At 48.9% G+C, this 142,078-nt stretch overlaps 2 protein-coding genes across 3 annotated transcripts; one reads left to right on the top strand and one right to left on the bottom strand.

Annotated features, from left to right (window-relative positions):
- The first annotated feature begins 79,570 nt into the window (after positions 1–79,570).
- AHCY (adenosylhomocysteinase) lies at positions 79,571–103,309 on the top strand. The gene is made up of 10 exons (XM_059480871.1): positions 79,571–79,721; positions 81,351–81,541; positions 84,252–84,327; positions 86,090–86,242; positions 89,472–89,584; positions 92,239–92,446; positions 93,864–93,951; positions 94,823–94,940; positions 99,200–99,394; positions 102,332–103,309. The coding sequence occupies exons 1-10, from the start codon at positions 79,694–79,696 to the stop codon at positions 102,461–102,463; spliced, it is 1,302 nt and encodes a 433-aa protein (XP_059336854.1). The 5' UTR covers positions 79,571–79,693; the 3' UTR covers positions 102,464–103,309.
- Positions 103,310–115,018: 11,709 nt separating this feature from the next.
- Positions 115,019–138,721, bottom strand: ASIP (agouti signaling protein). Of its 2 annotated transcripts, none has more exons than XM_059481134.1 (4): positions 138,504–138,721; positions 120,841–121,043; positions 118,624–118,685; positions 115,019–117,664 (listed from the first exon to the last, which is right to left on the bottom strand). In XM_059481134.1, the coding sequence occupies exons 2-4, from the start codon at positions 121,019–121,021 to the stop codon at positions 117,488–117,490; spliced, it is 420 nt and encodes a 139-aa protein (XP_059337117.1). In that variant the 5' UTR covers positions 121,022–121,043; positions 138,504–138,721; the 3' UTR covers positions 115,019–117,487. The 2 variants fall into 2 exon arrangements, with proteins under 2 accessions (XP_059337117.1, XP_059337118.1); XM_059481135.1 differs by lacking the exon at positions 138,504–138,721 and adding an exon at positions 138,202–138,323.
- Positions 138,722–142,078: the final 3,357 nt, after the last annotated feature.

Raw genomic sequence — 142,078 nt, 5'->3', positions numbered from 1 at the left:
GGTCTCTTCCTCCCGAATCCTCTTGATGAATTTCCCAACCATCTGTAGCAGAAGGGCAAGAAGCCAGGGATGTTGCATGGAGTGCTGCGAGCTGAGCAGTGACAACAGGCCCAGCCCGGCCGGGGATGGCCGCAGGTACCTGTGCTGTCCTGCGGAAGAGGCCACGGGCGCGTTGCTGCTCTTGTGTGCGCTGCACGGCTGCACCTGGCAAAGGGCGAGCGCAGCCCGAGCTGAGGGGCTGCGGGAGAGGCCGGAGAACACAAGGCCAGCCCTGCGCTGCCCAGGCAGGGACAGCCCTGCCACGGCTCAGGGCATGGAGCATGGCTGTGGGGTGTCTGCCCCGGCCCCTGCTCTGTCCTTTCCATGGGAATGACCCCAGGGCATGGGATGGGATGGGATGGGATGGGATGGGATGGGATGGGATGGGATGGGGGCCATATTGGCTGCCGGCACCAGGTCTGCAGCTCAGCTCTGCTACTCACCCTTCTGCAGTAGCTGGAATTGCTTCACCTCTTCAGGCTGCTGTGCTGGAGCAGTTCCAGGGCCTTCTTGCTCCTCCTTCACCCAGGCCAGCTTGGGCACGTTCAGAGGTCTCTGCTGTTTGTCACTGCCTGAATTCATGGCTACTTGCAGGGAAGATGGCTGGGAAAAGTTCGGAGTCAGCAAGTGCTGGAGCCGTGCCTTGAAGGCACCTGCAAGAGTGGAGTCTTGGCAAGGCTACAGGAGAGCAAGTCCTGCACTCTGGTCTCGGGGGCTCCGGCCACAAGGACAGGAGACTCCTCGTCAAGGACTGTGCTCAGCGAATGCCACAGTCTGCTTTCAAGGGCACCTGCAGAAGAGAAGCCTCGGCAAGGCCAGAGGTCACCAAGTGCTGTGGGCTGGCCACGAGGTCACCTGCAGGAGTAACGCCTCGGGAAAGCTCCGGGTCGGCAAGGAACGAGGGCACTGAGCTCTGTCCCGTCCTCTCCCGTTGCGTGCACCGAGCACTGTGGGGTGGCCACCTCGCTGCCAACACCTAGGTCACTGCATGTCACAAAGGTCCCGTTCCATGGCACGGTGACCATGCGCCACCGTGTCACAAAGGGCCCTTGCACACCCTGCCACCTGCCCTGGGGCTGCCCCCTGCCCCCACAAAGGGGCCCAGGTTGGAAGGAATGCCTTGCCCCAAGTGTCTCAGACAGCCCGACAGGATCTTTAGGAATGGCTCAAACCATAAGCAAAGGCTGTCCCGCTCGGCAGGCTCAGGGCAGCAGGAGTCCCCGTGGCTGCTGACCCAGCCGTGGCGGGAAGGGCACGGGGCCTTCCACAGAAACTGGCACGGCCTCCTCAGGACACGTCCCGCATGGTGGCCACGCTAAGCGCGGCCGTGTGACAGAAACAAGGAACGTGTGAGCCAGGGCACAAATGCTGCTCTGAGCCCTGGGGCCCTGGGAGCACTGACATCAGCAGGTGTGGCAGAGTCCCCGCCAAAGCAGAGTCCCCCCGAGCCCTGGCAGCGCTGGTGCCCATCTCCTGCCCCAGAGACCTGTGCCTCGAGAGGGATTCTCTGCCAGAGGGCAGCCAAAGCCGACGTGCACTGGGGGCTGTGCTCCATCCTACAGGGGCTCGTGGGAGGAGCACCTGGAGCAACTGGTGGCAACACTTGGTACATGTCAGCTGATGTTGCTTCTTCCTGGAATGATGTTTTCAAGGAAAGGATTAGCGGTAGCACAGAAAGACCAGCAGCTAGAGAATTTCACAGGACAAAGAGACTCCACCAAAACACTGTCATGTATCCTTGTGCTTTTCTGTCTCTCTTGCACTCTGAAAGAAAATGAATTGGCCCAGCCTCTGCTTTTCAACTGTCCACGTACTGTGTGTCTTCCTGTGGCAGCTCCCGTGCAAACACAACTGGCTGCCTGCTGAGCACGGCAATGGACGGCCACAAACAGGGAGGTCCCCGGAGAACATCAAGGCAGACACCCGGGGAAGTGCAGAGGATAGGGATACCTCTGGGAGGAGAAGCCGTTCTGTGTCTCTGATGATGGTGCCAGGCCCCTGAAGGAGCAGCCAAGACAAGTGCTGGAAGCAGCCATGTCCTGCTCTTTTCTGCTGTCAGATGCACATGGGACAGATGTGTTGGCCACAGGTCCACCAGACTTGATCCAGGAACCATGGAAGCCCATGCATTGGTGGTAGGGAATGGGCTCCAGCAAGAGCAAAGCAGGATCTTCCAGCAGCAAAGCCTGAGCTTGTGAAGCGAGCCATGTCCTCAGCAGACACCAAAGTGCTTCCTTCCAGCCCTGAATGGTGGCCACAAGTGCCTGCCTTTCTTCAGCACCTCCTGCTGCTTCCTTTGTTCCAAGCCAGTCCAGGAATTAGGTTGGAAGCTCATGCATGTGTTTTTAAGGCACCTGCACGGAGGAGAAGGACGGCAGCTGCAGCGCAGGGCTCGTGCTGCCTCTCACGATGGCATCAAGGCCGCTGCCTTGGGACACCTGCCAGTGGAAGGCGAGTCTGCCCTCAAGCACAGCCATTGTAGTCGGTCAGGGGCACAGGCTGCAGCAGCAGCTGCCAAGCATTGCTGTGAGGCTGGCAAGCCAAGAGAAAGCCATTGTGGCCGAGCGTGCTGAAGCCTTTTGCTAAACCACGTGCAATAGTGCCCACAGTATGGCCCCTTTGGAATGGCAGCTGGTGCAGACGCCTCCTGGAGCAGGTGCCTGCGTTCGGGGTGCTGCTGTTCCTGTGCACCCTCTGGTGCTGTTTCTGTGGCATCCAGAGCCGCTTTGGCAGCAGCGACTCAGCAGCCCTGCTCGAGGAGACGTGGCTGCCCTGGCCATGGAGGCAGAAGCTCTTTGTGTCCAGAGCTCTGTGTCAGAAGGGCCTCATCCTCAGCACCATGGCCTGGGCAGCCGCGGGGGCCCGGGCTGGCCGCCAGCCCTGCTCTGCCCTCTGCCCTGGCAGCACCGAGTGACCGTGCCCCGGCAGGGCCCCCTTGCCCTCCGTGTCCCCAGCCAGCCCAGTCTGGGCACCTCGGGGTGTCGCCATCCTCCTGCTGAGGCCCAGCCTCCAGGGCTTCTGCCCCAGGCGTGGGAGCCTCCCTGGGGAAGCGCCAGAGCAGCCGGCTGTCAGGAACAAGGCTGACACCCAATTCCTCAGGGCTTCCCAACAGCGCGGCCCCTCAGGGGCCTTCTGTCCCCTTGGAGCCTCCTGCCACCCACTCCCTCTCACAGGGCCCTCGTGCCTTCCCAGCGCCTTGTCCCGTCAGGGCCTCTGCAGCAACTCATGCCTTCACGGCCTCCCCCAGCCCGGCCAAGCTGCCCAGCAGCGGCGCAGCCCCGAGGGAGCTCCAGAGGAGCCGCATCGAGAGGCACCTCAGAGGCCTCAGCAATGCAGCCAGCAACACACGGGCAGCAGGACACAGATGGCCCTTCCTGGCTGGGCAGGAGGGCTTGTGGCCATCTCCAGGCACCAGGCCGGCAGCGATCCCTGCAGCTCCGGCCCCTGCCCAGCAGCTCTGTGGCCAGCACAAAGGCTTCAGCAGAAGCACCAAAGGCCAAGGGCCTTCTGGGCATTTTCCCTTCCCCACTGTACACCTGGGCTGCTCGCTTGGCACAAGGACCTGTTTTCCCCTCTTCCCCCGTGCCCTGCAGACACTGGACACCAAAGAGAGCTCCTGGGAGTCTGGGTATTAAAACACATTCTATATTTATATCCTAAAGAACAACTAAATAGAAGGGATGAAACAATCTTAAAGAAAAGAAAAATCCCCCCCCCCCCCCCCCGGCTCAGGTGGCCCCAGCAGACAGAGAGCCTTTCAAATCAGCTCTCCTCAGAGCGCCAGCAGCACAGCCAGCTGTGGCCCCAGAGACAAGTCCGTTTCTTGCGGGCCCTGCGAAACTGATCTTGCAGCTTCTGCAAGATGGAGCCCGGAGCTCTCTCCACAGCCCGGAGGACAAAGGCTGTTTCGAGAGCCAGGCTGCTGGTGGCAGGGCTGATGTCCTCTGCCTTGTCTTCAAGGGCTGCAAGAGAGAGGAACAGAGGCATGGTCAGATCTCGGATCTCTGGGGAGCTGAGGAGACGCCGGAGGCAGGGCCCTGCCAGCCGGCTCTGGCCATGGCCAGGAGGGAGCCAGGAGCAAGGGGATCAGCCCGAAGCTGCCGGACACTGTTGCCCCACGTGGGCCTGAAATGGGAGTGTGTGTTCTGGCCAAGGCAGCCCTGCTGCGCACAGGGAGCAGAGCCCTGGGCAGCGGGGCAGGGATTGCAGCTGCCCCCAGCAGCCGGGGCTGGCAGCCCTCTGGCCTCACTCACCCTGACAGATGTGGCGGAGCTCTCCCTTGTGGCCCCCGAGGTGCTGCCCGGCCATCCCTGAGAAGACAGAGCCTGTCAGGGCTCCAGCGGCACAACTCCCTGCCAGCCCAGCGGCGCTGCCAGCCCTGTGGCCACACGGGCTCCTGGCCCCGGCAGGGCTCGGGCCGGGCCCTTGCCGCTCGCTGCCGCCCAAGGGCACGGCTGCGAGAGGGCGGCAGCAGCGCCGAGGGCAGGCGGGGCTCCACGGCGCCGGGCACGGATGGCGCTGCCGGGGCAGCAGCCGGGCCCGGGGCTGAGCTGTGGCGGGGCGGGGAGGGGAAGCGCAGCCCAGGCTGGTGGCTCACCGATGAACCTGATGGCTGCCTGTCTCAGGGACTCCTGTGGGCTCTCCAGGTACTGCAAGGCGTGGCGCACGTGCTCGGCCGCTCGGCTCCTGTCCCCTGCCAGCTGGAGAGAGAGCAGTTGGTGCAGGCTCAGTTCCTGGTCTGGGCGCTCCGTGCGGCCAGCACTGGCCTCCCCTGCCCGCAGAGCCCTGCCAGGCGGGCAGCAGCCACCGGCGCCGGGCTCTGATGGGGGCAGCGGGGCGGCTGCTGCCCGGGGAGCCGTGGTGCCGCCCGCAGCCCAGCCGGTTCGGGGCCACAGGAGCCTGGAGCAGAGCCCGCGCGGCCCGGGGAAGGCAGTGGCGTGTGGGGCTCAGGCTGGCGGCCCTGGCTGCAGCGCTGGGCAGGGGCGCAGCTGCCAGCTGCACCCACTGAGCAGCACTGCCAGGGGGCTTCTCCAGCCGGAGGCTGGGGCTTGCCGGCCGTCCTTACCAGGGCCTCGCCGAACCTCCAGGTCTGATCCAGCCGCAGCATGTGTTGGAGATCCTTCCTGTGCAGGAATGTGGCTGAACAATGCAGCGTTTCCCGGGAGGCCTGGAGTGCAGCAGGGAGACCGAGATGGCATCACAGCCCAGGGCACAGGACCCGCACAGGTCCCTGTACCAAGGCCAGGAGGAGGCTGCAGCCCACGAGGCGCCAGAGCAGGAGGCAGCCGAGCCCCCTGCCAGGGGTCCAGCAGCAGCTGCTGAGTCCTCACCTCTGCCACGCGCTGGTTCTCGTCATGGCAGTGGAAGGAGAGTGGGAGCAGGCTCTGGCGCACGTGTGCCTTCAGGGCCTTTTTGTCCCCTTCCGGTAAAAAATACAGCATCTCTCGGAAGATGAACATGGAGCACAACTGCACCTGGCTGTCATCCTGTATGAAAGGAAGGGAGACCTCGGCATCGGCTGCTTCACGACCCCTGGGCACAGGCCTGAAAATGCACAGGGCACAAAGTTTGCGGGCAGCAGCCGGTGGCCGTGGTTGGAGGCACAGAGCCTTACTTTGTCAAAGAGCGGCAGGAGCGACCCAGCCAGCTGCAGGGCAAGGGGGCTGGCTATGGGAGCGCCATTGCACAGGAACAAACCGCTGAGGAGAACCATGGTCATGCTAAGCATCTCACTGTCATTTTCCTGCAGGAGCTCCACCAGCCTTTCATGCAGGCTCCACATCCTTACGGCCTGCGTGGAACACAAGTGTGTGAAACGCCGTCCTGCTGCCACAGGGCACAAAGGCCAAAGTGCTGTGCCAAAGCACTCGGGCAGCTGGAGCGGGAGGCAGGAGAGCTGGGAGCAGCTGCCTCAGCGCCCAAAGGCCAGCCAAGGCCAAGCGACTGCCTTGCCCAGCCCCATGCTGGCAGCATGGCTTCGGCCGCTGCCCTCTTCTCACCGAGACACTGGTGCCGAGCACCAGGAGGCCTCTGAGGGCCAAGCGAAGCATCTCCCTGCATTCGCTCTGCAGGTTCTTGGACATGACCTCCAGGACGCTGTCACGGCATTCACTCCAGTCCAGGCAGTCCAGGATCTGAAAGGCACGAGGCCGGTGACGAGGGAGCCGCACAGGGCCAGGCCCAGGCAGCAGCACGGGCCGCGGGCAGCGTCCCGGGCAGCTGCGGCCACGAGAGGGCAGAGAGGCGGGAGGCAGCTCAGCCAGGCAGCGCTGGCCTTCAGGCTCACCTCCACAAGGAACGCCATGGCGGCCAAATCCCGGGATGGCATGTCTTTGCTGAGCAGCCCGAGCAGGTGGAATGCAATCGCCGAACACAGGCCTTGGGATGCGTGGTGCATTTCTCTGAGAGGAGGAAATAGGAAGCAAAACCCTGAGGCAGCAGGGGTAGACCTCTGCCAGGACTGACTGGCAGAGGTCTGGCCTTTCTCCAGCACTCTGCAAGGGGGAGCCGGGCCCTCTGGGAGGTGGCTCCTCTTGGGCACGCTCCTCTCCCAGGCTTTTGCAGTCTCCTTGGCCGTCCCTTGGTGACAAGGCCTTGTGGCCCACGACCACGGGGACTGTGTGGGGCACCCCAGGCACAGGGCACAAATGCCGGGGGCAGCTGGGGAGCAGGGAGCTCACCTGGCCAGCATGCCCACAGCACAGTGGTGGGTGTCAGCACAGAGCAGCGTGTCCCAGCCACGCTTGTCTTCCATTGCCACCACCACATCCTCATAGTGCAGTCGGCAGAGCAGGGCCTTCAGGGTCTGCTCTGCAAAGCTGTGTGCAGAGCAAAGCCCAGGTCACGCTGGGGGCACTGGCACCTGCCCTGGGCACGTGGCAGGGACAGGAGGACTTGCATGGAGCACCTGTTAGGGTCGGTGGCAAAGCCATGTAGCTGCTGGCATTCCTCCCAGAAGGTATCGGCCGCCTCGGGCATATCCGAGGTGCTGAAGAGCACTTGGAAGAGCAGGCACACAAAAAGGCTGGGGAAATTCACGGTCACCACGTGTGGGACACAGGGCATCTGGAGGATCTTCCACATCACCACAGTTGCCTGCAAAGGACAGAGCAGCCCGAGCTCAGTGCCGAGGTGTCAGTGTGGCTGAGCCCGGGCGTGGGAAGGAGAGGCCAGCGGAGACGCAGGGGGAGCACCGGGCCTGGTGCCTCTGAAGCTGCCCCTAGGCCGGGTTTCTGCCCAGTGCCTGAGGCAGGGAGACACTGCAGGGAGACACTGTGGGGGAGGGAGGATGGAGAGCTGATGGAGAGGTGAGCTTGGGGTGAGCAAAGGCCAGTTGCAGGAACTCACAGCCAGGGCAAGGACAGCCGTGTGGTCCCCATCGGAGGTGCACGTGCTGTGCTCTGGCCAGCTGGCCAATACGTCAAGGAGTATGAGCATGGCCGGCTCTGCAGCCCTGCACGAGCACATGATGGTCTTCCACATGGTGGTAGCAGCTCTGTGGGGTCAAAGCTCTGTCTCAGGGGGGTCTGGGACACAGCATTGTGGCCTGGGCCACAGCGGGGAGCTGAGCTGGCTGCCAGCCCTGCCTCTGCCCCCTGTCCCTCAGCACACAGGCAGCCCAGCCCTGTGGGGACTGGCCCCCGAGGAGCAGGGAGGGAGCATGGCAGCACGCTGGGGGCTGACATGCCAGGGTGGGCAAAGGGAGGAGCCAGAGGGCCCTGGAATTCTCTGTGTGTCAGACACCTGGGACAGGCTGTACAGGCTGATGGGCTGCTGAGGCCTGAGCCTTGTGGGCACGTGAGCCCCGTACCTGTCACATGATGGGGCCACACGCAGGAGAGCCATCACCACATCAGCGGGCTGTGCCTCTGTCAGATCCAGAAGGGGCCTGTACAGGTTGTACTCAGGAAACTCGTTGGCCGCGAGCCACTGGTGGATGTACCTGACCATGGCGGGCACCTGGAGAAGGCAGGGGAGACTTGGAAAGCTGCCAGAGGGAGTCATGTGCCCAGCTGCCCCAGAAAAGTGCTTCCCTTGCCACCACACTGCCATGGCCTCAAGGCTTCCAGTGAGCAGCAGGTGTGGCTTGGGAGGCCAAGCAATTGCTGGGAGGATGGAAGCCAGGCCACAGGCTGCTTACTTGCTTTGGAGTGGAAGGCCCCTCCTCCACAAGCATATCCAGCAGGGCAGCACTGGTCTTGGTTTTGAAGATGGGAGGGTACGCTCTGAGCATGCTGCCCATGCCGCTGGTCTCTTCCTCCCGAATCCTCTTGATGAATTTCCCAACCATCTGTAGCAGAAGGGCAAGAAGCCAGGGATGTTGCATGGAGTGCTGCGAGCTGAGCAGTGACAACAGGCCCAGCCCGGCCGGGGATGGCCGCAGGTACCTGCGCTGTCCTGCGGAAGAGGCCACGGGCGCGTTGCTGCTCTTGTGTGCGCTGCACGGCTGCACCTGGCAAAGGGCGAGCGCAGCCCGAGCTGAGGGGCTGCGGGAGAGGCCGGAGAACACAAGGCCAGCCCTGCGCTGCCCAGGCAGGGACAGCCCTGCCACGGCTCAGGGCAAGGAGCATGGCTGTGGGGTGTCTGCCCCGGCCCCTGCTCTGTCCTTTCCATGGGAATGACCCCAGGGCATGGGATGGGATGGGATGGGATGGGATGGGATGGGATGGGAAGGGATGGGATGGGGGCCATATTGGCTGCCGGCACCAGGTCTGCAGCCCAGCTCTGCTACTCACCCTTCTGCAGTAGCTGGAATTGCTTCACCTCTTCAGGCTGCTGTGCTGGAGCAGTTCCAGGGCCTTCTTGCTCCTCCTTCGCCCAGGCCAGCTTGGGCACGTTCAGAGGTCTCTGCTGTTTGTCACTGCCTGGATTCATGGCTACTTGCAGGGAAGATGGCTGGGAAAAGTTCGGAGTCAGCAAGTGCTGGAGCCGTGCCTTGAAGGCACCTGCAAGAGTGGAGTCTTGGCAAGGCTACAGGAGAGCAAGTCCTGCACTCTGGTCTCGGGGGCTCCGGCCACAAGGACAGGAGACTCCTCGTCAAGGACTGTGCTCAGCGAATGCCACAGTCTGCTTTCAAGGGCACCTGCAGAAGAGAAGCCTCGGCAAGGCCAGAGGTCACCAAGTGCTGTGGGCTGGCCACGAGGTCACCTGCAGGAGTAACGCCTCGGGAAAGCTCCGGGTCGGCAAGGAACGAGGGCACTGAGCTCTGTCCCGTCCTCTCCCGTTGCGTGCACCGAGCACTGTGGGGTGGCCACCTCGCTGCCAACACCTAGGTCACTGCATGTCACAAAGGTCCCGTTCCATGGCACGGTGACCATGCGCCACCGTGTCACAAAGGGCCCTTGCACACCCTGCCACCTGCCCTGGGGCTGCCCCCTGCCCCCACAAAGGGGCCCAGGTTGGAAGGAATGCCTTGCCCCAAGTGTCTCAGACAGCCCGACAGGATCTTTAGGAATGGCTCAAACCATAAGCAAAGGCTGTCCCGCTCGGCAGGCTCAGGGCAGCAGGAGTCCCCGTGGCTGCTGACCCAGCCGTGGCGGGAAGGGCACGGGGCCTTCCACAGAAACTGGCACGGCCTCCTCAGGACACGTCCCGCATGGTGGCCACGCTAAGCGCGGCCGTGTGACAGAAACAAGGAACGTGTGAGCCAGGGCACAAATGCTGCTCTGAGCCCTGGGGCCCTGGGGCCTACTCAACAGAAGGAATAAAATAATCTTACAGGAAAGAAAAATGCCCCCGGCTCAGAAGGCTCCAGCAGACAGAGTGCCTCTCAAATCAGCTCTCCTCAGAGCGCCAGCAGCACAGCCAGCTGTGGCCCCAGAGACAAGTCCGTTTCTTGCGGGCCCTGCGAAACTGATCTTGCAGCTTCTGCAAGATGGAGCCCGGAGCTCTCTCCACAGCCCGGAGGACAAAGGCTGTTTCGAGAGCCAGGCTGCTGGTGGCAGAGCTGATGTCCTCTGCCTTGTCTTCAAGGGCTGCAAGAGAGAGGAACAGAGGCACTGTCAAATCTCGGATCTCTGGGGTGCCGAGGAGACGCCGGAGGCAGGGCCCTGCCAGCCGGCTCTGGCAATGGCCAGGAGGGAGCAGGGAGCAAGGGGATCAGCCCGAAGCTGCCGGACACTGTTGCCCCACGTGGGCCTGAAATGGGAGTGTGTGTTCTGGCCAAGGCAGCCCTGCTGCGCACAGGGAGCAGAGCCCTGGGCAGCGGGGCAGGGATTGCAGCTGCCCCCAGCAGCCGGGGCTGGCAGCCCTCTGGCCTCACTCACCCTGACAGATGTGGCGGAGCTCTCCCTTGTGGCCCCCGAGGTGCTGCCCGGCCATCCCTGAGAAGACAGAGCCTGTCAGGGCTCCAGCGGCACAACTCCCTGCCAGCCCAGCGGCGCTGCCAGCCCTGTGGCCACACGGGCTCCTGGCCCCGGCAGGGCTCGGGCCGGGCCCTTGCCGCTCGCTGCCGCCCAAGGGCACGGCTGCGAGAGGGCGGCAGCAGCGCCGAGGGCAGGCGGGGCTCCACGGCGCCGGGCACGGATGGCGCTGCCGGGGCAGCAGCCGGGCCTGGGGCTGAGCTGTGGCGGGGCGGGGAGGGGAAGCGCAGCCCAGGCTGGTGGCTCACCGATGAACCTGATGGCCGCCTGTCGCAGGGACTCCTGTGGGTTCTCCAGGTACATCAAGGCGTGGCGCACGTGCTCGGCCGCTCGGCTCCTGTCCCCTGCCAGCTGACTGCATGAGCTTCACGTGGTAAAGTTCTAGGAGAGTTGATGTCACAGCTTCCTCTCAGTAAATTGAAAAGTGGACCTAATTAATTGTTGGTACTTCCCTAAACAGGTCTGATGGTACTGATTTCTCCTAGAAGCTTTTGTAAGTCTTGCAGATTCCTGACACTGGTCCAGAGCTGTATCTTCTGTGGTGTTATTGTTTTTTCAGTCATCTTCCATCCCAAATATTTCCAGGGTGGAACTTCTTGGATTTTTGTTGCAGAAATTTCACGTCCAGCATTTTGGATTTCAGTAACAGCACTAGCACGGGTTGTCTCCATCTCTGTCTGCGTTGGAGCTGCAATGAGCAAATCATCCATGTAGTGTAGAATCATGGATCTTGGATACTTCTGTTGAACTGGAGACAAAGCTTGTGCAACACGCCCTTTTGTCAGAGTCCAACTGTACAGTGCCAACAGATTTTCCCCAAATTTTTGCTTGTGTTTCTAGGAGCTTTTCAAATTTTTCCATTTGTTGTGTGAGATTATCTCTCAATGTTTTTCCTAATGCATTGACTTGCACGTTAGCAAGATGTTGTGGAGAAGTGAGCCTACTGCAAGCTGTTAGCATCTGTGTAACAGTTGGAGGCTAATCAGGTAAAGTTAAAATAATTTTTCTACATTCCTCATTAGCATTTACAAAAGCAAGGTTTTGAACAATATAAGAGCGAGCTTGTTCATCTGGACATTGTGTTTTGATTGCTTGAGTTAATCTGTCTAGAAAAGAACCATTGGATTCTGTTTCACCTTGTCTGATAGTAGTATAAGCATTTACATGTGTACCAGCTGGCTCAACTGAAAACAAAGCTTTTCCAGCAGCATCTTTAATATCTGTTAATACAGGCCGAGGCAATTCCACCACTTGATTTTCCAGTCTATGGAAAGGTGGATCACCTGCTAGTTGGGTAATATCTATATTATCCTAAGGGAGGGGTATTTTCATATCTTTCAACCAATTTATTAAGAAATTTTTTCCATTGTAATTCCCATAAAAATACTGCGAATTGGTTAAAATCAGGGAAGCCACATTTTGACAATCAGCAGGGACGAAGTCATAAGAATTAAATATACTTTTCAACATATTATTAAAATAAGGAGAAGAGAACCCGCTTTCTTTCAAAGCTTGATGGAGTTCTTTTATAACATGGTGAGAAAGACTTTTGAATCATGGATTTACATCATTATGACCATATCTTACAGATAATGCAAGGAGTTGTTTCTTTGAGTTCAAATCTTTTTGTAAATTTTGAGTCATATTGGACCAATTAGGTAATTGCAATGGAGGGTTCACCTCTGATTTAGATGGTGTTTTTTTTTTCCCTCTCACCACTCCTGTGTCTGATTCAGAAGAACAGGTAGTATTGTCACTGTCATCAGCTGTCCCAGGAACTCTGCCAACCTCCAAGTTCTTGGCAGAGGTGTTGCCGCAGCAACAAACTTTCCCGGGAGCCCTTCCAGGAAGGGCCGGGGAGGAGAGCTCTGAAATCTTGGCAGCAGTGCCACCTGAGCAACACGCCTCCCCGGGAGCCCTGCCAGGAAGGGAAGAGGAGGAGGAGAGCTCCACATTCCCAACAATCCCCTCCCACAATGGAGGTAGCGGACAAGGAATGTGTTGTATTGGTTCTAGGAAGAACGGTAGAACCTGATAAAACATGTCTCACTGAATTGGGTTCAGTGAATTGGGTTTTATTAGAATCATACAAATTGGGCTGCTCTCAAGCTTCAGATCCCGAATTTGTATTTGTGACACTTTCTAATGAACTGTTACAGGTTCTACACCGTATCCCCACCCGCAGGGACTCAGCTGGAAAACTCTCAAGCTCCAAGCTGCAATCTTGACGTACTGTTTTCCCCCTCAGCAGCGAGTGAGATGGGTTTCAAGGCCTCTAAATGATCTGTGTCTCCACAGAAACTTTTCTGAGCTCTCCTGCCTCCACTCCATGCATCTCTCTGGGCAGAGCCATCAAGGCCCTGCTTGGCCTCTGGCTGCCGCCCGCTGCCTCTGTCCTCCCCCCTGACCGCTCCTCTGCAGGCACAGCCAAATCCAAACCCCCCCCCATCTGTATCCGGAGGTTTGGGAACCAAAAACGGTGAAAACCCTGGGAGAGGCTTGGGGGAGGAATACGAAAAGAATTCTCAGAACTGCAAAGCAATCTGCCCGCCTGACCCCAATCCAAGGGTGTGTCTTCCCAGAGAAGGGGAAACAGTGGCAGGAATGACCCCCGCTGCCACTTGGCCAGGCAGAGCAGATCCAGAGCCCCCCTTGGCAGTCCCCGCCTGCACTACTTCAGTACAAGATCGGCCACAACTTGTTTGGAAGAGGAACAGAGCACAGAAACAGCAGCTCCTGATTTGCAAAGCCTCCCCAGACTCTCATGTGCAATTCCTATCCTCCCTAGAACACAACCCCTGGCCCCCCACATTCTTGGAATGCAACAAAAATCCCAAATGCTTTCCCGGGCATTGCGGGGTTGGAGGATTCTGTGGAGGAATGGGAGGACGGCCTGACACAGCATCAGTGATGCAGGGAATCCCAGAAGAAACAGAGGACAGAACTGACACTGGAAGCTGATCTGATTCCCCCTTCTTGGGAATCAGGATGCTGTCCACACTGCCTGGAGAAAACCCGGACGCACCAGAAGGGAAGGAAGCCCGAACAGAACCTGAGATCCCCCCAGAAGAGAACGACAGCCCAGCAACACTCGGAATTTAAGTCTTAGAACCAGGTGTTCTGTTTTGGTGTTCGAGAAAGTCTCTACTACAATAATTTTGTTTAAAGTTCTCCATTAAAACTCTGAAGAAAGGCATTAGTTTGCCCACAGTCTCTTCCTTTTTGAGAGAATAGATTATAAATTTTCCAGTTTATCTGCTCCCAAAAATCAAAGGTAAAAGCAAACTGCAAGTCTATATTGAATATTTTGAGTATTCGCTTTTACCCAGATTAATAAGTTTTTCAGTTCACATTTTGAGATGTCTGAGCGTCCTTTATCCTGTAAAATTTTCTCAAGCTGGTAAAAAACGTCCCATTCTGTTTCAGATTAGTGATTGCCCACCTCGTTGCCTAGGAGCCCCTAAGTCGCTACTTATTACTTACAAGGACATCAGGTGTAAACAAAGAAGGGGATGATCTATTCCTCCTTTTAATAGCCTGGGCCTCCAGCGACCAAACTGTCGATGATCTTTTTTAGTCCTCTAGTGTGACAGTGTTCACAGGGGTTTTCAGGTGAGGGAAGAGATGAAAATGTTGATTCCATGTTCTGAAGGCTTGATTTATTATTTTATGATATATATATATATTACATTAAAACTATACTAAAAAGAATAGAAGGAAAAGTTTGACCTCAGAAGGCTAGCTAAGCTAAGAAAATAATAGAAAAGAATGAAAACAAAGGCAGCTGCCTCAGACTCTCTGTCCAAGCCAGCTCCGCTGTGATTGGCCATTAATTACAAACAAGCAGACAAGACCAATCGCAGATCCACTGGTTACACTTCACAGCAGCAGATAACCATTGTTTACATTTTGTTTCTGAGGCCTCTTATCTTCTAAGAAGGGAAAATATCCTAAGAAAGGATTTTCAGAAAAAGATGTCTACGACACTCTAGTCTAACAAAGTCCCTCACAGATGAGCACCATTTATCGCTGGTGGGGGTATATGTACCAATCACAAATGGGAGGAGACTGCTGTGGGACGTGCCTTGAGCTGTTTTATTTTTCAGCATCAGTTTCATTACATGGTTATGACAATGGGAAGATGCCACCAGCTCACATCCCAGGCAGCAGACAAAGAACTTGATGTTATGACTTCCTTTGAAAATTTTGACCAATCACACAAAGCAAAAGCATATTGACAGTAGTTCTATCCAACCCCTATAAGCACAGGTACCTTTGGTTAAAACAATGCTTGATTCTTTCAAACACAATACCTACTTGGAAGCCTTAAAACACAATGCACAGAGCTCCATTATTAAGCTTCAAATTTCCTAATATCTTGCTAGATAAACTTTTCTGTAGCTTAGAGAGTTATTCTAGACAAGCGTTAATACACAGACCATTGTTCTATTTGTCCTTGCTTTTCTACTTTTTAAATAATTTTTCAGCTGACCTATCACATGGCTATTGCTTAGCTCTAATCACAGTTCTACTGTGTCTGAGGCCTGCCTTTTGCAGCTTTCCCAAAACCCTCTGATTTTGTGGATTCCCACAGCAAGATGCCCTATTGCCATTTTATGGTAAGAGAAACAGAATGCATCATGCCAAGATAAGAGGAACAGAATGCATTGAAAGCACTGAAGCACCCAACGAAGGAGTGCACATGCTTCAGAAAGAAAGGTGATAAGTGCAGACTGAATAAGACTGGGGCCTTCATTGGAATGACCCCAGCGTAAGACTCGGAGCCTTCCTCAGTAGCACCACCAGAGTACACTGAACTTACCGTCACATATGCTAATGATATTAATGACTTCTGAGAAGTAATTTGTATAACCACTCCTAACCAAGGAATGTAATGAATATGCTTGAAATGGAACCATATATTGTGCTGTGCAAAGTGCTGAGTGCGTCTGTTAGGAGGAGTGTTGGAAAATCCCAGCCTTGCAGAGACGGGGCCACTGAGAGGCATTTTAAAAGATTTTGTTCCATTTCCAGTCTCACAGAAGGGTGAGACATAAGAGATGGAAAACATAACACCATTCTATCAGAAGCCACCCTATTTCCTGGTTACAATACCTTATAAACATTTTTCAGCGACTGGCTTTTGCCACACAGTGCTGCTAATACTTCTAACACCAACCACCTATTATTTTACCCCACATGGTCTTGCTGCAATGCATCTTTCACAGTTCTAATTCTCCAAAATATCAGGTCTTTTTGTAAGGCCATCTTTTGAAACTTGTTTCTAGTTCAATCTCTCTCTCAACAGTACCATCTTTATTCCATGGCCTTCCTAAGTCATCACATCTTATCAAAGAGATTGCATAAAGATGTACAAGACACTGTGAGCTTTCAGTCAGGTTCTGAGAATCCTTTACAAATCCATTTCTCACAGAGGAGCAATCCCTACATAGGTAGTAACAAATAAAGCAAATTCCCACCTCACTGAGTCAGTCTCTGTGGTGGCTCTCGGCTCAGTGTTGGAGCCAATCAATTCTTTTCTCCAAATGTTAAAACCAAGTGGTATCTGTGAAGGAAAGCACAGCATCTGGTTCAGGCAAAACAAACACATTGCTTTTCCTTCCTTCAACCTTTGTATTTGTGGACAAATTTGTTTTCTTGATTGCTGGATTAGGTACCACACTCTTACATACACTGCAATGATGAAGACAAACCCAATCCCAGTTAGTGCAAGTGTCACAACTGCAGGATGTAGCTTAGGCTGGAAAAGCCTGTGGCAGCTGGGGACCATCCAAGCAAGTTTTCCCAGAAGGGACTCTCTCCATGCCTCTTGATTTCTTCTAAGACATGATGTGTCCTTTCTATATTGTGATGGATACTGATCAGTGACTTCTGACTTTTCTTCTTCTGCTGTTGTAGCAGTTTGTGCAGGCCAGGATGTTCCAACAGTTTTTTGACCATGGTCATGTTCATTTCAATTGGTGGTGGAGAAGAGTTGACGTGTATGCTCTGTAACACAGCTTCTGGTAGGTAATAGTTGAAATCACCTCCTGCTCTGTTAGTAAAGTTACAAATACCGACTTCTGAGTGCTTGGCAAGCTGGATGTTATCTACTGTTAAGTTGTCACAGGGGGTTATGAGACACAGACTTATCCATACCAGGATGGATTCAGGGTAATTGTTGGAGTAGATTTCCATGTGACAGACCCTTTGTTCTGGGCTTTCAGAGGGTAACTTTCACATAGTCTGGACATGTGGTTTGTGGTGAGGGGGAAATCTCATGGTCATTTGTGCCAGGAACTGTCCCTGTTTCCCGCCCTGGGTCTTCCACATCTTGGGGGACATCAGGACAGGTGCAAGTCCCAACCGAGGGTGGGGCAAGGGCTGCCTCTTCCTTTCCAGGGGGGATAATGGGAGGAGTGGCCGTGGGGGTGTTGGGGTGTTCATGTTTATCTAGCTGGGGGTATGGGTGTGTTTTAACTTGGCATTAGAATTGGATCTGCCTGCCTTCAACGTTTCTGCTGGGTGCCGGTGAGTGATCCTTAGATCCATTGCTCCTTGATCAGATCTGCTTGCCCTCTCTGTTTTCTGCCTGCTGCCACTGATGGTGCTGTGACTGCTTGCTGCCCATGAATTTACCAAAGGAGCAATTTCCGCTCTTCCCCCTCACCCGGGACTCCATCACACCTGGGAACGGTGCCGCGCTCCCGTTGGAGCGCCCCCTGCTGGCTGGGGGGAATCATCACACGTGCCCTGTCTCCCTGGGGTCCGCCGGGCCCTCTGCCGGCTGTGCTTGTAAGTACACCAAAGGGGAAAGTGGTGCTTGACGGGTAGAAAACTCCTGTTATTGTTTTCTTGTTGTTTGTTGTTCTTTCTGTTTTATATATAGCAGAGAACTGTTATTTCCTTTTCCTTTCTTTTTGCCTGGAAACCCTGTAATTTTGAAGTCGTAATAATGTGGCAGGAAGGGGTCACCTTTTCTAGTCCAGGAAGGTTCTCGCTTTATTTGGCAGACATCTGTCTTTTAACACCAACACAGTTATTGGTGCCCAGTGTACAACACAAAAGCATCGAAAGGAAAAAAAGAAATTACAATAAGAGCTCTTGGGTAACCCATTTGCATACAGAGTAACAAACCTCCTTAATTAGCATCATGTGGTCTGGCTTACCACCTTTGGTTGGCACATGTTTGTGGCTATATATTTCCTATTTGCAGCTCCTCATGGAAACAAGGGTCTTGTGGCTAGGAGCACTGTGGCTGGTTGTTGCGGTGCAGACTATGCCCCAGCCAGGTGACAACGACAACAGGGGCACGACAGATCCCCCTCACAAGCTCTGCAAATCCCAGCCACTAGCAGTGGTTTGGCACAGGAGCAAAAAGGCAGCAGCACGTGTTTTAGGGGTGAAAGAGAAGTGACTTTATTTCACGACCAGCTCCCAATAAAAACACTTGGGGCGAACAAGAGCCTTCATAACATCACTTGGGAGGAGGGGTTTAGGATAGCAAACCAATAGGGGTATGGTTGGGGAGGGTTTGAAGGTGGGACATTTTACACTTGAACCAATAAGGGAGCAACAGGGAGGGACATAACTTGGGTAAGCCAATAGGGTTCTAAAAGATACAGAACAGACAGGGAATTCTCCAGAAGAAAGGGCAGGTTAAGGGGAGGATTGACACTCAATGGGAGGGGAAAGCAAGGAGGGTTCTGGGGAAAAAGGGCAGGGATAGGAAGGATTGACAACTGGGAAGGTTGGGGATTAAAACTTGGTAGGGAGTGGCTAGGTGACAAAAAGATTGGCATCTAACTGAACTGAACAACAATGAGGGAGTATCTCTAATTTTAGAAACATAGCTTACAAAATGAGGAGCCTATGCCACTCTGAAGTCAGGGGGAGGACAATACAGGGGGATTACAAAAGCAGACATTAAGCAGAGAAGAAAACCACAAATTCAGCAGTGAACCTGCCAAAGAAAATGCACTACAACAGCTGTTATCCACTTTGTAGAACAGGTCAACAAGGTGAGAAATTCATGCTTGTGAACTTCTTCTGGAATGTGGGCACATGGCTGTATAACTATCACGAGCTAAATTCATGGATTTGGGGTTTCCTTACTAATGGTAGCTATTATGAAGCAACACAATGGGGAGTTTTCTCCTCTCCCTTCACTCACTTCTTTGGGCCTAACCGAACAGCTTTTGAAGAGTTTTAATTTCACCTAGAAGCTAAAGGGATCATCTACTTCTGTTTTTGCTGTGTTTATTCAGCAAGGTCCATTCACCATTCCGAAACAGGGTGTGGTTACCTTGGATAGCTACCCCAAAACCTGACACAGAGGTCAGGGACATGGTCAGCTGCAGTCTGAAGGAAAGGATGATGGTGCAGCAGTAGAACCCATGGATGTGACAACTGTCTGGGTTCCAGCTCAACCACCAGGCCAGCTACAGCCAGCAGCAGGCCCCCCTCTGCAGAGGAGGAAGTCTAAACCAAATCGATGTACCCTGTTATTGTGAATGGGGAACCAAGGCCCTCACAACCGCAGAGGAGCCAGAGGCCAAGATCATCACTGTGTCCCTGTTGTTTGACAGTCCCACAGTCTGTGGAAAGACATTGCACGACAGGGGTACGAGGCTTTTTCAACCTGGTTGATTCAAGTATGGGCCCCTATGGGTACAGGCTTGCAAGCTGAAGATACCAAAGTAAGGGTTCTGGGCTCCTTGGCCCAGGATGTGGGGATTGAGCAGGTGTTTGTGAGGGAGCCAGGGCCCCTTTCTCTCTGGGAGCAGCTTATAACAAATGAAAGAGAAAGGTTTGCTTACAGGGACAGCTGGCAGAACCACCATGATGGAAAGCCCTGGAATGTTGCTGTTGTGTTAGGGAAGGGTAAATGAAGTGAAATATAGACTCCAAGGTCTCCGAAGGCAAATGTGAAGTTTATTAGACACCAGACATTCTTTATAGACAGTTACGATAAAGCTGGCCCTGGCTGGTCCTTAACCAACACCCGTCACACCACTGGCTAATTAGGAACAGCACCATTCTTGTGAACATCTTCCAAGAAGCATCACATTCAAAGCACCAACTGCAAAGATTAATCGCTGCTTTAATTCTTTCTCTGAACTCTCCCAAAACTTCCCAGAGCAATGCCTGGGAAAGTTTATCTGACTTTCTCTCTCTGACCAGACTTTCAGTAAGCACACTGGAAGACCAAGAAGGAAGGGATCCAATGCCTGAGTGTCTCAGTTTGAAAGACAAGTGTCTGCCAAGGAAGGCAGGAAGCTCCCTTAGAATGGAAAATATGTCCCCCTTCCCTCCAAATTCTTCTAACTTCAAAATGATGGGGCTTTCAGGCAAAGACAGAAGAGGAATAGCAGTTCCTTACTAGTGTGTGTGTGTATAACGTGGCAAACCAACCCCAAGGCGGCAGCACCGACGAGCAGACGCAGAGCCCCAGGGCCGGCCTTGTCCCGGCTGCAGGCCCCTTCCCCTGCGGTGCAGTTCCGGGCACAGCCAGCAGGGGCGCTGGTGGCTCCCAGCCGGGCAGGGTGGGGCGATGATTCCCCCGGGGCTGCAGGGGGCGCTGTGGCGCGAGCTCGGCCGCCTCTGTGTGCACGGCAATGGCGGCCGGGCTGGCAGAAGGGATGCACAAGGGGCTGCCTTTGGAACCCTCAGGGACGGCCGGGCCCGCTGCACCTCTGGCTGGAGAAATGGACTGCAGCAGGAACCTTGGCAGCAGCGAGCCATGGTAGGAGAAGCAGGACAAAAGCTCTATCGTGGCAGAGAATCCTCCAGGCAGTGACCGCAGACCGGCTGTCCCTCCTCTTATGCCGAGAGAGTGAGAGGAGCAGAGCCTAGCCCCTCACCCCCTGGCCTAAATCTTGTGATATCCCTGGCCTTCCCAAGGGAAACCCCTACAGTAAGACAGGAGCTAGCTGTACCCTTCCACCGCCTCCTCCTCCTCCTCCCAGCCATATCTTTTGTTCTCTTAAGTATCAGTCTCTTAGCATCAAATGGGAGAAAATTCCGAAGAGAAATAAGAAAAAAAAAAAGAAATCCTGACCTCCAGCACTAAGACAAATGGCAGTAATGGAGAAACATTTTGCAAGGGATGGACAGCATAATGACCCTGATAAGGTCAGGTGCACAGTGCAAATGGGCTGGAGCCTTACACTGCATGGGCCATCGGAATACTCCAGCTTCATGGGAACAATGCATTTAGTGGACAACCAAGAGACAGTGAGTTCTGTAGCAAACAAGCTCAGGAATGATGAGATCTTCGTCCATGGCCTGATACACATTCATGTCTCTGCTGTGGTTGAGTTTCAAGGATGAACAAGAAAAATTCAGAGAGAAGATGAGAAAGGAGATAAGCAAGGATAGTTCCCAGGTGACATCGGTGCAAACCTCTGAGAAAAAACTGCTCTGTTTGAATATTTAAAAAAGGTTTATTAAACCTTGACACAAACACAATGAAAGGACTACATAATTTGCAGCGCTGGGGATTCCCCTTGTGCATACCACACGGCAGGTTCATGTTCAAGATGGATTCTCAGTCTTTTATACCCCTGGGGGTTGCATCAGCCAGCCCTGGCCCCTCCCAAGGTCTGTCAGTCAGCTCTTCTTTGCCATTTATCAGTGGAGATTGCTTTCTTGTAACTGGATTGGAGATCAGGTGTTGCCATGCCCCCTAAGCACCAAGCTTTTTCATTCCCAACTGCCCCATGCAAGGGGTACATGTGCAGCCTTCTTTGTACCTGTCCTAGACAACCCCGGCTGTCTGATGGTAACACTACAGGAGGGGGAAAAGGGAACTATGGGGAGAAGAGAGGACATCTAAACTACAGTAACATAACTATATATCATTAAAGCTTTTCTTAATATTTACGCAATAGTTATCCCTGAATTGCCTGAGCCAATTATCCATCTATAACAAAACCAGAGGCCTCAGTGTCAGTGCCCAACATCCCCAGCTAGGGAGAGGGAGTACACCTCATGAGTTGACCTGTGGCTCTTCCTGTATGGCCAGGTAGAGGCCAGGGAAAATTGGGTCTTTTGGGCCATGTGAGAGCCATAGAAATACGAGGCTTTTGTTGACATTTGTGCACAGTGTACTCCAGTCCCATTGGGACATGTGGGGGCAGAACCTGTTTCTGTTGCTGGGGTGATGGGGGACTGCAGTGAAGCGATACGCAGAATAAATAGATTCCCGACCCTGACGCAATTATGAAGTGGGTTTGTATTGTCAGTGTCTGGCACAAGCACAATAGCTCTTGTGAAAACTGGTGCCCTGAGCTCTGGTCTGAGCCAAATCTTTATTTACAAAGGTGTTCCATATCACAGAATCACAGAATCACAGAAATTCTAGGTTGGAAGAGACCTTTAAGGTCATCGAGTCCAACCCATGTTCTAACACCTCAACTAGATCATGGCACTAAGTGCTACATCCAGTCTTTTTTTAAACTCTTCGAGGGATGGTGGCTCTACCACCTCCCTTGATAGATGATTCAAGTATTTGACCACTTTTTCTGTAAAATACTTCCTCCTTAATTCTAGCCTGTATCTCCCTTGGCGCAGCTTGAGACTGTATCCTCTTGTTCTGTCTGTTGTTGCCCGGAGAAAGAGACCAAACCCCAACTCACCACAGCCACCCTTCAGGAAGTTGAAGAGAGTGATAAGGTCACCCCTGAGTCTCCTTTTCTCCAGGCTGAACAACCCCAGCTCCCTCAGTCGTTCTTCATATGGCTTGTGTTCCAAGCCCCTCACCAGCCTCGTTGCTCTCCTTTGGACACTCTCAAGCATCTCAACGTCCCTCCTAAAGTGAGGGGCCCAGAACTGGACGCAATACTCCAGGTGAGGCCTCACCAGTGCTGAGTACAGGGGAAGAATGACCTCCCTGCTCCTGCTGGCCACACCATTCCTGATACTGGCCAGGATGCCATTGGCCTTCTTGGCCACCTGGGCACACTGCTGGCTCATGTTCAGCCGACTGTCAACCAGCACCCCCAGGTCCCTTTCCTCCTGAGCACTGTCCAGCCACACCGTTCCTAGCTTCTATCGTTGCAGGGGGTTATTGTGGCCAAAGTGCAGGACTCGGCACTTGGACTTATTGAACTTCATCCCATTAGATTCTGCCCATCCATCCAACCGTTCCAAGTCCCTCTGCAAAGCCCTCTGTCCCTCTAACAGATCAACACACGTTCCCAGCTTAGTGTCATCTGCAAATTTGCTAATAAAGGACTCTAAACCCTCATCCATGTCATCAATAAAAATATTAAACAGAACTGGCCCCAGCACAGACCCCCGAGGGACACCACCGGTGACTGGTCGCCAGCTGGATGCAGCACCATTCACCACCACTCTCTGGGCCCGGCCATCCAGCCAGTTCTGAACCCAGCAAAGAGTGCTCCTGTCCAAGCCACGGCCTGCGAGTTTGTCTAGGAGTATGCTATGGGAGACAGTGTCAAAGGCCTTGCTGAAATCCAAGTAAACAACATCTACAGCCTTCCCTGCATCCACTAGGCGGGTTACCTGGTCATAAAAGGTGACCACGTTGGTCAAACATGACCTACCCCTCCTAAGTCTGTGCTGGCTGGGTCTGATACCCTGGCCATCTTGTAAATTTTGCGTGATGGCGCTTAATATAAACTGTTCCATTATTTTGCCAGGTACTGAGGTCAGGCTGACTGGTCTATAATTACCAGGATCTTCCTTTGCACCTTTTTTGTGAATGGGTATCACATTGGCCAGCTTCCAGTCATCCGGAACCTCACCAGTGAGCCATGACTGTCGGTAAATGATGGAGAGTGGCTTTGCAAGCTCGTTTGCCAGCTCTCTCATTACCCTGGGGTGGATCCCGTCTGGTCCCATAGATTTATGAATATCCAAGCATTTCAGTAGTTCTATGACTGCCTCCTCTTGGATAATGGGGGAACCATTCTGCTCCCTGCACCATCAACCAGTCCAGGCGGGCAGGTGTCTTGAGGTCGAGTCATCTTCCCACTAAAAATTGAGGCAAAATAGGCATTAAGCACTTCTGCCTTTTCCTCATCTTCAGATATTAAGTTCCCTCCTTTGTCCAATAAAGAACAAAGGCTGGTCTTACCTTTCCTTCTACCGTTAATGTATTTGTAAAAACATTTTTTATTATCCTTTACAGAAGTTGCCATTCTAAGTTCAAACTGAGCTTTGGCCTCCCTAATTTTTTTTCTGCATGCTCTAGCAGCCTTCTTGAATATTTTCTTAGAGACCTGACCCTTCTTCCAATGCTGATACATCTTCTTTTTATTCTTAAGTTCCTCCAAAATCTCCTTGCCCAGCCAGGCTGGACGTTTACCCTGTTGACTGATCTTTCGGCACACAGGGATGGTCTGTTCCTGTGCCCTCAAGATCTCTGTTTTGAGGTATGCCCACCCTTCCTGAACTCCTTTGTTTTTTAGGACTGCTTCCCAAGGGACGCTCTGAATAAGTCTCCTAAACAGGCCAAAGTCTGCCCTCCAGAAGTCCAATGCAAGAGTTTTACTGGTGCTCTTACTGACTTCACCAAATATTGAGAACTCCGTTATTTCGTGATCACTCTGCCCCAAGCGACCTCCAACCACCACATCTCCCACCAGCCCATCTCTGTTTGCAAACAGCAGATCTAACATAGTCCCTCCCCTGGTGGGTTCACCCACCAGCTGCAACAAAAAGTTATCCTCCATACATTCTAAGAATTTCCTGGACTGCCTCTTTATTGCTGTATTAAGTTCCCAGCAGATGTCTGGTAGGTTGAAGTCACCCACAAGAACAAGGGCTGATGATCTTGAAACATTACCTAGCTGCTTATAGAATAAGTGATCTACCTCTTCTTCCTGGTCAGGTGGACGATAACAGACTCCCAGTATGGTGTCAGCCTTGTTGGCCTTCCCCTTTATTCTTATCCATAGACATTCAACTCCATCTTCCTTAGTTTCAATTTTGATGGCATCAAAAGTTTGCTTAATATAAAGGGCCACCCTTCCACCTCTTCTTCATTTCCTGTCTCTCCTGAAGAGCTTGTATCCATCCAGTGCAGTACTCCAGTTATGTGAGTCGTCCCACCATGTTTCCGTGATGGCAACTACATCACAGCTCTACAGTTGCACCATGGCCTCCAGCTCTTCTTGTTGCCCAAGCTGCGTGCATTGGTATACATGCACCTCATCTGGGCTACTGACTTCACCCCTAACTCAGCCTTGCAATTCTTGGCTCAGCTGGTTCCCCTTCCCCCTTCAAACCTAGTTTAAAGCTCTCTCAATGAGGTCTGCCAGTTCATGAGCTAAAAACCTTTTGCCCTTAACAGAGAGGTGTGCCCCATCTGGTTCCAGCAGAGAAGATGCTGTAAAAGTTTCCCCATGATCAAAGAATCCAAAATTTTGCCGATGACACCAACCCTTAAGCCACTTGTTGATGATGCGGATTCTTCTGTTTCTTTCATCATTTTCCTCCCCCACCAAAGGGACTGAGCAGAACACTACCTGTGCTCCTGCCCTATCAACTACCTGACCCAGTACCCTGAAGTCCTTTCTAGTTGCCTTGGCACTCCTCTTCTCAATCTCATCACTGCCAGCCTGGAGTATCAGCAGTGGGTAATAATCAGAGGGCTGAATCAGCCCAGGAAGTCTCTCAGTGATATTTTGTACCCGGGCCCCAGGGAGGCAACAGACTTCCCTGTGGGATGGGTCTGGTCGACATATGGGGCCCTCAGTTCCCTTCAGGAGGTAATCACCTACTACGATTACCCTTCTTTTCTTCTTGATGCTAGAGATAGTGATCCGTCTTGCAGATGAATCATAATTGGGGGATTCACTGGGCAGGCAATTCTCTCCTAAATCATCTAGTTGGGTCTCTCTATCCAGGATCTCATACATATTCTGAAGTGGTACTTGACTGGATGATGGGGAGGGGGAGGACTTTTTGCTATTACCTCCCTGAATGGGGACCCGTTTCCACTCCTCTTCATCTACCAGGTGCCCTTCTGTTACCTGAGAGCGGGAGGCATATAAGTCCTCAGTCTCTTGGTCAGAAGCCTCCCTTAATGATGGTAGGGCTGAACTCCACCAGTCTATTTCCCTTTCACTTTCCCTGATACTCCTTAACCTTTCGACTTCCTCCCTAAGCTCAGCCACCAGTGAAAGGAGGTCATTCACTTGTTCACACCGCAGGCAGGTCTCCTTCACAACACTCCCTGAAGCTGATAAGCTCAAACACTCTGGACACGGATGGGTCTGTACAGACACATCCTTTTTGGAGGGCCCGACTTGGTCACTTATACCAGCCACACTTTTTGACTGTGTAGAAACCGTTACTGACAAACACCTCAAAAATAACCAGGCAGCAGAAAGACCTCAAACGACACAGAGCACTCCTTACTAGCAAGAAAGCTGGCAAACCTGCCTGCTTGACCTGCCTGCACGAACTGCCGCGCAAACTGCCTTGTATACTCCCCAGAGACTCACCACACCCCTGTTTGCCCACTCGGGGTCGCCACGCTCCCCGGACACATTACATTGCACAACCTTGCCATGCATATCCAACCCCTGGCCCTGCCTCTCCTTGCCTCACCTGGTAATCGATCCATGCTCTTCTGAGCATGGGTTGTTCATGGTGGTGGTTGCACGAGGGTCTTTTGGTGGTCTCTGAGGCTGAAGGCTGTGTCTTTTGCATGATTGAACTTTTCAACTTTTGTCCTTTGCACGTATGTTTTGGTCCCTTGGAGCTTGTCTGAGTATATCTGTTGATTTTGATCAGCTTGGAGACAGAGGAGCCACTTAATTTAGGTGTCTTGCATTACTCAGTCTTCTCCTGGTATTGTTCTTTATCGCAAGAAGCTTCAGGAATTTTCCTTTTCCTATGCCCTTTGTACCATGGCAGAGGTTTCTTAAGTAAAAGGTTAAAATTCAATGCACAAATCTGCAAGGTAAAACTTAAATGCTTAATTCATATTGCTAATTTAAGCAACCCCCAAAACCTCCATTTCAGCATCAGTTCACCCTGCTGGAATCTGAGGTGAGTTAGACTGGGAAAGAGTGGAAGAAACATCCTATGTGACTGACCCAGCGGCCCCGTCTATTCTGGGCAGAGATTTCCTCTGGAGTGGTTATTTCAAAGACACAAAAGGACTCAGGTGGGCTTCTGGAACAGTTGCTGTGGAGGCAGAGGATGTTAGGCAAATGAAAGTTCTTGCTTGGGATGTCTGAAAATCCTTCTGCTGTTGGACTCTTGAAAGCAGAAGAGTAACAAGGACCAATTGCCACCTCAGAGGTGCGTCACCCACAATATCAGACAAATTGAGATGCCATGATCCACATCCACAAAATGATCTGAGAGCTGGAGAGCCAGGGGGTGGTCAGCAAGGCCCACTCCCCCTTCAACAGCCCCACTTGGCCTGTGAATGAGTCTGATGGAGAATGGAGATTGACTGTGGACAATTGTGCCTTGAATGAAGTGACTCCACCGCTGAGCGCTGCTGGGCCGGACATGCTGGAGCCCCAGTGCGAGCTGGAGTCCAAGGCAGCAAAGTGGTGTGCCACTACTGACATTGCCAATGCATTTTTCTCCATTCCTCTGGCACCTGAATGCAGGCCTCAGTTTGCCTTCTCCTGGAGGGTTGTGCAGTACACCTGGAACCAACTGCCCCAAGGGTGGAAACACAGCCCCACCATCTGCCATGGACTGATCCAGGCTGCACTGGAAAAGGGTGAAGCTCCAGAAAATCTGCAGTGCATTGGTGACATCATTGTGTGGGGGTACTCAAAAATGGAAGTATTTGAGAAAGGAGAAAAAATCCTCCAGATTCTGCTGGAAGCCAGCTTCTCCATCAAAAAGAGCAAAGTCAAGAGACCTGTCCAAGAGGTCCAGGTCCTGGGAGTGAAGTGGCAGTACAGACAATGCCAGATACCCCTGAGGTAATCAACAAGATCACAGTAATGTCTCCACCGACCAACAAGAAGAAAACTCTGACTCATGGATGGTAGACATTGTTCTGTGGAGGCCTTTCCTGGCTGGAAATGTGGAAAAAGGCCAGTTGGCAGCACAGGGGAAAAGCAATCTGGGCTGCAGAAGAATGGCAAGACACTTCCACTTGGGTAGAGGGTAGAGAAACTACCTGTTATGTGGGTGCCCACATGCCCAAGAGCTTCCTTGGAAGACATCTGTCTTTTAAACCAGGACAATCTACTATCATTAATGGAGAAATTGACCTAGGAGGTAAAGGAACTCACAGATGTATGCAGCTTCAGCCCTTGCCTAGGAATTGTTCCTGATCTTCACAAAACTGGGTATGAAGAATAGTCTTTAAATGATCTCTACAGCTCAGCTTTTACCTTCCTCAGAGTGCTCCTTCCCACAGTATGTCACACCAGTCTGGCACAGTTCCTGTGCAGGTGACATCCACTGCCACCAACAATAGGACCACTTTATCCACTACCAGTGAGAGGGTGCATGGATCATTCAATTTTTCCCACATAAGCTATCGAGCAGAAGTCTCTGTTGTAAATCCTGCCAATTCTTTCTGAATTTATACATACAAGCAAAGATGCCTTGTACAGACTCTACCTTCATGGAACCCTCGTGCTGAGTGGCACAGAGACTAGCGGAGGATGCTGGAATGACAATGCTGAGCCCAGTCCTTCCTGACACCTTTGTTAGTGAACAGGGTGAGAAGCCAGGCTGTGCCCTCCCACACACCAGGAGCAGTGGCTGATCTGCCAGAGAGAAGTGCTGCCATGCAGAGGGACAGTTCAACAAGGGGGACAGTTCAATGACAAGTGCTGAGTCCTGTCCTTGGCAAGGAACAACCACAGGCAGCGGTGACTGCTGGGGGCCACCCAGTTGGAAACGTGAAGTTTGGCAGGGTTCTGCTGGACACCAGGATGCCCATGGGGCAGCAATGTGCTCCTGCAGCAATGCAGAACAGCGTCCTGGGCTGCACTGGGAGCTGTGTCACAGCTGGCAGAGGGAGGGGATCCTTTCCCTCTGCTCCACAGCAGTGAGGCAGCCCTGGAGTGCTGGGCCCAGAGCTGGGCTGCCCAGGACGGGACACAGGGACAGACTGGACAGAGTCCAGCACAGGGCCATGAAGCTGATGGAGGGACTGCAGCGTCTCTGCCATGAGGAGAGGCTGAGAGAGCTGGCACTGCCCAGCCTGGAGCAGAGCAGGCTCAGGGCATCTCATCCCTGGGCATGAAAAGCCAGGGGGAGGCTGCAGAGGGGACGGGGCCAGGGACAGCCCCGGGGGCCTCGGGCACAGAGTGACCCAAAGGAGGGGCCCTCCGAGCTCAGGAGATGCTGCTGCACTGGGAGGGTGGCCGAGCACTGACGCAGGTGCCCGGGGAGCTGGGGGAGTCTCCATCCCTGCAGAGACTCAAAAGCACCTGGACACATCCTGGGCAGCCGGCTCTGGCTGGCCCTGATGGAGCAGGGGCTGGGCAAGGTGACCTCCAGAGGTGCCTCCAGCCTCCCCCAGCCTGAGATTCTGTCACTCTGACAACAAACAGGCTGCAGCTTCCTAAAGACAAATGAAAAAGCTCCACACATGGCAGCTTTCTCCTGCCTTCACCAAAGTGCTTCATGGCACATGTCTCCCTTCTGCAGATTCCTCCCTGGAGTGAGGATGCTCCTCAAGGTCACGCCTTGAGGCTGAGAGGAATGTTTGCCCATGGTCATTGGTTTGGGTGAGTAGCAACAATCTTTAATTAAGACTTGGTTTTGCCGGTTTGACTGGAATTGCTTCAATGTTGCTTCAAATTATAATGCACTCTACTGGAAGTTAGAGGCCGCTGCATTGGGTAGTAAATAACCCTGATATAGATCTATTAGTTTATTGGTGATCAAAATAAACTCTTTATTTTTCTATAAATATATCCTTAATCCTATGGAACAGAGTTGTATAAAGGTTCAATTACACCTATAGTATCCTTTAAACATAAACTACTGACTAAGTCTTAAACTATATCCAGCTGCAGCCTGGCTCCTCTCTGAGACGTTCAGGAAGCAAGGAGATCCCTTCTGCACCTTGTGTCTCCTGCCTGCTCCCTGCACAGCTCTCCAGGTGGTGCTGTCGCTCTTGGGCCAGCTGTGACTGCAGCAGGGACACCTGAAAGAGGCACAAGGCCCCGCTCAGACAAGCCCACGCTGGCAGGAGCACCTGCAGCCCCACGGTACCGGCTCTCGGGGCACACAGAGCCTCCAACTCCAGCCCTCACCAACACTCTGCCCTTGGGCAAGGGGAAAGGAACAGGCTCCCACACACAACAGAGCTCAGAGCATCAACAAGTCCAGCTCAAGCCTGCCAAACCCTTGCCACGTACATCCCTCAGCCACCACAGGTCTATTACAGAGACTCCCAAAGGGACTTAGGAACCCAGCTCTGATTTCCAAAGCACACATTTGGGCCACTGACCCCTTTCTCCACAGGCTGTGCCTCAACACAGAGGCTGCTGCTCCTCTGAGCTACTAGAGGACTCTTCTATCTCAGACTCACGGACAGGTAAGGTAAAGTAGTCTGGAGGGAACACTCTCCTAAAAGTTCTGATTCTTCTCCTTTCAGGGTCCACCTGCACATTGGATGGGAGAGAGGGTCACAGAAAGCTGTCAGCAAACATGGAGCAAAAGCACCTCTGGACATCAAGGAAGGAGATCCCTGCTCTGAGACCCTGAACTGCACCAGACCACAGTGGGGGCAAAAAGCTCTTGCTGGAGGCTGTGCAAGAGAGGCCAGTGTGTGTGTGCAGGGACACGGGGCCAGGGAGGGAGGCAGCGCAGTGAAAGCCCTTGTGAAAGCCATGGGCTGCCACAAGAGAGAGGGCAAACAGAGGGCTGGGCCACAGCAGGGACAGGGAGAGGCAAGGGAACAAGCAGAGGTCTCTAAAGGACTGACTGGCCTAAGGTGCCAAGTTGCAGAGGAGCCTGAGGCTGTGCAGAGGCAGTCAAAGCCCAATTTACCTGCTCGCCACTTCTCCTGGGCACAGTGGATAATTCAGGCCTCTCTCTCTTCTCCTTCTCTGCTGATGCAAGTGGTTTCTTAGATTCGAGGCTGGTCCTTGAGCCAGGTAACAGCTGCTCCTCTTGTGCTGCAACAGCCTGCTGGGTGTTTAGAGAGGAGATTATTCCCATATTTCAAAAACCACAGAAGATGTCCCTCAGAAATCTCCATCTCAGGAAGCATCCTCAAAGCACCAGCAGTGCAGCTGCTGTTGAGCCCTCTTGGTACAATACTCAGCTGAGTTTATTTCATCACTCTGCTCACCTGCTCCATTCCTTCCCACACCAATTCCAAACCCCTACGTGTTGCTTCCCCTTTTGTGGGCACAGGAGAAGTAGCTCCCCATGCCCAACTTTGGCCTGGAGATGTTTGAACAGCAAGCTCCTGCACAGGCAGCCCAGGGTCAGGGAGAAAATTCTCCCTCTACCAAACATCAGAGCATTCCACATGGGATCAGATCACAATGTGGGCAACCAAGCCCAGGGGAAAAATGAGCCTTGAAGCAATGCTGAGGACTTGAAACTCCTCTAACTCTTCTTTCCTGACACCACAGGCTTCTGTTCCAGAGGAGCCTGAGGCTCTGCAGAGGCAGTCAAAGCCCAATTTACCTGCTCACCACTTCTCCTGTGCACAGTGGATAATTCAGGCCTCTCTCTCCTCTCCTTCTCTGCTGATGTAAGCGTTTTCTTAGATTCGAGGCTGGTCCTTGAGCCACCTAATAGCTGCTCCTCTTTTGCTCCAACAGCCTGCTGGGTGTTCAGAGAGGAGATGATTCCCATATTTCAAACACCACAGAAGATGTCCCTCAGAAATCTCCATCTCATGAAGCATCCTCGAAGCACCAGCAGTGCAGCTGCTGTTCAGCCCTCTTGGTACAATACTCAGCTGGGTTTATTTCATCACTCTGCTCACCTGCTCCATTCCTTCCCACACCAATTCCAAACCCCTACGTGTTGCTTCCCCTTTTGTGGGCACAGGAGAAGCAGCTCCCCATGCCCAGCTTTTGGCCTGGAGCTGGTTTGAACAGCAAGCTCCAGAGCTGGATCAGTCATTCTGGGTGTGCCAGGAAACAATCTGGCAGTCAGTGGCCTCTGGCTGGAGCCAGGCACACAGACAAGGCTGCCTGCTGCAGCCCAGGCTGCTTTACCCAAGCAGGCCTGCACTGACAGGGATAGAGACGCACCTCTTCTTGGGAAACATCACTGGAATAATTCAGGGGCACTGGAGTGGACTGAAGGTCAATGCCAGTGCCTGGCTGGATAGAAGACTTTCCCGTCAGGAAGGCCAAGCGTTTCTGCAGAGCCCCTTTGACAATTTTACACTTGTTCAGTGCAGCAGTCAGCGTGCTCCCTCTTCCTTCCTTGAAAGCAGCAGCCCCATGCTTCAACTCTTCCTGCATGGTTTCCTTTTCACTGTCCAATTGCTGCATTCTTTCCTGCTGACTTGGCATGTTGAGTGAATGCATTTCATTCTTCTTTTCCAGATCTCTCATCTGCTGCAATTCGCGTTCATGCTGCCAAAACAGGGAGAAAAAGGGTCACTCATTCCCTCTCTCCCTTTGCTTTTCATACCAGATCTGGACTCCTGCTGCAGGGGCAGGCACAGGCTGCCCCTCTCTCTCTGCCCCTCGGGATGCTGCAGAGCTTTGCTGGGACCCCTTGATGCTGCATCTTTCCCAGCTCACTCAGCCTGTCCCAGCTTCCCTTCTGCCCTTCCCTGACCTCCTGCAGCTCCACTCCAGTGCTCCTTTGGGCAGGAGCTGCCAGAACTGCAGCCAGGATTGCAAGTGCATGCTAAGCAGGATTCAGGCAGTGCCACGAGGATGTGCTCTCCATCAGGGACAAAGGGAAGAGCAAACAGCCCCAGCCTTTCATTCCCTGCCCTTGGGCTGACAGCAGTGGTTTTCCACCTCTCCTGTGTAGAGTTTCCATGGCTCCATCTCCCAGAGCCCCACTGCCCTCTCTGGCAGCAGCAATGGCCACATCAGTCTGTCATTCTCTGCTGCCACTCAGGACGAGTTCTCCTCTTGCAGGCACACATCCTGCTGGGGATCAGCACTTGCCTTTCCTCTCCCCTCTCCCCACTGGCTACTCTCCGATGGCCAAGGACAAACACTTTTCTCTTAACAGCAAAATTGGGTCTCTCCCCTGCATTCCAGATCCAGATATTTAGAAATCTGAACATGGGATTGGACACCAGGAATTCCCCAAACCATGCAATGTCAATAGAGACAATGTGGACACTGAGAACTAAAATGTTCTAGGGCACAGAAGCCCAGCAGGGAGGAAAATCAGCAGCCTCAGCAAGAACAGGCTTTGCCATGACTACAACATCTTCTCCTCCTCATTCAGAAAAATGCAATTGGAAAATTAAAATGGAAAAAGATGCTCCTTAGAACTTTGAACACAAGGTCCAAACATAGGTAGGAAATGGCACTTTGTGGCATCTGCCAATCTCACCACCACATCCTTCCTTTCCCTCTCCAGCTTTTCCAATTTCCTCTTCAGAGATGCCACCTCCTGACGGAGAGCCACAGCCTCTTCCAGCCTTTCAGTGGCCTCCTTCTCGAGAGCAGTTTCTCGAGAAATGTGCTTGGCTTCTTCCTTCCACCAATCTGGAACAGGAAAAGGGAAAGGAGGAGAAGGGGACAAACAAAAGAAAGGCAAACTGATGTGCATCCCGCAGAGACAACAGCACTGTCTTCTCTACCTTCCTGTGTTTGCCAGGCCCTAAGCCCACCAAGCCTCCAAAGATGACAGAAATGAAAGAAACTTCCAGGCAGAGAAAAAGGCAGGAATGAAAGGGGCAAAGTTCTGACGGATAGGAAAGTGTGTTTGCCCCTTGGCCTTGTGCAGAGTGAGCAAGTCAAGAGAGACAAAGGAGAGGGATGCCTGTGCAGCCCTGCTCCAGAGAGGCCAATCGCCTGGAGACTCTGGCAGGGCCTGGAGTTTGGAGGCAATGGATCCTCCAGCTACAGCTCCTCAGCTGATGAGACAGCATGGGGCAGTGAGTGGGAAAGGAGAAGCTGTACCTTGCTCATTTTCCTCCAACTCCTTCTGCAGCTCCAGGTTGCGGGCTCTGAGGTTGTCTCTCTGAGCTTTTGTCTTCCTCAGCTCCTGCTCCACAGCCTCACACTGTATGGCCAAGGCATGAGCTTTGTCATCAGAGCTCTGGAGCTTCACACGCAACTCAGACACCTCAGCCTCCAGCACGTGCACAGAGTCCCTCAAAGAGCGTTCTCCTGCCTGGGACTCCTCCAGCTCCTTCAGCAGCTGCTTCTGCCGAGTTGTCTGGGAAGCCTCCATCTGCAGCAATGCATCCTGCAGGGCCTGGATCTGAAAGATGGATGAACACAGCCTCAGGGACAGGGTTGCACCTGAGGCAGCAGAGTGCGCTGCAGGGAGAGCAACGATGGAGAAAAGATTTCTGGCAAAAAACATGCCAAAACCAGGAGGCAGAGAAGCAAGGATTGCAATGGAGACAAATGGAGAGGAAAACAGGGAACGGGAGGCAATGGGCATCCTTGGGCTGCAGCTCTGAACAGCAGCTGAAATGGCTGTGCTGGAAGTGCCCTGCCCAGCCTGCCACAGCCACCTCTGTGTCCCCACATTGCTCAGAGCCTGGCACAGGCACCAACTCTGTCTGGGACAACACAGCTAACAGAGGGACAGAGAAGCTCCAGACGAGTCTGCTGCTGCTTCTCCTCCCACATTTCCTGCTGGGACCCGGGAGAGGATGGGGGAAAACTTCTGCAGCTGACACCAGATCCAGCCTCAGGCTCAGGGTGCAGCAGCAGCCCCGGGCAGAACACGGCAGCTGTGGATGCTGCTGGCAGGGGAAAGAGGTTGGGGCCTCCAAGGCAAAGGTGCTGTTGTGTGTCCCTGGAGAAGAGGATGCCACTGCACAGCTTACCTGTGTGTTCAGCTCCCGCAGTTGTGCAGCGCGGTTTGAAGAGAGCCGTTCGGCATGCTGAAGAGCAGATTGACACCGAGACACCTGATTGTTCAGCACCGAGTTCTTTTCCTCCACTGTCTTGAGGCACACATTCTTTTCCTCCAGAGACAGAATCAGCCTGGAAGGCAAGCAAGCCACTCATTACTAAATGATATCACATTTTATCAACTCTTAGGACGTGCACCACCTCAGGGGGAAACTGCTCTGTCTGATGGGGTTTGTCTCAACAACTTGGCTGTTTGTTCCCCCTTAGGTCCCAGCCCAGAATGTGCCTGGCTCTGCTTTTGTCCCTTAAAGAACAGTGGGTTCCTGCCTCCATGCTCTACCTTCTTTTTGAGATGGGAATGTGAATACAAACCTAACAATGTCTTGTAATCAGGACATTAGGGGAGAGGAACAATTTCCTTCTGACTAAACAGGCTCCAAAGCAGGGAGGCTTGGTCAGCATGGAAGAGACATTTCCTCCCCCATATTACACATCCAAGTAACAGGAGCAGCACCCTAGAGCCAGGGCATCTCTGGCAAGTTCCCTAACATTTAACAGCACCCATCCTACTTTCAGTTGGAGAAACAAAGGCAAAAGTGGCAACCCAGGCTTGGAGCACAAACTGATGGAAGATGCAGAAGGCTCAAGCCAAGCAGGAGTGCCCTGCCTTTCCTTTGTCTTCTTCTTGGAAGAAGAATCCTGTGGCACTGAAGCCTGGCAGGACTTGATCAGCTGCAGGAGCCCCCCATACCTTGGTCCTGTTTCTTGCATTCTTTGCACAGTCAGAAATGCCTGTGACTGTGCAGGGTGGCAGGGACCCTGCTTGACCCCCTGCAGCCACCGGGGAACATTTGATGAGGAACGATGCAACAGAGACATTCTTCTTTCTGGGCTGCCTTCGAGGCCAATCTGGCCTAGAGCAGCAATCAGGGCCTTAAGATGGTTCTGCCCAGAAAAAGCATCAGATGCCAGGCTGATCCAGACCCCAAAACTTCAAGTTACAGGCCCCAAGGTGGAGCTGATGGATGGATCCAGCTCCTTACAGTGCAGCTGGGGCAGTGTCAACACACCCAACTAAAAACACAATATGCCCTAGAGGGAAAGGACTTTCCCAATAGACTTTGTCTACAGAAAAATTCAATCTGAAGGCTTAAAAGAAATGATAGTCAACATTCAGACAATTAGACGTGTCTGCAGGGGGAGTTCAGAATCTGCCACTTAGGGAATGCTGCCAGAGCTCCTGGCACGTGCAAAGATGGCAAGGAGGAATCCATTCACCAATATGCAGAGTCCCCCAGGCTTTCATTTACCTGGCCTTTTCCTTCTCCAGGGCATTCACTGAAGCCTGCAATTCTGAATTTTTCTGTGCCACTTCTTCCCATTGAATCCATTCCCTCTCCAAGTACTCCAGATGCACTTGCAGCTCTTCGTTCTGATGTTCTGCCTCCTCCAGTATCTTCTGGGTCTGCTCAGCCTCCAGCAGCTTCTTCCTGGACTCTTCCTGGGCCTCCCTCACATCTTGCTGGGCTCTCTGCACAGTCCTTTCCTGGCACTCTCGGGAGGCTGCCAGCTGAGATGTCAACTCTCCCACCTCCAATCAAACAGAACAAAGCAGTCAGAGGCTACAGCCACAGCTTCTCACACTAAGCCACAGCACAGGCTGTGAGCAAAGGTAAAGGACAACTTCCCACTCCTCCCTGTCCTGAGAGCACCAGATTCATAAAGGATATGGACAACTTGTTTCAGTCTCTAAGTGGCCCACCACCAAGGGCACCTGAAAAAGCACCTGCCAAAGCAAGGCTAGCAAGAATAGGCCAGCAGGAAACCATGCTGCTGCTTGCTGGCCAACAGCACAGAGGACCAGCCCAGCTGTCCAGAGCAGCAGCTGACATTCAGCAGATCACTGAGTGTCCTTCAGAGCAGCTGCCATGGAGCCCCCAGAGCACGAGACAGCCCCAAGGCTCAGCCCAGCAGCTGCTGCTCTGCCATGGAAAAGCAAGAAGGCCACAGACCCCTCCCAGCATGACTGCAGTGCCACTGCCCTTTCACTCACCTGCTTTTGTAGAGCCTCCCTCTGCTCAAGGAGGAGATTCATTTCCTCTTTGAGGCCGTGTAGCTCTTCCTCGTGCCTCCTCTGAGCTGCCTGGGCTTCACTGTGAGCTTCCTCCAGCTCAGCTTGCAGATTTGCCTTCATGGTCTGGCAACAAAATGCAGAGCCACTTCCTGGGACCTGCCTTCAGGCTCAGTTTTTTCCACTTGCTGCCTCAAAATCCCATTCCCTCAGCTGCTTCTTTTGGCTTCTGTACCCAGCTCTGCTTCCACTGCAAGCCTTCCTTCCTGGGGCTGAGCTCTGGAGCTTACCAGGCTCTGTGCTCCCAGGGCCTGAAGCAGCCCTTGCTTCCTCAGTCCCAGGAGCTGCCTTTTGTGCCCTTGTCACTGCCCTGCCCTCTGTTGCCTGCCTACTCACACTTACCTGCCCCTTCTCTTGCTGCTCTGTCACCTCCTGCCTGAGCTGCTGGACCTGCTGGCGGGCTCGGATGAGCTCTTCCTGAGTTTGGAGCAGTGCCTCTGATAAAGCACTCTTCTCCTTCTGCTCTTCCAGCAGGACCTGCACAGGAGGAAAGAGCAGAGGGCTTCACACTCCTCCTGCAACATCCCCGTGGCAAGGGGCAAAGACTGATGGGCTCCTGTGCTCTCAGAGCACTTGGCTGCTGCTGCCCTGGGCCACTGCCTGCCCTGGGGGAGACACAGCTTCCCAGGAAGTGACTTAAAACACAGCCCAGAAGACATCTCTGCATTCCTGTTCAGAAATACTTCAGGCAAGCCTTTAAAAAGATTTTTCTCTTGTCAGCATTCTTGCTGCACCCTCTGCATGCCCACAAAAGAAAAGTCCTACAAACTCACCTTGGCCATGAACATCTACCAGTACACACCAAAAGGGCAGCAGAAGGAGAACAGTGAAGATACCCTGAGGTACATCTTAGAACAACAGAGCACAAGAGCAGCACAAAGCTCTCAGCTGACAGCTGATGTTTCTGCCTGGCTTCCTATGAGAGGGCTCATTCCTGGTGCCAACGACAGCCCCGTTCAGCTTTCACCTCCCCTAATTCAGTGCAGAAGACACGGAGGGCATGCTCCACACAGCCCCATATCCTGCCATCTCCCACAGCTCCAGCCTTGCAAAAAATCACACCAGTGCTCCTCTCACAATCATTACCTCTTGCTTGGCCTTTTCAAATCTCCTTATTTGTTCTTGTTGAGCCAGCAGAGTGGCAACTTTCTGCCTCATCTCGGACAGCTCCTTCTTGTGCTCCTGCTCTCTCTCTGCCTTCTCTTTTTCCCATTGCTCCAGCATCTCTTGCATCTCTGTATGGTGCCTTTCACGCTCACTTGCCTGAGGACGGGAGGAAAAATTTGCAAGAGGAAGTCCCAGGCAAGCTTCTGCTGAAAGATGTGAAGCTCCATCCCTCCCACAACCCCCAACTGGAAAAGACAACAGCACTGTCTCTCTGAACACCAGAAACTGTGTCCTGTCAGGGAATTCAAAAGGAGGCTCAGCAGGTGCAGGATTCACAGACTTGTGGAATCTCTTCTGCTGGCAAGGACCTTCCCAAGCACCGAGTCCAAGCACTCAGAAGAGGAGGTGTCACCTTCCCCTCTCTGCTGCCCCAGTCACAAGGACTGAAGGACCAGGGACAAGGGGCCTGTTCCATTTGCTCCCAGCCCAAAGCTAATCCCTCTGTCCACCATGGAAGCACAGCAAGAAAAGAAACAAGTTCCCAAGCCTACAGCCACCAGCACTGTTGGCATCTGCTCCATGTTGGCATCTGCTCCACGTTGGCATCTGCTCTGTGGCAGGTGGGACTCGGGGATGATCCTGCCCTGGGCTGCCACGCTTTGGGTGGGCACTGCCCAACCTGCTCTGGAGCTCCTCTTACACCCTCCCTGAAGCCATGGCTGCATTTACTGTCCCAGCACCACCCTGGGGGCCTTCATGCTCCTCCAAGTCTCAGCTGCTGGCTCTGCTGCCCAGCCCAGCAGCAGGAGGCCTCTGGCAGAGAATTGCTGCCCTTTCACACCCTCAGCCTCTGCTTGTTCTACAGCAGCCCACAGGGCTGGCTTGGACAATTCAGAAGCATATTGTCCCTACCAGGTCTTGCAGGAGCTTCTTTATTTCCAGTTGCTGAGCAGTTCCCTGAAGCCTGAGGCTTTCCTGATGCTGCTGCTCTGCCTGCAGGAGCTGTTGAGCTGTGTCTTCCTGTTCCTGCCTCCTGAGAGCTCTCTCTGCTTCCAGCTCACATTGCAGGCCCTTCACTTCTCCTGCAAACATGGCCAAGAACAAGAGTCACGCTCTTTACTGACTTTACTGACCGCAGGCCCTTTCATGGCCTCCAGCCCTACCACTCCTCAGAAGCTCTGTGGACAGAGACAGCTTTCTCTAGGAAGGGGCAGCACCACAAACAAAGCACACGAGGTTCTCACCTTCTATCACCTCCTTGGCCTGTGTGACTGTGAGCACTTGAGCTTCCAGATTGTTCCTGGTGATCTCCAGCTGTGATATCTGCTGCTGGGCAGCAAACAGCCTGGATTGCAGGCTCTCCTTTGCTGACCTACAAGTTGCAAATATGGACAGACATGAGTTGCTTGCTCCAGACACCCACAGCCGCTTATTCCAGGACGACGTGGCTCAAGATCCCCAAGCCTGAGGATGGAAAATGGGTCACCTGGAAACTTGTCCAGAGAAGGCCCATCTGGGCCATTTCCAGAGAAGAGCAGGGCCTCTGAGGGACTGCCCAGGCCTTCCTTATGGCCTGCCATAGCACAGACTGCCCAGCCCAACTTGGCCACAACAGCCAAACCTTCACTTGCTGTTCCTGACCTATGACTCTGGTAGCTGTGCCCAAACAGGCGGGAGCAACAAGCAAAAGCCCAGCCCCTGCCCACAGCCCTTCTCTCATCAGCTCTTCCAAACTGCTTTGCAGGGGGACAGAACAGACTCTTGTCCTGGCTGACTCCTGACTATTTAATGCTTTTGATAATGGACATAAAAGTACATCATATTCCAGACACTCAGTATTTAACGAGGCTTCAGAACTACTTTGCAGATACAGTAAAATCTCATGGTCATGGCAGCACTTGTAAAAACTCGGAACACCCTTTTGTCTGAATACCAACTACCTGAATGCAGAGACGGCAGATTAAACCCCTGCAAGGTCAAGCAGTAGACTTGCTGCCTTTATTTGAGTGTTGCTGAACAAGCAGGCAGGAGCCCAAGGGACTTGTCCTTCCTTACACAGTGAGAGGGACCATGCAAAGGGACCTTGGCAGGTTTGGCAGCTGGGTGCCCATCAACAATCAGCAAGAATGCCCAGAGGCTGTTGAGAATTCCAAGGAGCTTTCCCTGCTGCTTTCTGACCAGCTCTAGGTCCTGTCCTTCACGTCTCAAGAGTGTGTTTGGAAGCAGAAATGCCTCAAGATTTTCAGCAGGAGCCTCTGGCTTTACCCTGGATGGCAGCGTGCTACTCCCAGCGTGCCAAGGTAAGAGCCTGGAATGCTGAAGATGAAGCTTCCTGGTCTGAAGATCAGGATCATGTCAAACTACTTGGAAAGGAATGAGAGATATTCAAAGCCCAGAATGAGGAACCAAACCCAAGAGAAACTTGAGGTTTCAGTCTGCATCTGCATGGTTTAACTAGTCCCCAGTTCAGGGCTGGCTGGATTGCTTTTGACATCCCACAGGATTGCGCTTGGCGGCACAAACAGGAGCGCAAGGCTCACAAGAACTTTGCTGGCTTTCAGTGCCAGAAAAATAACCTTCACATTGTGGCTTTTTTTTTTTTTCCTTGAGGCTTCCATAATCTGTATACGGAATGTAAAACCATCTGAAAAGGCTCAGCTCCCTGCCTTTACCTGGTCTCTGCCAGCTGCCTGGAAAGGTCTTCTCGGAGCCACTCGGTGGCTGCCAGTCGCCCCTCAAGGTCAGCCCTCTGGGCCAGCAGCTCCTCCTCTCGCCACACCTGGGCCACTTTGTGCCCATGGCCAGAGGATTCCTGGCTCATCATCTCCAGAGACCAGCTCGACGACTCTTCCTCCTGGGAAACCTGCAAGTGGGACAAGGTACAGCTGGAGCCCTTCCTGGGGAGCCCTGTGCAGAGCCAGCCAGTGCCACCTGACAGGCAGCCAGAGGACAAAGAGCACCTATGCTCTGGGCTCAAAGTTTCACAGCATCTGCCCCATGCAGCTCTGATAGCCTGGCCTGCCAGAAGCCTCTGGCACTGTTACCTTGGAAGTGCTGTGGCAGGCCCTGCCAGCTGGCCTTGCTCTAGACAGCTCCTTCCCAACACACATCTCTATTCCAAACTCTGTGTTTTCATCCAAAAATACTGCAACTTCCACAATTGCCTATACAATTTACTCTAAGCACCAGCTGAACAATTTCAGCCATTAATCCAAAACTCAGCTGGCTTTAGTCCATCACTCTGCTCACCTGCTCCATTCTTTTCCATACCCAATTCCAAACCCCCACATGTTGCCTCTCCTTGTTTGGGCAGAAAAGACGAAGCTCTCCATGCCCAGCTTTTGGCCTGGGGATGATTTGAACAGCAAGCTCCAGAGCTGGATCAGTCATTCTGGGTGTGCCAGGAAACAATCTGGCAGTCAGTGGTCTCTGGCTGGAGCCAGGCACACAGACAAGGCTCTTTACCCAAGCAGGCCTGCCCTGACAGGGATAGAGACCCACCTCTTTATGGGAAACATCAATGAAATATTTCAGGGTCACTGGAGTGGACTGAAGGACAATGCCAGTGTCTGCCTCGATCTTTCCCTGAAGGATGTCCAAGTGTTGCTTCAGAACCCCTTTGGCAAGTTCACTCTTGTTCAGTGCAGCACTCAGTACTTGATTGTTGTCCCTCAATTTCTTCAAAGCAGCACCCTCATACTCCAAATCTTCCTGCAAGTCTTCCCTCTCCACTTCCAATTCTTGATTAGTTCCCTTATGATTTCTCATCTCAGGAGCATGAATTTCATATTCCTTTTCCAGATCTCTCATCTGCTGCTGGTACAATTCCTGTTCATGCTGCCAAAACAGGGAGAAAAAGGGTCACTCATTCCCTCTCTCCCTTTGCTTTTCATACCAGATCTGGACTCCTGCTGCAGGGGCAGGCACAGGCTGCCCCTCTCTCTCTGCCCCTCGGGATGCTGCAGAGCTTTGCTGGGACCCCTTGATGCTGCATCTTTCCCAGCTCACTCAGCCTGTCCCAGCTTCCCTTCTGCCCTTCCCTGACCTCCTGCAGCTCCACTCCAGTGCTCCTTTGGGCAGGAGCTGCCAGAACTGCAGCCAGGATTGCAAGTGCATGCTAAGCAGGATTCAGGCAGTGCCACGAGGATGTGCTCTCCATCAGGGACAAAGGGAAGAGCAAACAGCCCCAGCCTTTCATTCCCTGCCCTTGGGCTGACAGCAGTGGTTTTCCACCTCTCCTGTGTAGAGTTTCCATGGCTCCATCCCCAGAGCCCCACTGCCCTCTCTGGCAGCAGCAATGGCCACATCAGTCTGTCATTCTCTGCTGCCACTCAGGACGAGTTCTCCCCTTGCAGACACACATCCTGCTGGGGATCAGCACTTGCCTTTCCTCTCCTCTCTCCCCACTGGCTGCTCTCCGATGGCCAAGGCCAAACACCTTTCTATTAACAGCAAAATTGGGTCTCTCCCCTGCATTCCAGATCCAGATATTTAGAAATCTGAACATGGGATTGGACACCAGGAATTCCCCAAACCATGCAATGTCAATAGAGACAATGTGGACACTGAGAACTAAAATGTTCTAGGGCACAGAAGCCCAGCAGGGAGGAAAATCAGCAGCCTCAGCAAGAACAGGCTTTGCCATGACTACAACATCTTCTCCTCCTCATTCAGAAAAATGCAATTGGAAAATTAAAATGGAAAAAGATGCTCCTTAGAACTTTGAACACAACATCCAAACATAGGTAGGAAATGGCACTTTGTGGCATCTGCCAATCTCACCAGCACATCTTTCCTTTCCTCCTGCAGGCTCAGCAATTTCTTCTGCAGAGAGTGACGAAGAATCACATCCTCTTCCTTCACAGCAATGGAATCTTTCTTCTGGGAACTTTCAAGAGAGATTTTCTGGTGTTCTGCCCTCAACATTGCTAGAGGATGGAAGAGGAAGGAGGAGGGGAAAAGTCAAGTTAAACTGATGTGCATCCTGCAGCAACAACAGCACTGTCTTCTCTACCTGCCTGTGTTTGCCAGGCCCTAAGACCACAAAGGCTCCAAAGCTGACAGAAATGAAGGAAAATTCCAGGCAGAGAAAAAGGCGGGAATCAAGGGGTCAAGGTTCAGAGGAACAGGAACCTGTGTTTGCTCTTGGCCTTGTGCAGAGTGAGCAAGCCAAGAGAGACAAAGGAGAGGGATGCCTGTGCAGCCCTGCTCCAGAGAGGCCAATCGCCTGGAGACTCTGGCAGGGCCTGGAGTTTGGGGCAATGGAGCTGAGGCATCCAGCTACAGCTCCTTAGCACAGACACAGCACCTGAGAGGCACCAGCGGTGCACGGGATCAGGCCTAGCACAGCCAGATGGCACTGCCAGCCACAGCATGTTTCTCAGGAGAAAGCTTTCACTGGCACTTGGATGGAGTAATCTCCTGCTGGCTGTTTTTCTCCTCGGCAATCTCTGGGCACTTTTCCTCTGCGAGGCATCAGTGAGACCCTCACGGGTGAGACAGCATGGGACAGTGGGTGGGAGACGAGAAGCTGTACCTTGCTCACTTTGCTCCAGCTGTTTCAGCAGCTCCTGATTGCAAGCCCTGAGATTGTCTCTCTGAGCCTGTGTCTTCCTCAGCTCCAGCTCCATGGCCTTGCATTGTGTGGCCATGGCCTCTGCTCTTTCCTCAGAGCTCTGGAGCCTCACATACACCTCAGATTCCTCAGTTTCCAGCTGCTTCTGTCGAGTTTCCAAGAAAGCTGCCTTCTCCTTCACTGCCTCCAGCAGAGCCCAGGCCTGGAAGATGGATGCACAGGGGCTCAGGGCCAGGGCTGCTCCTGAGGCCACAGAGTGGGCCGCAGGGAGAGCAACGGATGGGAAATGACTTCAAGCCAAACCCAGAAGGCACAGAAGCAAGGATTGCAATGGAGACAAATGGAGAGAAAACAGGGAAAGGGAGGCAATGGGCATCCTTGGGCTGCAGCTCTGAACAGCGGCTGAACTGGCTGTGCTGGAAGTGCCCTGCCCAGCCTGCCACAGCCACCTCTGTGTCCCCACATTGCCCAGTGCCTGGCACAGGCACCCACTCTGTCTGGGACAACATGGCTAACAGAGCGACAGAGAAGCTCCAGACGAGTCTGCTGCTGCTTCTCCTCCCACATTTCCTGCTGGGACCCGGGAGAGGATGGGGGAAAACTTCTGCAGCTGACACCAGATCCAGCCTCAGGCTCAGGGTGCAGCAGCAGCCCCGGGCAGAACACGGCAGCTGTGGATGCTGCTGGCAGGGGAAAGAGGTTGGGGCCTCCAAGGCAAAGGTGCTGTTGTGTGTCCCTGGAGAAGAGGATGCCACTGCACAGCTTACCTGTGTGTTGAGCCCCAGCAGTTCTCTTCTATGCTCAGAATAGAGCTTTTCTGTCTCCTGAAGGGCAGATTGACACTGAGACACCTGATTTTTCAGCACCAAGTTCTGTTCTTCCAGTGTCCTAAGGCACACATTCTTTTCCTCCAGAGACAGAATCAGCCTGGAAGGCAAGCAAGCCACTCATTACTAAATGATATCACATTTTATCAACTCTTAGGACATGCACCACCTCAGGGGGAAACTGCTCTGTCTGATGGGGTTTGTCTCAACAACTTGGCTGTTTGTTCCCCCTTCAGTCCCAGCCCAGAATGTGCCTGGCTCTGCTTTTGTCCCTTAAAGAACAGTGAGTTCCTGCCTCCATGCTCTACCTTCTTTTTGAGATGGGAATGTGAATACAAACCTAACAATGTCTTGTAATCAGGACATTAGGGGAGAGGAACAATTTCCTTCTGACTAAACAGGCTCCAAAGCAGGGAGGCTTGGTCAGCATGGAAGAGACATTTCCTCCCCCATATTACACATCCAAGTAACAGGAGCAGCACCCTAGAGCCAGAGCATCTCTGGCAAGTTCCCTAACATTTAACAGCACCTATCCTACTTTCAGTTGGAGAAACAAAGGCCAAGGTGGCAACTGAGGCTTGGAGCACAACCTCATGGAAGATGCAGACGGCTCAAGCCAAGCAGGAGTGCCCTGCCTTTCCTTTGTCTTCTTCTTGGAAGAAGAATCCTGTGGCACTGAAGCCTGGCAGGACTTGATCAGCAACAGGAGCCCCCCATACGTTGATCCTGTTTCTTGCATTCTTTGCACAGTCAGAAATGCCTGTGACTGTGCAGGGTGGCAGGGACCCTGCTTGACCCCCTGCAGCCACCGGGGGACATTTGATGAGGAACGATGCAACAGAGACATTCTTCTTTCTGGGCTGCCTTCGAGGCCAATCTGGCCTAGAGCAGCAATCAGGGCCTTAAGATGGTTCTGCCCAGAAAAAGCATCAGATGCCAAGCTGATCCAGACCCCAAAAGCTTCAAGTTACAGGCCCCAAGGTGGAGCTGATGGATGGATCCAGCTCCTTACAGTGCAGCTGGGGCAGTGTCAACACACCCAACTAAAAACACAATATGCCCTAGAGGGAAAGGACTACCCCCAAAGCCTTTGTTTTCAGAAAAATTCAATCTGAAGGCTTAAAAGAAAAGAAAGTCACCAATCAGATAACAAGATGTGTCTGCACAGAGAGTTCAGAATCTGCCACTTAGGGAATGCTGCCAGAGCTCCTGGCACGTGCAAAGATGGCAAGGAGGAATCCATTCACCAATATGCAGAGTCCCCCAGGCTTTCATTTACCTGGCCTTTTCCTTCTCCAGGGCATTCACTGAAGCCTGCAATTCTGAATTTTTCTGTGCCACTTCTTCCCATTGAATCCATTCCCTCTCCAAGTACTCCAGATGCACTTGCAGCTCTTCGTTCTGATGTTCTGCCTCCTCCAGTATCTTCTGGACATCTCCAACCTCCAAGAGCTTCTGCCTGGACACTTCCTGGGTCTCCCTCACATCTTGCTGGGCTCTCTGCACAGTCCTTTCCTGGCTCTCTCGGGAGGCTGCCAGCTGAGATGTCAGCTCTCCCACCTCCAATCAAACAGAACAAAGCAGTCAGAGGCTACAACCACAGCTACAGTCACTGTCAGCCACAGCACAGGCTGTGAGCAAAGGTAAAGGACAACTTTCCTCTCCTCCCTGTCCTGAGAGCACCAGATTCACAAAGGATATGGACAACTTGTTTCAGGCTCCAATTGGCCCACAACCAAGGGCACCTGAGAAAGCACCTGCCAAAGCAAGGCTAGCAAGAAGAGGCCAGCAGGAATCCATGTTGGCCAACAGCACAGAGGACTAGCCCAGCTGTCCAGTGCAGCAGCTGACATTCAGCAGATCACTGAGTGTCCTTCAGAGCAGCTGCCATGGAGCCCCCAGAGCACAAGAGAGTCCCAGGGCTCAGCCCAGCAGCTGCTGCTCTGCCATGGAAAAGCAAGAAGGCCACAGACCCCTCGCTGCATGACTGCAGTGCCACTGCCCTTTCACTCACCTGCTTTTGTAGAGCCTCCCTCTGCTCAAGGAGAAGATTCATTTCCTCTTTGAGGCCTTGTAGCTCTTCCTCGTGCCTCCTCTGAGCTGCCTGGACTTCTCTGTGAGCTGCCTGCAGCTCCCCTTTGAGCTCTGCCTCCACACACTTCCTGGTGATCTCCAGCTGTGATATCTGCTGCTGGGCAGCACACAGACTGGATTGCAGGCTCTCCTTTGCTGACCTACAAGTTGCAAATATGGACAGACATGAGTTGCTTGCTCCAGACACCCACAGCCACTTATTCCAGGACAACATGGCTCAAGATCCCCACACCTGAGGATGGAAAATGGGTCACCTGGAAACTTGTCCAGAGAAGGCCCATCTGGGCCATTTCCAGAGCAGAGCAGGGCCTCTGAGGGACTGCCCAGGCCTTCCTTATGGCCTGCCATAGCACAGACTGCCCAGCCCAACTTGGCCACAACAGCCAAACCTTCACTTGCTGTTCCTGACCTATGACTCTGGGTAGCTGTGCCCAAACAGGCGGGAGCAACAAGCAAAAGCCCAGCCGCTGCTCACAGCCCTTCTCTCATCAGCTCTTCCAAACTGCTTTGCAGGGGGACAGAACAGACTCTTGTCCTGGCTGACTCCTGACTTTTTAATGCTTTTGATAATGGACATAAAAGTACATCATATTCCAGACACTCAGTATTTAACGAGGCTTCAGAACTACTTTGCAGATACAGTAAAATCTCATGATCATGGTAGCACTTGTAAAAAATCGGAGCACCCTTTTGTCTGAATACCAACTACCTGAATGCAGAGACTGCAGTTTCAACCCTTGCAAGGTCAAGCAGTAGACTTGCTGTCTTTATTTGAGTGTTGCTGAACAAGCAGGCAGGAGCCCAAGGGACTTGTCCTTCCTTACACAGTGAGAGGGACCATGCAAAGGGACCTTGGCAGGTTTGGCAGCTGGGTGCCCATCAACAATCAGCAAGAATGCCCAGAGGCTGTTGAGAATTCCAAGGAGCTTTCCCTGCTGCTTTCTGACCAGCTCTAGGTCCTGTCCTTCACGTCTCAAGAGTGTGTTTGGAAGCAGAAATGCCTCAAGATTTTCAGCAGGAGCCTCTGGCTTTACCCTGAATGGCAGCGTGCTACTCCCAGCGTGCCAAGGTAAGAGCCTGGAATGCTGAAGATGAAGCTTCCTGGTCTGAAGATCAGGATCATGTCAAACTACTTGGAAAGGAATGAGAGATATTCAAAGCCCAGAATGAGGAACCAAACCCAAGAGAAACTTGAGGTTTCAGTCTGCATCTGCATGGTTTAACTAGTCCCCAGTTCAGGGCTGGCTGGATTGCTTTTGACATCCCACAGGAGTGTGCTTGGCGGCACAAACAGGAGCGCAAGGCTCACAAGAACTTTGCTGGCTTTCAGTGCCAGAAAAATAACCTTCACATTGTGGCTTTTTTTTTTTTTTTCCTTGAGGCTTCCATAATCTGTATACGGAATGTAAAACCATCTGAAAAGGCTCAGCTCCCTGCCTTTACCTGGTCTCTGCCAGCTGCCTGGAAAGGTCTTCTCGGAGCCACTCGGTGGCTGCCAGTCGCCCCTCAAGGTCAGCCCTCTGGGCCAGCAGCTCCTCCTCTCGCCACACCTGGACCACTTCATGCTCTTGGCCAGAGGATTCCTGGCTCAGCTCCTCCAGAGACCAGCTCGACGACTCTTCCTCCTGGGAAACCTGCAAGTGGGACAAGGTACAGCTGGAGCCCTTCCTGGGGAGCCCTGTGCAGAGCCAGCCAGAGCCACCTGACAGGCAGCCAGAGGACAAGGAGCAGCTGTGCTCTGGGCTCAAAGTTTCACAGCATCTGCCCCATGCAGCTCTGATAGCCTGGCCTGCCAGAAGCCTCTGGCACTGTTACCTTGGAAGTGCTGAGGCAGGCCCTGCTGCCTTACCTGGGACCAAACAGCTCCTTCCCTACAACATCCCTACTCCAAACTCTGTGTTTTCATCCAAAAACACTGAATCTTCCACAACTGCCACTTGGCTAAAGAAATGTCTCTTTGCATCTATTTCAGTGCTGGACATATTCAGGAAGGTTGGGGAATACAAATTTGCTTTCTCACTTAACGGAAAATATATATGATTTCCCACTTCTAGAACAAAACCCACATCAAAGTGTCACCTCCGCATATATTCCAAGGAACTCTCTGCAAGGAGAGGATGCTTGGCTGGGTAATGGGTCTTGTGCTGAGCAGACATTTAGGGACTGATGGATGTCTGTCTGATGTGGCCAAAGCAAAACCTCTTCTGTGCGTTTCCCAAATCTACCACATTCCCCAGAACTGAGACTGTCTGACAGAGACCATCTGAAACACAGCCTTATCTTGCAGCTATCCTGTAACACCCAATGCAAACCTCCCCTGCCACAGCTTGGGGCTGTTTCCTCTTCTCCAGTCCCTTGTTCCCTGGGAGCAGAGCCTGACCCTCACCTGGCTGCAATTTCCTGTCACAGGGAGTTGTAGAGAGCAAGAAGGTGCCCCCTGAGCCTCCTTTCCTCCAGGCTGAGCCCCCCAGCTCCCTCAGGTGCTCCTGGTCACACCTGTGCTCCTGAGACTTCCCCAGCTCCCTTCCCTCTTTTAGAGGCTCTGTGGCTGCCCAAAGCAACACATTTTGCAGAAGCATGCAACACTTTGCTGATGAACATGCATATCCCTGGTGAAGAAATGCATGTGCCATCTTGAGCCAGGTGTGCACAGCAGTGTGCCTGTCTTCTAGTGCCAGAAAGAGCATCTGGGCTGATCTGGCTGCCACAACTCCCACTCCCACAGGTGCTGCCTAGCAATAAGGTGTTCAGAGCCCTGCTAACATCATCCCTCTCTTGCTCCAGCACATTCCTCTGAAGCTGCAATTCCTCCAATGTCTGCCTCTTGACTTCCAGCTGCCTCTGTAAGGATGGCTCTTGTCCCTTGAGTGCAGCCAAGTCCTCCACTGTACAAGAAGCAGCAAGACAAGTTTTCAAGAGAAACCCAGTCTCATTTCCAAAACCAACCTCCATCCAGTCCTGCTGCTCTGCCTCTTCCGCCTGGGCTGATGCTTCCTCCCACTGCTTGGTGTTGTTCTGCTGCAGACAAAAGACTCCTGTCTCCGGGATTCCAGTGTATTGCAGCAGCATTTCCTTGGATTTCTCAAACTTTGCACAGTCACTGCAGAGACAAGGCTCAGTCAGAAGAAGCAAGAGGCCTGAAGAATCAGCAAGGCCATTTCCACCACTCCATGATGGAGTTGGGGGCAGTGGGCTAAGGAAGATCTTGCTCTTTTCCTCCCAAGGAAATCCTCCAGAGGCAAAGGGAAAGGAAGGCAGGATTTTGCCTTCCTTCAGCCAGAAGCAGTGGCTGGACAGGGACACACAAAGAACAGAATTCAGGGAAGCAGCACAGTGAGAAGAAGGAGTCTTCTATTCCAACATGGCTCTGCATCTCCCAGAAAGCCTTGGGAGTCTCAGTAGAGCATGAAAAACCCAGACAGGACAATGCTTGAGAGCCACACTGAGGCCTACAGATGGTGGGCAAGTGATTTCTTCACCCAGGACACCTCTGACCTCCCAGACCTGGAAGTTGATTGCCTCTGGAACACAGGAGGAGGAGGAGGAGGAAATGCTCACCTACTGATTTCTTCTAGCAGAGAGTCTATGATCTGGTATTGGCTTCTGATCCTCTGGGTTCTCTCCTCTACTTGATCAAACTGTTGCCACATGCGCTCACAATTCTCTGTAGCTTCCCGAGCCAATTCAAAGGGATGCTGATCTTCAGTGGATGTCAGAGTTGAGAGGAGGTTTCCAGGATTGTCGGTGCAGATGATGGAATTGGCCATGCTGTCACCGTCGTCTACCAGCACCTGAAAGCCCACATCCAGCTGTTAGTCAGGTATTGTGTTCCTGTTCCAAAGTAGCACTGAGATGCCTCTTCTGATCCCACAAGATCCAGTGTCCATTCATGGAGAACCAGTTTCAAAAGGTCAGTGTGCTCAGCACAGTTTACTCACCTCAGGGGCTCTGGAGGAACGTCCCTGGTGAGAAAGCCCTCGAGCTCCCTGCAAGTGCACGGGGAAGAGCACACTCAGACTGCATGGCTGCCCCTGAAGCAGTTGCCTCTAAGTGCTTCCCAGCCTGTCCCAGAGCACAGCACTTCCAGCTGAGCTCTTCCTCCCCTCCTTGGCAATATTTTCAGCCCAGGACTTTGACTGCAGCACAAACCAACAAGCTGCAAGGTGTCTCATCACTTCTAAGAACACCAGAAGGGGAGCTGCCCAGAGCCCAATCCAACCTGGCCATGAACACCCCCAGGGATCCAGGGGCAGCCACAGCTTCTCTGGGCAAGCTGTGCCAGGGCCTCAGCACCCTCAGAGAGCAGAATTCCCTCCCATCCATCCTTGCCATGTCTTGCTGAGAAGCCTTGTCCTGTCCCTGCAGGCCCCTGGCTTAAGTCCCTCTCCAGCTCTCTTGCAGCCCTTTCATGCATTGGAAGGGACTCTGAGGTCACCCTGGAACCTTCTCGAGCCTGGACAACCCCAACTCTTGCATTCTTTTCCCTTGGCACAGGTACTCCAGCCCTTGCAGCATATTCCTATCATCCTTGTGACTGCCTCAGGGCCACTGGGGATCATTTTGGAAATGTCCTGGAGAAACTCATTCTTGACTCTGGGAAGCACTGAGGCTGTGCTGTAATTTGGGTGAGGGGAAGGCAATGTAAAGCTGCTCCTTTGTTTGTGCCCATGGCCTCCAGTAGGAGAAGGACAGTGGAGGAGATGTGGCTGTGCTCTGGGATAGCCAGGAGTCCCCCATTCCCTGCCAGGCCTGTCCCCAGGGCAGCACCACAGCTGCTGCCAGCTCTGCAACAGCCAACTGGTAATCCCTTGCTAATCCCAAAGGGAACTGTTCCCCGAGGCACAGCCCAGGCCCTGCCAGGTCCCGGCTGGGCTTGGCACAAGGAGAGCAACGGCTTTGTCACTCACCCTCCGGGTCTCCATCCGCCCCTCGCACAAAGAGAGAGATAATATCAGTGACCAAAGGCCCTTGGTCTTTGCAGGGTCCAAACCCCAGTGACCAAAGGCCCTTGGCCTTTGCAGGGTCTAAACGCCAGTGCCCAAAGGCCCTTGGCCTTGGCAGGGTCTAAACCCTGATATCCAAAGGCCCTTGGCCTTTGTAGGGTCCAAATCCCAGCACCCAAAGGCCCTTGGCCTTTGTAGGGTCCAAACCCCAGTGCCCAAAGGCCCTTGGCTTTTGTAGGGTCTAAACCCCGAAAACCAAAGGCCCTTGGACTTTGCCAGGTGTAAACCCGAATTTCCAAAGGTTCTTGGCCTTTGCAGGGTCAATAGCACAAAGTGCCCTTGGCCTTTGCAAGGTCCAAGCCCCAAAGTTCACGAGCTGTTGACAGCTCCAGGGTACAAACCCCAATAGCCAGGAGCTGTTGATTGTTGCCAGGATCCAACCCCCAGCATTCCATGGCCTTTGTGACAGTTGCCAGGGTCATACCCCCAACATTCCATGGCCTTTGTGATGGCTGCCAGGGCCCAAAGCCCAGCATTCCAGGGGCTGTTGGAGAGGCCCTCCCTGGCTCTCCCCCCACCCCAGCTCCCTGCTGCTCCTGGCACTGGCCCTGCTTCCCTTGGGTCCCCAGAGCCCTCCTGGGCAGCTGGGCAGGGACCTGGCTCAGAAGTCAGTTTTAAGGCTCAGCATCCTCAAGACCTGCAGGCTCTTTAAGGATGCGCTTAATTCCTGAGTCACAGGAATACTTCTGTCTTTCCTGACAAGGGGTACATGAAAGAAAAAGCCTAAAAAGGTTCTTGGTGCCTACAAATATTCATGAGAAGTAAAGCTTTGCCTTTAGAACAGCCACATGAGGAGGAAGAATGGTGTTTCAGGGGCTTTTCAAATTTCTACAGAGAAATGCCAAGACCTGCAGTCTTTACGGCTCGTAAAATAGAGGAAGAACAATAAGACAACACAAGTGCATTTTTTTCTCTGCTCTCTGTTTGGCAATATATCACTAGGTCTTGTAGGCAGAAGAAAAGTCTTGCTGCTTCCATCAAAGATTTCTCACTAGAACAGACCTGCAAGAACCAAATGGGTCTGCTTGCAGAAGCTTTGGCAGGTATTTTTGCCCTCATCTTTGATTGCATTCATCTGTGTCCTAGGGAGGATTTTTGTGCCCCTGTTTACAGAAATTGGCTTCTGAGCAAGGCACAACTCCTGCATGGAATAGAAGAGCTGCACCTGCCTTCTGTAAGGCCTGTCTCTCCAGAGACACATGGCCTAAGGATGTCAGTGCCAAGTTAAGGTTCAGAGAGCGATGCAGCTTCAAGTCTCTGCTTCCACAAGAGTAGCTTTGGGCTCCTTGCACAGCTGCAAAGGAGCAGCACAGCTCCTGGTGAAGGTCTGACAGCTCCTGCCTGGTCCTTGCACAGCTCTCAGGGTAGTTCTGCCGCTGCTGTCGCTCTTGGGCCAGCTGTGACTGCAGCAGGGACACCTGAAAGAGGCACAAGGCCCCGCTCAGACAAGCCCACGCTGGCAGGAGCACCTGCAGCCCCACGGTACCGGCTCTCGGGGCACACAGAGCCTCCAACTCCAGCCCTCACCAACACTCTGCCCTTGGGCAAGGGGAAAGGAACAGGCTCCCACACACAACAGAGCTCAGAGCATCAACAAGTCCAGCTCAAGCCTGCCGAACCCTTCCCATGTACATCCCTCAGCCACCACAGGTCTATTACAGAGACCTCCAACAGGATTTAGGAATCCAGATCTGATTTCCAAAGTACACATTTGGGCCACTGACCTGTTTCTCCAAAAGCTGTGCATCAGCACGAGGGCTGCTGCTCCCCTGAGCTCCCGGAGGACTCTTCTACTTGAGCTGCTGGAACACCTGCCCAAGCATGAGGGGAATGTGGTGCTTGGGTGTTTTTCATGCTTTCTTGAGGCTTTTGAACATCCCAAGCCCCATTTTACACGTGCTCATTGTGGAAAACAAGGTTCACTCTCCGGTAAATATTTAGAAGATGAATAAAGGACAAGAAGAGACAAAGAGAATAAAGGAAAGTTTTGTGGCCAAGTGCTTGGCATTCAGCCAGGAGCGCACCTGCTATTTCAGAGAGGTCCTTTACATACCCTTTCTATTGCATCAGCCTACTGCATAGTTATGAAAAATTATGCATCTTTACACTTTTCCCCAAAACAAGTTTACATGTTCCAAGAATATTTTAGCATGGCTCCTCCGTGCATGTTCAGAGCATGTGCATTTCATGGCTGTGGTTTGAGTCTGCCCTTTTTATTACCTTCTGTTTGGGCTTTACTCCATTTTTTCTACCGATGGCGGGCGCTGAGAAGTGGCATGTCAGCAGCAGGAGTGTCCATCATATGTTCATTGAATGTTATCGCAACCAAGCAGGCAGTTTAACAGTGGCATAGGATATCAGCTATTTAGGTTTAGGTAACAACAGAAAAAACCCTATATTTCTAGAGCAAAGTTACTGTAGTATACATATTTGCAAAAAGCCAAATTAGAGTATGTATTTATAACAATAATTTCCTCAACAGCACACATATCTGCACCCCTGATAGCTGAACAGAGGGGTGGGGGTTTGGTTCCACAGGGGTCCTGCAGAAATTTGGGACCCAATGTATTACCTATCAGTGCCCCACATGCCAATGCAAAGTGACTCTGAAAGGCAAAGACATCGTCTGAACAGGACTCAGTGACACTGGTGCTAAGGGCAGCTGTGTGACAGAGACAAGGAACGTGTGAGCCAGGGCACAAATGCTGCTCTGAGCCCTGGGGCCCTGGGAGCACTGACATCAGCAGGTGTGGCAGAGTCCCCGCCAAAGCAGAGTCCCCCCGAGCCCTGGCAGCGCTGGTGCCCATCTCCTGCCCCAGAGACCTGTGCCTCGAGAGGGATTCTCTGCCAGAGGGCAGCCAAAGCCGACGTGCACTGGGGGCTGTGCTCCATCCTACAGGGGCTCGTGGGAGGAGCACCTGGAGCAACTGGTGGCAACACTTGGTACATGTCAGCTGATGTTGCTTCTTCCTGGAATGATGTTTTCAAGGAAAGGATTAGCGGTAGCACAGAAAGACCAGCAGCTAGAGAATTTCACAGGACAAAGAGACTCCACCAAAACACTGTCATGTATCCTTGTGCTTTTCTGTCTCTCTTGCACTCTGAAAGAAAATGAATTGGCCCAGCCTCTGCTTTTCAACTGTCCACGTACTGTGTGTCTTCCTGTGGCAGCTCCCGTGCAAACACGACTGGCTGCCTGCTGAGCACGGCAATGGACGGCCACAAACAGGGAGGTCCCCGGAGAACATCAAGGCAGACACCCGGGGAAGTGCAAGGATAGGGATACCTCTGGGAGGAGAAGCCGTTCTGTGTCTCTGATGATGGTGCCAGGCCGCTGAAGGAGCAGCCAAGACAAGTGCTGGAAGCAGCCATGTCCTGCTCTTTTCTGCTGTCAGATGCACATGGGACAGATGTGTTGGCCACAGGTCCACCAGACTTGATCCAGGAACCATGGAAGCCCATGCATTGGTGGTAGGGAATGGGCTCCAGCAAGAGCAAAGCAGGATCTTCCAGCAGCAAAGCCTGAGCTTGTGAAGCGAGCCATGTCCTCAGCAGACACCAAAGTGCTTCCTTCCAGCCCTGAATGGTGGCCACAAGTGCCTGCCTTTCTTCAGCACCTCCTGCTGCTTCCTTTGTTCCAAGCCAGTCCAGGAATTAGGTTGGAAGCTCATGCATGTGTTTTTAAGGCACCTGCACGGAGGAGAAGGACGGCAGCTGCAGCGCAGGGCTCGTGCTGCCTCTCACGATGGCATCAAGGCCGCTGCCTTGGGACACCTGCCAGTGGAAGGCGAGTCTGCCCTCAAGCACAGCCATTGTAGTCGGTCAGGGGCACAGGCTGCAGCAGCAGCTGCCAAGCATTGCTGTGAGGCTGGCAAGCCAAGAGAAAGCCATTGTGGCCGAGCGTGCTGAAGCCTTTTGCTAAACCACGTGCAATAGTGCCCACAGTATGGCCCCTTTGGAATGGCAGCTGGTGCAGACGCCTCCTGGAGCAGGTGCCTGCGTTCGGGGTGCTGCTGTTCCTGTGCACCCTCTGGTGCTGTTTCTGTGGCATCCAGAGCCGCTTTGGCAGCAGCGACTCAGCAGCCCTGCTCGAGGAGACGTGGCTGCCCTGGCCATGGAAGCAGAAGCTCTTTGTGTCCAGAGCTCTGTGTCAGAAGGGCCTCATCCTCAGCACCATGGCCTGGGCAGCCGCGGGGGCCCGGGCTGGCCGCCAGCCCTGCTCTGCCCTCTGCCCTGGCAGCACCGAGTGACCGTGCCCCGGCAGGGCCCCCTTGCCCTCCGTGTCCCCAGCCAGCCCAGTCTGGGCACCTCGGGGTGTCGCCATCCTCCTGCTGAGGCCCAGCCTCCAGGGCTTCTGCCCCAGGCGTGGGAGCCTCCCTGGGGAAGCGCCAGAGCAGCCGGCTGTCAGGAACAAGGCTGACACCCAATTCCTCAGGGCTTCCCAACAGCGCGGCCCCTCAGGGGCCTTCTGTCCCCTTGGAGCCTCCTGCCACCCACTCCCTCTCACAGGGCCCTCGTGCCTTCCCAGCGCCTTGTCCCGTCAGGGCCTCTGCAGCAACTCATGCCTTCACGGCCTCCCCCAGCCCGGCCAAGCTGCCCAGCAGCGGCGCAGCCCCGAGGGAGCTCCAGAGGAGCCGCATCGAGAGGCACCTCAGAGGCCTCAGCAATGCAGCCAGCAACACACGGGCAGCAGGACACAGATGGCCCTTCCTGGCTGGGCAGGAGGGCTTGTGGCCATCTCCAGGCACCAGGCCGGCAGCGATCCCTGCAGCTCCAGCCCCTGCCCAGCAGCTCTGTGGCCAGCACAAAGGCTTCAGCAGAAGCACCAAAGGCCAAGGGCCTTCTGGGCATTTTCCCTTCCCCACTGTACACCTGGGCTGCTCGCTTGGCACAAGGACCTGTTTTCCCCTCTTCCCCCGTGCCCTGCAGACGCTGGACACCAAAGAGAGCTCCTGGGAGTCTGGGTATTAAAACACATTCTATATTTATATCCTAAAGAACAACTAAATAGAAGGGATGAAACAATCTTAAAGAAAAGAAAAATCCCCCCCCCCCCCCCCGGCTCAGGTGGCCCCAGCAGACAGAGAGCCTTTCAAATCAGCTCTCCTCAGAGCGCCAGCAGCACAGCCAGCTGTGGCCCCAGAGACAAGTCCGTTTCTTGCGGGCCCTGCGAAACTGATCTTGCAGCTTCTGCAAGATGGAGCCCGGAGCTCTCTCCACAGCCCGGAGGACAAAGGCTGTTTCGAGAGCCAGGCTGCTGGTGGCAGGGCTGATGTCCTCTGCCTTGTCTTCAAGGGCTGCAAGAGAGAGGAACAGAGGCATGGTCAGATCTCGGATCTCTGGGGAGCCGAGGAGACGCCGGAGGCAGGGCCCTGCCAGCCGGCTCTGGCCATGGCCAGGAGGGAGCCAGGAGCAAGGGGATCAGCCCGAAGCTGCCGGACACTGTTGCCCCATGTGGGCCTGAAATGGGAGTGTGTGTTCTGGCCAAGGCAGCCCTGCTGCGCACAGGGAGCAGAGCCCTGGGCAGCGGGGCAGGGATTGCAGCTGCCCCCAGCAGCCGGGGCTGGCAGCCCTCTGGCCTCACTCACCCTGACAGATGTGGCGGAGCTCTCCCTTGTGGCCCCCGAGGTGCTGCCCGGCCATCCCTGAGAAGACAGAGCCTGTCAGGGCTCCAGCGGCACAACTCCCTGCCAGCCCAGCGGCGCTGCCAGCCCTGTGGCCACACGGGCTCCTGGCCCCGGCAGGGCTCGGGCCGGGCCCTTGCCGCTCGCTGCCGCCCAAGGGCACGGCTGCGAGAGGGCGGCAGCAGCGCCGAGGGCAGGCGGGGCTCCACGGCGCCGGGCACGGATGGCGCTGCCGGGGCAGCAGCCGGGCCCGGGGCTGAGCTGTGGCGGGGCGGGGAGGGGAAGCGCAGCCCAGGCTGGTGGCTCACCGATGAACCTGATGGCCGCCTGTCTCAGGGACTCCTGTGGGCTCTCCAGGTACTGCAAGGCGTGGCACACGTGCTCGGCCGCTCGGCTCCTGTCCCCTTGCCAGCTGGAGAGAGAGCCAGGAGGGTGCACTTGGTGCAGGCTCAGTTCCTGGTCTGGGCGCTCCGTGCGGCCAGCACTGGCCTCCCCTGCCCGCAGAGCCCTGCCAGGCGGGCAGCAGCCACCGGCGCCGGGCTCTGATGGGGGCAGCGGGGCGGCTGCTGCCCGGGGAGCCGTGGTGCCGCCCGCAGCCCAGCCGGTTCGGGGCCACAGGAGCCTGGAGCAGAGCCCGCGCGGCCCGGGGAAGGCAGTGGCGTGTGGGGCTCAGGCTGGCGGCCCTGGCTGCAGCGCTGGGCAGGGGCGCAGCTGCCAGCTGCACCCACTGAGCAGCACTGCCAGGGGGCTTCTCCAGCCGGAGGCTGGGGCTTGCCGGCCGTCCTTACCAGGGCCTCGCCGAACCTCCAGGTCTGATCCAGCCGCAGCATGTGTTGGAGATCCTTCCTGTGCAGGAATGTGGCTGAACAATGCAGCGTTTCCCGGGAGGCCTGGAGTGCAGCAGGGAGCCCGAGATGGCACCACAGCCCAGGGCACAGGACCCGCACAGGTCCCTGTACCAAGGCCAGGAGGAGGCTGCAGCCCACGAGGCGCCAGAGCAGGAGGCAGCCGAGCCCCCTGCCAGGGGTCCAGCAGCAGCCGCTGAGTCCTCACCTCTGCCACGCGCTGGTTCTCGTCATGGCAGTGGAAGGAGAGTGGGAGCAGGCTCTGGTGCACGTGTGCCTTCAGGGCCTTTTTGTCCCCTTCAGGTAAAAAATACAGCATCTCTCGGAAGATGAACATGGAGCACAACTGCACCTGGCTGTCATCCTGTATGAAAGGAAGGGAGACCTTGGCATCGGCTGCTTCACGACCCCTGGGCACAGGCCTGAAAATGCACAGGGCACAAAGTTTGCGGGCAGCAGCCGGTGGCCGTGGTTGGAGGCACAGAGCCTTACTTTGTCAAAGAGCGGCAGGAGCGACCCAGCCAGCTGCAGGGCAAGGGGGCTGGCTATGGGAGCGCCATTGCACAGGAACAAACCGCTGAGGAGAACCATGGTCATGCTAAGCATCTCACTGTCATTTTCCTGCAGGAGCTCCACCAGCCTTTCATGCAGGCTCCACATTCTTACGGCCTGCGTGGAACACAAGTGTGTGAAACGCCGTCCTGCTGCCACAGGGCACAAAGGCCAAAGTGCTGTGCCAAAGCACTCGGGCAGCTGGAGCGGGAGGCAGGAGAGCTGGGAGCAGCTGCCTCAGCGCCCAAAGGCCAGCCAAGACCAAGCGACTGCCTTGCCCAGCCCCATGCTGGCAGCATGGCTTCGGCCGCTGCCCTCTTCTCACTGAGACACTGGTGCCGAGCACCAGGAGGCCTCTGAGGGCCAAGCGACGCATCTCCCTGCATTCGCTCTGCAGGTTCTTGGACATGACCTCCAGGATGCTGTTACAGCATTTACTGTAGTCCAGGATCTGAAAGGCGCAAGGCCGGTAATGGGGCAGCCGCATAGGGCCGGGCCCAGGCAGCAGCAGAGGGTGCGGGCAGCAGGACTGGCATGGAGCTGCTTTTGGGGTCAGTCGCAAGGCTGTATTGCTGTTGGCATCCCTTCCAGCAGGTGTCGGCCGCCTCGGGCATATCCAAGGTGCTGAAGAGCACTTGGAAGAGCAGGCACAAAAAGAGGTGAGGGAAATGCACGGTCACCACGTGTGGGACACAGGGCATCTGGAGGATCTTCCACATCACCACAGTTGCCTGCAAAGGACAGAGCAGCCCAAGTATAGTGCCAAGGTGTCAGTGTGGGTGAGCCCGGGTGTGGGAAGGAGACACCAGCACAGATGCAGGGGGAGCACCGGGCCTGGTGCCTCTGAAGCTGCCCCTAGGCTGGGTTTCTGCCCAGTGCCTGAGGCAGGGAGACACTGTGGTGGAGGGAGGATGGAGAGCTGATGGAGAGGTGAGCCTGGGGTGAGCAAAGGCCAGTTGCAGAAACTCACAGCCAGGGCAAGGACAGCCATGTGGTCCCCATCGGAGGTGCACATGCTGTGCTCTGGCCAGTTGGCCAGCACGTCAAGGAGTATGAGCATGGCCGGCTCTGCAGTCTTGTACGAGCACATGATAGGCTACGGCAATGCGGTAGGAGCTCCTGACACACCGCCTGCCCGCGAGCATCTCTCTCAGGAAGGGATAGCTCAGTGCACACCAGATGCTCATGTCAGATGATGCTACTCAATGGTCAATGGACAAAGACGCGCATGAAGGGTTCTTCATATGGTATTCCAGTGACGTTTATTAACACATACAAAGGAAACCAGGGACAAAGAACCAAGAAGAAAGGAATGTCCTCAGTTATGTACATGACAAGGGAGGCAGAACATCAGCTCTGAGGGCCAATGGGTAAAGGAGATATGGGCGGTAAAAAGGCAGGACTAAAGGGCAACAGCAACCAGCTGGTATCCAGGGGATAACTTTGCTCATTCGCATAAAGGTGTGGGCAACTATGGGAGAACATATTCTTGGGTCACCCTGACTGAAAGCAGTGTCCCTTCCCTGGGCATTCTTGCTTCATCATCCCATTCTGTGTCTTTGGGTGCAACATTTCCTCCTTGTTTACTTATTAAAAATGCTTCTCCCATAATTCTCTTGATAATCTTAATAAAACATGAAAACATAATTAAAATAAGAATGACAAAATTTAAAACTGAATCATGCCCCTTATGATGAATGATGGCCACTCAGATGCCCCAATGTCCAAATAATTTGGCTCCAAACATTGAGGCTGAGGGTCATTGTGGTGTTTTCTGTGGGGTGGCAGGGCTGCAGCCTTGAAAATTGTTAAAATAAATGAGCATGGAACATGTAAAAGCTTAAACAAATCCTCCCTTTCTACCACTTTTTCCATAACCCCTGTTTTTAATAAACTGAAACAATTTAATAAAACTGTTAGGGAGGAGGAGGGATTGAGGAGAGAAAACCAGGGAATGGGAATTATGAAGAAGGGACAATAAATAGCAGAAAAAGGAAAACTCCATTGTCTCTATCAGTAGTTACTCTATAATGGAGGTGAATAAAAGTATTATCTTGTGATTAACATGCCGGTGACAATGACGGGTTGTTTCTATTTCTTTCTTCTTCATCACCACATTGCTGATGCTTGTCTGTTGTTGTTGTAGTCATTGTTGTGGTCTCAGTGTTTTGGCTGGTCCAGTTCTGAAGATATTATGGGGTCCAGATAAAGCTTCACATATATTCCTGGAATCTACTTGGGGCCTGCACTGTGGAAATGCAAGCATATCCTCTCCCCCAAGTAATTAATGGGAAAGGGCCTCGGATCTCCTTAGTTTCAGGATCCTTGATCAGCACAGGCAGCTTCTCTTCAAGATGGGCTCTGGTGGAATTAGAAAAGTGCCTGACAGTGGGGGAATTTGACTGTGTAAAGGAGTTGTTTAAGAAATTGATGACATACAAAGCTTTACAGAGCCTCTAGATGGGAGATGATGTTTTGATCCCCCACACTGCTGATCAAACACCCACTTGATGTTTCAGAGGGCCCTTTCCACTATAGACTGTCCAGTTGGGTTGTGAGGGATGCCTGTGCTGTGTTTGATGCCCCATTAGTCCAGGAAATGCTTAAATTGTTTAGATGTGCATGCCAGACTGCTGTCTGTCTTAAGTGCTTGTGGCACTCCTAAGGTGGCAAATGCCAGGTAGTAATATTTAATTACATCTTTAGTCTTCTCGCCCACATGGGTGGATGCAAGCACTGCACCTGAAAAGGTGTCAATGGACACATGGATATATTTTAAATGTCCAAAAGGTGTGTAGTGTGTAACGTCTTGTTTGCCAGATGTCTCCCGAAGCCTCGGGGATTAACCCCAGTCCCCATAGATGGTAAAGCAAATATCTGGCAATTGGGGCAGCAGGCTACAATTGCTCTGGCCTGGTGCCTCATAATCTTGAATATCTGCACAAGAACTGGCACATTGTAATGGTAGAACTGGTGGCTTAGTTTGGCCTGATTGAAGATATCTGGTAGCATGTTGGAATCGCTCATGGCCATGGCCAAGAGGTCTGCCCTCCGCTTTCCCTAGTGATTGGTCCAGGGAGGTCAGTGTGTGACCTCACAGGCATAATATGGTAAGGTTTCTCTTGGTGGAAGATGAGATAAATCAGCTTTGAAAGGAAATGGAATAATTTGGGATTTGACACCTCCCTTAATAAAGCATGCTCAGCTCTTTCAGCTACTCCGGCAACATAAGCCAAATCAGTGACCAGATTAAAAAGATGTTCGAACCTCTCAAAGGCTCTAACAACAGCTGCTAATTCAGCAATTTATGGAGACCCCCTCAATGATCTGGACATCAGACTCCCACTTCTGAGTGTCCAGATTTTTCCAAGTCATAACTGACTTGTGGGATCTTCCAGAACCATCTGTAAAGAGTGTTAGGCCTTTGAGAGGAGTTTTACTTTTTAATGAATTTGGGACCAAATTAAAGGCCTCATTAAACAATTTGTGTTTTGGGTAATGTATTGAAATTTGGCCTGGGTAGCAGTCAAGAGCAAACTGGAAGTGCTCATTGGTCTGGAGCAAAGGCTCCAGACTGTGTAGTGTCACTGGAAGATATATACATGCGATATCACACTCCACAAGGATCTGGAGGCAACCTCTGGCCTTTGCCATCAGCTGTGCTGTCAGCTCTTGTGGGGTGGTGATTATTTTGGTAGGCTGATGAGTAAGGAACACCCACTCAATAACCAAAAGTTGGTCCTTGAGTGAGGTGTCCCACTGAAACAAAAGACCATGAAATTTGGGTGACTTACCCAAGATGGCAAACTGAAAAGGAAGGGCAGGGTCAGCACGCTGGGCTTGCCAGGTGGATAGAGCTTCAGCTACTCTCTGGATTACTACCTTGGCTTCTGGTGTGATGGTACATGGCAAGTCAAGACCATTATTGCCTTGCAGGAGGTTGAAGAGAGGGGCAAGGTCTTCCTTTGTGATTCCCAACAGCAAACTAACCCAGTTAATGGAACCACAGGGTTGGTGTAGATCTCTCAGCATCCTGGGATCATCCTTGATGTTGAGCTGCGGGGGTACGATGGTCTGCTTGGTAATGCAAAGACCAGGGTAGTTCCAAGGGCAGGTGCGCTGAACTTTGTCCCTTGTAATCTCAGATTCTGCCTCCTTGATGGTACTTATGGTGTTTTGTAATACAGTTTCCAAATAAGTGTCAGTCTGGGTGCAAATTAAAATATCATCTTTATAATGGAAAATAATCACATCAGGAAACATCTTTTGGATTGGTGACAAAATCCAGGCAATGTACATCTGACACAGGGTAGGTGAGTTCTTCATGTCCTGTGGAAGGACTTGCCACTGGTATCTCTTCAAGGGCGCCTGCATATTTAATGATGGTACAGAAAAGGCAAATCTGGGAGCATGTCTGGGAAGGAGTGGAATGGTAAAAAAGCAGTTCTTGATGTTAGTGACTGTGAGCTGTCAATCTCTGGGGAGCATGGAGGGCAAGGGAAGGCCAGGTTGCAGGGGACCCATGTCCTCCAGGACCTCACTCATCTTACGGAGGTGCTGTAGGAGCCTCTACCTGTCTTTGCCTCATTTTTTAATTACAAAGACAGGGGTGTTCCAAGGGCTTGTAGAAGGTTTTGTGTGGCCCTTGGATAACTGTTCCTCAATGAGGGACTTGAGCGCCTTTAATTTTTGTTCAGGAAGGGGCCACGGATCCACCCACACCGGTTTGTTAGTTTTCCACGTGAGTAGTGGAGTGGCGTGCTCTATAGTGGCCCCAACTAGAAATCCTAAGATGGTTGTGGGATTTCTAGTCTAGCCCCCCATTGGGACAGTAGATCCCTGTCATGTGGCCTTGTACCACAAATGGCCTTACTGCTAGGTTGCCACCTGTCCCTCAGGTTCCTCAATGGTAATAAGGTGTTTGCTCCTCTGAGAGGTGACAGCTCCTCTGATCCTGGAGACTGTGCCACAAGGGGACGCCAGCTCCCAGTCGCTGGGCCATCAGAGCAAGAAATGAGGATGACATCTGCTCCCATGTCTGCCATACCTGAAAGAGGTACTAATTCGTTTTTTTAAATTCATGTGGCATTTGATTTTTGGTTTGTCCTTCCCCAGCACTATTGGAGTGAAGGGAGACTGCCGGATTTCTACCGGCTGATTTATGGCCTGGAAAGGCTCGGGGATAGCCTTGAGAAGCCCGCACTTCAAAGGACGAGAAGAGGCTTCAGGTTTTTTCTTGATCTTCAGTATTTATTAGTTGTTTATCTAAAAGATTTTCTCTTGGCCCGACAGAGGTCTGCACAGCATGTCAGCCATGGGCACACCGAGAGCCCCCGGGGCGGTCACCTGTCTTTATACTCAAAATTACGTATACAATATTTACCTTTTTCCCCCAATACCTGTCACCCTTATTGATCAGTGCACTTCTAGTAATAACCAATCCCAAAGTGCCAACATCACCACAGAAGATGGAGGCGAAGAAGAAGAAGGACAGGACACGCCCCAATTCCTCCATCTTACTTCTCTAAACCCCCCTGTACAGAAATCCTAAACCCTGTGTTTTGCACTCTAATTAACTTATCCCTTCACCATTTACCCCAGTGAAATCCTCCCATCCTCATACAGGTGTCGTCTCCCTTGTAGGATCAAAGTCCAGCCACCAGACACTTCTGGCAACATTCCAGGACTCCCGAGCCCCCCCCAAGGGTGGTCTCGGTCTCTCTGCACATCAGTCCTGAGGTGCTGAGATCCCACAGGAGACGACCATCCGATTGATGCATCGAACTCCAATTTATTGATCGATCAGCCACTTTATATAACAGTGTTAATTAACTTCATGCATATTGCAAAATCCAAGCTCACGATAGTTAAACAGAGAAAGCTCTAACCACTCCTTTTGTTTTACAATACCTATGATTGTTTATTAAAAACAGAATCAGCGTTCCCACTGTGATATGAAAAGTTCCCAAAACCTCCATATCTGTTCCCAGAGAGCTATCTTTTCCCAGAGAGCTCAGGGACAGAGTTCTTGCTTGTTATGGGAAGACTGTCTGAGAACTTTATTGTTTATAAAGTGATGCTTGAGAGAGCCTAATTGTTTATAGAATCAAGCCTGGGAACTGCTTTACAACTACCTTTTTACTTTTCTCTCAACTGCATGCCTTCATGGCCTTTTTCTTTAAGCCATGCTTGAACTAAACTCTCCACACTTCCCCCACCTTTTTCTTTTTGAGAAAGGAGGTTAGTTTGCCAGGTTTTCTCTATCATCCTACCAACCATATTTTGGATACAACTACAGAAACAAGGTAAAATAAGTAAAAGCATTAAAAGTACACCTAATATCCCTATAGCATATATCACAAGGTTTCTTAACCATGGTCCCAATCCTAAACTTTTGAGCCACTCATCAATTCCCAATCCTTCTTCCTTAAGGTTGTTAAGCCCTTGCTGTAGCTCTTTTATCTTAGCATGAATAGATACAGAATGATCAGATAAATTCATGCAACACATCCCTTCAAACTCTTCACACCCATGGCCTTGTGCTAGAAGTAAAAAATCTATGGCAGCTCTATTCTGTAAAACAGCGTGATTAACACTTTGTACATCTGCAGTTAACATATCTAATATCTGTGATGTCTTATTTAATTCACCCTTAGCCCAGCACCCTATTTGTTTTGCTAAGTTCATCGCTTTGTTTGCAGCACCTCCTGGTAGGATAGTTGAAACCACCACTTGTTTCAGTGCACTCCAGAACCATGGGTTTCCTATTTGACTACAGTCTAAGTTATGTAAGCTGCGCCTCTGCCTGCTTGTATTATGACTTAGTTGCATTAACACAGATATATTGGGGTGGAATAATGATAACTTGCCTAAATAACAAGGTCCACCCTGCAGCTGGGCTGGTATGCCATTCCAGGCTCTATCTCCGCAAATTAGAAATATCCCTGTGGGTAATTTCTTAGGTGTCATGATACTAGAGCCTTTACATTGGTTATAAAGCTGCTTGGACACTATGTCCGGGCTTAGAGATGAATCCAGAGTAGCCCATGTCTGTTTATGCTGATTCATTTTTTGAAAATTAGAGTAATCAAAACTGAACCACCCACCATTGGAAGTGCTGGTCATACTAGCATTTGCACTTCCAAAAAGATCTAACTCCTCAGGTGGGGAGTGCAAAGGAGCATTAAGTGATTGAATTAGCAGGCATTGGCGGTAGCCGTCACTCTGACTGGCAGTATACCCTTTTTGTGCGGGCAATTTAATATTTATCATATTGCGCATGCACAAGGCGCGGTTATTAACAAAATTGCAAAATTCTTGAGGAGACCATACTGGAAGTCCTACCAAACATGTTTGAAATGGGTTAGTAACTCCTCCAAGGCTGAGACAAAGTGATTACTGGTTAATCTGTCTAGCAAGTATTATCCATACATTATCTCTAGGTTGACTAAAGTGTGTTACCCTTAATTCTTCAGCCACCACTACACTAAGCAATATAATAAAAGCAAACCTCATTTTTCTGTTTTTACTTTGACATTCTTTTTCTTATCAGTCTTTAACCTTACTGTTCCCGATACCTGAAGACCACACCTTTGTAACCTTCTAATGCAGTCATCTAATGCCTGATTGGGATCTCCTCTTATAGGCCCTACAACAGAACGTTGTGTTAAGGGCACCAGTTTTCTACACCTTACAGAGGCTATATATGATGCACTTTGAGCTTTAACCCTTTTCAAAATACACTGTACCTCCCACCGATAATAGGCCAAGATTTTCTGCTCGTGAGATTCATAAAAGTCTAAAGCTGAGGCAGTGTTTAGCCCTGTCTGATTCCGTAGTGCCCACTCCCAATTATGTTCCCAGGTATGTCTATAATTACAGGTGTTACACCATAAATGTAAAAGTGACAACTGATCCACCCAAAAGGTCTTATCACAACCCCCACAACAGAGTGCAACCCAAGCAGCACAATTCGGACTGTGGCATTCAAGGCAGTTCTCTTTTGCCAGTCCTCTTATGTGGAAAGATGACAATGATTCAATAATGTCAATCAGTTCCCTGACCATCCGGCAACGGCATGTTATGGCCCTGTCGATCGCTTTCGAGTGTCCCTTCAGCTGTAGCAGTAGTGGTCGCAGGATCAGGAGCAGCTTCTTCTCCAGACGGTCCTTGACCTCTTCCGTGAGTTGGTCCACCAATCGCTGCTTCAAGAACAGGTTTAGTCCACTTGGCAGGTACCCACAATGCTCCTGTAGGGGTGGAAATACAAAGATATCCCCTTCCCCAGAACAGGACCTTAGCAGGATCCTTCCCTAACCCTGTCTTGGGATCTCGGTATTTTACCCATACTTCTTTTTTCTGTTCACCAATCTCTTGTGGCTTACAGTGTCTTGAATTCTCTGCTTAAGCCTTTTGCATTTTGGTGAAACATTGAGTGGGCCTCTCGAGCCAATTGGTGACTTGACAGAGGTGTGCTTTCAGTAATGGTGACCAATCTATCTGCCCTATCATTCCCTTCTCCTAAACCAACATCCCATTTGTGACTTCTAATGTGAATTACAGCATAAGCATGTTCCCTGGATCTTGCAGCTCTCTTTAACTGCAATAATAGTTCATATAGTCTTTGATTTTGCACCTCCTTTATGGAAGCGTCTTCAATTCTTGCTACAACTCCTGCTACATACAGACAGTCTGTAACAACATTCAAAGGTTCCTTAAACTGTGCCATTGCCCATACCACTGCTAACAGTTCCATGGTTTGTAGGCTGTCCACTGCTTCCGCTTGCAGAATATGATGCTTCCATACTCCCTTTTCTTGCCAGGTTATAGCAGCAGTTCTTGATTTCCTGCCAGCGTCTGTAAATGCAGTAATGGCACCTGAGATAGGAGAATTCTCTCGCTTTGGACGAGTTATCCAGTCCCAGTCCCCTATCCATTGAATCAAAGCTGGTCGAAGCTGATATGTTTCAACGGGGCAACATGCACCTAAGAGAGCTTCCTGCAGTTCGTCTGAATTAGTCAAATACCAGTCCAAGGTATCCTTTTTCATTGGTATCTTGATGGCAGCTGGTTCTGCCCCAGCCACCTGCAACATCCTTTCTCTGCCCTTCTTTATCAGATCCGCTAACATTTCAATTTTTTGAAAAAGAGTCTTAGTTTGCTGCAGTGGGGGGGAGATCCATTTTAATATCCGTGTTTCCCCCGTTTTTTGTTTGCATTGCGTAAGTGCTCCCAAAAGATATTGTGGGCCATTCCAAATGGTCAGATCTATGGGTAAGTCTGGATCCCTTTGATAAACATGCCCATGCGTAACACAGTCCATAATTTGCTGAATGACCCGCTGTTGTTTGTCAGTAATACACATCGGATGAGTTGGGTCAGTTCCTTTCAACAGTGGACGCAACTCATCGAGCAGTTCATTGGGTATTCCCACCATTGGTTTTAACCACTGTAAATCACCTAGGAATTTTTGAGCATCATTTAAAGTGGTTATTTTTGTTTTCAATTGCAGCTTTTGAGGTTTGACAGTTTGTTCTGTCATAGACCATCCCAGGTATTTCCAGGGAGCAGTTGTTTGGATCTTCTCAGGAGCTACTACTAGAGAATATTGTGCCAGTGTGGTTCTTATTTCCTGGACTTGTTGTTGTGTGAAAGGCATCAGCTGAGCAAATAACAGATCATCCGTATAATGATATATCACTGTATTAGGCCATTGCTTCCTAAGAGGTTGCAAAGCTGCACTGACATAAAGCTGACACAAGGTGGGGCTGTTGCGCATGCCCTGCGGAAGAACGGTCCATTCAAATCTCTGATCAGGTGCTTCTTTGTTAATAGCAGGTAATGTGAAGGCAAACCGTCGCATATCCTGTGGATGGAGGGCGATAGTAAAAAAACAATCCTTTAGGTCAATAATCAGCAAAGGCCAATCCATTGGAATCATGGCTGGGTTAGGTAATCCAGGTTGTAATGAGCCCATAGGTTCCATCTGCTCATTAACAGCACGCAAATCGTGGAGCAGCCTGTATTTTCCTGACTTCTTTTTAATTACAAAAATTGGAGTATTCCAGGGGCTGGTAGATAAACGCAAGTGTCCTTGTTGAAATTGTTCTGAGACGAGCTGATGTGCGTGTTGAAGACTTTCCCCTTTCAAAGGCCATTGCTTAACCCATGCCGGGGTGTCAACAATCCAGGTAATGGGAATTGGGAAAGTCCAAGCAATGGCTTTTACTCCAAAGGGTGTTCATTTGTCAAGACCACCCCTAGCTGAGCCATAATGTCCCGACCTATAAGGCATTGAACAGTAGGTGGTAGCTGGACCACTGAAAAAATTGCTGTAAGCTGTTTCCTGTCAATGTAAACTCGGAGGGGAGGCGAACGGCTAGCCAGGGTAAGTCCTCCGACCCCGGATACTGCAGTGGCTGCCGGCTGCAAAGGCCAGTGTTGAGGCCAGCAGCTAGGACTAATAATGCTGGAATCTGCTCCAGTATCCAGCAGACCTGAAAATGACCTTTTTTGTCCTTTGAACTCTACTTCTATCTTTTTCTTGGGTCTCTCAGCAAGATTTAAAGTTAACAAAGTAAGTCCTCCTGTGGAACCAAAAGCACTTTCTCCCCTCTCTTGACCTTTTATGGGTTGTATTCCTTTAGCCATTTGCTCAAGTGGTACCAGCTGAGCAATCCTTTGTCCCTTATTAATTTGAAGAGGAGGAAAAGGGGTGTAAGCCATCACCATAATTTCTCCCGTGTAATCCGCGCCAATAACACCAGGCAAAACAAACAGTCCCAACATAGATGCAGAAGATCTTCCGAAGAGCAGAGCACCCACTGCTTTGTCCTGTATAATAATAGGTCCTTGGACCCCTGTTGGGATTTTTTGCGGGTGCGGAGTCATCAGTGTCACGTCTGCTGCAGCTACCAGGTCCATGCCGAGGCTCCCTGCTGTGGCGGGTTGGAGGCTCCCTGCTGCGGAGGGTTGGAGGCGGGGGGGGGTGCTGTTGTTGCTGCAGCGGCGACTTGTGTCTGGGCGCGGCCGCTGCGGGGATGCACACTCCTGGGGAAGTTTCCTGACCTCCGTCTACAAGCGCCCGTATTATGAGTGTCCATACGGCATTTCTGGCACCAGATTCCGACAGCCTGGCATTCCCGGCGTAAGTGGCCCGTGCCTCCGCATCGGTAGCATTTCATGCGGCCCCCTTTATTTGATGTTGCAAATGCTGCTGACGCTTGGAGAGGTGCAAGAGCAGCTAACACCTGACTCTGAGAGGACTTTGCCTGTTCTTGCAAGCCTATTCCTATCTGTTTGATCGCATCTACCACAAAAGCCTGCTGCCCGGTAGGTACGAGAGCCATCCTCTCTAATGCCTCCTCTATAGTCCAATTCGCACCTAAGGTATTAAGTACGCTCCTAGTAACAGAATTACAATTTTGAAGATCACACTGTTTAAGGAGGGCCCCGCGCATATATTCAGGCACGCCAGCTCTCTCAGTTGCAGCAGCAGCTTTATCAATAGAAGAGCCAAATGATTCCTCTCTTCCTTGCTTGATTCCCATATATACTGGTATCCCTCCTGGTTCCTTTACCCTTTCTATCACGAGTCTAATTAACCTCATAGCCTCCTGGCACTTCTCCTGGCCCAGTATGGCTTGTGCCTCAGTATGAAGGAAAGGTCCCAGACCCATAAGCTCATTAACAGTGACGCCATGCAGGGGGTCACCTGGCTGCCTTTCAACTGCCACACACTCGCTAACAAGCGCTTGCCGATGAGCATTAAACAGCAATTGTTGATGTTGGGTAAAAATTAATTTGACTAAGCCACGACAATCATTAACGAGAAGGATGCTGGTGTCAAAAATATAGTCGAGCATTTGTTTGGCTGGTTCGCTTTTAAATCCAAACTGACTAACAGTAGCTCGCAATTGAGATAACATTTTCCAGTCAAGAGCAGTGATTGTCGCTTGTATGCCCCCCCCGTCCTGAGGAGTGAAGATAACCGGACAAGCCAGCTCACTAGCCATACTTATCAGCTCTTGATCTCCCTTTTCTATTGCATCTTTGGCCAAGGCAGCCCACGCGTCTCGTCTATCCCTCGCAATCGTCGCCGCTAGGTCGTTTTCCGCCCCAGGGATCGACTGATTGCTTTTCAGGAACGGAGTATGCATTTTTGGCCCTGGCTGCTGCGATACAGCAGATACGGGAGACTCAGAAGTGCTCCATGTAGCCTGTGGCAAAGCAGGCTCGTTACGGGGGGCTGGCTCGTTAAGGGGGGCAGCGAAGCGGGTAATAAGGCGGTCTGTGTAGCCTGGCTTGTAGCCTGGCTCGCAGCCTGGCTTGCAGCTTGGCTCGCAGCCTGGCTTGTCGAGGGAGGTGGTGAGGCAGGTAATAAAACCGTCCTCATTGCGGGGCTGAGAGGAGTTCCCGCCTCCTTATCAAACTCCCTATCTTGATCGTATTCTTTGTTACGGTCATGAGCGGCAGTAGCCTGGTGAGCAGCCCTTTTTTCAGCCTGAAACTGCAACAGTTCGGTATTAATGACCCGCCATAAATTACCCCACTTCTTAGCAGTTTTATCATCGTCTAATGTAGCCTGCCATAATATATCACCAAATTTATGCCATTCCGACAGCTCGTGAACCGTGTGGGGATTTACAAAAATACCCCTTTCCAAACCATAAGCCAAAAGTCCGGGTAATTCTTTCTGTAAATCTATCCCCTTAATCTGCCTTTTTTGCAAGAAAGTAATAAAAAGTTCATATGCGGCTTGCCTTTCCATACCTATATCGTAAGCGCGCGCTTTGCAGCTCCTCAAGGTCTCGGCCGCACGTTTTGACCAGGCCCGTCTTTACGGTCGCCCAGGGCACGGTGCGTCTCAGCGGGTTTTCCTCCGCTTTTTTCTCCGCGCTTCTTTGCCGTTCTGGCTGCTTTTTCGATCTTCAGAACCCGACCCGTTCTTCACTTCCCGTGGTGTTTGCTATCACGTCAGGGTCACCATTTATTGAAGGGAGACGACCATCTGATTGATGCATCAAACTCCAATTTATTGATTGATCAGCCACTTTATATAACAGTGTTAATTAACTTCATGCATATTGGAAAATCCAAGCTCACGATAGTTAAACAGAGAAAGCTCTAACCACTCCTTTTGTTTTACAATACCTATGATTGTTTATTAAAAACAGAATCAGCGTTCCCACTGTGATATGAAAAGTTCCCAAAACCTCCATATCTGTTCCCAGAGAGCTATCTTTTCCCAGAGAGCTCAGGGACAGAGTTCTTGCTTGTTATGGGAAGACTGTCTGAGAACCTTATTGTTTATAAAGTGATGCTTGAGAGAGCCTAATTGTTTATAGAATCCCTAATTGGGAACTGCTTTACAACTACCTTTTTACTTTTCTCTCAACTGTATGCCTTCATGGCCTTTTTCTTTAAGCCATGCTTGAACTAAACTCTCCACACAGCACCTGTGTCAGGTAAACGTCGTAATTGTCCACATCCATAAAGTCCTGTCCATTTAAGACATACATTTGTGCAAATGGGGATCCTTTACTTAAAAGGAACAGAGAGTTGGTACATGTAACAGAGATGGTGATCTGTTCTGGGTCAACTAAAACAACCTTGGGGATTACCTGGATGGAATTTGGAGTATGTTTGACATCTCCAACTAATAAAAGGTTTACCTTCCCTGGGTCCAAAGTGTCCTGCTGGAATATAGGTGATGGCATCATCATCAAATTGAATGGAAAGTGTACTGGACAGTACCCATCAGGATTTAGTTGGTTGGTCTGTCAGAAGAACCAGAGCAGGCTCTGGAAATCGCAGTCCTCTGAAATGTGCCTGCCAGATGTTGGTGCTCCTGGATGGTAGGGAGACTGGGGAGGAACAACCTGCCATTTCCTGTCATTGTACAGGGTTGTGTCTTGCTCTGCAGGCCATTTCCTGACAGATGCTGGTAGCATTGATGACATACTCTGTTTGGCCCAGGGAAGGGGAATGGACACTGTACCTGCATGTGCCCCACTTGGCCACAGTTGAAACATATGATGTTGTTTTGGGTGGCCATGGCTTCCACATATCCCTACTCACGGCCAGGGCAACTGTGTGCTCGATGCAGCTGAGCTTCGTACAGGCCTCCACCATCTGTGAGATGGTGGGCTCAGGTTCCAGGGGGAGTGCTCTAATAACCTGTCGCCCTGATTTTTTAAGATTTTCTAAGCCTTCTGATGTTTACATTCTTGTAGCAAACTTTCTCACATACTTTCTGTAAATAACTTGCTGTTCTGCGTTCTTTTTTGGAGAAGGAAAAATTTGATGGACTGTTGGTCCAATCCACTGCCACTTTTGGAAAACTGTAAATGTTTGAGTCAGAAAAAAACTTTCCCCTTTTCTTCACTTTGAGAGCAGCGGTGTGCGCTTGTATTGTTTCATGTCCTATAGTGACAATAACCTTCTTACACTTGGTTTTGGCATTCAACACTGCCAGCTTTCTGAGCAACTCCACCCTGGGTTGTTGATCTGCTTCTCCAACGCATCCTTGAGCCTGTTGATAAACTTAATAAAAGTTTCATCAAGTACCTTGGCGAAAAAGAAAAAGTTTTGTTGGGATAGGAAGCCATCAGGTGTTTGGAGCAGTGCAGTGCAAACAGCAGCTTTAATGTCCTCCAGAACAAGTATAGGAAGATCCCTGGCCTGGTCTTTGGGCTTATCAAAATCACCTTTTCCGCATAATTCCTCCAACATCAATGGCGCTTTCTCATCCTCAGCCTTATGTTTGGATAGTAAAGGCTTCAACAATCCTCCACAGAGACTCCCATAACAGGAGTTCCGTGGTGGACATGACATCTTTGATACTATGTGGGGTGACGATATGGCCCAAAAGAGTCACTTCAAGAGTATTTTTAAAGTAGGTGACTACTTTGGCTGTTTTGCTGTTCAGTTCAGAATATAGCTCCCATTTGGGTTTCCTTCCTCTCTGGAGAAAGACTGGAGTCAGTTATATAGCTTCTCAGCTATCTCCAGGTTACCACCCCTGACAGCCTCTCTCCTGACTCGTGCCCAACCTCTCTCAGGCCTGGTGGTCGAGCCTAGGGAGTCATTGTCACTGTCCTCCTCCTCCAAAGAGGATGAGAAAGCATTGACATGGACATGAGCCTTCCAGCTGACCGGGACCTCTCATAAGGTTGGCACCATTTTGGCCCATAGAACATAGAAAAGGGAGAAAAACTGGGATAAGGGGGTGCAGGTGGACAGGGAGCAAGGTTCGGGCTCAAGCTGGTACGGCCAGTGCCAGCTTGGGAAAGGGACGGAGAGGGGTAGGAGGTAGCACAAGGCAGGTGGCTCTCCTGTGCCACAGGGCAGGTTCCACCTCCCGACTGACTCTCAGGGGAAGAGGGAATAGGATTAGGGAAGGAAGAAGTTGACAGCTGGGGTAAACTGGGTCACGCACTTTCCCCTTTTCCCTTGATCAACTTATAAATTGAATTAAACAAAGGATTATATTTCCCCGCCTAAAAATACCCTTTAACCTGTTCAATGTATAAATGTTTCCCCACCTTGTCCCAAAACTTAATTGAAACAACATCTTCCCGGGTAAGCCCTGGAAAGTATTTAAATAAAAAGTGAATTAAAAACTTTAAATCCCCCTTAGAAAACTTAACATCTCCTGCTACAAGGGTCCCCTTAACTTGGGCATGAACCTCCTGCTCCCCAATGGATAATTTAGTTCTCATTGTGGTTAAATGAAAATTTTCCACCCACAAAACAAAGGAAAATGAGAAACTGAAAATTACTTGTGGAGGCACCCTCCCCCAGTGCCTTTAACACTCACCAAACCAACAAGTCAAAAGAAAAGGTCTCATGGGGGTCTGTTGTCTCTGGCCAGTCCTCTGTAGCGAATCCACAAACTGCACCCTTGAGGGTTGCTGGCTCACCCTTTGGAGAATACCTTGAAAAATCAAGGTAATCCCTTCTGGGAGCTGGAGCTCTGAGGTGATTTGTGTCCAGGGACAAAAGTCCACTGGAGATACTCTCAGGGCAATTTTAAAAAGGCCCCTGTTTGGGTGCGAGATGCAGTGGCGTGGCGGGAGCTGCTGAAACCATCACCTACCCAAGAGTGTCTCTCTCAGGAAGGGATGGCTCAGCGTGCACCAGATGCTCATGTCACACGATGCTACTTAATGCTTGATGGAGAAATATGAGCAGGAGGGGTTCTACATATGGTATTCCAGTGGCATTTATTAACACACACAAAGGAAACCAGGGACAAAGAACCAAGAACAAAGGAATGTCCAGAGTTATGTACAAGACAAGGGAGGCAGAACATCAGCTCTGAGGGCCAATGGGTAAAGGAGATATGGGCGGTACAAAGGCAGGACTAAAGGGCAACAAGCAGTTGGTATCCAGGGGAGGAATCGTAAGAACCAGGGACCAGTAGGGAAAGCAGGAGCAAGAAACCTTCTAGAACTGGGGAGAGGAAAAGGGATGATGTAACTTTGCTCATTGACATAAAAGTGTGGGAGAACATCTTCTTGGGTCACCCTAACTTAAAGGGGTGTTTCTTCAGGGCATCCCCTTCTATATCTTGGGATGCAACAATGGTCTTCCACATGGTGGTAGCAGCTCTGTGGGGTCAAAGCTCTGTCTCAGGGGGGTCTGGGACACAGCATTGTGGCCTGGGCCGCAGTGGGGAGCTGAGCTGGCTGCCAGCCCTGCCTCTGCCCCCTGTCCCTCAGCACACAGGCATCCCAGCCCTGTGGGGACTGGCCCCCGAGGAGCAGGGAGGGAGCATGGCAGCACGCTGGGGGCTGACATGCCAGGGTGGGCAAAGGGAGGAGCCAGAGGGCCCTGGAATTCTCTGTGTGTCAGACACCTGGGACAGGCTGTACAGGCTGATGGGCTGCTGAGGCCTGAGCCTTGTGGGCACGTGGGCCCCGTACCTGTCACATGATGGGGCCACACGCAGGAGAGCCATCACCACATCAGCGGGCTGTGCCTCTGTCAGATCCAGAAGGGGCCTGTACAGGTTGTACTCAGGAAACTCGTTGGCCGCGAGCCACTGGTGGATGTACCTGACCATGGCGGGCACCTGGAGAAGGCAGGGGAGGCTTGGAAAGCTGCCAGAGGGAGTCATGTGCCCAGCTGCCCCAGAAAAGTGCTTCCCTTGCCACCACACTGCCATGGCCTCAGGGCTTCCAGTGAGCAGCAGGTGTGGCTTGGGAGGCCAAGCAATTGCTGGGAGGATGGAAGCCAGGCCACAGGCTGCTTACTTGCTTTGGAGTGGAAGGCCCCTCCTCCACAAGCATATCCAGCAGGGCAGCACTGGTCTTGGTTGTGAAGATGGGAGGGTACGCTCTGAGCATGCTGCCCATGCCGCTGGTCTCTTCCTCCCGAATCCTCTTGATGAATTTCCCAACCATCTGTAGCAGAAGGGCAAGAAGCCAGGGATGTTGCATGGAGTGCTGCGAGCTGAGCAGTGACAACAGGCCCAGCCCGGCCAGGGATGGCCGCAGGTACCTGCGCTGTCCTGCGGAAGAGGCCACGGGCGCGTTGCTGCTCTTGTGTGCGCTGCACGGCTGCACCTGGCAAAGGGCGAGCGCAGCCCGAGCTGAGGGGCTGCGGGAGAGGCCGGAGAACACAAGGCCAGCCCTGCGCTGCCCAGGCAGGGACAGCCCTGCCACGGCCCAGGGCATGGAGCATGGCTGTGGGGTGTCTGCCCCGGCCCCTGCTCTGTCCTTTCCATGGGAATGACCCCAGGGCATGGGATGGGATGGGATGGGATGGGATGGGATGGGATGGGATGGGATGGGGGCCATATTGGCTGCCGGCACCAGGTCTGCAGCCCAGTTCTGCTACTCACCCTTCTGCAGTAGCTGGAATTGCTCCACCTCTTCAGGCTGCTGTGCTGGAGCAGTTCCAGGGCCTTCTTGCTCCTCCTTCGCCCAGGCCAGCTTGGGCACACTCACAGGTCTCTGCTGTATGTCACTGCCTGGATTCATGACTACTTGCAGGGAAGATGGCTGGGAAAAGGTCGGAGTCATCAAGTGCTGGAGCCGTGCCTTGAAGGCACCTGCAAGAGTGGAGTCTTGGCAAGGCTACAGGAGAGCAAGTCCTGCACTCTGGTCTCGAGGGCTCCGGCCACAAGGACAGAGGACTCCTCGTCAAGGACCGTGCACAGCGAATGCCACGGTCTGCCCTCAAGGGCACCTGCAGAAGAGAAGCCTCGTCAAGGCCAGAGGTGACCAAGTGCTGTGGGCTGGCCACGAGGTCACCTGCAGGAGTAACGCCTCGGGAAACTCCGGGTCAGCAAGGAACAAGTGTGCTGTGCGGGGGCTCCTCCAATCCTTTAGCATTGGCCCCTGCAGCTGCAAAAGCTGCTCCCCAGATCCTGGCTCCAGCACTTCTCATGGCTGCGATGACCTTTAGAGCGTGAACGTGGATTTTGTATCCCTGTGGCCTGATGCTGGCTCGGCCCAGAAGTCCCCTTGGCCAAATGTTTCCTGCCTGATTTGGTGGCATCCCTGCAAGGGCTGCTACTGTCAGAGCCCCCTCTCTGCTGGTGACAGCTTTGCTCTTGGGGACACTGGTCTGCAGCAGCCCAGGAACACGAGCAGTGCCCAGTTCCAAGAGTGGCATCAGTGGGACCCCGTGTGCACAGGGACCCCCAGCTCCGGGGTGGCCATGCCAGCACCCCCAGGGACCTCCAACCCCAGGAACCCAGAGAAAGTGGAAACCAAAACTCTGCAAACGCTGCTTGTGCCCAAAGAATATGCAAAGAGAGCTGGGCTGTGAGAAACAAGGACAATGTATTTATAGAAGAGCAGAAACAATAAACTATGGAACATGTACAACATAAGAATTCTTATAACAACAGCAATCTATAAAAAAAATTTACAGTGCAGAAGATCTGTTTAAAACATAGCAAACATATTTACAAACTAAAGGACATCTATAAAAATAACAACCTTAGAAATGTATTTACAGTATAGGGGACCTATAGAACATCTGGAATCTAATAAACATACTTACAGAAGAAGTTAACAATTTAGATATGTAAATACAGAATGGACTGTGTTCATCATCTCTGTTATTCCTGTATGTCTATGCAGGGCTCCTGCCTGCCTGGACAGTCAGGGGGTGCCCCCCTCCCTGGAATGGCAGCGTACTTTCACTGGGAGAGGAGTGCACATCTTGCTGGGATTGGTGCTGAGATCCAGGCAGCATGAAAAGTTCAGGACTGATGCCAAGAGCAAGGAGCAGCTGAGAACAGTCCGATGCAACCAGAGTGCAGGGTGGTCTACAAGCAGACTGAAGGCTCTGCTGGCTACAAGGGCAATGGTTGCATTGTGCTCAAGAAGAGATGCTGGAAGTTCCACCTGGAACACTGGCTATGACACAATGAATATGTGATGTGACAGAAGTTCCGGGGCCCCTTCAGATTGGGTGCTTTTTGTTGTAAAATGGTTGAATCCCTGAATGGTTTGCCTTGGGTGGGTCTCTGAAGATCATCTTGTTCCAACTTGATCAACTTCCCACCAGTCCAGGTTGCTTAGGGTCCCTTCCAGCATGCCTGGAATGTTCCTATGGATGGGGCTTCACAGCCTCTCTGCACAGCCTGTTCCAGGGCCTCATCACCCTCGTGGGAGAAAAACATCTTCCTCAGATCAAAGCTAAATTGAGCTCCTCCAGTTTCCATCCATGCTTCCTTCTCCTCTGACCACAGGCCCTGCTGAACACTCTGTCCCCATCCTTCCCCAGGGCCCCCCAAGTCCTGCTTGGCCACAGTGAGGCCTCCCCAGGGCCTTCTCTCCTCCTGGCTGAGCAACCCCAACTCTCTCAGCCTTTCCTCAGAGCAGAGGGGCTCCAGCCCCTGCAGCATCTCTGGGGCCTCCTCTGCATTCCCTCCAACAGCTCCAGGTGCTTCCCATGGTCACAACCCAGAGCTGGGGCATGGATGAGCCCGGGAGGGGCTGCAGCTTCATGGGCACCAGCGGGGAATTTTGTGTTATCCCTAGAAAGGAACTAAGCACGCTTGGATGCTGAGGGATAAAATGAAAGGAACGAAGCCTATACTTCAGGCTTACATTTCTGTAAATCAAGCTTTTGATTTACAGAACCTTTGATTTACAGAACTCCTTTGTATGCTATCAGGTGTGCCAGTGCACCTGCAGCACTCTGAGTATTCTATAGAAACCCTGCCATTTCCACGTGTACTGATTGTCTGTCCAGTGTTCTACTGGGATTCTGTGGCTTGTTCACTGTAGGACAGTCACTGAAGATCATTTGCTGCTCACCTGAAAAAGTAATTACCCTCACAATTACCCTTCCAGGGTGAAGTGGGAACTGGGGTCTCAGGATAAACTCTGCACTGAGATCTATTTCAAACTTTTCAAAAGAATTCAATGAGAATTTCTGTGTAATTATAAGGAAATCCTCACTTTTATGTATTTCACGGGTTAAAGGAGACATGTATAACAGTGTGGCTGGAAAGTTCATCCCAGTTCATGACTGAGGCTTATGAAAAACGTATTTCAGACGTTAGAACAGAAGCAGATGTGCGTGTGACCCGCAGGCAAGGCCAAAGCGGGGCTGTGCCTCCTGCATGTGCAGCAGGCATTGGCTGTGCCTGGGGGCTGGCAGCCCTGCCCAGCACCTGGCAGAGGGCTGCAGGCTGGGGAGGGGAACTGCCTGCAGCCAAGTCCAAGGTCCAGGGTGATAGAGCTGCTCACACCTTGGCTCCAGCTCTGCCTGGCATCTCACCAGTTGTATCCATTGCTTTAGGCCCTGCTGCAGTGAGGGGTCTGTGTGCCCAAGGGTAACACTTCACACTGAACATCTCATGGGATCCTCTCTGGGAAGTGAAACAGAGAGTGCTGCCTGCTCAGTGTCCATATGGTGAGGCCTGGCATCAGGAATCAGGGCTGTTCCTGGCACTGCCCTGGGATCTGCTGTGGCTTCATCTTACAGAATCCCAGAATGGGTGAGGCTGGAAGGGACCACAGTGGGGCTTCTGGTCTCACATCCTGGGTCAAACAGAGCCAGCCCACAGCACGGACCTGGAATATCTCCAGTGAAGGAGACTCCACAGATCTGTTCCAGTGAGTGGTCACTTGCAAATAAAGATCTTCCTCATGTTGAGGTGGAACTTCATTCAGCTTCTGCCGTCGCTGGGTCTCTTATCCCATCGCTGGGTCCCAGGGAGCAGAACCTGGTCCATGCTCTGAGCCAGCCCTGCAGATATTTATACACCGGCTCCTGTGCTGGCACCAGTAGCGGTGGGTGCAGCGGCCGCCAGAGCCTGCTCGGGCATGGGACTGACGCTGCGGCAGAGGCCGCGCCAGGGGACAGGTTCTGGGGACGGGCAGGTTCTGGGGACGGGCAGGTTCCGCGGATGGGGCAAGTCCTGGGGACAGCCCGCGGACTCCGTGCTCTCGCTGCTCCCAGAGGAGGCGGGCCCGCGGCCGGCCCGGCCCGGAGGAAGCGCCGGCCGGGCCCAGCGCCCCAGCGCAGCCCGGCCCCGCCTCACGCAAGCGGCACGGCCTCTACTTAAAGCGCGCCGGGAGCTGCTGGTGCCTCCTCCTGCCCGCCGGCCACGCAGCTCTACCATGTCGGACCGGCTGCCCTACAAAGTGGGTGAGTGCGAGCCCCGGGCCGGTTCCGCCGTGCTCGGCACCTTCTCCGGGCCGGGGCGAGCGCGGTGCGGGGAACGCGGCCTCGGCGGCTGCAGCGCCGCGCTAGATGCGGCCGCGGGGGGGAGGACGGCGGGTCCTGCCCGCGGCGGAGCCGGGCCCGAGCCCCGTGTGCGCTGGGGGAGCCGCCGCGGGGGAAGGGGGCTCGGGGAGCGGCACCGCCGCCTTCCCACTCGCGGTTGTGTCGCTCTCCCGGCCCGGCTGCCCAGTCCCTCCCCCGCTGCTCAGAGCCCTTGGCGGGAACAGGATTAGCTCCGAAGGTGAAAGTATTTCCCATCCTGGGACCTTTGACTCATGTGCCCTGAAGGTTTTGGCGGGCATTTCTGTAGACCTAAAACTTCACAAAGAGCCCCAGTTTTTATAAAGCATTGGGTGTTCCTTGCAGGCTTCATTCAAAGAACATTGGTGTGTAAGGCTCAGATTCATAAATAATTTACCCTAGAGGCTCTGAACCTAAAACACTGCAGGATGTTTTTAAAGCAGCCCTAGTAAAGCTACCAAGCCCTTAACAGGGGTAAGATTAAATCTCCTTCTCTTGATATGTTTGTTTCTGTCGTCCTTTCATGGCCTGTTTTCAGGCAGTTTTCAGTCCCAGTGGTGTACGGGCTGTGCTCCAGTCAGCTCTAGCACGTGCAATAGCTTCAGTGGCCCCAGGCTTCATTCTGCAGCAAAATGCAATTAGTGTGTCTGTATTAAACCCAGCAGTCTGACTCGGAGTTCTGGTGCTCTAAACAATCTCTGTTCACGAGGTAGGTGTCAAAAAAAAGCGTCTGACTGTGGTCTAAATGGAATGGTGAACTTCTGAAATCTCTCAAAGAGTCTCAGACCAAGTAAGAAGGACAGTCTGTGTTGGCTGGTGCTGCAGAGTTGATGCAGCTGGGCATTACCTGCTTGACCCTTGTGTTTTTAAGGCTGGGGTTGGACATCCATGATGAATGTAGTGAGCCTGTCAGAAATCTCTCTTGCTCATTTTTTGCTGGACTTTTCTGCTCTAGGTACTTCTTACAAAAGTAGAAGTAGACTGGTAACTAAGATAATTACAGTCGCTTAAAATAATTTTTGTGGATCTAAGGGGAAAGGACCTGCAGCTTTGCTGTGAGGAGGGGGAGCTAAGCTGGGTTCAGTTCCTGGTGCACTCTTAGTGAGCATTCTCAGTGTGGGAAGCCAGTGCCCTACAGCCAACCCCTCCCCACATTCAGGTCAATACTGTAGAAATCAGTCCCTGTAGGAAGTTTTGGGACTTTTGGGGAATGTCTGTAAAAAGTGCTTAAGGCTGTCGCTTACTGAATTCATGGACCTTGGGATGTATGTGCACTAGGTCACAGTGCACATATTGATTTATACCCTCTTGCACAGTAGCATGAGGGGCTGTTAAGTTTGGTCTAAACTTGTGTACCATAGGAAAGAACCAGGAAATAACTGGAATAGGGTCTGGTTTTTCTGCAACTCTGTCTCCTAGCTGTTGCTGGGTGTTCAGTTCAGCTGTTGCAGCCAGTGCCTACCCACAAGTGTGTGAACAGATACCAAGGTCTCAGCTATTCAAACTCTGACACCTGTCCTGCTTCTCTTGCAGCTGACATCAGCCTTGCAGACTGGGGTCGCAAGGCCATTGAGATTGCAGAGAATGAGATGCCAGGGCTGATGAAGATGAGGGAGATGTACTCTGCATCCAAGCCCCTGAAGGGCGCCCGCATCGCCGGCTGCCTCCACATGACTGTGCAGACAGCAGTGCTCATAGAGACCCTCATCGTGCTGGGGGCTGAGGTAACGTGCCCTCTGCTCTTGGGTAACATGCTGCCAGGTCACTGCTCCTGCTTATGTAGCACCTTACAGAATCCTGGCAAACATCTGTGCTTTTTGGATGAGGCTGCAATCTCCACGTGGATGGATTGTCTTCTCTCCTCGAGCAAGAAGCTTGTTCCTTGCCCTCAGCACCTCTGGGGTGTGGGTGTGTGTGTTTCCTGTGGACAGGCTGCAGCTTCACATGCCTGTTGTGCCTCTGGGCAGTGCCCACAGCTGCTCCCACGCAGCCATGCTGTGCTCAGGCTTGCAGTGCTGTGGCTGCTCATGCTGCAGCTCTAGGGACTGCCTCCAGCACAGATTAGCGTGTATTAAGAACTCCACTCTGCCCTGGTAAAGTCAGCAAAATCTAATGAAGTTTACTGACAGCTCGTGCTGGCCCTTCAGCTGTGCAGGAAAAGAACAGGGGTGCGCTGTGGCTTAGGGACCAAGGGCTGGGATCTCCACTGAATTTTTTGTGTGACTAAGGACCAGTTACTCTCATCCATATTAAAGTCTGAGATACTTAGAAGGCATTTACTGCCTTATGTCCCATGCCTGACTTGCTGAGTGAAGTTCAGACATCACAGCTGAGTGTTTGCTGTACAGGGCATGAGGAGAGCCAGGTATCTGAGCACAATCTGCATTGCTTGTGTGCTGAGCAGGGAGCTGACTGGAATTTCGATGGATTGTCAAGTATGTAAATGATCTGAAGTTCCTTCTTCCTGCAGTTTGGCTGCCCAGAGGTGCCCTATGTGGGATCCCTCTCTGGGAACAGTTAGGAATTGAGCAGTGTCATGCTGATTGAAAGGTGCTGGGAGAAGGAGGAGTTTCCTCCGTAGCAGTGAAGGTGTTTCCTCAAAAAGAGGAGGAGGTAGGCATGGACACTGTGTCAGGTCAGCCTGGGCAGGGTACATGCTGCTGTGCAGGTGTTCCCCAGCCTGTTCAGAGCTGTCCTGTGATTGCAAATGGTGCAGTGCTGAAGGAGAGCTTTGATGTGGAGGTGCAGTCCTGGCCTTGTTCCAGCCACTCTATGTGGAACTCCTGTCCCTGCTCAGGATTTAAAAGGAAGCAGTAGCCATTGAAATTTGGGACAGCTCCTTGCTGCTCCTGTTGGTTGCTGCATCCCAGTATGGCTGGCCTAGGAGGCAGCAATGTGCTTAGTTAAACATTGCCAAGCTGCTTTAAGCTGCGCATAACCCCAGATCAGTGATACGTGGGATTCATCCAAGTCATTCAGGGAGGTACCTGCAGAGACTTGGTTTCTCTAAGATGTGGTTGTACCTTTAAAGGTGTGTTTTGCTGTGTGAATTCCTTGTCTGATGCCTGTGGATTAGTTTAGGCTTTAATTTCAGTTTGGATTCAGCCCTGGTTCACCTGTTCTGTCAGAACTTTGGTGCCAGGGAGGGAGGAATGAAACTGATAAAATCACAGCCCATGTAAAGAGCATGTAGCTCACTGCAGCATAATAACCTTGGTGTCCATTTTTTTGGCTGGATTAATAAGGATAGAATAAATACTCTGTGCTTCATAATTTGTAACAAAAAATAATCCTTTCCATAGCCAGTGATGTAAATACCAGGGTCTGAGTCTGTCAGGTATTCCAGTTATTCTAGGCTCTATGTCACTAGCACAAGTCTGTATCAAATCTGAAGTGTGAACAGTATCTAGGTATTCTGTATACTTTTGAATGTCATGACACCCATAACCTAAAGCTGCACCTCCTCACCTGGGTTTTTGCAAGTTCCCCCCATGATGTCAGCTGCTGGTATAGGGGGAACTTGCAGAAACCCAGGTGAGGAGGTGCAGCTTTAGGTTATGGATTTTGTTTTCCTGTGCTCTTTCCAGGTGTGTTTTCATGACAAGTGTTGGTAGTGTAGGCTGCTTCCTACTGCACCCTTTACTTCAAAATGTCGCTTTTTGATCAGGTAGGATGAGTGGATGAGTACCTGAAAACAGGCTGGATGATTGTGCCTTATTGCCCTCTCAAGTTCTGTAACCAGTGAACCTGTGAATAGCTGCCAGTCAGCCCTGTGGGTAGCAGAGGGTATGTGGCTCTGGGATGTGGTGCTGTGAGCTGCAGTAGGTGTGCAGATCATTTTCAGTGCAACTCAGCAACATGCTGTTGCTTTTCTAGGTGCCTGAGCCTAGTTATGAAATCTGAGGAAAACACTTAGCTCAGCTGGAAAAGCTTCCATGACTGGAACACAGAGTGGGAGGTGGGTGAGCATAATCTTAGAGAATGCCTGGATTGAGTGTAATGTTTCAGCTGCATTTCTGACCCTTGTGAGAGCCAGCAGGTGTGTTGCTGCATGTCCATACCCTCAATGGACACTTGCTGTAGGGCTGTTCTGAAAATCTCACCTTTATTCACCAAAACTTCCCAAACCCACCCTGTGGGCACCCCTGAAGATCTGGATTATGCTCTGGGTGTCTGGGAGAACTGCTTGTTAGCAAGGAGATGGCTGAATATATGGCACAACTAAAGCTTATTCACATTCTCTCCATGTGACATTATTTTCCCTGACTTAGTCAGACACCCAGTTCTCACCTTGTCTTTGTAGAGCTACTGAAAGAGGCAGGAACCTGCACTAATTTCCTTCTGCTCTTGCTCCCTTTTAAAGTCCTGTGTTTGCTAGAGAGTCCCTGATATCTCAGAACTTTGTTCAGCAAACAAAACTTGGTTGTTTTCCAGGTACAATGGTCAAGTTGCAACATTTTCTCCACTCAGGACCATGCTGCAGCTGCTATTGCAAAAGCTGGTATCCCTGGTAAGTTTTCCATGTTCTGGTTTGGCTGAGTTTGGCTGTACTGCCTGTTCCTGCTAAATCAAACTGTACACATGAAGATCTTCTGACCAAGCATGAGGATAGAAACGGCCTATCAGAAGCAGTGGCTTTTACAAACCAGGACATTTGATTCAGGCTGTGTTGCATCAGCCTGTGCCCAGGTCTCCCAGCAAAGGCTGCTGTTGGGCTCTGTTAGATCTCATTAAGATGATGGAATGGGCTGGGTGATGAAATGGAGTGGTGTGTAGGTGTGTGCAGCTGGATGTGTTTGGTGCTTTCCAGCAAGCTCTGTGCTAAATAGGCATTGGGAAAGGTAAGGGAACTGCCATGTGCCCTGTCACAGTGGCAGGGTCAATACCCAAGATATTTTTAGGCTAGAATTAGCCCAGCTGTATTCCTGCTGTTCCTAATATCCCTTAGGTGCTGTATCAGGATGCTGCTGTCTTGTTACTGTCAGGTTCCAATAAGGAGCAATTCCTCATGGATCAATATAAATACCTGAAGCTGTCTGCTGTGTAACTCAGCTGAAGGAAATGTAATCCTCAGTGCTGGGAACTGAGCCCAGCTGTTGGCAGAGGCTAAATTTGGTTCCTGGCAGTCTGCTTTGGGAGGGGGTCTCTCATTTCTGTTATAATTAATTATTGCCACAGGTCTTTCCCTAACTGTGGCACATTCTATGGCAGCAAAGTGATCCCTTCATCAGCTCCTTTGGCACTACCAGCTTCAGGCATTGCCTCTGGTGTGGGATGTCAGAGGGGCACATGGGATTCTTTAGACATTAGGTTGTCTTCCTCACTGCTTTCAGCACCCAAAACTCAACTGAAGAGCCATTTACAGGTTGAGTGTTTGTCAAAGTGTGTGACCATTGCCATTTGTATCCTTATTTTTGGCACTTGCTCTTTTTGTTAATATTGTGCCTCGCTTACTGAATTTGTGAGACCCTGGAGGAATGCTGGTCCTTTGGCTTCAATATGAGATCCTGACACACATTAATTGAGAATAGGCAATTGCATGATTGGCTCTTCATGTCTCAAGCAATTTTCTGTGTAAACAGTGAAAACACAATGATTTAGCTGAATGTTGAGGTTTGTAAATAATGTGCCCAGTATGTGTTTGAGTGGCTGAGTACCTCTGAGGGTTGAGTACAGCAGGAAGACAGTACAGATGCCTGGAAAGAAACAAATCCTAGTGGATGCAACATACCAGTGGTGGCAGCCTGTTGCTGGGGCTGTACTGACATAGAAATACACCCTGATTAGAGCACATGAGGCACCTCAGCTTGGATTTTAGTGCTGGGCTAGAGAGACTAGAATTTAAACTCAGAGTTGGTGAAGAGTTTATATTCTGCTGCTTAGCTCATGCTGAAATCTGGTCCCTCTTTTCTGCTGTGCTAGAAAATGCTGTGGTTGTGTATTCATTTATCTATAGCATTCTGTCCAGTGGTTATTTCTAACGAGTGGGGTGCTGTGGATGTGAGTCTGCTTAAGTTTGCTTTGTCTTCTCCTTTTTAACATGGAAGAGGAATAAGGAGAACAATGAAGTCTCAAAATTTTGACCATGTTTGTGGCCTCAGTGATAATTCTGAGGTCTGTTTTTCAGTGCAAACGTCCTTGCTGGCCTGCAGGCACAGATAATCATCTGTCTGTCAGCTGCTACTGAGAGCTGCTGATGAAATCTTCCTTTGGCTGCTTCACTACATGCTGAGTAAGAAACTGGCTAATGGTTTGTGTTTGTTCCCATGCAGTGTTTGCCTGGAAAGGGGAGACAGATGAGGAATACTTGTGGTGCATCGAGCAGACCCTGTACTTCAAGGATGGGCAGCCCCTCAACATGATTCTGGATGATGGTGGTGATCTTACCAACCTAGTTCATACCAAATACCCACAGCTGCTGAAAGGTGACTTGTGTTTTGTTTTGGCAGGCACAGTTCTGCCTGGGAGGCTGTTTGGGTGGGGGGTGTGTAAAAAGAGGTGGGGGAAGAGGACAGGCATGTGCGAACAGGCTGTGAAAATTCCTTACAGTTCAAGACCAGAATCTCGTACCTGCAGGAGCTGTTCCCACTTCTGCTCTGTAGCTGCAGTGACCTGTCCTGGCCGTAGTTCACTGAGCCCATTACCTGAAAATGACCTCTAGGTAGTTCTGTTGTCATGCCAAAAGCTTCCTGGAAGAGGGCTGTGTTCTAGAAGTGCTCAATGTCTGTTTGCAATTAACAGTTTTACATTAATGCATTTCTTACACATTGTCTTAGTGCAGTTCTGAATGAAGTCATGACCACCTGTAGCCTTCTGTGGAAAATGAACAGTTTCTATCTTAAATACTCATTCAGTTTGTCAGTGAAGATGCTGATGTAAATTGACTGATCTCTGTAGACGATGACAAACTTGATCCGTTTTACCTTCCAGTCCACTGCTCCTTGGAAACAGAAAAACTTCCAGAATGGGACTTGTGGAGTAGAGTCTTGATCTCCTTAGTCTGAGATCTGTGCTTAGCCTTTTACTGCAAAGTTGGTTTAAATGAAGAAGTATAGCATCCAATTTTGGCATCTTAGAGCTAACAGAGGCTAATGTATCTTAAGGGCTTGTGGGGAGATCTGACCACTGGGGAGGTGGAATGAGAGTGACCCTGGCAGAGCATGCGCAGCGTGTGGATTGTGAACACAGGAGACATTTTGGCATGAGGCAGCTGAAAATGCCATTTAAAGGCTGGATAAGTTTTCTGGGCTAATTTCAGAGGGAATTGTCTTCCATGCTTCAGCTGCTTCTAATTTAAATAGTTCTGTCCTAGTGTGCAGCTAACAGTTGAAAGTAGTAATCCTTCAACTAGGAGATGAGTTAAATGTGTATGTGGAACTGCTCAGTAAGCTGCCTCTCTCCTGAAGTGTGCCTGCAGTTAGAGGGCAGAATGGCCTTTGTACTGTTGGCTTATTCCATTAAGCCAAATGCCCTTAATACCAAGATAAATAAAGGAGGAAAGAGGGGAAACAAGAACTGACCAATGGGGAAAGTCATCTGTGCAAAAGCCCTGTATGGGAAAGGCTGGCTCATTTGTGATTCATTGATCAGACTTGCTCAGGTGACAAATACAGGTCTGAGCATTTGACAAGGTTATGTCAGTTTAATTCAAACTTGTCCTTGCTGCAGGCCCTTCTCTGCTCTCCTGTCACTCAGGCATTGACCATGAGTGGTGTGGGCAGCACTTGGGGCAGCTGCAGAGTGGTTTAGAGCAGCTGTGAATGGCACCTGGGGCAGTGCTGGGGTGCCTCCAGGGAGGGGAAGCTGTTGGCATATGGGATGTGAGGTCTGCTTAGTGCTGTGGAAAGAGAATCTGCTAAGCTCAGGACTCACCTGGAGAGCCTTTGAATGATGAGGTGTGTGTCTCTTATTTGCCAGAAGAGAAGAGGGCAGGTTTGAACTGGAGGTTCCTGCTCTGTCCTACAAAAGCTTTTCTTTAAGGGGATGACTGTCCATGATCTAGGCAGTTATTCTGGAAACTGATGCTTTTGGGAGACTGTCTACAGATCCTCCATTTCACTGTGCACAGGGCTGCACTGTGAACTTTAAACTCTCCTTTTTCCTCTAAGCAAGCCATAAATATGCCAAAGCCTGAATGCATTCCCTCAGCAGGTGACCATCAGGATAGAGGGGCTGTCGAGAGCTCTGTGGGTGGATAGAATTGGTGGGTATCAGTCAGCCTAATCACAGATTGGGTTGGGTTGGGTTGGGAGGGACCTTTTAAAGGCTCTCTAGTCCAATCCAACCTGCCTGCAATGGGCAGGACAGCTTCAACTCAGGCTGCTCAGAGCCCTTTGAAGATTCCCAGGGATGGGACCTAGAGCATTTCTCAGGGCAGCCTATTCCACCCTCATAAAAAAGAAAAATAGGTATCATCCTCTTTCAATTTAAAACTATTCTCCCTTGTCCTGTTGCAACAGGCCATGCTAAACAGTGTGTCCACATCTTGTAAGGCCACTTCAGGTATTAAAAAGCTGCAGTGAGCTCTCTGGAGCCTTCTCCAGTTAGTCAGCCTTTTCCCTCCTAGTGCTGTTGGTCTCATTTCCTTCACGTGCTACAGAGTGGTCTGGGGAGCAATGGGAGGGTCTCATGGCTCAGTCTCAGGCTGCACTGGGGAGTCTGTCAGAGTTCTGTTGTGAAAACCATGTTAAATTGCTCTGATTTCCCTGCCTGGGCTTGAACCAGCTCACAGCTGGATTTTTTGAGGAGTAAGGATGGATTTGGACCAGACTTGGCATCTCTGAGTGAGCAGTGCCCTGGAGCCAGGAGGACCAGTTGTGTCGTGGGTGGCATCACCAGTTGGTCAAGGGAGGGGATTGGCCTGCCCTGCTCTGGGCTTGGGCAGCCTCCCCTTGAACATTGTGTGATTTTGGTCACCACAAATAAGAAAAATGTTAAACTCTTAGAGAATGTCCAAAGGAGGCACGCAAGGATGGTGAAGGACCTTGAGGGGAAGCCATATGAGGAGTGGCTGAGGTGTTCAGCTGAAGGCGACTGAAGAGAGCTCATTGCAGTTACAGCTTCCTTTTGAGGGGAAAAGAAGAGGAAGAGCCTGATCTCTGTGACAGTGACAGGATTCCAGGGAACAGCTGGCACTGCCCAGGCTCCCCAGGGAATGGGCACAGCCCGGAGGCTGCCAGAGCTCCAGGAGCTGCCAGGGGTGCCCAGGGTGGGGCTGTTGGGGTGTCTGGGCAGGGCTGGGGCTGCCCTGGCTGATCCTGGGGGTCCCTCCCAGCTCAGGATATTCTGTGCGGGCCGGGCTGAGCGGCGCCTCCCCCGGGCTGACAGCAGAGGGCGCTGCGGCGCCGCGGAGCGCGGCCGGGCGGGGCCGCTGCTGAGGCCGATCCGGGCCCCATTCGATCCCGTCCCCGGGCCCCGATCCTGTCCCCGCCTGCGTCCCCAGGAGCCGGGCAGGCACAGCGCAGGTGTGTGGGTGTGTGGCTCTGAAGCGCATCCTCTCGTGTTCCTGCAGTTGTTTGAGGTTTTCATCTCTTCCCTGCTCTCTGCCAAGGGATTATTTTATTTAAGCCTCTGAAGGATGTTCCCAGCACCTGGATGACCTGATTTGCACAGCATTTGCTCCAACTAAGGTGCATACTTTTATTCTTCCCATAGGAATTAGAGGTATTTCAGAAGAGACAACCACTGGGGTTCACAACCTGTACAAGATGAAGGCCAATGGGACCCTGAAAGTGCCAGCTATCAATGTGAATGACTCTGTCACCAAGGTAATAAAGACAGAGCCCTTCTGCAGTGTTCTGCTCTCTGACCAGCTTGATGTTGGGATGTTGTCATTGCTGTGAAAGTATTCCTTCTCTTGCTGAGCTTTTCCTGATCTGGTTCTGAACAGAGATTTCCACCATATCCTAAAAGTGAGCCCTTGATGTCATTGTAAATGCCCTGTTGTCAGGACATCAAGGGTTTTTTTGTATGTAAGGACATCCATTCTTCTGCTGTTTAATAATGTGAACACACTTTTGGAGATCATGACTCCTGGGCACAGTCAGTACCTGTGGCAAGGAGCCTGTCCTCACTCTGAGTAGCTTAAAGGCTCCCAGGCAGGTTTCAGATACCAGCTGGAAAAGAGTGTGACCTCCTTGAGCTTGTGCTGGTAAAGGTTGGTTGGTTGGTTGGTTGGTTGGTCAGCCTCTGGCTGGTCTCTGTGAGCAGCAGATGCAAAGGAGATGGAGATGGCAGGAGGGAAAGATTTATCCCTTGCTTAGCTTTAGTACTGCTTCCGAGATAAACTCTGGTGCATTGAGAATAAAGTGGAATGGTTTTTTAAAAGGTGGTGGTGCTTTTTGACAGCACATGAATTATAGTGGGAATTCAAGGTGTGCTAAAGGTTTATGCATCTTGATGTTTTTTTAAGTCTAGTTACTGAGTCTGTTTCAAGTTCCCATGCAGACATTATCCTGTTGGGTTGGCAGTTCTCATGTTTGGCCTGCCTTCTCTGCAGTTTGCTGTCTCCTTTCTGCTCACTAACATGCACCTGACACTTCACAGGTAGTGGGCTGGAGTCCAGTTAATGTTGAAGGAAGTTCTTCACTTTCTTTTCACCCAGATTTGTACCACTTGCATAATAGTTATTAATACTGTTTGGTAGACTTGGAAATTCAGATGTTTCTAACAAAGCCTCTTAAAGGGATTTGGGATTCTAGTGCTAAGCAAGTGCTTGTTTTCACATACTGTTTGGTATTTATACAGTGCAAGATTTGTACTAACCACAGTTACAGATCTCTGGGAAAATGTGCAACTGAGCTGACAAATTCTGCTCTCCCAGTTTGATATTTCCAATTGGTGCCAGGTTCCTGTGCTAACATTTGGAGAGGGAAGGCAGGCACAGCAGCCAGCTCTGTTCTTCCCCTCTGCCACTCAAATGTGTTTTGGATGGGGCAGATGTCTGCATCCAACACTCTGCTCTCTTACCTGCGTGAGAATTCACAGACACCTGGGAGGCTTTGACTGCATTTGTGGGATTTGGTGATGAGGAATCAAATCTGACTGACCATGCTCTTTTCCTCCATGCTGCATGGAAAATCTGCAGGACTAGGAAAGGGGGACACCAACTGGTACTAGCTCTAGAATTTGAAGAATTGGTAACACAATTTTCTGATATATTAATGGCAGCTATGCCTCTGGTAATGGTTATAGGCACTGAGTCAGGAACTTCTGGACCTGAGGTATAATTTGTTACACTTTGGCCATAAGCAGTTTATCCCATTTCTGTTCACACTTACAAGAACTGCAGGTGCTGTGGGTGTGCCTTCCACTAGACCAGATTAGTGCCTCTGGGAATTTATTCTTAGGATTGCCTGTAGCAGACAGTGCTAAGTAAAAGCAAGAAGGATTGGTGCCCTAAGGCTGTAGAAAGCCAGGGCAGGCCTTGAGACCAGAATTTTGCTGTGAGTGGAGATTTTTTTGTATTGCTTCCTTGCAATACTAAAGCACAGCACAAGAGCAGTAGCCAGCTTCTTTAAAAATTCTTGGTCTGTGTAACTCCCCAAATAATCAAATCTGTTTGTACAGCTCCTTCTCCTGGTCAAAAGAAAAGGCTCCAGAAAGAGGAGCATTGCAAAGATTAGCACAACAAGGTGTGTTTGAGTTTAGGAAGGTGTTCAAGGGGTGAGGTAGTATTTGATGTCTGACTTAGCTGGGTACTTTTGATTGGAGGGTCTGGCTGTCAATGTCAGTGTTACAGAAGGAGGATGTTGTGTGCTGGGGCATGAGGAGATGAAATCCAGGGGGTCCTGTTTGCAGTAAACATTATTGTGAATGGCTGCTTGCTAAGGTTCTCCAAGTCTGAGCACTAGTGAGTGGCAGTGTTAGGGTAAGCTGACAGTGGTAGGGTAACTCTTCATGGGGAAGGATGTAATTTGGATCTTCTGGTACTGCAAGAACCAGTTGCTCCTGGTTGGTGTGGGCAGCTTGCTGCTCTGCAGGCTGGATGTGTCTTGCAGAGATAAGATGATGTGCTGCTGGTGTGTTTTGCCTTCCTGTGGCACTTGGTTCAGTTCATTGTCTGATAAACAGCAGCAGGGAGCTGATGAAGATCTGGTTTAGGAACTCAGACCTACATTGGTGTGAAAGACACTCAGGTTACCTCTAACAAGTCTTTAGCAAGTCCAAGCCCTGGTCAGTAGATACAAGGTATTTATGAAATGCGTCTCACCACGTTGATGCCTATGTTTGATATAACTCCATAGACTGAAACTGGATGAATAAAAACATCTAACCAGGTTTTCTTCTTCCTGTCCCTCATGGTGGTTAAAGTATTTAAATTATTCTCCTAGTACTTGCACATAAGTCCATTTTCTTTCTTTAAGGAAATTTCACTTGAGTGGCTTCATCTGTTCTGAAACTGCTCTGTTTTCTCCCTCAGAGCAAGTTTGACAACCTTTATGGCTGCAGAGAGTCCCTCATTGATGGCATCAAGCGTGCCACAGATGTCATGATTGCTGGGAAGGTGGCAGTGGTGGCAGGATATGGGGACGTGGGCAAGGGCTGTGCCCAGGCCCTGCGGAGCTTCGGAGCCAGAGTCATCATCACGGAAATCGACCCCATCAATGCTCTCCAGGCAGCCATGGAAGGTGGGAGCTGAGCAGAGCAGCAACTGGAATAATCAGGACAGGAGGTCTTTCTCCTTTTTAATGCCTTTATTAAAAAGCAGCTCGGGTGGGAAGAACTGATGGGTTGTGCTCATGCCGCTGCTGCTCCCAGGAGTGGCACGGAGGAGCAGGAAAAATACAGCTTTGTCTGCAGGCAGAGCTGGGGCTTCTGTCCTCACCAGAGCATCAGGAGAGTCCCACTTTTTCGGTTTGACTTTCAAGGTCCTCTTTCCAGCTGTCTTTTTAGGTTAGGGTAAGGGGTAAAAAGGGTCTTAGAGGACACTGGATTCTGTTCCTCACATCTAGACATCATTTTGATCCCTCAGTTCCGTGTTGGCTCATTGTTTTTAGGGGTTTTTGCTAGGTTTGGTGAAGAGCTTCTTCATTTGCATGCCAACTTAGTTGTCCCCTCCTCTGCACTGTCTGTGTGCCATCCAGGAAGCAGCAGGGTGTCACTCGACAAAAAGGGGAATTCTGAACCATCAGCAACAGATAGTTAACGAAAAACCATTAACAACTAGGTGATTAGAACAACAAACAGTTAGAACTCCACCCTGGCAATAACTGGCCCAACCTGTGAACTCTGTAACCTTTTAAAAAAATGGGCAACTTTTCTATTCATAACAGCAACTGAGGCATCTAACGGGGTCTGTGTGTCAGTGGAGAGCAGTAAGTGAGAGCTAGCCAAGAAAGGTGCAGTGGGTTTCAGCCCTGTCCCTGCTGAGGTACAGCTGAATCCAGTTTAACTGTAGGAATTCTGTCCTTGCAGTTAGGGAAGGAGTTTGTTACTTGAGACCTTGAAGGTGTGTTTGGAATCAAGAGACTGTGGTGGTGGGGGGTAGGGCTGAGGGATTGTCCTTGAGTTGTGCAGCTCTAATCTCCAGTGTGGGATAAGGCTTGACTGGAATTAAAACATTAAAAAACACAAGGCCTTACCGTCTATAGGTTTTTTGGAAGAGCAGTGCCATGCTCTGTGTCTTTCCAGCTGAGCTCAGGGCATGTTCTGGAGCTGTTCTCTTCTGTGGGTACTTCATATCACTTTGCCTCTTGGTACCAGTGTATCTCATTTCTGTTCATACCTGCCAAGAACTGCAGGTGTTGTGGGGACACTTCTTTTGCAAATTTGACCGTCTGAATCCAGTCTGACTGCTGTGCCAGACTGTACCTCTGGACTCTGAACGCACAGATCCACAGATTTGAAAAGGGTGAGGGATAGATGGTTTTGTGCCATGTTGCTGTTTAGCAAGACCAAATCCCACTACCTTGCATCATTTCCAGGCCTGGTGTGAGCAGAAACATTTTACTCATTCTTTCTCTCTACTTTTCTACTTCTAGTATTGTGTCCCACTTGTTAATAAATGTTGGTGGTTGTGTAGAGAAGTACTTTTTCTCTTTTCAGGTTATGAAGTTACAACCATGGAGGAGGCCTGCAAAGAAGGCAACATCTTTGTCACCACCACTGGGTGCACTGACATTGTGCAGGGCAGGTATGGCCAAGCCACTTGCTTTAGTGAAAGCATATCTGTACAGTTAGATTTCTTTTCTAAAATACATTTATAACTTGTCAGGAGTGTGTTTAGGGTTAGCACACAGTCTGACTTCTGGACATCAGAATTTAGCATGAATTTAATGAGAAATTAGGTCTTTGGTCAGTTTGGTTGGATGCTGCCACATTGCATTTGTTTCTGGCTTATGGAATGTAATGATGGAGAAAGCTGCAGAGAGGTAGATTGACTTTTGGAGAATGAAGGCATCAGGGCTGAATTCTGTGTTAGGCCAGACAAATATGAACAGAAGAGGAGGCAGGTAAGAGTTGAAAGTGATTCATTGCATCTGTGGCTGCATATCAGCAGCTGCAACCAGCCTGTTCTCAGTGTACTGCCCTGCAGTGTTTGGTTCTGCTTCTTAGATCTCAGTTTATAGCCCCAGCTCCACACAGACGCCTTCCTTTCTTTGCCATGATGACTGTACATGTTGTAATGGAAGATCAGATTAGGTGGGAGGAGATGTAAAACTGCTGGGAGCTTCAAAGTAATGAAGAAAATTATTTCTTCTGTGTAAGGAGAATAACTGCAGGTATTTGTGTTGAACCAATCAAACAAAAGGTTATTACTTTCCACATAGGGAAGATGCTTTCTCTCCACTAAGTTTTTATATCTTTGGGAATTGTTCTTCCCTAGAAGCTTGAGAGGCTTTTCCAGTAGACTTGGCTTGACTGGAGGGGCTACCAGCCCCACACACCTTGTGAGAGTCAATGCAGTTACTGAGCTGGGCACTTCTCAGGGCTGTGGATTGGAGCATCTGCTGAGGGAGAAAACTGTGTGGATTAACTTTTGATACAACTTTTTTATTTCACAGGCACTTTGAGCAGATGAAGGATGATGCCATAGTGTGTAATATTGGCCATTTTGATGTGGAAGTTGATGCCAAGTGGCTGAATGACAATGCAGTGGAGGCAGTGAATATCAAACCTCAGGTGAGGCAGCCTTTCCACAGGCTCTCCTGCTGGGAAAAAACCAGTAGCTACTCAGTGTGTTTTTATTTTTCTAGAGAGTTTTCTCTTCAGCTTCTTTGGTGTTTCTAGCTTTGTTGGAAGCCACTGTTGCTCTGGTCTGAATGCAGATTCTGCTGACCTGGGACAAGCTGCACATGATAGTCTTGGCCTGGCATGAAAGAAATTGTTTCCAGCCAGTGCCCAAGGCCCTCAGGGTGATCTCTGGAGAGAGGTGCCTGATATGGGTACATCTTCCTCCATGTGTTCCCACTTTCTTGAGAGACAGGAGCCTACCCTTAATGTGGTTGTGGAGACAATTAATTGCATCAAGTCCATTCAGCTTTGATGTTTGGGGCATGGCCAAGGGGGTATGCAAATGTGCTTGCTTTGATAGCCCTGAGCTGGAAACAGTGCCATAGCTCAGCTTCCAAAAGCAAGGTGGATGTGAAATACAGAGCAGACCATTAGACACACTAAAAAGCTGAAGAGCAGAGCCCATAAATTGCCTGGTGCCTGACCTGAATCTCCTCTTGTGGAGCTGTTAGTTCAGGTACTGCTCTGCAGAACAGTCATGGTCCTAAGGGAATCTCAGTGGAATGACTTTGGGGATTCTGTCAAGGTTTGAAAAAATTCACACCTCTTTGTTTTCAAAGTGTGGTGTGTTTTTTTTTAATCTACTCTGAAATTGAGGCCTCAGGAAAGCCTACCTGGTGTTCTGCCAAACTTAGGTTTCTCTTCCAGACTTGGTGGCTTCATTTTAGAAACCTTTGTGGGCAAAGCAGGCAGGATGTTTTACCCTTGCTCAGCTTGCATGCCTGCCATGTATTTGTGTTAAGCTATGGCTGAAGCTGCACAAGAGAAATCAGAATCTGAAATTTTCAGCTTTTCAACTGTGTGCCTTAGAGCAGAGAAACAAAATTGAACTAGATCAAAACTGTTTTGTCACACCAGCATTGAGGGAGATCCATAAAGCAAACCAGGTTTTATCTGACTTGGTAAGGGATTTCTGGTTACCTTTTGAAGAGGAAGTGCCCTTGCTAATAGCAGGATTTTTGGACAGGTTTTGTACTTTTTAATAACACCACACCCAAACATACCTCTCAGATCTCCATCTGCCCTTCCAATATTCATAACTCCCCTGTGGCTTATTGGCCACCTACATCAAAGTCTGACTAAGCACCTGTGAAAGGTGTGTTGGGTCACTTTGCATGGCCTTAACTAGGGCTGGAGTTACACCCTCAAGTTGTCACTGTGTTCAGGTTTGTTCTTGCCTATGGCCTTAGTGGAGCTGACTCTGCTCAGCAGCTCTTCTAGAGGAGCTCACAGGTACCTGCTTGTGCTCAGGTTGTTTTAAAACTAAACCTTGAACTGATTGAAGAATACACATTGTTGAAGCTTTAAGTGGGTGTTAATATGGCACCATACAAACTCCCTGCACAGAGGCAGTAAATCCCTTTTTAAATGCTTGCTTTGAGGGGCCAGCCTGGCATTGATGATAGAGTGTAGTAAGGTGCAGTGTGGTCCCAGGTGTGAAAATTGTAACAAGTTTCTGTTTAAAAAAAAACTAAATTACCTTTTGAAAAGGATGGAAGTGGAGTCAGGGTTGTCCATATGGATTAATGCTGAAGAAATCTAACTTTCTAAATATTCAGATTTTTACTAAAACCTGGCAGCTTCTTTTCTGTATCCTGAACCAGAGAGGGGAACATAGTACAAGAGCAAAAACCCCTGACTTTCTATGAGGAACATCTCTCTTGATGAGAGGATTAATGCCAGGGCTGAGGGGGGTTAACTTCAGCTGGAGGTACAGAATAATTGAGACTGGATCCAGCATGAAAGTTTCAGTACCAGTGCTGGCCTGATTTAAGAGATGTTTAATACTTTAATGAGAAAAACATCTTACTGTGCCATTGTGACTGATATGTGGCTTTCAGAGGACAGGTAAGGAGGAAATAGGCTTTTTACTGAAAAGCTGGCAGGTTGGTTTGGCTCTGGGTTTGCACTGCAGCCCTGCTCAGTTGTGTTTGAGTGTCAGAGACTGACCTGCAGCACAAACTCAACTTGAGAGGGCAAGGAAAGGTCAAGGTCAATGAACTTTGGCTTGTAAGTTATTCCCACATAATGGGAAGGGAGGTGCAAAGCAGCCAGAAAGTTCAGAGCCAAGTAAATTCCAGTGGCAAAAAAGAAGGGGACATTTGTCTAAGTGTGGAGAGGAGCTTATTGCCTGGATAATTTGAATTCTACTTCTGGAGCAATTTATTGAGTTTACCAATCAGGCTGTTCTGTCTGCTTGTATATGAGGTGGGTTTCCACAGTACTGACTTAAGCCTCAGCTGGTACCACTACTATTTTGTACTTATTTTACATTAATTTTACATTTTCTATGTTCCCTTTTGAGCATTGAATGACTCCTGTCAGCACAGGTTGCTGAAGGTGTGGGGTTCTATGCACAATCCAGCTGTCCAGGGGCAAGTTATGTGGGTATTATGTAAGGATATAAGATTTTGACACCTAAACCACCCAATTTAGACTTCAAAACTGAAATGCTACTTTAACTGCTCAACGATCTTTCAGTAGTTCAGTCTGTAAATGCAATGTTTGTTATAAGTAATACTGTAGCTGTTCTCAAGATTTTTCATGTTTTGCTTCCCATCTGGTTCCTTCTTTTGTTATTTCCTCCCATAATCTCCTTATGGCCCATATGGTGATTTTTGGGTGCACTGAGCACTGTCACTGCTGGTCAGAAATGGAAAATTGGCATCCAAAATAACAACTGCAGCTGCTCAGGGGGGCATCATTCCTATCCCACCTGCTGAGTGCTTTTGGGCAGGAGGAATCAAGGCTGATTTAGGGCTGCTTTTTGAGGTGGTTACTGCCTGCATGTGTTGTGCTGATACCATAATAATCTGTCATGTGAACCTGAGAAGCAGAAAATGGTGCTGTCATTGAAGCATAGCTGGGGCAGGCAGGTGGAGGCACACCCCTGCTCTGAAGGCAAAATACCTGTTATAAAAAACATGGTTTGTATTGGATGGCTCTTGACATCTTGCTGAAGTCCTGCACAAGGATGATTTTCAGAAGACTGTATTGTTACAATTACAGCTTCATCATATGTCAAAGCTTTAAGAACAGGCCAAAGCTTTAAGAACAAAATTGAAAGTTGTGCTTTACTTAATATTAAATGACTTTTACTTCTGAAGTTTAAATACAGCTGTGAGTAAGGACTCTTTTGGGTCTGTCACAGTTGCTCTGCTGTGCTAGTAGAAGATAAACGGTCTGAAGCATTAGGCTTTGTCAAAGTTGGTTGCCGATTGTGTTTTAAGTATTTCCAAAGTGTTTTACTCTCAAATGCTTGGTATGAAGTGAGCAATAAATACCAGTTAACACTGAATATTCTTGTGACTTATGGGCCATGTTGGTGTCTCATTATTTCTTTAATATTGTAACCTCCTGTAGGGTGAAGGCAGGGCAGAGAGGAGCTAATGAGAGGTGCAGAGGAGAAGCAGAGTTAAATTTAACATTGCAGGAGTCCAGTCTGGCCCAGGCAGTTGGGGCACATGCTGAGTGACATTATCTCCTGAGCTGTGTGGGACTCTCACAGCTGGGGCCCTGTCTCCTTAGCCCATCTGAGCCTGGATTCTGTGTGCAGAGTCCTGCTGTCTCTGGGGTGGACTGGGGAGGATCATCCCAAGAGCAAAGCAGGGTACACCAGGAGCCAGAACAGCTCTTTGTTTTATGTATTGGCCTTCCAGAGGTGGGAACAGTTCCAGGGGACCCTAGCAGGCTGAGAGCTCCAGCTGTTACCTGTGTTAGATGCCAGAGCTCAGGACTGCTGCATGCAGAGGTGTTCCCTCTTCCCTGTCACCACACACCAGTTGTGACCAGTGGGTGCAGATGAACTGGGATTTACTGCTAGCAGCACATTCCATCGCAGCTGGCTGGGACTACACTGGCATGTGGAAAAACCAGGAGTGTGGGCAGAGCTGGTTAAGTGAATTTGGAGAGCTGGTTAAGTGAGTGGGGAGAGCTAGTTAAGTGAATTAAGTGAATTTGGGGAGCTGGTGAAGTACGAAGCAGATGCCGAGATGTGTGTGCTGTGAAGGCCAAGGTTTGTGCAGGCTTTGCAAACAACAGGGTTGGAGGGAGGGGTGTCTGTGTTACACCTGAGTTGCTGAGGGGCAGGGAAGCCCCCTGAGCCCCAGGTTTGCCCTGTGCCTGATGTGGCCCTGCTGCTCCCACAGGTGGATCGCTACACGCTGCGCAACGGGCGCCACATCATCCTGCTGGCCGAGGGCCGCCTGGTGAACCTGGGCTGTGCCATGGGCCACCCCAGCTTCGTCATGAGCAACTCCTTCACCAACCAGGTGCTGGCACAGATCGAGCTCTGGACACACAGTGACAGATATGCTGTGGGGGTGCACTTCCTGCCAAAGAAGGTGAGTGACAGCCACACAACAGTGCTGATAAGGAAGGCAGCTTGAAGTGTGGCTTTGTTGGTGCTTGAACTCATTGAAGGTTCTGTCCTTCAGAGGATGTTTGGCTTTGGTGTGCTGCGTGTGAATGGGCTGTTCTTCTGTGTGAAGTACTGGGAACTTGTGACAGAGCATCCAGGCGCTTCTTGCCTTCTCTAAGGTGCTGGGAAGCCTTGTGCTGCCTCAGGGCTGTTGGAGAGCTTCTGCCAACCAGCTTGCTCCTTCTACAAACATGTCTAGCAGCAAAGGGCAGAGTTGAAGCTGGAGTGAAACTGAATCCCTTTTACTGTGGTTGATAGAGTCCTGATCCCATTTGCACCTGAGAGAGCTTATCACAATCTGGTCTTAATAACGTCACAAATTATTAATGACAGATTCCCTTAGATTTCCCTTTAAACTTATCTCTGTGTTCTTTGTTCTTGGGAAAAGTCTGGATTGTGTCACAGCTTGCATATTCCTTTTAGAAAACTAACATGGTTTTAATTTTCCAAAACAAGACTGAGAATTTGAGATGGTTCATGGAAAAAGATGCTGGAGTTAAATCCCGCTGCTTTTGCAGCACAACCAGGTGTGAGAGTAAATGTGAAAATACTTTCCATTTGGGAAGTAGAATGTGTATGTTTGGGCTTATTAATGAGGTGTTTACTGAAGAACTTAAGTTTACAAACTCATCAGTTAAGGATCAAGCAAAGTATACCAGAAATGCAGTGCAGGAGTGGATCAGCAAACTGCCACAATTTTTGTCTTCAAAGGAACAGTCCTATTGGCAGTTCTCTTGAAAATTGATCTCAGTGTTGCTGATAAAATGTGACTTCATCCTTTCACTGAATAACAAATTTTAGTAAGCATATTTGAACTGGAAATACATAGAAATGAGAAGTAATGCCCAAAGCAGTTAAATATGAATTTGCCTGTTAGGGGGGAGCATATGGCAGTGATCTCCTCAGGTTCATCCACTGTGACAAAACACTTTTGACCCTCTGTGCCTCACAGAGGGCTTTATTCAAATAATAAAGCAGTCACCTTGTCAGAACCAACAAAAGAACTTTCTGTGATAATTTTCTGGGTTAGTGCCTTTCCTTGTTCTGTGCAATTGCTCTGAGGTCCAAATGCAAGACTTAACAATTACCAAGTACCTTACCCTGCAGTTTCTTTGACTGCAAGAATATTGCTTTGATTGGCCATTACAGACCTGCACACATTTCTGCAACATGTGTTCCTGGAAATCCAGGAAAACTGTTGTCTCTATGTTCTTGGCACAAATCTGTCCTGCTTAGCTTTGATTTTTAGGTGAGAATGTCTGCTTACCTTTGTCTGAATTTCTGTCTCTATGTCTAAGTCTTGAGGTCCCCAAGCTGAAGCAGCTGTGAAACAATTGATCCCTGCTGCTGCTTGAAAACCTCATCTGGGAATTGTCAGGAACTCCATTCCTTTTCGAGTGGGTGAAATCTGTCTTAAATTCACTGGAAATACACCTGTCAGCTTCACACCTCTGTCTAATCAACCAGATGAGAATACAATTTCTGACCCTCCTTTTTTTGTTTCATGACATCTTGACAGGATGTACTAGGCCTAAATACTTGTTTCTCTTCTAAACACAGACCTTCCTTCCCCTTAGGTTTTCATTCTTTCATGGTTTGCCTGACTCTTTGGTGGAATTCATGGTTCACTGCCACCATTTCAACTATTTCCCCTTAGGTTTCTGATTCTGTCTTGTCACCTTTGGTTCCCTGAAGGCAAGGGAAAAGGTCCACAGTAGTCACTGTGAGCAGGCTGAGCTGCAGTGAGTTACCCTCTGTGCAGATGGAGCTTTTTACCTGGTTTATGGCATGGTATTACTTCAGAGTAGTGGCTTTGTTACCAGAGGTCTTGGAGGGGGAAATCCAGGACTAGTTTTTGAATCATTTAGGCCCTGCTGGTTCACAAGCTGGCCCTTGATTGTTTTGTTGATCTACTGCCCTTCAGTTATATTGCAGCCTTGCATGTCTACTAAAGTAATATAAGGAAAATATTGCTGGTCTTCTCTGTGCTGCTGGGATTTAGACTTACCTTGTATCTGTTTCCTCTGCAATGATTGCCTGGTTTTTGCAGGAATTACAAATGGTCAGACTTGTCCTTGATCCCTGCTTGTGCTGTCCTTTCTCCCTCTGAATATCCCCTGTGGCTGTACATCCCCCTGACACAGCAGCTTGGTCAGCATCCTCCTGTTTGTTTTCTGATTCTCCTGTACCTGCTCTTGGAGCACTTAACTGCATTCTAACATTGTATATTTTTCAGTTTCTTCAGTTTACACATCTACCTGACACCTCAGGGATAAAGAAATTATATCAACCTTTCTGTGCTTGTGTCCTACAGCCCACCTTTTATTCTTCATTCAGACAGTGCCAGTGGATACAAGTAGTCTTGCTGAACTGGAGATTCTGGAGTGAATTTCATTATATTCATGTGCCCCTAAGATGGGATATCTGGAGAGGGCAGGAATTTTTTCCAGTGTTAGGACTCTCATAATATTGTAGGATGACAGTGTAGTATGTCCAGGTGTTCTTGTAGTGGAAACTTTATCATTTCACCAAACTGGAAATTGTTTTATCTGAAGAGTTTGATCTCTGTTCTTTGCTTGCTGGATGGATGTGAATGTGTAAATGAGATTGAAATGGGTTTGATTATATAAAATTTTGTTTCACTTAACCCGACTCCCTCAAAAACACAAGGCTCTTCCATGTAGGTGCAGGTCTGTGCTCAGACAGGTGAGGGATGTTGGCAGGAAGAAAGCTGTGTCAGGTTAAGTCTCCCTTGTTGCTGCTCTTGGTTTGCACATATTCATTTTGCCCCCTGGACTGTGACTTCCTGAACTACTAGAACTCTATTCTGATGCTCTTATCTCAATGTTTTGTTTTCCAGCTGGATGAAGCTGTGGCTGCTGCTCACCTGGACAAGCTGAGTGTAAAGCTGACGAAGCTGAGTGACAAACAGGCCAAATACCTGGGCTTGTCCAGGGATGGGCCCTTCAAGCCAGACCACTACAGATACTGAGCAGGTGGCACTGCCCAAAGACCAAAGTGCAGGGATACAACCTTCCAAAGCTCTTGTGTGTGCTGGGCTTCTGAGGATAAGCCTTTTGCCATTTTCCTCTCAGTGCTGCACAACCCCTCCCCTTACCAGGGAGCCTTCAGGGCCCCATCAGTGGATGAGAGTCACTGACTCCTGGAATTAGAATTGGTTACTTAGCTAATGTCACAGTGAAAAGGATCCTGTGCACCTTTTGTTGGTTTGTAATCCTCCAGTGAGGGGAGCAGGACAGAAGGTGGCTGAATGAGAATGTGTAATCTTGCCACATGAGTGGCTGTCAGCTTTGAGCAGCTCACCATGGGGTGGGGAACGGTTTCTGCAGGGAGATACTTTTGCCATGCCCTGCTCCAATCAGGTAAATCCCAGCAGGACACTGGCAGTGTCAGGCCCTCTCCACAGCAGTGCCCTGGTAAAGTGCATATTGTGAAACTGGAGGAAATTGGGAGGATAAGGGGTTGCTTGGTCTCCTTGCTGTAAAAGCAACTCAGCCTCCTGTTCAGAGATTAAAGCTGGAGCTTTTTCCTGGGTTTACTTCATTGGTTTTGGTCAGAACCAAGACCATTTTGTGCTTCTGCCATACCAGCTTGAGGAGGGGTGAGGCAAGAGAGACTTTTAGCAGCTTTCAAGAGTGTTGTGAGCAGCTGAGGAGCCACTGAGGGGATCATTGGGTTTAGGGGCCTTGTTCAATCCTCTGCAGACACCAGCAGCACACTGATACCCCCAACTTGATTTCTCTTAGTTGTCATGTCTGCTGTATCATGTTTGTCACTGACTTCAAGTGCTTTTATTAAAGATCTGACTGTGGCCTGACTTGTTTTGTGCAGTGAGATATTTTGGGGTTTGCCATGGATTTGTTTACCTTTGTGTGATCTTTAAGCTACTGGAAATATTTGATGTACCCATGTGGGGTGTCCTCAAGGCAAAAGCTCTTGCTGTGGCTGCTCTGCATCTTGTGCTGGGGCTGGGAAAAGCTGCTTCTCAGGAAATATACGAAGGGCTGAATCTTACAGGATGATCACACAGATTTATCTCCATATGCCATGGAAGCCCTTTCTTGCCACTGTCCTCTTCAGTCCAGCATTGCACTGCAGATTGCCTCTGTTTCTGGATGTAAGAAGATAAAAGTTTTAGAATGATGTTTCCAAAGTGCTTGAAATTCTCAGATTCATGCCCAAACCTCAGTGATCAGTTGGAACAGATGGTGGGGAGGGGGGAGTGTGAAGTGTTGGAGGAGGAAACAAAAGAGATGAGTAAACAAGATGCTGCTCAGTGTTCAGCTTTTTTCATGGTTTTGTTTTGCATTGACCTCTAAAAAGCACCAATTTGAACTGAATTAGGGTCCCCATAACTGATTCCATAATCATTAATGGTGATTATCCTTCAAGAGACACATAGCAGTTGAGTACTCGAATGAATGTAGGTGATGTGCACCTTGTGCTTGTGGCACAGTGACAGTGGTGGAAAATGTGGAAAATGTCACTGGTAGAACAAGTGCAGTAGGAAAATAAGGACTGACTTATTCCTTAGTTTCCACTACTTGGACTTTGGCGTCTCAACCCATTTCACAGCTGAAATGTGCAATGCTGAAGTGCAAGGCTATAATTCTGCTCTTGGATCATGGATTCCTAAAACTGGATTAGGAAGGGCCACCTGGAGGTCTCTGGTTCATCCCTGTCCTCATAGCAGGGCCATGCTGAGCTCAGGAGAATGTCAGTTCCCTTGGGTCAATCACATCATCTCCTTTGGCTTCTCTCCCAGAATGTGACCACCCTCTAGTGAAAATTGTTTTCTGTACATTTAACTGGAATTTCCTGTGTTAAACCTGTGCTGGCTGCTTCATTTTCTCCCTCTGTGCCTCTGGGAAGGGGCTTGTTCCATCTTCGCTACATTCATGATTCCACAGACAAATCAGGGAAGTGTCCAGACCAGCTCTAAAGTACCAGGAGGGGCTGAGGGAGGTGGGAAGGGGCTCAGCCTGGAGAAAAGGAGGCTCAGGGGGGGCTCTGCACAGCTCCTGACAGGAGGGGACAGCCAGGGGGAACAGGGATGGGACAAGAAATGGCCTTGAGCTGTTTCAGGGGAGGGTCAGGGTGGATATTGGAGGAAATTCCATGGAAAAGGTGGGCAGGCATTGGCACAGCTGCCTAGGGCAGTGGTGGAGTCTCATCCCTGGAGGGGTTCAAAAGCTGCATGGATGTGGCACTTGGGGACGTGGGTTAGTGGCAAACTTGGAAATTCTGGGGAATGGTTGGACTCTGTGGTCTTGGATCTTTTCCAGCCTCAGTGACCTGGAATCACTCAGCCCTATTGCTTGCTTGCTCTTTATGGGCAAGAACACAGCTGATGGCAGAGTTCTGCTAAATCCTTCACAACTGAATTTTTTTCCCTCCTTTCTCTTTGTTTCCAATCCACATGCCATTAATCCAGAGCTCACTCTAGCCTGTGGTGGAGCATCTAGATTGCCTAACTACAGATTGCCAGACCCACTGTGGCTGTTTGACAATGGTTTTAGCAGGAGCTAAGGAATGAAGAATAGCACTGAGGAGAGCCTGACCTCTGTAGGTGTCCTGGCTGGGCAGTGTCCCCTCCCCAGCACCAAAACCTCTCAAATGGGCTCCTCTGGCATCTCACATCTGGCTGGTGAGTCAGACGGCAGTGACAGGCTCCAGCTTTTCTCACTCCTGGGCCTCTGCACAGCAGATGTCCCAGTGAAACAGAGATTTTTGGAGTTCACTTGAGTTAGCAATATGAATTAAGCATTTAAAGTTTAGCTTGTAGAATTATGTGTTGAATTTTAACCTTTTACTTAAGAAACCTCTGCCATGGTACAAAGGGCATAGGAAAATTAAAATTTCTGAAGGTTCTTGTGATAAAGAACAATACCAGGAGAAGACTGAGTAATGCAAGAAACCTAAATAAAGGGGCTCCTCTGTCTCCAAGCTGATCAAAATCAACAGACATACTCAGATAAGCTCCAAGGGACCAAAGCATACATGCAAAGGACAAAAGTTGAAAAGTTCAATCATGAAAATGACGCAGCCTTCAGCCTCAGAGACCACCAAAAGATCCCCGTGCAACCACCACCATGAACAACGCATGCTCAGAAGAGCGTGGATCTAATTACCAGGTGAGGCAAGGAGAGGCAGGGCCAGGGGTTGAATATGCATGGCAAGGTTGTGCAATGTAATTTATATGGAACACCTTTGTAAATAAAGATGTGGCTCAGACCAGAGCTCAAGGCACCAGTTTTCACAAGAGCTATTGTGCTTGTGCCAGACACTGACAATACAAACCCACTTCATAATTACGTCAGGGTCGGGCATCTATTTATTCCGCGTATCGCCTCACCAGCACTGGGGGAGATGCGAGCCACGGCCCCTCTGCATCTGCCTGGGCATCCCAGAGAGGGGGAGCTGGGTCAGTGCGAGCACAGGGAGGGCTGGCAGGGACAGGGGGGAGCCAAGGTGTAGGAGCAATGGGGTAGGACGTCAGGACAGACGGACAGGAGAGATCTCTGCAGCCAGGGCTGGAACTTGGGGTTTATTGCAAAGGGCCTGGGGGCAGGGCCCTGCTGGGAGCTGCCAAACACAGCTCAGGGCAGGCTGAGAGAGGAGAGGGGGAGAGAGTAAGAGAGGCAAGAGAACAAAAGCACAGGAAAGTAAAAGGGGTAAGTGAGTGAAGTTCCCATTACAATACAATAAATCTTCTGTGTTGAATATTCTGATTCTCACTAACCAATCTAGTACAATATACAAATCTTATAGTATTTACCTACAGCCTATAAGAATCATTACATTAAATGTAACACTGTGTTACATTTTAAACCCTAAAAACTCCTCTTTGGGTCCCTTCTGCCAAGCTGTAGGGTCTGCTCTGACCCTTGGGCCTGTCTGCAAGCAGAGGATGTTGTTCCATCAAAAGGGGATCACCTTCAGCTGGCCACACCATTGTTTTCCCATTGTTCAGTAGCTGAGGTATCTCAAAGCTTGCTTTCATTTCAATCTCACTTATAGTTTCCATATTCCCAAAATCTTTTGCCAGGCAATCATATTGATAAGGCTTTCCTGTTCCATCCTCCCCAACAGCAAGGTGAGAGTCAGCCTCAGCCTGGTGCCAGACCTCCCACCCTCAGGTCTGGTGTCGGGGTGAGCAGGGCACGATGCACAGAGCAGCATTTGCTGCCTGGGGAGAGGCTGTCCCAGGGCAGCCCTCGGGCCCCTGTCCCAACCAGGCTGGGCAAATGGACAAAGTCCCAAAGCAGCCTCTTCCCCCAGCCTTATCTGCTGGCTCATTTGGAGGGGCAAAACTGCCAGAAGTGAGATTTCCATGTGTGCCCAAAGGAGGTGCAGGTTGGGGAAGTGTGGGCACTGGGTGAGGAATGAGGAGAGTTCTGTGTGCTCTCTTTCACACAACAGCAACTGGCTCAGATTTGCAGCTTCCTCCCACCCCTTATCTCCCCCACACCAGCAACCACAGGCTGAGAACTGAAATAGCAGCTCCACTCTAGTTAAATGCTGTTCCTTAAACTGAGCCATTCCTGGCTAATTTAGCTGGGCTTTTCCTGCTGTTTCTTTCTACTTGATCAGGAAAAAACCCTCAGTAGTAAAGTAGTGCTAAACCAAATTTGTTTCCACACTGGAAAAAGTTATTGTTTCATGCTCTGTCCAATTTCAGGTTATTTAGCATCTTCAAGGGGTTTTCAATGTCCCATTGCCTTCAGTGGGGTTGGGTTGTTCTGGATGGTAACAAGCACTGTCGTCCTGGCAAATTGATGGAATCTGGTGATCAAATGAAATTAATTATGAAAGATTGTACTCATGGTACAATCAGACAGCTCTGATTTGGCCAAAAGTAATCAAGTATTTCTCAAGTGTCTGTCAGACTAACATTATGTTAATGCTTTCCTTATTGTTACCAGAGAAAATATTCTTCTCTTGTAAATAAGGCACCTCCTGCCTGTTTTCCCTCCATGGTTGAGCCAGAAGTGATAAGAGAGCACAGGCTGTACATTTTCCTCCATTTATCTCAACAGAAATGCCAGACTCTGTGATTTTTAAATTTGCAATATCATCTTCCTAGGCTCTGCTCTTTATTTTTCTGTGAGGCTGGAGCTGTATGAAATGGAGGTTGATGGAGGTGCAGAGGTTGCCTTGGGAAATTCAGATCAGTGCAGAGGGGAACAAGGCATGGCTGAAGGGATGCTGCACTGGTGACTCTGAAATTCATGACTGAGCTTGTTTTCATAGCAGTGGTTCTTCCTGCAGATGATATGAAGCTTCTTGGAAGCTAATTGTGGTTTTTTTTAGCCTGTGGGGCTTTTTGCTAAGACAAATCAAATGTAGTAAATGTAGTCTGGGAAGCCTCAGCAGGGTTTGCAGTAGCATTGTTTGCCACTGGACAGCTTTGCACCATTGTAACAATTACAATTATTTTTCTTCTCTTTTAAAATCCCCTTCATGCCTGTGGCTTGCACGCCATCTTAGGGAAAGCAAAAACAAACAATAGGCTGACAGAACAATAATAAAAAACCCCAACCCTGTGAAAGAATACTTCCGGAAGTGAGTGGGATAAAAAAAAATTTGGTTTAAGGTTCTGCAGCATCTTTTTCATGGAATGGGAACACCCCAACTTCTTGTCTAATTCCCTCAAACTGCGCAGCAGAAAGATTAAATTATTTAGGATACTTAGAAAGTTTGTAGTAAAGTTTTTACTTCTTGTTCCATCTGCGAAGTCCAGAGACCCTTTTCAGTAAACCTGGTACTTTTCTGTAGCACCCTGGTTTTGGTTTCATTAGCTGGAAAATCATTTCTGTAAGGGAACATTTAATGGGCCACAGTCATAGGTATGTGCTCCTTTTCCCTGATGAAGCAGCAGCATTTTGGAAGTAAACTGAACGGACTGCAGAGGTTCAGGCACCTTAAATACTCAGTAATTGGGCACGAGGTTTTGGGTTCAGCCAGGGATTACTGTCAGCACCTGCCTGGTGCTGGCATTTGCTGGTCCTGTTCTTCCTCCTCTCCAAAACTTATGTCCTATGTGTATTTTATTAACAACTGGCTGCAGACTCATTTCACCCTTTTTGGTGCCTGTCCTGACCCTGAGATGTCGTTTTGGAGATAAATATCAACATCTCTGACCACACTCCAGACTTAGAGGAAAGGAGCAGTGATGGAGAACGTTGAAGGGAATACAGGGAAGCAAACCATCTGCTCTGCTCATTTAGTGCTCCAAATATTTGCTTCCCAAACTGAGAAATCAACATGAATTGAATCACAGCTTTATAGCAAGGAAATCTTTGAAATACTAAAACCTTCATGTTTAAAGTGGTCTGGCTCTGTCAGATATTTCTGAGGTTTTTTCAGAGGAGGAGGGATCCCTGGGTGTAGAATTACTTTGAATGCTCCTATTTCCACTTTAAAAGACTCTAAATTTTGATGTCTTTCACCAGCAAGTGAATGAGCATTCTTTTAATGAATTTGTGTATATATTTATAATATATGTATCTTTTAAATGCCACTTATTTGTTATGGAACACAGGGAAGAGTGAGGCTGTGTATTCTTGTGGTTCATTTCTGGCTATTACTGTTGTAAGTCACATAATACTGTTGTTGATCTATTTGAGGCAGCTGTGCACAGTAAAGGGGAGCCCATATGAGATCCCAAATGACATTTCAGCTGAGGAAACTGCCCAAAATGGCAAGGGTACCACATGAACACTGCTAGGTAAATCTACTAGATTAGCTAAAACGTAGAGAGTGAGTGATGAAGGGGTTATAAAAGTATATTAGAGTATAATAAAGTCAGTAGATGATTTCCACTTATTCAGAGGGGTCTGCAGTGGATCACTAGGAAATGATGTATTTTAGTTTTTTCCTGCCTTTATCTGTATTAAATGAAACCATATGTGAATTGTGTTATGACATTAATATAGCCATTTTAGGGCTCCCATATTTCAGGCAGGGTTTCATCTTTAAGGATTTCCTGGATGGAAAGATATGCGCATATGCCATACAGCAATTGAAATAGTTTCTCATTTCACTGAAAAAAAACAAAAACCCAAACCTTGCAGAAATTACTAAAGCCTCATTTTTCTTCTGGGAGAGTGACTTGACCATATGTTGGCCATCTGCATATCATCTGGGAAGCTTGCCAAAAAATACTCTGTATTACCCCAGAAAGTAATCTGCAGGCCCCAGAGGTTTCAGGGGGCACGGTGGTTGTGCTCTCAGGCAGCCCTGGTGTCCCTGGCCTGGAGCTGCTCCTCCAGGTGGGAATGGTGTCCCCAGGTCACCCCTGCCAGCCTGCCATGGGTGCTCCTGCTGTGCCACAGTGTCGCAGTTGAGATGGTCACAATCCAAAGCAACACTCCATTTTCAGAAGGCTTCAAACCTGGTTTTATTTTAGCATGCATGCTTTTTATACATTCTTACAAAATTCATAAGTTTACTTATTGGTCAGGAAAGTCAAACAAAGTGCTCATTGGAACAGGGAGTTGCAGGTTTCTCTTATTTATCCTTCTTTCTTTCTTGGTCTCTGTGTCAACAACCTTGGTAGGGAATTCTTTTGGAGTAAACATGGATCCTCCTATCAAACTTCTCTCTGGCTCACAGAAGTCACTGTGAAACCTCTTCCACAGCACGGGGCCTCTGCTGGAATCAGGCAAGGGCCAGGATTTCATTTCCCTCTCCCATCCCTCTCTGATGTGACTGTGCAAGAGGCAGAAAATACCCATGTTGATTGTAAAGGACCAGAAAAACCTGAACTGGCCCATCATGCCAGACTGACACTGGGGTGTCTTTGTGCCCAGATCAGGGATAATTTGCTGGTGAAGGGGAAGAATATCCCACCAAACCCTTTTCTAGCTGTGAAACCCCATTGTGCAGGTCTAGGAGCTGTTCTTGTGGGTGGCCACATGCACTGTGCACCCCAGAGCCCCCCACGTGCCTGGCAGTGAGGGGACCCTGCCTCTGTGCTCCCCTCTCAGGGGCTGCCTGCAGCTCTGGAGGCTCACACCTGTGAGAAATGACTGCTCACTTTTTAACATTTTAAAGATTTATTAAACCTTCACCAAAAAATACAACAAAGGGACCAAATAAGGAAAAATTACAGCGCTGGGAGCCACCCCCTTCCCCTCCATGACTGCCAGCCACATGTCTCATCTTCAAAATGGAAGCTTCACCTTTTATACCTCCAGCCTCTCCCAAAGTCCTGTCAGTTGGCTCCTTCCTTGTTGTCCAGGGATAGAGATCACTTTCTTACACCTTGGTTGGAGGTCAGGTGCTGCCACAATAACGAGCCAACTTTCCCAAATCCCTGGATTACTAAGGCCATTGCATGATAACAATACTGGGGGGAGCACATTGCAGTAACATAACTGTGCATCTATAAAACTCCTCTCAACATATATATAATGTTCACCTTTTAATTGTGAGAACCAAATATCTCCTTACTCATCCATAACAAATGAGAGGAGGACATGGAGCTGTTGGAACAAGTCCAGAGGAGGCCAGGAAGCTGAGCTGGGAGAGTGGGGGTGCTCAGCCTGGAGAAGAGAGAGTTTGGGGAAACTAAATTGTACCTTTAGTACTTGAGGGGGGTCTGTAGGGAAGATGGGGTCAGGCTTTTTAGCTGGGCCTGTTGTGGCAGGACAAGGGGTCATGGTTGTAAACTGAAATAATGTAGATCTAAACTAGATATAAAGATCTTTGCTTTTTATGCTGAGGGTGCTGAGGCCCTGGCACAGGGTGCCCAGAGCAGCAGTGGCTGCCCCTGGATCCCTGGCAGTGCCCAAGGCCAGGCTGGACAGGGCTTGGAGCACCCTGGGGCAGTGGAAGATGTCCCTGCCATGGCAGGGGTGGCACTGTGTGGGTTTTAAGGCCCCTTCCAACCCAAACCATTCTGTGATTCCAGACTGTGGGGCTGGTGTGTGTATTCCTGTTCTTTGTGCTATCCCAGGAGCTGCTGATGCCTTTGAAAAATACCTGTTGGAATCTGGACACCGGCAAAATGAAAGCTGAAACAGCAGAAGTTGTACAAAGAGGGGAGAGAATTGTTGATGGAGTACCAAGATTCAGCACTGCCCCTGTGTGTGTGCTCACCTGTGATGTCCCCAGTGGTGTTTTTATGACCACACTGTGACCTGCCAGCTGTTGCCTTTATAAGGCTGGGGACTTCCCTCATTGCCTTTCGCCAGAGCTTGCCAAAAGTGACTGGTGACCTCCTCATCCCCACAGTTAGGAAAGCACATGGTGCTTCAAGTGGTTTGCAGCTGGCCCAGGAAGCAATTATTTCTTTGCAACTACTAAATGTACTACAAAAATGTAAGATTATATTTCTGGTTGGCCATGAATAGCTGCTTGCTGTGCATTTTTGGTTTTGGAAATGGCAAATCTTCTACGGGTATTAGAGGGGTAACTGGGAGTTCAGAGTGCAGTAACCACAGAGGGCCATCTCATGTGTTTCCTGCTGTGGGAAACACTCACTGTGTGGGTAGCACTGTCCAGAAGAGCAGCAAGGTTGGAGCTCAGGAACAGACAGAAAAAAATTGCTCCTGGGTTTGCTGAGGGAATCTGTTGTTAATGATTTTCTTTTCCAGGCCTGAGTATGCAACTCAGAGGCATGTTTTGGAGTTAAATAGATCACTGGATGTGGACAAGTGTTGAATTCGTCTGTTTAGCATGTTTGTAGAGTCACTTCTGGCCATAGAATGCTCTAATTCATCTTAAAATTCTCAGTTGAAATATATTACAATTTAATGTATTTTGCATTGGCCTTGAGTACCATGTAGTGCCTACACCCTGCCAGGGAGTAAGCTGAGGCTGCAGCCCCTCACCAGGAGCGGGTCCCACCGTGCTCTGAGGCCTCCTTGCTCCAGCACTGGATGGATGTCATCTGTGCCCTGTGAAACAGAGCTCCCACAGAGTCACAGCTTGGCATGGCACAAGCTCTTCCTCTGTCCCTCAGGTTGGTTTTACAAATCTCCTGCTGCTGCTCCAATAATTCTTTTCATCATGGGTTTAATGCTGTCCCCATCTCAAAGGGGCCTTGTTCAGTCTTCACCACCTCAGCCAAAACAGCATCACAGACACTGCTGACTCTTCTAGAGAACTTGGAAAAAGTCATTTTACCTTCCATCAAATCTTCCCTTCTCTCAGCAATTCCTGAAGGCTTTGGTTGGTTTCCTTTTGCTGTCTTCCAGGGAATTTGAGTGATTAGCTTGGAAAACTATGACATGTTTATAGAGGTAGTTTGATATAGCCATTAAGGTGTTAATTCTACCACTTATTTTATCCATCAGGATAAACTTGGATTTTATGGGCTTGGGGGTGACATTAAGCAATCAAGTCAGGAGAATACAGTATATGTTTTAAATTTACACAAGGCAGGAGATATGTGGAAAAGCTAAGAGTGATTTATTTGTGTTTCATCCTGCTAACCTCTAATTGGGGTAAAATTTCCATTAGTCTCTAGGAGGACAGTGATTCTGTCACAGAGCATTCCTGAGACTGTTTCTACTTGAATTCCAGTTAGTTTTCAATGGAGACAATTTGGTGTGTGACAGGTAAAAGTTACACACTCCATCTTTGCCATGTGCGTGTTTTATCATCTGTTCTATCATCTGTGTGCTGATAACATTTCAGATGGGACCCTGGGGGGATTCCTGCACTGACAAACATCCCCTCAGTATAAATAACTGCTCAAACTAAATACATTGCAGCAAATTTTTGGTATACACATTTTGCTGATTTCTGCATCCTGTGTCAATACCTCATGCAATGTGATCTTTTCCCAGAAAAGTCAAGTCACTAAGGCTAATAACAATTTCAGAGTATTTGATTATATGTATTCTCTGGTGTGACAGATGAACAGCAAAGAAAGCAAAGCCTCTCTCTCATCAATTCTACAAAGAAGGCTTCTTAAAAAATCAAATTTAAGAATACATTACAGATAGATGCTATATTAAAAGCTATGTCCATATATGTTGAAAACAAATCCCCTTACTGTCATTGATGGCTTTTTTTCCTTTTCCTTCATTGCCTACACACGCTGTCCTGTCCTTGTTTGGGTCAGCTGCCGTCTCTGGAGGCCCTTGGGTGGATCTTGGCACTTTGATTTCCCTGTCTGAGAGACCCAGGTTGTGCTCCATCTCCATCATGTGGATGGTGGGGCAGAGGGAGCCCGAAGAGGTGTCAGGGCACACAGCCCTGATGTGCCAGAGGGATGTGCTGCTGTGCAGAGGGACCGAGCCAGGCTGGACAGCTCAGCAAGAGGAGCACAAATCTCCTGTCCCTGGGGAGGAACAAGCCCAGGACACGCTGGGGGACACTCAGCAGGGAGCCAGTAAAGGCCCTGGTGTCACAGACAGATTTTTGAAAAATCCTTTCCTTAGGATCTTTTCTCCTGAGAAGCTGAGAAGCTTCAGCTTCTCCATGTTTTGCTGCTTTGGAATGTGATCTGGAGAATTGTTTACCCAGCATGGGAAATTGTTTTTACTTGATGACCAATGACAGCCACCTGTGTCGAGGCTGTGAGCAGTCACAAGATTTTATTATCAATCCTTTCTATTCCTTTCAAGCCTCCTGATGAAATCCTTTCTTCTATTCTTTTAGTATAGTTTTAATATATAATTTTCTTTTAATATAATATATATATAATAAAATAATTAATCAGCCTTCTGAAACATGGAGTCAAGATTCTCATCTCTTCCCTCATCCTGGGACCCCTGTGAACACCCACCACACTTGGTGAGCCCCGAGTGAGGAACATTCCCACACCCTGGGGAGCACCAAGGTGACCAAGAGCCACCAGAGGGTGAACTATGCCCTGGGCTGGGAGCATTGTCAGCACAGGCCAAGGAGGGGATCCCTCCCTGCTCCTCACTTTGGAGCTCATCCCTGGACTGCTGTGTCCTCTTTGGGCTCCTCAGGGTGAGAGGCACAGGGACACACTGCAGAGAGTCAAACATTAGGAAACATTTCTTTTCTTGGTTGTAATGGTGAGGGTGACCGAGCACCAGGACAGGTTGCCCAGGGAGGGGGTGGAGTTTCCCTCCTTGGAGATGTTCAAAGGCTGCCTGGACGTGGTCCTGGGCAAGCAGGCCCAGCTGGATGGCTGCCAGAAGTTTCTGCTGACCTCAACCATTCTGAGGTTCTGTAGAGCTGCAGTCCAGAGCAGCTGTTTGTTGGATTTCTGCCTTCCCTTCCCTTCCCTTCCCTTCCCTTCCCTTCCCTTCCCTTCCCTTCCCTTCCCTTCCCTTCCCTTCCCTTCCCTTCCCTTCCCTTCCCTTCCCTTCCCTTCCCTTCCCTTCCCTTCCCTTCCCTTCCCTTCCCTTCCCTTCCCTTCCCTTCCCTTCCCTTCCCTTCCCTTCCCTTCCCCATGGTAAAATTATATTTTCCTGACCAGCTGGACTTCCTGGTATGAAAATGATCTTGTTTCCACATAAGAAGTAGTGTGATTATTGGTGTTTTTAGGATCAATCTGATGCCTTGAGAGGCTGCCTGGAACAGAGGCTAGATAGTGTTAAAGGAATAAAGTAGGGATTTATTAAAAGGCCTTCAAAGGATGCACCTTGGGCAGTACAAGAGCCTGGCTGTGGCTACACCCAAGATGGACACTGGTCACAAGTTTTCACACTTTTATAAGTTTTGGTCCATTTCCATGTTGGGGTTAATTGTCCAATTACAGCTCCAGGTTCTGCAGTCCCATCCTCCCAGATTGCTCTCCTCAATTTGCTGTTGTTTGCACTTTTGGGGCCTTTTGGGTCTTTTTGTTGTTTGCACTTTTTCGACCTGAAGCTGCAACAGTTTCCTTGTTTCTGGGGTTGGAAAAGGATTGTTTTGTGTGACTGAGCTGTGAGAACTTGCTAATACTTTATATGAAGTTCAGAGTTATATACTAATGCAGTACAGAATATGGAAAATACGAAAGCTAAAACTTAAGGCATCAAATCAACAACAATTTGCTATAGTTATGAGAATTTTGAAAAAAAATTGATGGAACCTAAATCTCTAGCTAGTAAAAGAAGGAGCCACATTCTGAAATCCATTATAATGTATTGTTCTTCCTTCTCATTTCCCTTATTCATAATAACTGTGTGGCTACAGATTCCTGAGCCAAGAAATATGGCTAAAAGACACACTTACATGTATTTACAAGAATTCAAGCTTATTCCTTATATTCCTTATAAAAGCTTATATTCCTTATAAAAGCTAAGGAACACAATGACATTCTGTCATCATTAGGACTCTTTCTTAGATTAATCCAACAACTATATATATATATCTAGTATGAACAAAAAATTCTGTCAATATCTGACCTTAGTTTTGAGTTCTGGGCTTTAGACAGATTATTAGAATTTAAAAAAAACCCAAACATTTATATGGCTTGAGCCACTTTGCAGTGTGATCTGTAGCATCTTTTCCTGCCTAGAAGCTTTTTGTAGCCCTCAGCTGTGTTTAGAAATAAATCAGTAAATAACTGTCTTCTCAATTAGACCCACACAGGGGATAAGAAAATTCCTGAATTCCTGATTAGAAATTCATGGCTAGAAAAATTTAATTGTGGAAGCTAAAGAGCACTGGAAGGGGCCCTGGTGCAGGCAGGTGGAGAGAATGTGGGAGATGTGGGTTAGCCCTGGAGTGCTCCTGGGGTAACAAAGAATTGTAGTTGGATAAAGGGAAAACACTAAAAACAAGGAAGTAGCACAGAAGGAAAAAGAGTGTAAGGGAGCAGGAGAGAGACAGTGTAATTACAGAGGAGGTAAAAACAAGAGCTGGAGTCTGGCAAATAAAAAGTCTTCAGTGTCAGGGACATTTTCTGGGTCTGCTCCCTCCTTGCTGTCCTGGGAGTTGAACCAAGAAGGGTTTTCCTTCTGTGCCCTCTTGGATACCTCAAATTTAAGACAAAGAGCTTCAAGAACAAGAGAAAGAAATTTTCTGTTGCCTTGAGCTTCAGCCATCTCCTTCTGAGCCTTCAAGTTTTGATACAGCATGTGGTGTATTTTTTTCCCCTGGTTGCTGCAGCACTTGGACATTCCTGCCTGAATTCAGCCTTGGAGATGGTTCTGGGAGCTCCTGCAGCAAGAAAGGGCAAAGAATGGATTGTTTGGGATGGTTTGCTTCAAGATGTACATGTGGGACATACATTCATCTTTTGCTGATCTTTCCTTTCTTCCTCAAAGTCCCAGATATGTCTTCCTGCATTTGGGCTCTGTACATGCAGTGTCCTTGGCAGCAGGAGAAGGAAGGCTGAAGAGTTGATTCCTACAGATATGTCTGCAGAAAAAACAATCTGATTGTTATATGCCAAGGCACAGATACATTTAGGTTTTAAGGATATATGTATGTCATACCCCTGGGAGGTACTGCCTGGTGGCAGAATGACCAAAACTCCTGAAGGTGAATGCTTAGCTCAGAATGATTAAATTGTCCTTTTAGCCTTGGGTCCATCTTTGCAGGTGGAATAATCTACATAAATTCTTGTCCTGATTTTTGTTGAATATGTGGAAATGGAGTAAAACTCAAGCCCTGCATTTTCAGCCTGATCCTTTGGCTGTGCTGAATGCTGGTGTTGTCCCTGTGGGCAAAGCCAAGCTCTAGTCCCTCACTGGCATAACCAGTCCTGTTTTAGTGGCCATTTGGGTGCCATGGGGGCAGGTTTTATGGTGCTGGTTAGACACTTCTGCAGACTGGCATTATGATCCTTCAAATTAAACCTCAAACCCACAGGAATCCAGAATTCATCATAAAACACAGCTCTTTTGCTAAAAATGCCTAATCAGTGCCAATCTCCCTGGCTGCCTGCTCCCTGAAATGACATCCAGCTTGTGGTAACATTAACCCCATTATAACGACTGTCCATTAAATTTTAAGAGGGGTAAATTCAACCTTCAGAACTCTCTATTTTGATTACTAGAGACATGGGGCAATTTGAAATATGCACTTGAGAAGCTAATGAAAGACAGAAGGCTTGCTGTGTTTCTGACTTGGCTTAACACTTGGGGTTTAACATCAGGCACTGGCAGATGGTCTGGAAGATTCTGCATTTGCAAAAAGCACAGTAGTGACAGCAGGAATTCAAGTGTGGCTTGCAGGTTTTGAAGGTTGGCACACAGTTAGCAGCAGGTGGGGGCCTTGGCTTTGGAGATATCTTGCGTTTAGCGTTTTTCTGGAAGACAAAAACACGAGAATTCATAGACAGGTGAAATGAGGGTGGTGAACAGCAGGAGGTTCTGGGGGAATGAGCAGAACTGTGGCAGCGGGAGCTGTGCTAACAATGCAGAGGTGTGGTGGGGCTGGGGAATGGGGAAGGGTGGCTTGAGAGCACCAACCTTCTGAGCAAAATGACAAACCTCATTTTGGCCATGACCAGGTGGAACTTTGGAAAGGGTCTCTAGGAAGGAGAGTGGCAGCAGTGAAGAAAGGGGTGCCAATGTGTACTCAGATGGTGAAGTTATCACTAAAACCAATTAAGATGTCATGTTTAGATCTCCCAGGTTATCAGATGAGTGAAAACTCCCTGTCAGTCTCGTTTGCTGAGCTGAGAGCAGAGCAGTGACTTGGCAATGCTCCCCCTCCTGAGCCCAGCAATCGTCCATCCATGGGAATCCCCCCTGCACACACAGTTCAGGGAGGGGTAAAAGCCCTCTCATCCCCCCAGGGGTGCAGCTTCTCTGCTGGGGATGTGGAAAAGTGGAAAATTTTGGGTTGCTCAGCACATGCCTGGGTCCTGGGAGGGACCTCTGGAGCCCAGTGGCTGCAGGCACCCTGTGCACTTCTGAAACTCACAGTTATGGAATTCTTTAGGTAGGAAGGGATTTGAAAGCCCATCTCATCCCACCCCTTGCCACAGGGACACCTTCTGCTATCTCAGGCTGCTGCAAGCCCTGTCCAACCTGGTCTTGGACGCTGCCAAGGATGGGGCAGCCATAGCTGCTGATTTTCTTTCCACTGTTATTGTTTCACATCTATTTTTACAACATTTAGAGCTTTTAACTGTAATTAATATGTAAATTATTTAAATCAGGGAATGACAGTAAAAGCTTTTCAAATGAGTGCACCAAGGGAAACTCTAGAAGTAACAAACTGTTCTAAAAACCCAACAAAGTTTTTTGAACAACCACCTACCTTGGAAGATTTCTTGATCTCTGCCTCCTTCCTGCTGACTTTCTGGGATTTTCTAGTTAAATCTTCAATGAGAATAGCAGAGGAAAATGTGGAATCAGTTTTACAGAATGTTATTTGGATGAGATAATCCTATATTTATGTGAGAGGAGGCAGATAGCCTGCATTGCTTCCTCACTGCTGCATGTTTTGCAGTGATGTTCATCTCAATTCAGTGTCTGAACTCTGTCACTGCTGCTTGTGCAAAGCAGAAGAGCAACTGATGTTTGTATTTTAGAAGATTTTTACACTTTGTTTGGTAGATGAAAGCAATGAATTACTTCAGAGATATAAAATTAAAGGTTTCTGTAAAAAATATTGGAGTGTTCATGCACAGTAGTGTCATAAACAAAAATAGGAAAAAATCTTTAGAATTCCATAATTTCTTCTGTTAGAATGTTGTGCTACATGCATAATTTTGATAGGAATTAACAAGTGGACAATTAACTGCTTTCCACAAGCAAAAACTCTGATTTGGCATATACTCTGCATCTGTGATGCCACCTTTCATTCTGCAGCTCTTTGTCCCTTCTCCCCCCACAACCTCATTTTACATGATGTTACTTGCAGAGCTGTTTCATTCACGTGCCTGTAACTTTGCCCCCTCTGTATTTATCACCGTATCTAATTTTAGATATTTATAACTGTGTAAATCCCATTACTTGTTTTGGAGTTTGTTTTGGGCTCTAACACAGCAAGAGTGTTCAAGTGTGAGACACTTCCCAGCTCACCAAGCTCTTGTGGTATTTTTGATACCTTTATTGTGGGTGTGTGAGTTTTGTAATAAGCACTACCTATATGTAATGGATGACTGAGATAAAAACCATCCATATCCCCACTGGAGAATGGTGGCTCCTTATCTATTCCAGGATCCTCTATCAATATGTTTTTGAATATTTTCTAATGGCTAGGATTTACTGAGGTGCAAAATGAAGAACAAATATTTTGAGCTGGTTTGGGGGGGTTTCATTTATTTTTCTTGTATTATTAAAAGTCAGGGTTATGCATCTCTAGGAAGCAGTGGGGAGAAATGTGTTACAGCTCAGCAAATCTGCCATGCCAAAAGCATGGGCTCACCTCTGTGAGAAGATGGAATATCAGCTGAAGGGATTGTATTTTATAGCCCTGATTTCAATTGGGACATTAAAAAGTTACAGGAATTGTGAGCGTGGAGGCATCAAGGATCACAAGGACCCTGAAATGAGCAGCTTGGGAGGCTGCAGAACAGCACAAGCTCTGCTGAACTCTCAGTGAAACAACACTGAGTTAACTCAGGATTCGGAGGTTCAGATTTCTTTGGAAATGCATGTGTGGGACAACTGTTTCTCCTTAAGGATATATTGTCCTGAGCAAGAGCATTGAGAAAACACAGGAAACAATGTAAGAACCAGAGTGCTTTAAACTAAAGCCCTAAAAAGGTGCAGAAAGGAGCTAAACAAGAGAAGGTTTATTTTTGTAATTGTTAGCATTTTAACACAGTTATGAATGTTCTGTAGCTGACTATCTCCAAACACCTGTGAGTTTCTTGAGAGGAGAAGTTGGTGTAAATAACATGGAAAGAGTTAAGGCAGACATGAGGAAAGAATTTTGTGAAGAAAAGAGTGAAGCATCACCCTAAAGAGGCTCTTCCCAAACAGGACAGGTGGTCACTTGCCAGAAATTGTCCAGACAGATCTGGTCCTGTCTTGGACAAATAAATTAATGACCCCTGGCTCTCCCCTGCAGTGCTCTTTCCTTCCCCTGTTTAAAGGCCAGGTCAACTGAGGCTGTATTAATACTTGTTAATACTGTTGATTTTTCTACCACAAGAGCAGACCCCTAAAACCCTCACATTATGCTATTTTATTTTCTCATATGCATAAGGTTTTCTAAGCAAGGTTATTTTCCATATTAGCACAAGACCATTCTCTTCAATATAAAAAGGCTTACAGTGTGATGGGAGCTGAAGTGAAACCTGTAAAACTGAAATAAATTGTATTTTTTTTCCTCTGAACTGAGGTTTACCACATTGTCATTCTTGGGTGCTGCAGCCACCAGAGTTCCGTGCCCTTTGAAAGTTGGGGCAAATAATTCAGAATAATCAATGATTCAAGCAAAGTTATCCAAATAATTCAGAATAATCAAAAGCAGTGTTTCCTGCAAATCTTGTTAATTTGGCAGCGAAGGGCAGGTTTTACTCACCTACTATGGAGATGGGTGGAAGATCTGAGAGGTCCATTTTGCTCCTCCTGGACACATTGCATTCTGTCTTCTCCTCAATGACCAAGTGGGAATCAGCAGCCCTGAATAGGCTGTAGCAGAGCAGGAGGCTGAGGAAGAGATTCTTTCTTGCCATCGTGGAGAGGAAAAATTCCATTGTCATGAAAACCAAAGCTGGTCAAAACCTGTAGAAGTGATGCAGGGATATGAATCTCTGCAATGGTTTTCTGTCACGTTGTGCAGCTTTAGCAACAAATCTCTGACAATTATTTTATTTCCAGAATTTTGCCTCTGGTCCTGGAATATCTAAGATTGTAGTTGCAAGAGTGGAACAATGCTATCTCAAATACAACTCCCCGAGATATTATTTTTTCCTAATTCTTTTCTCAAAAGGTTTATTTCCCATAAGATGTGAAGGTCCTCCCAACTGAGCTTTATAATGGTTATTATATGGCCAAGGGCAGAAACTCAACCACATCATCAATTTTTTCCAGGAAATCTTGTCTACAAAAATGTGCTAGAAAACATAAAAGAATAATGACAATTTAAACCCTCCCCCCCACAAATTGTATTTCCTGTAAATTTTCTGGTCTTAAAAATAAATCATGAAGTAATATCTTATTTCACCTCCAACTGACTGCTCTAATCCCATATAAATCACAGCCATAACTCATGTGAGTTATAAAAGGCCAGTGCTGTAAAGTGTTTATGTGCCTTGAGGTTATACACTGAATAACTTCCAAGATGTGCAAAGTCTGGGGTTTGGGGATATTCCTGGAGGCACCTGAGCTGTGGAGCCATTCACCTGAGGTGACAGTCCCTGCAGGGTACACAGAGGGTGTCACCAGACTGCACTCCTTTTCTTGTACTTTCTTGTATTTCAAAGCTGATTTTTATTTCCATGTGTATCAGTTTTCTGCAGTGTCAGGGTTCTGGGAGCCTTGTTCCCCCAGAGGCACAGCCAGTCTCCAGATTTATGTATGGCTTTGTGTAAGTGAAAAGCTGCTGGATGCAGTTAAAAAGAGCGAGTAAAACCAAGTGTTTTGAGCCATTCATCTGGTTGTAATGACTTCATTACTGGGGAGTTAAAAAATGAAGAATTTCTACCTTGGGAGGGCTTCAATCTGGTCACTGCTGCTGCACCAAGTCTGTTCTACACCTGCTTTTGTAGCCCCATTGATCCACTCCTCCCTGGGAGGTGGTCACTGTCATGCTTCTAATTCCAATGCTTGGGATCATTTCTGGAATTGTCTGTTCTGCACACCACGTTCCTGTGCACACCATGTTCCTGTGCACACCATATTCCTGTGCACACCATGTTCCTGTGCACACAACGTTCCTCTGCACACCACGTTCCTCTGCACACCATGTTCCTGTGCACACAACGTTCCTGTGCACACCACGTTCCTCTGCACACCATGTTCCTGTGCACACAATGTTCCTCTGCACACCATGTTCCTGTGCACACCACGTTCCTGTGCACACCACGTTCCTCTGCACACCACGTTCCTGTGCACACCACATTCCTCGGCACACCACGTTCCTGTGCACACCACATTCCTCGGCACACCATGTTCCTCTGCACACCACGTTCCTCTGCACACCACATTCCTCGGCACACCATGTTCCTGTGCACACCGTGTTCCTGACAAAGCACTGCTGGGGACATCGAGGCTGCCTCCACTGGTGGCTGTGGCTGTGCATGAGGGCACTCACCTCTGCTCTGGGGAGAAGACAAGGCAGGGAGCCATGAGAACCCCTTCAGCCCTTATCAAAAAGAGGGAGAACAACTTCTTATCCAGACAGAGAGTGATAGGACAAGGCTGAATGGTTTTAAACTACGAGAGAGGTTTAGATAGGAGACAGAAGTTCTTTACTCAGAGGGTGCTGAGGCTCTGGCTCAGGGTGCCCAGAGAGGCTGTGGCTGCCCCTGAATCCCTGAAGTGTCTAAGGCCAGCTTGGATGGGGCTTGGAGCAGCCTGGGGTAGTGGAAGGTGTCCCTGTCCATGCTGGAACTGGATGGGCTTTAAGGTCTCTCCCAACCCAAACCATTCTGACAGTCTGTAATTCACACCTGGATCTGTCTGGGCTCCACTAGGATTTGCAGGGATGCACGTGCTGGATCCTTTGTGGTTTATACATCTGCATGAGCTGCAGCTGAAAGAGATGTATCTGAGCCTGGAGTTTTACAGGGGAGGATTAACCTCTGGGGAGGCAATGCTGCTGGGTCTGAAATGCTGCACAGCTGGAGTCATTCAAAGCAGATGTGAAAGTTCAGACTCTGCCTGGAACAGAGTTGTGTCTGTGGGTAAGAGTTTCCTTTGAATGAGTTGATTCAAATTGTATCATATCAGATGTGAAGAGCCTTTGATTTGATTTTGATTTGATTCTGAATCTGAGAGGAGAAAGTGCATCTTGTTTAGAAGACTCTGAAAATTTCAGTAATCAAAAGGAACAAGTCCTGCCATGAGAATTTTTTGTTGTCATGGTAAAATTTAATTTTCAGTTACTGCAATTTAGTAAAGGCGACACTTCTGGGTTAATTCTTTACCTACTTTGATCTTGCAAACTCTGGTACAGAAGCTCAGCCCTTGCCTGTGGCAGTTGCCCATTTATAATGGGCAAATTATAAGTGTGACAAGCTGTGACAAGAAATGAGTTCTCCTCAAAAGTGCTGAATATTCCAAGGTGTTTCCAAGCCAACCAAATTTCCATGAAGAATTTTAATATGACAAATATTTGTTAGGTCAGGATCTTACTTTTTCTTATCTTCAAAAGAGTTGCCCTTTTATTTGCTCTTCCCCATCTCCTTTCACAAAAGATGTCCAAACCTCACTGAGATTTCTTGATGCTTCCTACAAACTGCTCTAACACATACCTATGTGTGTAAATAACCATTAGGTCATAACCATTCAGCTCACAACTGGAACTTCTTTCCATCTGACAGATTTTACCAGCCTGAGTATCCCCGGTGATGTTCATGTTTGAGGCAGATATTTGCAATTCATACAAGAACTAAATACTGACTTGTATGCCCAAAAGCTTGTCTATGTTTTCCAAATACACAGTTGGTCAAATATAATATATTGCCTAAAAATCTTTGTCTGCTATACATTTAAGTTTCCTAATTTTTCAGATCTAGGCCTAAAGGAAAGAAAGAATTTTTTTTATGGTGAGGGTGATAAAACACTGGCATAGGTTTTCCAGGAAGGTGGTCATGCCCCATCCCAGAAAACATTTAAGGTCAGGTTGGAGGGTCTTTGAGCAACCTGATTTAGATGAAGATGTCCCTGCTCATGGCAGGGGAGTTGGACTGAGTTACTTTTAAAGGTCACTTCCAACCCAATCTATTCCACAATTCCACGACAGAGGGCTTGTCTGTGGCAGGTGGATGGAGACATTTGGGCTCTAATTCTTTCCCTGCTCTGAGCTGGAATGACAAGAGCAAGCTGTGAGCTGGAAGCTGGTTTGCTTTGCACACAGTGGTGTTCATGCTGCAGGTTTTAGTTTTTAAAGCAACTTTTTAGCCTTGTTGCAGGATATGCTCTGTAAGGTACCTGTGGTGTTCAGGTCACTGTGTGCTGCCCACCTGGAATTTTGGCTGGCACAAAGCTGCCTGATGGACACCACATTGGCCTGCCCCCAATGTACCATTTAAACAAGCTTCCACCCCAAAATGCTGTTTCTGTTGTATTTCCTTGTCTTTATCTCAGCAAAATTGCCAACGGATGTGATTTTGTCTGAGCAAACAGTAAAATTTTACAGCTGACATCTGTTTACTTCAAACAGCAACACCTGAACCGTGGCTGGGGTGGAAATGCAAACCTGGCTTGGTTTGAGCTCTGGTGCACATGGGGGTTTTTAATCACAGGCACTTGGGTGGCAGGGATTGTACGGCCCTGGGGTGAGTGTTTGAACCTGGAAACTGCACATATTTGGGGAATATGTGCATTTGTTCTGCAAAATTCTATCCACCGGCTGGAAATGCAACGTTCCCTGGAGGAGAGGAGTCCGTGAGGGCTGAGCTCATAGAGGGATGAAGGAGGAGAAAAGTGGAATCAGAAATGAAGTAAAAAGGTGTTCATGGCCCCAGACCTTCCAGAGCTCCAGCAGTGTTTGGACAATGCTCTCAGGCACAGGGTGGAACTGTTGGGGTGTCTGTGCAGGGCCAGAAGTTGGACTCGATGCTCCTTGAGAGTCCTTCCAACCTCAGGATATTCCATGATTCTATGACTAATCTTGGATTTCCTCTTTTGCATCATATTGCAAAACCCTTCCCCAAGTTTGCTTTCTTTTTCTGGCATTAAAGAGAGGTTTACTTTTCCACTTTGCCCATTATTTTCCTTCTGGGATTCATCAAAGGCTGATTAAAGCAATCAAACTATTTTCCTTACCTCTAGCTGTCTTCACATCTGTTTCTCTCTGAGAACTTACATTTAAAAGTTTATTTTCCTTTTGAGCCCCTAACAACTTAGAATAAATGGCTTTAATAGTGGAATCTTGAGAGTAGGGTTCCAATTTCCCTAATGTTACTAAAATGAGCAGCCATGATTTTTAATTTTAACATATGATTTTTTAATTTTTGGTCTGGAGACAGTCTTGCCCAGCAATGAAATTTAAGCAGTGAACTTTAGCTGCAGTTTATCAAATTGTGTAAGGAAATAGTTAACATGTTGCAGTGGCCTTGATTGGCAAGGGAATGACAGAATTTTATTTAAAACCAAAACAAAGGCAGACTTTGAAAGTTTGTTGACTGTCATCAGAGATCACAGCGCCCTTTTCTGTGCCGTTGCCTCTCTGCTTTGGATTATTATATTCAATATAAATAAAGCATTTTAATCTTTACCCCAATTGTTATCTTTCACAAACATATTCCCTGAATGTAAATTTGGAAAATGACAGATAATGGGAAACAACATTTTTCTCTTTTTAGTCAATTTTTTGTGGTGTTCATATTTAAAGTCTTCATGGAAATTTGGTTTGCTTGGAAACATCTTGGTATATTCAACACTTTTAAGGAGAACTCATTTCTTGTCACATCTGATTTCACTCTGTTCAGAGATTCATCTTCATCCACAACAGACTGAAAAGTGAGACATTAAAGCAAAAAGTCTGCCATGAATGCTGGAAGGGACAAGTTGAAATTTTCTTAGATAGATTTTCTGACAATTTTAGGTTGATTCACAAATTAATCAGCATCTTTATATAGAGCTGAAAACAGCTGCTTGGGAAAATGAGATGGTAAAGTAGGTGAACAAAGACCTAGAAAATACGGAAAACCATTTTACAGCACTCAGTAAATCTTCACCTACACTGGGCTGCTGAGCTTCTGCTTTGAAAAGGATCCTGGAATCCTCAAGGCTGGGAAAGAACTCCAAGGTCACCAAGTCCAACCTTTGAACAAACACCACCGTGCCCACTAAACCATAGGAGAGGACAGGGAAAAAAAGGAATGCAAGAAAAAACCCAGGAATTAATGGCTGCCTTGAAAAGTGCTGAGATTTTTAGAGGGTGAGAGACTGAAAAATTTGGGAAATGAAACATGGAAGGTTAACGATGGCTGAGGACATCCTGAGGGAATTCCGTGATCACCTAGAACCATCCTATCCAGTGTACAGAGCAATCCCACCTCAGCCATCAGATTTCAGCAAAGGAATAGCAGTAAAAAGGGAAATGATGTATTAAGGAGCACTTAGAGGGAAAGGAATGGATCCCCCTGAGACAAATGGGAATCACCAGTGCCCCAGGCAGAGCTCTGCTGACCCAGCCACAGGGCTTCCTCTGCCTTGGAAGTTTCCTCACCATTTAGGATTGACTGCACAGAATACACACAGAAAAGATAGGTGTTTTTTCCAGGGCTGTAAATATGTGAAAACACATAAGGAAAACCAAGAAGTACCTGTTACTCCTCCTTAAACTACAAAATCCTTTAAACTCAAAGTTATGCAAATTGTGCAATTGAAAGTCTTTCACCACAGAACTCTGTGTTTGGATTCTGACCTGAATCTCACTGAATTTCAGGTGTTTCACTCAGAGCTGGGGGACTGGGCTGATAATCTCTGTGCCCCTTTTAGGCCTGCTGTACACCTCTGAGAGAATAGTGACAGGGCCAAACCTTGCAGAGAGTTTTTGGTGTTTGGGTGGACACCCAAACTCCTCAATCCCCTCCCCATGTTCTCCTATGCCCCCCTGGACAGCTCTTTGCCATCCTCACCCAGCACATCTGCCTCTTTTCCCCACACTGTTAAAATGAGGGGAAAGTTGAGTGGCACCTTAATGTGGAAATGTGACTCTGCAGATTGGAAATACACTCAACACGTGCTTGATTCCAGCTGGGTTGGAGGAGGGTCTGCTCTTTATGTGTTGAAATGGATCCTAGGAAGCATGAGAAGGGAAAAACCAGCATGCTCCTGTTCCCTCGTCGTGTTCTGATCTTAGTTCTTAGACCATTTTCATACTCTTCAAATCCAATTGCAAAAGGCGAATCCTTGATTACATCCAAAAGTGGATGGAATGAAAATGAAAATGAAAGGAATGAAAAAATTAATTTCTAATTTTGCAGGTACATGGATGCCCCATCCCTGGAAGTGTCCAAGGCCAGGTTGGACACTGGGGCTTGGAGCAACCTGGTCTAGTGGCAGCTGTCCCTGCCCATGACAGGGGGTGGCACTGGGTCATCTCTAAGGTCCCTTACAACCCAAATCATTCTGTGATTCCATGATTTTATGATTCTACACCAGGGAATATGCTTTCCACAGCATTTGGATCTATTCATGTTTTACTCAAGTTCCACCTGGCAGTTGTGCCACTGCTCACGTTGCTGGAGGAGGACCCAAGGAGGTTGTTTTATACATCCTGCCCACAGACTGAGATGAAGGCTTGCTCTGGCATTGCTCAGGAAGCCCAGTTTCCAAATGTTTTCTAATCTTTTCACCTTCAGTGACTTTGCTAGGAGAGGGGAAGGCTATTTCCCAGCAAGAGAGGTCTCTGTGTGCACATCCATCCATCCCTCCCACCTGACCTTCAGTGCAGGTTCAGTACACTTGGCATTTCCCTTTGGGAGATACCCCATGTATCCCCATCTGCTACTGATCATTACACAGACCCTCAATATACACCCAGTTTTCCTCTTTTCTGCAGCACAGAGAGATACAGCATAGTAAATACCACTACATTGCCTGGAGAGGAATGTCATGGCCCCTGCCAGCTCCAGTGCTTGCATGGACATCTCTCTGCAGGGTTTGTGTTTCATTAGCCCAGATCACTGGGGTTATAATTACCCCAGTTCTGCCAAACTCAGCGGTTCTGGAAGCCATGAGAAGTTCAGTGCTAATCCCACTGGGTTTTGACATTGAATCAGGAATTCAGGTTAATTTGTACACATAACTGCAGTAATCACTGCACAAAGGCATTTACACAAGCTGCAAGAGAGGTTGTGTTTGTTCTGAACATGATTCCTTATTTTTTAGTCAATGATTATTGATTCCACCCCCCAATGTCTGTGTTTTGTTATTCAAGAGCCAGGATAAATGTCACTATTGGATTGTCCTGTTTGTGTACTTATTTCTGGGCATCTTTCTTTCTAACTTCTCTTTTCTGATTTGCTCATAAAAGATTGCCTGTGGTTGTGGAAAGCAGGTTCCAAGAGTGTTCCAGTCTCACACTTCATTCATTATTTCATGTCCTTCCTTTGCATTTTGGCTCATTTTTAAAAAATGCAAAGCACTTAGTTGTGGTGCTTGTGTCTAAATATAAACTCAGTGTGGTTAAAACTGATTTATGTGCTGTCTATGGAGACAGCTGAATTTTTTTTCAAACTTTCAAACAAAATTAGGTCCAAATCTGTTTTCTTTTAAGGGTAATAGTTGAGGCTATTTTTAGTTTTCCTCTAATACCTCTACTTAAAGCTACCGGCTAATGTTCTCCTCCAGCCCACATAATTTCCTTTAGGCTCCCCAGGAATGACCCTGGAGGCAGAGCTGCAAGTGAAGCTTGGTTTTTACACCCCCTTGCAGTCAGGGATTTCATCCATGTGCTCAGATGATGCCAAACAGGGACATTTCTGCCTGTGCAGGACCCTCATTCAGAGCATGGTGCAATGGCAGGACACCAAACTCCTCCCTGCAGTGGCCAGGTGGCTGAAAGAACTCAGTTTCTCTTCTAATAAAATGGGTTTAAATCCTTATTCATCTGTATAAAATGATGTAATCCTCACTTGTTTTTAAACAGGAAAAAAAGGACAATAATTTCTAGGATTGGGATTTCTGTGGGATGCCCATATGTTGCATCCAGATTTCTGTTCCTTTTCACCCTTAAATTGAAAAAAAAATAGCCTTTAACATACTATTGACCAAAGTCAAACTGACAAGTGGCATTGGAGGCCTTCTCTCAGCTCATTCTCATTCCTTTGGTTCTTTCTTCCAGACTCTGTCTGGTCTTCGGTGTATTTTTTTGTGTATGTACTTGGTTATTTTTTGTGTAATTTTTTGTGTATTTCTTGGTTATTTTTTGTGTATTTTTTTTGTGTATGTACTTTGTCATTCCCAAGAAAAGGGGCCTGGCCCAAGAGGCACTGTTGCTTCTCTAGTTCCCCTATACTGACCCCACAATCAGTTCACTAAAATGAATTGTGTTTGTTGTGCAGATAGAAGTACACCAGAGAGAATTCTGTAGTGTTTGATGCAATATGCTGTTTCTGTGCAATTTTACCTTTAACATTTTTTTTAACTTACTGAACTCAATCTACTCTTCTTGCTCCTTTTATTTCAATTGTTTTAGTCCTATTTTCTGTTTTCTTTCATTTTCAGCCATCCACTGTGCCCTGTTACTTTTGACAGAATTCCCTTTTGGCACTTATTCCTGCCATGTATTTAGTTCTTTTTCCTTTGCACACTTTTATTGCTTCCCTACCTTTGTCCTCAGCATCTCCAGCTGGATAATCCTGAGGAATGAAGCAGTGAAACTGAATGAGATGCAACAGTGCAGAGGTCACATTGAAACACTTTAACTTGAGAGCAAAAAACCACCCATTTCTGGATTTCAAATTAGAGAAGCAGAACTGGCTGTATTTTTCACAGCATGACCAAAAGTGAAAATATGATGCAGCTGTGTATAAAAAGGCAATTGAATTCTAGGGTGTGTCTAGAGAGGTATTTTTTAACTGAAATATGAAAGTGTTCAAAATTTTATGCATGTACTGGTCTTTATTTAGAGAATCATGTCCAATTTTGGTCACCCATGTGGAGCAAAAATGTGCACAAGACAGAATGAATGCCAGAAAATAATATTAATTGTTTGAGATAAAAGGCCATCCAGCAACACCTCCAGTGGTCCTGTGCCTTACACCAAATTTCCTTACATTCCACTGGCAAAAGTTCCTTTTTTTGCATCGATTCTTCCTATGATCTCCAAATCTTTGGGGCTCCTTGATGTCTACAGAGCAATTAGGAAGGTCAGACAATATAAAAAGATTTGCCAAGTGCAGGAATATGCAATCACAGGCAAAATTTGGCTTGTATATATTTAAAACCTCTGATTTACAGATGCTCTATATATTATTGTGTACACAAATATAAATGCAACCATTTTTAACTCTATGTGTGTATGTGAGGGAGGGAACAGCTCAGCACAGACTCTTTCAAACCATCCTCTGTGTATTTTTCTCTGACAGTTATGCTGGTTTATCAAGCCCCCTCTAATTAGGTATGTGCCAGACTGTTTAGACCAAAACCACTTGAGCTTGGATAGGCTGGAAATGAAGGAAACTAATTTCCCTCTGGAGGATCTTCAACTGAGTTCTCTGTGCCATCATAGCTCAAATTTCAGGTGAAAAAGGTGGGAATCACAATTTATGGCAGCGAGGAGCTCAGACTCACTGGCTTTCAGAGACAGCTGTGGTAAGACTGAAAAAGAAGAGTCCTCTTAGAAGAAAAACTTGTCCACCACAGCCTCCAGAATTCAGGATAAATGACTCTGCTTGTTCTGCTCTCTCCTGCTGCCTGTTTGGAGCCATCCCTGCTCAGATGCTCTGTTCTTTGTTCAGGATGGACAGAACAACAAGCCAAGGTTTGAATTACTGGAGAAAAGGTTCAGAGGAGATGAAAGGGAAACCTTTGCCATGTGCAGGGTAGGGCAGCACTGCAATCCTTGCCTGTCATTCAGTCTCCAAACTCAGGGAGAGTTAGGCATGAACTAGATGTCTGTCTGTCAGTCTGCTCTGACACTTCTCATATTCAAAACTTACACAGATTGAAAAAGAGCCCCCAAACCAGACAAATCTGCACCCTCCCAGGAACTATCCAGTGTGATGGTAAATGAAAAGCCCCATCAAGGACTGGATCCCTGTCTCCTTTCCATACAGATGTCAGATGCCACAACTGAAGATGGAATGAATCTTAAAAGCAGAAATAGATTAATAACAGAAATACTTAGACAGAACTAACATCTAAAGAAGTAACTCTGATGTGAGCTGGGTTCTACCCAGGTGGCAAAGGGCCAGGGAATCAAGAATTCTACAGCCTATTTGCAGGGATGGGGATGAAAGATGTGGCTATAAATGGTTTCAGGGATGTGGCCTGAACCAGAGCTATTGGGCTCATTACTGTTTGCAATGGATTTGGAAGTGACTACTGAACCCATAATTTAGATGAACCTTGAGAAAGTAGCCTGAAATCTCCAGAACAGGACTGGATAAACAAAGTGCTGCTAAGTACCTAGGAGGGGGAAAAGCTGTAAGGAAAGCTGCAGCTTGCAAAAGCAAACAAAATCATTGGGATCACATGGTCTGATTTCTTCCAGGACAGGCAGGAAACCCTGCCTAGATTTCAGTATTTCAGGTTTAACTGAACCAAGTGACAACACCTCTGGTAATTTATTGCTCTAAATTTGTCTTATTTCAATTTCTAGGAACTGAATCCTTCTAAACCGTCTTCGTTGTGAAAAATGCATTTACTTTCTTTTTCCCCTCCTGAGAGGTGCTTGGATGAGTAAGTAACTTCCTAATAATCTCCCAGCTCAGGTGAACAGGTTGAGCCTGTAGAATTGCTAAATATAAATGACTTCTCTTCCAGTTCTTTGGTTATCCACATGGCTCTACTGTGCAGCTTGCTCATTTTTCATTACAGCAGAGGTAGTGACCTTGACATTGCCAAATAATCTCCTTACTCCACTTAAGTCATCTTTAATCAAGTTCGCTACCTTCTATGCCAAAATTTCGCTAGGATTTGAGTCAAGCCAATGTCCAAGCAATGGCTTAATTATCCACAGGGCTATTCTGTCGCTGGTAATTACCTGGCTATTCCCTGCCTTACTGACAGCTTCTCACCCAGCTTCACCAATTTAACAATTAGCACCTAATCTCAGATGTCTATTTAGCTTTCCTTCAAGATGCAGCCTGGAATTTAAGTTGTCTCTGAAGAGTATAATTTTATTTCCTGTTTTGAAATAATTCTAACATTCTGTTTTAATACCATCAACCTCTTATAATACTTTGTCTATTTTAAATGACATGTGTTCCTCGTGCCAGGGTTGTTTGGAGCTGAGGGACAGGACTCTTGGATTGTTTGAAAATGTACTCATGCCTTCATATTGAGATTTAGGGGTTTTTTTAAAAACATTCTTTAAGTGTTCTCTCCTGTTCCTCATTTTCTGTACTTTTAAGTCTTTCTAGCTCATTTGGGGAAAATCTAAAATATTATGATTTCCAGCTCTGTGGAACTGTCTCTAGAGGGGTGAACATGTAAGAAGGGAAATCAGGGAAGTGCCTTGGGATATTATATGAAAGAGGAAGCTGTCAAGCTGTTGCTGCTTCATTTTCACTTTCCAGAGAAATCCTTGTTTTAAATACTTATCCCTTTGCTGTCTTGTAAGAGCTTGCCTTGTCTTGTAAGACATTACTTTTTTGACAAGTCCTTCTCCTCTCTTCCAGTTCATGACTAGATACAGGCTTTACTGACATGGATATGTGAGATTTCCTGTTGGTATTCCCTCTGAAGCCTCTGTTGTTTTGGGGTTTGTTCTATTTGTACATTCAGAAACAAATTGGCTTTTATGTTACAATCCAGACATCTGAAACGTGAAGCTGTTTTTTTAAAATAGAATATTTGATTTGTGACTGGTGGAGGCTGATGGTGGATTCGCCTCTGAAATCCTTTGGGCAGCAACAATCCTCCTGGCCATGATTTAATGTGATAAGTAAGAACAATGGTCAGTTTATATCTGGTGGTAAAAACAAAATTAATTTGTTGTCTGGCCGTTCCTGATCAGTTTTAAGCATCTTGCTTGACAGTCAGAGGACAGAGCCAGGAGAGGTGCTGAGGTCCCTGTGATCCCTGTTTGCTGAGGGTGGGGAGCAGAGTGAGGAAGAGGAGCAGTGCTGCTGGCAGAGGCTCCCACTGCCTGCCCAGGAGATGGGGTGCAGCTGTGCTGCTCAGGGTGATCACCCCAGGATGTTGCATCCTGGACTTGTTGGGGCCCCGGGTGTTTCTTTCCTGCTCCAGGTGATGGGGCTGGCTCTGATACAGCACAGCTGTACCCTGGGATCAGGATGCTGGGGCAGAGCCCCCCAAGGGCTCCCTGCTTCCCTTGGATCCATGGAGAAGGGAAGAATTCCTGCTTAGCTCATGGCAGACACAGCTGCTGAAGGGAAACTTGAAGGGGCTATGACTAAGGGATTAAATTCAAAAGAGAATGCTAAAAGTCTTTAATTTGTGTTTCATGTGTAATGGGGTTTCTAAATATCCTATTTTAATCCCTGCCTGTGTCCTTGATGAGAGAGTCTGACTCAAATTAATCTTCGTTTGTAAACACAATTTCTTCTTGAGGGCACCACTTGCATATTGGTGACACATGTTGGCCTGTCCCAGCTGAGAGTGCTGAGTGGCAGGGAGAGGGCAGACCTTTCTGATGCTGATGGGGAGAAAAGGAGGATTCTGGACACTCCTTCCACACTCTGGCAAGGCTGTGTTATCCTGACCCTGGCACAGACATGTAAGAACACTCAGAGCCATTGGATTCACATGGAGTAGCTGCAAACTTTATCTGCTGTACTCATGTGCCTCCACTAGAAATGAGGGAAAAGAAAACAAGAATAAGGTAATTTGCATTGCTCTTGTCTGTGTGTGTGGGAAATCCTGGGATCAGGGACTCAGATGTTGTGTCCCATATGGAAGGAAGATACTGCAGCAATCCTGGGTATCTGTGCAAGATCAGTGAGAGATCTGGACTGTCTCTACAAAGCTCTGTGAGGCACAGCTTTTCCACTGAAGGAGGGAAATCCATGTGTAGCCCACAAGTGGGAAGTAAAGATGAAGACAAATTTCTGCAAGTGGCATATTAATGGATGAACTGCCCACAGGAAAATAACAAACATTCTAAGAACAAAGAAACGATGGACAAACATCCAAGGAAAAAAATGTGTGGCGCATTTGAGAAATGCTGTTCTTGGAAGCAGGAATGCAAAAGGATTTGGGATTGATGTGGAAATAATGCAGTGTAGCATTGCTGTCAAAAGTGCAAATGGAGCTCTCAAATGGGAAAATGGGAGCAGCTTCAGTGGGAGGGGGGATTTTTGTTTGAGATTGGTGTGGCTGTACCTGGAAGGCACTCCAAGAACACCACTCATTTACTGGGAAGAGTTTGGTTAAACCAAAGAAATTAAAAAGTATGTCTAAAAAGAGACCCAAAGCTCAACTCCTGGAATTCCAAAGGGAAAGTGGAGAGTGTCTCAGTTCCTGAATGTGCTTGGCAGGATTGGAATGATAATGGGGTGAAAAATGAGTTTTCAAGCAAGATGACAAAGTTCTAATGGGATGAAGCTGCTAGAAGTAGAAGCCAGGTCCAAAACATTTCCAGGATTTTGACCATTCTGGTTCAGTAACAACTATACTTTAGAATTTCTGCCTTTGGCTTTTCTACTACAGAAGACTGATTTTTAAGATATTTTTTTCTTCTTAAGAAATACAGCTTCTAAGCAAAATTGCTGGATATTAGATCACTCTTTTTGTTACGGGCTAACTAATGGCTAGAACTTCAGTTTTATTTAATATCTCACCAGTCTGAAGCTGTGCCCAAATGTGGATGTTCACTTCAACTCTGGAATTTTGGGCGCTCATAAAACCGTGAAAACAAAGACGTTGCTTTTACACTTATGGCATTCCAGTTCTCCTACCAACTTGACCTACCTCTCTATTTACTTATTTCCAAGTGTTTTGGTTTTTTTTTTTTTTTTTTTTTTTTTTTCTTTTTCAGTTTGTTTTTCTTTGCTCTTTTGTTCGTTTTGTGGTTTTTTTCTGGGTTTGGTTGTTGTTGTTGGTTTTGGGTTTGTTTTGTTTTAATATCTTGCATTTTGATATCTCTAAAACCACTTTAGCTCATGGAAAATAAAAGTTACTTCCAGAGTGTCAGGTATTGAATCAGACCTAATGAAGCAGTCCATTTCAAAATCTTAAGAATATACTGAAAGAACAAGCCTTGAAATTCAACATATAAATGTTTAAAAGCTCAGCATGAATCTTAGACACATAGATATTATTTATATATATAAATATATAAATATAATATTGTTTTTATTATTATAGATAAATAATGATATTATTATTACTTATTTACATTACGTGGTAACATGTGTTACATCTGATGATTCACTACGAGCCACTGGATGGTTCCCCACTGGGAACTGGCCACTTTCTAAATTTTTCTTTTAAGCAAATACATTTCCACCCACAGAAAAGATGGATGTCTCTGCCAGCTGAGCCTTCCCAGAGCGTTCCCCAGCAGAACGTCCCTGCTGCCACCAGCAGCTGCCTCTGGGACCTGCAGCGGCTCCGAGCGCAGCTCCCCCTGCCAGGGCTGCTTCCACCGGCGCAGGAAACGCCTCCCTTATGGGAACTTTTCAAAAGTTCATGGCAAAATTAATTTAAAATGTTGCTCCCCCTGCCAGGGCTGCTTCCACGGCGCAGGAAACGCCTCCCTTATGGGAACTTTTCAAAAGTTCATGGCAAAATTAATTTAAAATGTTGCTCAGCAAGAAGAGGCTGATGTGGACACACAGACATTTTTAACCGGGATATTTCTATTGTTTTCTATTTCTATCCTTATATAAGGATAAAACCCATACTTCATATTTTGCTATACAGTTATCATGTTGAAAGGATTCAAAATGCTTAATTCAATACTACTTGGAATGTATTGTCTTTCTCATTATCCCAGGATATTTTTTTAATGGCATGAGCATTTCAAAATGCAGAGAGAAGCAAATGAAAAAGGTGTAGTGAGCGTTACCTGCAGGGAGTGCTTCCTTTTGTTTCCTAATCACTCAAAATTCAATATAATTATTGCAAATTAAATAAAAGTTTAACTGCCCGAGTAAAGAAATGTGAAGAGAAATTGTCTGATTTGATTAAATGAAAAAAATATGACTATTCTACTTACATTGTGTTTTTCCATTAAATTTGCTTTTTTAAAGGAATGTTATTAATATTTCAAAAAGAAGTTAATATTTCTTCCATGCAAATATCCTCCATGAGCATGCACACTTAATTAACAAGGTGTTAATTATTTATTCAAGAGTTTTAGTAGGTGTTCAGTCTGCAAAATACTGGGGACTGATTAATGTGTATCTTTGCCTCTGTGTCTGTGTGTAACATATTGAAGGGATTGCTAAAGAAAAAGAAATCTGTATTTAAGCCAACAAAATCCTTCCGTTTTCAGTGAATCAGGGTTTTTTATGTACCAGAAAAAGGAAATAATTAGGGAAAACAGTCTGGTTTTTGTGTATTTTTTGCATTTGGACTAGAATGCTGTGAAAGCTTTCTGAGCCTGTTCAGTGGGGGAAAAAAAAAATTATTCTGTGAAGTGGGAAATACATCGGGAAGTGAAACTCTAATATTTGTAAAGCAAACACGGATGCTCTAGGGGAAAAAAACCCCAAACCAGAACAAATAACCAAAGAAAAACCAAACCCAACTAAAAACAACAACAAAAAAGGCTCCAAACCACCATGAAAACCAAACGACAAAAAATCCCCCTCCAGCCCTAATGAGCTGCAAAGACCTTTGTGAAAAAGATTGAATAAAGTGTATAAAATGAGAGACTTCAGCCTATCCCAATAAAATGCCTGGAATTTTAAAGGGGCAGGCTGGGGGACAGTCCAGTGATGCCTCTGCAGGACTTTCCTGCCTTGCTCAGAGCCTTTCTCACATTAAGAAGATGCCCAGAAACCCCAAAATCTCACAGCACCAAAGGCACTTCAGAACGCAGTGAGCTCCCCGCTGCCTCCGTGGTGTGGCTGGCAGGCAGCAGAAAGAGAGAGCTGTAGAGTAGAGATGGAGAAATAAAGCAGGGAAAAGTAGACAACAACCAGGATAACAGAAAGAAATGAGTCCTTTTAGGAAAATAACAACTGCAATGAAATTACCAATAAAATTGTTCATTCTCCAGTGACTGCAGGGTCTACAAAATTGATAGAATTGAGTAGAAATGGACGTTGAAAAGAAAAATTCTGGTGCTGCAAACAGCAGTCAGAAATTATCTCTGAATTTTCTATGTTGTTAAGTGCATAAAGAAACTGTTGCTTGCTGAACTCGCACAAAATTAAAGAATATTAAGAATATTAATGGAAGACTGCACAATGGGATGTGTGAAGTGTGCGATTTGTTTTGTGAGGTGCTACAGCTAAAGCTGACAGAAAATAATTACAGTCAAAGACAAATATTATCAGTCCTAAACCAGATAAAATCCAATCCCTTATCTTTCTAGAGTTATGAAAGCTTTGAGAAAATTGAGATTTATTTTAACATTTTATCATCATTTTAGTTACTGCACATAGACAGGGGAATAAAATAACATGGCTAATTGATTGGAACAGTGTAAAAATACAGCTTAGGAAATGTACGTCGTTAATTTTAAAATAATGTAATAAAAGAGTGAAGAGAGATAATGTAACATCTAAAATAATTTCAGGGGAAAAAAACTTAGAAGTAGACTAAACGAAAAAGCAAAATTTGCAACAAAAAAAATAAATTGAAGAGACGGAAACACCAAACAGAACCGAAACGATAGAATCGAAATAACCTAAATCTCAGGCAGTACCTGGAAAAGAAGATTTTGGAGCAGAATAGGAAAGTGGAGAAAATAAATGCAGAAGAACAAAATAGTAAAATAACAAAGTTAAGAGAGTCTGAAAGCGTTGCTGCTTGCCAGAGCCGTGAGGGGGATCTGCGGCACCGCTCTGAGTAAAGGCGGGCAAATCTCTGCGGCGCTGCGCGGCGGGCACAGGGGATCGCCTCGGTCCGGGCAGCGGAGCACAGGGAAAGTGCCCGGGAAAGTTCGGGGCTCTGGTCCTACCGAAGCTGAAGCGTGTCCCGGTCGCCAGGCCCAGGCCCGGGCAGCCGCTGCCTCGTCCCGCGGCTCGGCGGGCAGGGCGGGCCCTGGCAGCTCAGCGCGGCCGCCGGCCCGCGGCGCTCCCCGCACCGATGGTCAGCCTGTCTGTCCTGCTCCAACTCCTGCTTTTTATCAGTCCTCCCCTCGACCCCCACCCCCTTTTCTTTTTTTTTCCCCCTCCTTCTCTCTTTGCCGTCTCATGGTAAAAAAAATCCAGTGGAAAGTTGACCCTCAGCCCCTCCTTTTTCCTCCCGTTTGAAACCCACCAGGTCCGGCCGTCTTCAGGCAGCGGCGATTGCAGCTGGGATTTTGCTGTCACTGAGGTAGAAAAGGATGGAGAGCAGGGGGAGGAAAAGGCCTGCTGATAAAACCGCATCGGTTGTGCTCTGCCCCGCTTGTTTCGGGCTCCTTGCTGCAGGGTTCCCTGCCTGGCCCCCTGACGATCCCTGGGCATCCGCACATCAGCGCCTCAGCCATTGCTGTCTCCCTCACTGGGAGGTTTCCATCAGCTCCGCTCCAATGGGACAGTTCTGTGGAGTCACTCAAAGTCAAAATGCCACGGAGGAAAAGCTTTTTTCCTTAAGCTTGGTAAAGGCATGTACAAAGACCAGATGAGTTTACCTGAATGTGGGTGTGATTATTCAAGACGCATCAAATGTCCCTTTATCATTTCAAGGGTCACATTATACATTTCCAAAGTATATTAGTTCTTTTTGTTGGCCATTTTGCAGCCATGTGCATGTCATGTGTGCCCACAAGGGCTGATTTTTGGGCTTTTTATGCCTACTTGGGTGAGTTTTGTACGAGGGGAAAGATAGAAACAAGGAATGGTTGAGCTCTTTAGCTGCTGACAACACTGCTCACGTTTGCAGCCTGGGGCACCAAAACCCTCTGGCTGGAAGGACTTTCAAAGCAGCAATGGGTTTTTAGGAAGCTGAAGGTTCAAATTTGATTTAACAGCCTCATGAGTGGTTGTATAATATAAGTTGATTGAGGGGTAGAAGCTCTGATATGAAATAAAACTGCAGCCCCTTTGCATTCTCTGTCTTATGAGCAAGTCTGTATTTTTTAGTGCTGAGGATCTCATCAGGACTGTTCTGGGGTAGGAAAAATGCCTCTTAGGAGGTCTTTTTATTACTTTTTTTGTTTCTTTCAGTCAGCCTGCCAAACTGTGGCAGTTTAGGTGAGAAAGGTGATAGAAAGGTAACACGAGCTGACTTTACAAAACTTGGAAAATTTGCAAGGAAACACAGGGCCGTGGGAAATGCTGCCTTGGAGTAGGAACCACTCCTTACAACCCCCAAACTGGAAAATTCTGTAAATATCTAAAGCTGTTCATTTTGGTTTTTACTACTTCTGATTGAAGGTACTAGCAGTTTATGATGTTGCAGTGTTTTAGAGTGCAGAACATCTGCAAAAGGAGATACACAGTGCTTAGCCTGTGTTTTTTCCAAAAAGCAACCAGAATGTTTGCTTGGATCCTGGGACATTTAGGGGTTACCCACCAACAGAGTTCCTACATGACGGAAAGACATGTCCAGCCACCAGAAATACTGGGGACAAAATAGGACTTCTGTGAGTGCTTGAGGAGCATAATTTGAGGGACCAGGTGGAGAGGAAGATGATGAGGAAAAACACCTGAGTGGTGCTCAGAGCAGCTTCTCAGAGGAGCTGTGTGAAGACACCTGGAGCAGCAGGGGGGACACAGACCTGCATGAACATATGGAATTTCTGAGGTTCTTGAGAGATGTTTTCCCCTCATTCCTGCTTCACTTTTGTTGGGTGATGGGTTTGAAATGGGGCATACGGTAGAACTGGGTGAATTTCTGAGGGTTGGGATGTTAGTTTCTGAAACTGGCATTTACCACATGAAAATCTTTAACAGCAACCAAATGCTTCATCTGAAAGCATTTTAATTACAGAATTATGTGCTAATGTCTGCAGGGGAATTGACAGTATTAGCAGTCTTCCTTTTGAAAGTGGAATTTCAAAGTTCATGTTGAAAATTATTGTTTTTTATCCCTCTTGAAATAAAACCTTAGTCTAAATTTCCCATCACAATCCCCCTACTTTTCAGACACTGCTGTTACCTAAATTAGGGACAAATTCTGGTTTTAGCTTACATCCCAGCCTTGAGACCCTGAATTTAAATCTCGTTATATTGCAGACATTTATGCATCTAAAAGAGAAAGAAACCCCAGGGATTTGTTGTGTGCTGCTTTGTAAAGAAACTCCACTGTCATGCTGGACTGTGGTTTGGGTTGGCAGACGTGATGCAGAACACCTGGTTTGCATACACTGTACCAGTCTTGTAAAAATTTGGTGTGTGAGCACATTTGGGTTTCTTTTCTTCGCTTTATCTCAGTGTTTCATTTTCTCCCTGTTTGGCTCTTTTTATTTTCCATTCTTTTGCATTACAACAAAATCAATGTATTTTGCCTTTTCTTATTCATTCCCCTTGTTCCATAGTTAGCACATCTTGGCTTTTCTTTCTCCTCTTCTGTACATGAATGTTTTCCTCTATGATATTTGTTTTCCCCCATTTTCCAGCCAAGTTTCCTTTCCTCTCTGATGTGTTTTACACTCTCCTTTATCCACCTGTCTTTATCTGTCTTTCCTGAATCCCCCTCATTTTTCTCAATATCCATGCTTTTTGATCTCTCTCAACTCCCCCCATTTTGTCAACCTCTCCATCGCCTCATAATTTCTTGTGGCTCTCTCTCTCCATGCCCTCCATCACTCTTTGTTCTGTGACTCCTTTGTGCCACCTCCTCCCTGCCCCTTCCCCTGAGCATCTCCCTGAAGATGCAATTGGTGGCACTGGGAATGGGTTGAGACAAAAAAATCCTCACAAGGATCTGGGTACATATGGGCTCTGTTTGATTCACACCAGGGTTAGTGTGCACCCATCATCTACAAAGCTCTTTGAATAGTCTGTGGATTGTTATAGATCATGTATTTTAATGGCCTTGTACCATCTTAGAAAAGGATTTGATGTCTTTCATGGGTATATGAGATCTGACTTCTATCAGCAACATCTCTTTGATTTTTGGAGTCATGTTCCTGTGACAGAAAGCAGCTGAGCCGTCCTTGGTTTGCTGCATTTGTACAGTGCAAGAATCTAATTTATTAATAAATTTTAAGCTTCAATCTCGATTGCAAATTTTTTTCTTGGAAAAGCATTGCTATTCTGAAAACTTTCCTCTCTTGGCTTAAAGGGTGTATTTTTTCTAATATATAAATAAGAAAGTTAAATTAAAATGCTGTTGTTTACAAGTCTGTCTCAGGTTTCAGTAGGCAGAAGGTGCTCTGCTTCTGTGACATGCCAATATGTGCAAGTAATCTAAAAGTATTTACTGGCAGGACCATCTGAAGGGACAGTTATAGATTTCATATGATTGTGCTGCTCACTCCTAAGAGGAAAAATAAAGGAAGTTTTTGGGCAGCAGAACAGTACAAGGATGGAAAACCCTGGCAGAGCAAAGTAAAATTTCAGCATTTTCATTCTTTGAGATTTGTTTTGGTTTGGTTTTTTAAATCCTGGCTGAAATCTTCTCCTGGAAGAACAAGCTCTCAAACCTCTGTACTTTGTAATAACTTTCTTTCATCCTCTAATATTAAATGACAGCAGTAATGATGTGCAATATCAGGTTACGAAGCATCTTGTCCTGGTCATCCAATGAGTCTGCTGGGATGTAAATAAACCCAGCATTAACTCAGATGTGAAAGTCACTGCAGTTGAGATTAGCAAAGACAAAGAACAAAAGTTAGAACTAGATGAAATTCATATCCAGATTGGTGTAAAATTTGCATAATTGGCTTGAAATATTATCCAAAGAAG

This window comes from Ammospiza nelsoni, chromosome 12 (genome assembly GCF_027579445.1).
Source record: "Ammospiza nelsoni isolate bAmmNel1 chromosome 12, bAmmNel1.pri, whole genome shotgun sequence".
Lineage (NCBI taxonomy): Eukaryota > Metazoa > Chordata > Aves > Passeriformes > Passerellidae > Ammospiza > Ammospiza nelsoni.
This window is presented reverse-complemented; position numbering and strand designations above follow the sequence as displayed.

Coding starts and splice junctions, on each gene's coding strand:
- ASIP (XM_059481134.1), bottom strand. CDS start 121,021: ATGACAATGGAATTTTTCCTCTCCACGATGGCAAGAAAGAATCTCTTC. Junction 118,686..120,840: donor TCCACCCATCTCCATAGTAG/GTGAGTAAAACC, acceptor TTCTCATTGAAG/ATTTAACTAGAAAATCCCAG. Junction 117,665..118,623: donor AGATCAAGAAATCTTCCAAG/GTAGGTGGTTGT, acceptor TTTGTCTTCCAG/AAAAACGCTAAACGCAAGAT.
- AHCY (XM_059480871.1), top strand. CDS start 79,694: ATGTCGGACCGGCTGCCCTACAAAGTGG. Junction 93,952..94,822: donor ACTGACATTGTGCAGGGCAG/GTATGGCCAAGC, acceptor TTTATTTCACAG/GCACTTTGAGCAGATGAAGG. Junction 94,941..99,199: donor CAGTGAATATCAAACCTCAG/GTGAGGCAGCCT, acceptor CTGCTCCCACAG/GTGGATCGCTACACGCTGCG.